The sequence below is a fragment of the Filicampus tigris genome, chromosome 1 (genome assembly GCF_054856515.1).
Source record: "Filicampus tigris isolate MCC_2025a chromosome 1, RoL_Ftig_1.0, whole genome shotgun sequence".
Lineage (NCBI taxonomy): Eukaryota > Metazoa > Chordata > Actinopteri > Syngnathiformes > Syngnathidae > Filicampus > Filicampus tigris.
Window position 1 is genome coordinate 7,658,797 of NC_141217.1, and position 144,179 is coordinate 7,802,975.

The 144,179-nt window shown below is 40.5% G+C and overlaps 6 protein-coding genes across 17 annotated transcripts in view; 5 read left to right on the plus strand and 1 right to left on the minus strand.

Annotated features, from left to right (window-relative positions):
- Positions 1–2,921: 2,921 nt before the first annotated feature.
- fsbp (fibrinogen silencer binding protein) lies at positions 2,922–9,950 on the minus strand. 2 transcript variants are annotated; one of them, XM_086049988.1, is made up of 4 exons: positions 9,677–9,950; positions 8,319–8,371; positions 8,058–8,226; positions 2,922–5,153 (listed from the first exon to the last, which is right to left on the minus strand). In XM_086049988.1, the coding sequence occupies exons 1-4, from the start codon at positions 9,879–9,881 to the stop codon at positions 4,876–4,878; spliced, it is 705 nt and encodes a 234-aa protein (XP_085906114.1). In that variant the 5' UTR covers positions 9,882–9,950; the 3' UTR covers positions 2,922–4,875. The 2 variants fall into 2 exon arrangements, with proteins under 2 accessions (XP_085906114.1, XP_085906105.1); XM_086049979.1 differs by having other exon boundaries at positions 2,922–5,195.
- On the plus strand, positions 8,146–19,568 carry wdr6 (WD repeat domain 6). 2 transcript variants are annotated; one of them, XM_086049893.1, is made up of 8 exons: positions 8,146–8,256; positions 10,312–10,509; positions 10,583–10,719; positions 11,669–11,830; positions 12,046–14,728; positions 14,813–14,890; positions 17,255–17,371; positions 18,486–19,568. In XM_086049893.1, the coding sequence occupies exons 3-8, from the start codon at positions 10,650–10,652 to the stop codon at positions 19,429–19,431; spliced, it is 4,056 nt and encodes a 1,351-aa protein (XP_085906019.1). In that variant the 5' UTR covers positions 8,146–8,256; positions 10,312–10,509; positions 10,583–10,649; the 3' UTR covers positions 19,432–19,568. The 2 variants fall into 2 exon arrangements, with proteins under 2 accessions (XP_085906019.1, XP_085906010.1); XM_086049884.1 differs by lacking the exon at positions 8,146–8,256 and adding an exon at positions 9,671–9,935.
- Positions 19,569–20,497: 929 nt separating this feature from the next.
- On the plus strand, positions 20,498–23,307 carry LOC147152643 (uncharacterized). The gene is made up of 4 exons (XM_086049996.1): positions 20,498–20,533; positions 22,375–22,435; positions 22,551–22,808; positions 22,974–23,307. The coding sequence occupies exons 2-4, from the start codon at positions 22,387–22,389 to the stop codon at positions 23,189–23,191; spliced, it is 525 nt and encodes a 174-aa protein (XP_085906122.1). The 5' UTR covers positions 20,498–20,533; positions 22,375–22,386; the 3' UTR covers positions 23,192–23,307.
- Positions 23,308–24,374: 1,067 nt separating this feature from the next.
- Positions 24,375–56,603, plus strand: slc26a6.1 (solute carrier family 26 member 6, tandem duplicate 1). 9 transcript variants are annotated; one of them, XM_086049941.1, is made up of 19 exons: positions 24,375–24,838; positions 39,847–39,986; positions 40,073–40,212; positions 42,226–42,336; positions 42,692–42,825; positions 43,068–43,232; positions 45,464–45,616; positions 46,260–46,342; positions 47,686–47,833; positions 48,551–48,664; positions 48,811–48,888; positions 49,435–49,530; positions 49,646–49,752; positions 52,186–52,255; positions 52,551–52,640; positions 52,709–52,852; positions 54,118–54,172; positions 54,403–54,527; positions 56,373–56,603. In XM_086049941.1, the coding sequence occupies exons 2-19, from the start codon at positions 39,847–39,849 to the stop codon at positions 56,394–56,396; spliced, it is 1,977 nt and encodes a 658-aa protein (XP_085906067.1). In that variant the 5' UTR covers positions 24,375–24,838; the 3' UTR covers positions 56,397–56,603. The 9 variants fall into 9 exon arrangements, 7 of the variants coding, with proteins under 7 accessions (XP_085906067.1, XP_085906076.1, XP_085906058.1 ...); XM_086049950.1 differs by having other exon boundaries at positions 24,375–24,817; XM_086049932.1 differs by lacking the exon at positions 24,375–24,838 and adding an exon at positions 35,404–35,815.
- A 4,295-nt stretch (positions 56,604–60,898) lies between these two features.
- Positions 60,899–89,794, plus strand: slc26a6.2 (solute carrier family 26 member 6, tandem duplicate 2). Its single transcript, XM_086050002.1, has 22 exons — positions 60,899–61,176; positions 61,335–61,501; positions 61,951–63,512; positions 63,633–63,762; positions 64,841–64,980; positions 65,156–65,266; positions 67,065–67,240; positions 67,321–67,485; positions 67,838–67,990; positions 68,093–68,175; positions 68,262–68,409; positions 68,481–68,594; positions 69,891–69,968; positions 74,666–74,761; positions 75,775–75,881; positions 75,994–76,063; positions 78,561–78,653; positions 80,176–80,289; positions 80,470–80,613; positions 82,088–82,142; positions 83,379–83,500; positions 85,738–89,794. The coding sequence occupies exons 4-22, from the start codon at positions 63,635–63,637 to the stop codon at positions 85,759–85,761; spliced, it is 2,121 nt and encodes a 706-aa protein (XP_085906128.1). The 5' UTR covers positions 60,899–61,176; positions 61,335–61,501; positions 61,951–63,512; positions 63,633–63,634; the 3' UTR covers positions 85,762–89,794.
- A 33,020-nt stretch (positions 89,795–122,814) lies between these two features.
- mgll (monoglyceride lipase) overlaps positions 122,815–144,179 on the plus strand; it is a 47,760-nt gene continuing 26,395 nt past the window's right edge. Inside the window, exons 1-3 of one of the 2 annotated variants that reach the window (XM_086050022.1) lie at positions 122,815–124,084; positions 129,618–129,756; positions 143,426–143,532. In XM_086050022.1, coding sequence (XP_085906148.1) covers positions 129,629–129,756; positions 143,426–143,532 — 235 coding nt within the window. In that variant the 5' untranslated portion in view covers positions 122,815–124,084; positions 129,618–129,628. Of the gene's footprint in view, positions 124,085–129,374; positions 129,757–143,425; positions 143,533–144,179 lie in introns of those variants that run through there. The other variant, XM_086050013.1, reaches the window with a different exon arrangement.

Below are 144,179 nucleotides of genomic sequence, written 5' to 3' on the forward strand. Positions count from 1 at the left end.
CACTTCAAATCACATCAAAATATTACATGTTGTCTTTAAAGAAAAAAATTAACTCCTGAACTGAAATGCAATTCTAAGACACGTTTAAATTCTGAATTGTATCATTTGACACTATATTCCAACAGACTTGGATTTGGTCCATCAGTATGATGAAGTCAGTTTGATGCCAACAGCTTGAGAGTACCGATTTATGAAGTGCTCCTCACCAGCGTGAGTGAGAAAAACTTCCTCCGTTTGACCTGCTGTGTGAAGGCTGGTTCAGTCCCGCGTGGCGAATTATGCAGTGCGGCTGTATCATTTTTGCACAGGAAATGATGTCAATTGCGTCTCGACGTGCTTTTGAGATGCAGGTCTTGTTTCGTCACAACAGCTGCTGCTGTTCTCACTCCTGCTGGAGGAAGCACAACACTTACACGTCAACACAGAAAAACTCAAAAGCAATCAGAAACCACAGATGTAAAGAGGCTGGAGGGCAAAAGGTAGCGTGTGTTTAAAAAAGACAAATGATAATGGGATTGTTGAAATGGGAAATGTCATTTTATTAGGATGAGATGCCAAATTTAAATTTCACACAGGTTGCGAATGCGTACCCCTGAGAGCATCGCTTTGTTTGCGTCTGCACTGTGACACGCCCTCCCTGTGGAAGTTCAGTTCTTTAGGTCCATGAAAAAAATCAAAACCCTATGTTAGAGCAGTGGTTCTCGAATTTCGGCCCGGGCCCCCTTGAAAGTTCACAAAATAATTTGCTATAAATTATATTGTTATTGAAAATAGTGCATACATACAGTATGGTGACAAACCCAATTATTCCTCCCTGCCTTTGGAAAAATGTTACAGTAAGATCTGATTATCCGTACATGAATAAAGTCTAGATGTTTCGATAGACCTGTTTTTTTTTTAAGAACAAATGGTATATATTTTTCTTTTCTTTTTTTTTTTTTTTTTTTAAGGGGAAATCAAGTAAAAAATGTTCTTTTCAATAAAATGTTCCGCCACTAGTCTAAACACAGCATACTAAACACTTCACCCACTTTAGAAAATCGTTGAGTTAAAGTCTGGCAATAATGGCTGACGCTTCATGATGGAATGTTTTTGTGCAACTTCCCATTGTATTTGAATCTATTCTCACACTTTCAACCGCTAATCTCCTCAAATCTGAGTAGATTTAAATCAATTGCTCGTTCATACAGTTATCAATTACTGGTCAATGGAATATAAATTTTTTTGTAATCAGCGATGCGAGTAAACTTTTCTAGAGGAATCTGTTTGCACTGATTACAAATCTGCTCTTGTTTTTTTCCTCAACACCAGGTTTTAATAATAATGATGATAATATAATAATAATTATTATTATTACTAATATATATATATATTACTATACTATACTATAGTAAAATATTAAGTAATATTTATGATTTAGGGGTTAGGTTCAGCAACAGGTGTAATTTTATTTCTGAGACATCATAGCTGTACATAAAATCTGTATTGAGCTAAGTCAAATAATAATATATATATATCCCGAAAACTTGATGTGCTAGAAAACAGTAAGGGCATTTTTTTTAATCAGCGTCAATAATACATTTAGGAACACATAAGACATCTCTGATCAAAATTTGCTCTATGTATCGAGGTAACATGTGATGTCTCTTGCAAACCAAATCACACTCTGTTATTTACACCTGAAATTAAAACTGCCAAATCAAAATAAACAAGACTCATGTCAATAACATTCAAAAGTATTTTCATCCATGCAAATCAAACATTTTTTAATGACTGATTTTTTTTTTTATTACATCGCACACCTGTGATGCCACCATATCCTCGTTAAAAGTGGATGTAAATATTGTTTAAAGGGATCATTTCTCCTCCCTCTTGATTGAATAGACCCAAAGTTGACACGGAATCTCTTTTGTTTTCATGCAATGTTTAGCATTACACAATTACAGCAAGGAGGCAACGTGGTTGAATCAAGAACAGAATTTCTAGGAAGGAAACAAGAATGAAGCAGTATAATGAGTGGCAATGTCTGTGATGCATTTGTATTTACGATGGGATGGCACTTCCCTGCACTCAGCAAGCGGATTGCGGCATGAAACCATCACAGTTCCTGTTACCATGGATACAATAGAAATGTTGAACATTAAAAAAAAATGTATTCATACACGGCTGTTTTTATTTTGTGTGTGCCTGCTCAAGTCGTGAGGATCCCATTCAATAAAATGCACAACAGCAGAATGGGGAAAATGTCTTTTTGTGGAATGGCTGATCCATTTTGATCTATTACATCAATACTGTACATTAAAAAATGTTTGTATATACAGTATTTAAGTATGTTAATGTGATGTCACCCTTACATAATGAGCTATAGCGTTAAACTGCCTGATGAATTTGTCCCTCAATATTTACAGTAACGTATGAACTTTCATCTGACCATGTAAGATATGTTTCTTCATACATTGGGGTCATTTTGGTTGTTTTTTTTGTACATTTCAAAGTTGTACATGCACATTCAAGCTGCAATGGGTAGCTACATTGTCCGAATAAGAATGTTGGCAGATACAAATATGACATACTTGACAAAACAGATACTGTCATGTAAAACTTGAAAAGCAGCTCAGTGTCCTTTCTGGCTGAGCGGGAATTCACACAGAGAGTAATTGCCACATGGAAAGAAAATGGATAGATGGGTGAATTTTACATCTACCTTATACACATACAAAAATTATATATATATATTTTTTTTATATATATATATATATTTATATATGTATATATATATATATGTATATATATATGTATGTATATATATATATATATATATATATATATATATATATATATATATATATACGTATGTATATATATATATATATGTGTGTGTGTATATATATATATATATATATATATATATATATATATATGTATATTTTGGTAGCTTAGAATCAACTGCATTGGTGCAAGCAGTTTAGTTCCTTTATAGAGCAAATTGGGTACTCAAAATTCTCCATTCACCCCATTACATTAGCTAGCTAATTTGCTCAAATCTTAAAGTATTAACAAAATAGCATTAGCAATCTCATAGCATGTGAGTTGTGTCGCTCCACAGATTGCTGAGACAACTGTTCACATCTTAGCATTGTGTATATTTCCTATAGGAAAGAAAAGTAATAGCGACAATCTGTTCCAGGGTCAAACTGTCACCGCAGGCAATATTTGAAGAAACAGTTAAACAAGTTTATTACGAAGTTAGCCACTAGATTTGTCTAATTCTGAGTTGTATGACATCAGGGGCAGATTACAATGCAAGTACCCACTGAATGTAGAAAACTATCTTTATATCGTGATGAATACTTGGGTGCCGACATCAAGATTACTGCAGATCGATTTTGGCTTGAGGCAACAGGTGATCGAGTGGTCAGCACATCTGCCTCACAGTTCTGAGGTTTGGGTTCAAATCTTGGCTGCAGGCTTCCCCTGTGGAGTTTCAGTTTGCATCTTCTTCCCTTGCTTACTGGGTTTTATGTGAACCAGAATAGGCTCTAGCTCGTCTGCAACCCTAATGAGGATAAGCAGTAAAGAAAATGGATGGATGGGTGAATTTTACATCTACCTGACCTTTTCTGAGGTCTGAACTCTCAGACTTTGCTATACTTTCTGGATTGCAGATTAATCTTAAGGAATGAAAGCTCTAAGTCTGTCGTCTAATAGTAACAAATACAGTACTGTTAATTGTTGCCTTCTAGCTCACTTAAAAAGTAAAATAAAAAAAGCAATTGAAAAACAAGTGGGCCTAATGTCGTCGGGCTGGGTATCGATTCAGGTTTCCAAAATCTAATCGATTCACAAGGGCTTTTCAAGGCGATTCAATTTGATCTACGATTCACTTTAATTGATTTTTGTTTGAGTTAAAAGGGAAGTCAACTCTAACATATTTTTTTCAAGAATATGTTCCCAAGCAGGCCCACTAGTTGAAACACGGCATTCTGATTAATTTTTCGTTTGTGGAATATCAGTTAAGTAGCAAAATGCACTCGTTTTTAGCCATCTCTGGCGGCGGCCATTTTGTCTTCTATCGACTTAAAATGACATCACAACTGCTCACGACCAATCACGGCTGACCTGTTGTCTTTAAGGTACGATTTCACGCAGTACCAATTTTACTTTCATATGGAAGGAATTCTCAGAAGAATCAATGCTGGAAATAGTAAGAACTGCTTGCTCTAACTTGGTGCGTTGGTAAAAATATGAACATTTACATTAAAAATTGAACTCACCGCAGTTACATTAATCATGTATGTTTTATTGAACATGACCTGATCAAAACATTAAATTAATTTTAAATTTCAAAAATTAATTTAAATCAATTCCAACCACTGGGTAGGCTGTGCAAATAAAGTGGCTAAAACACACTGGTAAACTCATGACATTCACATTCCTGTGACTGTCTCACCAAGTTTCAGTTTATTGCTGTCTTGGTGTTTTTTAACACCCCCAAACTTCCAGACATCTGCCTTGAAGCTTGTTGGCGCTGATTTCAGTGCTTCCGCCACGTTCTTTTGATACGCTCTCGCGTCGCGGGGTGACGTGATCTCACGGGATGCAAGAAGTCACATCAAGGATCGATTTATGGCATTGTGAATCAGTATCAGGTTATGAAAAGGAAAATCGATTTGATTCGATTCATCAATTTTTGAACCCAGCCCTATAATGCCCTGTAATGTCGTACCTTGCTCTACTCTAGCAAATGTTCTCCTTCTGAAGGAGAGGCTGAAAAGCGAAGGACAATCAATAAGCATTTAGGTACAAAAGCATGTATGAAAATAGTTCAGTGACATGTGGGATAAGCGCTACAATGGTTCAAAGTAAAAACTCGGCTCATCCCGTGGGATCGGGGCCTCGCTCTTCGTCGCTGCTGCCGGGGGAGGACGGCGGCACATGCTCTCCCATTCTCTTTAGCTTGGCCTTGTAGTAGTTCTTCTTCATCCTGAAGGCTTTCACCTTCTGGCGAGCGGCTTGAGTCTTCTCTCTCAGCAGCTCCTGCTCCCACGCCAGCACCTTCATCCTGTTCTCCCACTCCAGCAGCCTCATGTGCTGCTGCTGCTCCAGGACTTCTGCCCTCTGCTGGTGATCCTCTGCTTCGTGTGACCTGCCCCCTGCCGACGGGACAAGACGCTGAGTGACGAAGCCGGAGGTGCCTGGGGGAGGGGGACAAGTATTCAGCAAATGGACAGAAGTACTGAGACCCCTGGCAGTTGTGCCTACAAGAAGTGAGTTTTGTCACTCTGGTTGGCTTCTGAGTTGTTCTAATTTCAAACTAATTTTCCTTTTGGCCATGTAACGATGTGAAGTCAATTACGGTAATTAGGATCAGGGTGTCGCCACCATAAAGCCTTTAATACCTAGTAAGTCACATATGTGCAAGTCAAAAGTGTCAAGTAGGGCTGCACGATTTATCGTTTTGGGACCGAAATCGCGATCTCAGATGACGCGATTTTGAGATCGCCAAAGTTGCGGCTTCTTTAAAGGGCACTTATCCCCCTCGCTCCCCATTAGCGGCAAGCTACTGTAGGCAGGTCCAGCGCTGAACTGGTTAAAAAAGGCGTTGTCCTACTACACGCTGTCGCCCTTACTCCCGGAAGTCATTCCGTTCGCGGCTGCTTGAATGCTAGGCGTTAAGCTAGCTTACCCCGTAGCAGCACTGTCTTTATTTGTACTATATGTAAGTCCGTGCAAAGCAGCAACGGGCTGCGTATCATCGCCCCCGTTGTGACAAATAAACGACCCCACTATCAAGTAGCGTTTTCACCGCGGAGGCGAACGAGGGTCGCTAAGTGTGCTAATCGCTAAAGTGAAATGCAGAGTCGAGAATAGCAAAATAATGCAATACAATACAATACAGTTTTATTTATATAGCGCATTTCACTGCGCATCTCTTTAATAACTCAGAAACAGAGTTATCAAAGAGATGCGCACTATATCAATATGATAACTGAAGCACGAGGGAATAGTCCTCTGATTTGGAAACAAATAAACAGCTTACTGAAAGCCAAAAATAGGTCAAAGAAAAATATAATCAATTTAAAAACAGAGAACGTAATAATCTCAGAAAGTGATGAACTTGCACACGCATTTAATAATTATTTTGCTGAGTCAGTTGAGGATTTTACCCGAAAAATTTAATCAACCTGGTTGGTCTTTTCCCATTGTTGATAAGAATTCAGGGACTTTTGATTTACAAACAGTTGAGAAAAAACAAGTTATTGACATCATTACTCAATTTAAAACTACACATTCAAAAGACCTCTTTAACTTGGATATATCGTTTTTAAAAAGGTTCTGCAGTATACTAGCTGAACCACTTACTCACCTCATCAATACCTCGACAACTGGAAAGTTCCAGTTTCTTCCGTATTCTTCCAGTATTCTCAAAAATGTTGGAAAAGGTTGTAGCAACTCAATTAATGAACCATTTAAAATTAAACGATTATTTACACCCATTACAATTTGGGTTTGGATCAAAATACTCCATAGAAAGTGCAAATTACTATCTGTTGGAAAAAATTGAAGTAGATTTAGACAAGGGAGGTGTGGTAGGGGCCATCTTTTTAGATCTTAAAAAGGCATTTGATACAGTAAATCACAGTATCCTTGAGTCAAAACTTTCTAAATTTAACCTTTCTGAAAAAACTCTGTCGTGGTTTATAACATATCTCACGAGTTATCAATAATACAATTATTAATAATGCATTATTAGAGTAATAGCTTTTAAAGTTTTTGATGGTATAATGGCATTTTGTGTCATGTTTGCAAATGTTACTGTACATTGTAACTATTGCACTGAAGCTTGATTTCAAGAAAATCGCAAATTAAATCAAAATCGCAATATCAGTCAGAAAAATGGCAATACAATTTTCTCCTACAATCGTTCAGCCCTAGTGTTAAGTCGTATCCTTTTTTCCAATTTGACCAATCTTACCAATTTACATGCATGTGCCTAGTTGTGGCAACAATCAAGCAAGCCAAGTCATACGATTTTGCTCAGCACAAATATAAAATGCTGCCTTGACTTAGGAGTTTCATTTATTTGTTGACCGCACTCAAAACACTTTCCTCCCAAATCATGCCCAATTTATACGACTGGAAACGCCATTTATCCAGCGTGATCCTTCTTGTGTGTGCACCTTGGCCACCAGAGGGCAGTATAATACTGACAGACGCACCAGAAGAAGCGTTTTTTTTTTTTCTCGCAACTAACGCAGTAAGCTATACAGTACTAGTAAATAGTCATCATTTGCAGAGGATAAATAAAGAGTTATAACACTGAGACCATTGATGTTATTCGTTTGTCCGTCTGTGACGTTTTGCATTTTGTATTAGCATTAAACTAACAGAGGCAAAGTGTTTTGGATGTTTTAAATAGATAATTCCCTTTGTTTAGTTTGACAATAAACTCCAACTGGTAGGGTCAATTAACAGCTTGAAGTCTGTTTTATGAAGAATTGTTCACAACTGCCATCCTGTTGCTTATTGTGAAGTGAATTGAGTTTGCTGCTACCATGTAGTATTTTGAATTTTTGCTAGCAATTCAAAGTTTAAAAAAAAGCATCCCAGCAAAGTATCATTACCTCAAAAACGTATAGGTCAAGGCCACTATGGATTCAAACATTCAACACTTTGCTTGCACTCAGTACATGTATCTCAGAATCAGAATCACCTTTGTTGGCCAAGTATGTAAAACACACAAGGAATTTGTCTCCGGTAGTATGGCACACTAGTATTGCAGTATCTGTACATACTTTTGTTATCTGTTCACACACATTCACAATCACAGTTTAGTATTGGTTAATGTTTGACCAACTGTCTTTAGTTAAACTGTGAATTCAATGTGGCTTACCCCGTCTTTGTTGATTTGAAAGTGATAAGATAAATTTAGATATCATAGATGTGTCTCTTTCTTATCCTTGAGTTGCAAACGTTACATATTGCCATTCTCTCTCTCTCTATCGATGTGCTGTTGAATAATATCTGATTTGGTGTCAAAGTGACTCTGTATTTACCTGCTGCTGTGAAGTAGGCAGCAGGGAAGGATGCGTCCTGCAGCTCTGTATTGTGGAGACTGGAGTTTGATGCGGGGCTGTGTTGCAGATCCGACCAGTCGTTCCCTGGTAGCCGATCCAGGTCGTGGCGCTGCAGGCAGATAGCCACGTGGTCCTTGCTGTCTTCAGCCTGTGCAACACACAACGCGTTTACTTCCAGGTGAAATAGTACTTCATTAACTAATTGTTTTTTTTTTATAGCAATTGTTTTAACATAGTTACCCGATTCAAGCTGCCATTCATCTGCCCAGCGACATTAATCATTCTCAAGCTGCCTGTTTGACAGAACAAGAGAGCGCAGGTAAATGCGTTTGTGGAAACTAGTGGCAGAGCATGCACAACACACCCAACAAAAAGCACGTCAAAACAAGATACCGTATCGAAATCATTTTGTGTTCACTTAATGTTATTCCTTACTTAAGATTTGTATTCATTTATTTATTTGGATCTACCCCTTGATTAGAATGAGATGAGTTTATTTGTATATTTGCATATATAGAAAAGCTGTACAGTATGTGAACCAATTTATTAATAGGCTAAAACTAGCCTTGTGGGCCATGACAAATATCAATTTTAGTATATGCCGCGGTCCACTGAAAAATGGATGGCAGGCCACAAATGGCTTTCGGGCCTTAGTTTGGACACCGCTGGTATAATACATACAGTATTACTAATAAAAACATATCTTAATATCTTGCACCACATTGCGACAATAATCGACCATTGTAATTTAGTAACTTGGCGATGAAATGATGCTGCATCCACTCATGGTAATTTAATAGAAATTCTATAGGAACTCACTTTTGGGGGAATATGGTTATAGTAGCAAGTGGTGGTTTCGCAAAAAGTAAGCAGAGCTGCAAGCATTCACTTTTGATAAACAGCACTTACTTGATTGCTGTGTCACATAGACAGAGTTAACTTCAGCCTTTGAAAGTAAACTCTTTTATTCTTTTTCAGTTAAGAGCAAGCCCTGCTGTAAACTACAAAAACTAGCAAAAACAATTGACACTGCATATACAAATGTTTACAGCTGCCTATATCACTTTAACAACACTTCTTTGACAACAATGATGACTTTCTTTTTAACCAAGACTTTGGCGCCATCTTGTGGCATGACATGAGAGAGGATAGGCTCCACAGAACAAACTATGAAGAGTGTCATTTATTTGTTTAAAGAGAAAGCAAGAGTAGGTAGACGTTGACTCAATTTTTGATATTGGTATAGAGAAAAGCGTGACATGCAGTTATATTAAATTCATAAATTGTACGTGTTCGCTGCACCCTTAACTCTGGATGGTTTTACGTTATGATCTATTCATAAGCACTGCCTCGATTGATGGGTACCTTTCATTGACAGGATCGCTTCCCGTTAACGCGGATTTTCAGTGCAAACCTTCATTTAGCAGGTTTTTGCTGACCTATCCCAGCAATAACAATGCGAGCTACTACGCAAGTGCGCATGGTGCCGTTATTGCGCATTTGGACGCAAGGAGCAAATTATAACACATCAAGAATACTCGTAATTTTACTTCCCCCCCCCCCCCGTCTGTTTTCTCGTTTGACATGTAAAGCTCTACCTTCCACAAGCTTGCGCACCGCCGCTTTGTGGCCAGCTCCCCCTGCGTGGCTGGTGAGAGCAGCCTCGCCCATGGTCTGAAGTTTAATGGATTTACAACAGGCCCGACATCGGGCGAAGTGAATGTCCTGGGTGTCCTTCACCAGCCAGTCTTTGTAGGCCTCCTTGGAGAGCCACGACTCTTGGAATTTGCACTTCCCAGGCATGGTCGAGGGAGAAGTTAGCTGGACCGCTATTCCACGCAACCTCACCTTTTACCGGTGCGTTCAGGTTCACTCGGAAAGGGACAATTTTTGTTGCTTCACAGCTCCATTTAATATCAGCAGAGTTTTATAATCCCCCGCCTTATTATTGCTTCAATACCGCCCATTTAAAAACTATTCGGCATTTGACTTACTCACATAACTTAATAATTGAATACATTAAACGTCACATCGCAATGGCGTTTACATGGATTTCTTATAAAACTATGGATGTGCTCCTCAAGTTGAATTGAATTTACAAATAAAGCAAGGAAAAAAAGAATATTGTGTACTGTTTTGTCAGAACGTATTCGATTGTCCCGTTTTAACCTAATATTCCTAAAAGCATCAGAATGCTGCTGACTTCTTACATGTGACTCGTTGTGTCCAATAGAAATTCAGCGTCATTTTTTTCAGCCAGTCAGCAACCAAGGAAGCCCTGTGAGAAGTATGATTGGTCACAACACGGCACAGAACGGAAGACGGAACCGAGTCACGTTGGTCTATTTGGAAACTTGAAATGTGTAGAAAAGGCGCCTCGTCGTTATTTTCAAGATACATTCCTCGTCGTTGTTCTCAAGATGCATTGAGGGTAAGATGCAGAGTGTAAACGTTACATTTTGTTGTCTCACTTAATTTCTAATACAGTATATATGCTTGAGCAGGATGTCAGCGTCTTCAACAACACTCCCCTCGCGAGCTCCCAGGACCAAGTAGACAGCAACATTAGACATGGAGACAGCAGCATTAGTAGCCCCAGTCACAGCTCTGAAGTTCCTTCAGGATACGTTTCTACTGACAGGTAAGCTTTGTTTGTTGTTACAAGTTTGCTATAGAGTAGTGGGTCCAAACCTTTTTGGGCTAGTGTACCCCGGGTACCTTTATGTCATACTTAAGTACTCCCCTCACTCACACATGTTGATAACCCTCCAGAAGTAGAGCATTTGATTCTTAGGCATTGTCTTAACTAATACTTAAAGACAAATAATATTTTGCCGTGAAAATAAATATTTTGATTGAAAAAAAAAACCCAAAGCAAAACAAAACCAATGAACAAAACTTTTAAAGGGAAATCAAGCCAAATGCATTTTGTCACTTCTGTCGACTGAAAATGACATCACAACTGCTCAGGGCTCAGGTAACGATCAATCACGGCACAGCTTCAGAGAACAGGTCAGCCGTGATTGGTCGTTACCTGAGACCTGAGCAGTTGCGATGTCATTTTCAGTCGACAGAAGTGACAAAATGGCCGGACCCAGAGATGGCTAAAAACGGGTGGATTTTGTTGCTTAACTCATATTCCACAAACACAATATTAATCAGAATGCCATGTTTCAACTAGTGGGCCTGCTGGGAACATATTCTTGAAAAAAATATATATTTGGGTTGATTTCCCCTTTAGCAGTGGCACGCAATGAACTAGTTTGCTTGGCCAAGTCCGTTCCAAGAACCACAATCCATCCTATTTTAGGTTTATCCCTACGCCAACACACCTGATTCAAATCATCAGGCTTTTGCAAATATTGCTGATGAGCTGATCATTTGAAACAGGTGTGTTGCCGTAGGGATAAACCTAAAACAGGCTGGATTGTGGCTCTTGAGGACAGGACTTGGCCACCCCGATATAGAGTATAGGAATAATCATAGAGTCTATGCTTTTGTCCGTAGTGTAGTATGGAAACTCAGAATTTCGTAAATGTTTCTGCAATGCAAGTGCTCTCTTAATATTCTTGAGTCATCTTTGTTGTCAGGTGAGGGTCCAGTGTTGACGGTGTACAGTCTTCAGCCTGAACCCAAAGCATGTACCTCAGTGCCTGTGCTCCAACAGCACCGCATCCATGGGATCAGGCCAAGAGTCTTGTTGACTGTTTCACGGCACAGTTCGTTCACAGAAAGTTGCAATGAAACCAAAGGTACGCTTGAGCAGGTGTTCTTTCATTTAACATTCATGGTGTTGTCACGCATTTGGCTGCCATCTTTGGTTTATGATGCTCCTGTCTGTCTGTACTATGTGCATATTTAGTCTTCATATAGTCCTGAGCTAATACTAATCCATATTTTTTTTGTTTTCTGCTTTGTTTTCTTCACTACGACTCATGACTGTAATCCCCTTTTTATCAATCCCCAGGCCTGAGCTCCACCCCCAAACCTAACTCCTATGACCTAGCTGTGTTTGGTGGGAAGGCGGTCAGACTGGTGAGGCTTCATTTGGATGTCTCTGCGATGGAGCTTGCATGCTTGGAGATACTGAGTCCTCTTGTGGAGCTTCAGGACTGGGTTCTGGATGTCCGCTGGCTACGTGAAGACAAACAGTGTCTCCTGTGTGTGGCTGTAGCCCATAATGGTGCCCTTCTCCTGGACATCAGCTCAGGGAGGGCCTTGGCTCAGCGCTCATGTCTGGAAGGGTGTCTGCTGTACTCTGCACTCCTTGTGGTGCACAAATCCTGGGCAGATACTGTTCTGGTAGGAGGGACTGTTTTCAACCAGCTGGTTCTCTGGAAGCCTGGAGGAGAAGGGAGTAATAACAAAGCTCCAGTGGAAAGACGTTTGCTGGGACACACTGGTGTTATCTTCAGTATCTCTTACCTCCAGGGGAAAGGATGGCTGGCGTCAGCTTCAGATGACCGCAGTGTCAGGGTGTGGTCTGTTGGTGCTTTAGGGGGCTCTGGAGGGAATTGTGGGGACTTGAAGCCAACTTGCTTAAGGGTGCTTTTTGGACACCAAGCAAGGGTGTTCTCTGTGTGCCTCTCCCCAAGGAGAGTGTTTAGTGCTGGGGAAGATGGGGCTTGTCTAATTTGGGACTGGTCTGGAGTTGGGACAGTGTTTCGCGCTTTGAAGGGACACCGAGCAGGTGGGATTCGAGCGCTGGCAGTCAGTGCGGGAAGAGATGACGCAGGCAAATGGGTGGCAACTGGGGGAGCGGATGGCGGGGTGAGGTTGTGGAAGGTTGAGGACAATGAAGGGGAACACACTGTAAAACAGATGATAACAAACCTGGAATTTTCCGGTGAAGGTGTGCCTAAAGTAGTTTGTGTCGTAGAAGGTGAAGCGCACACTAAAAATTGGAACCTCTGTAGGATTGTGGTTTGCACCGACCAAGGTTTTGTTTACCAGTATGGTGACGGCCACTGGGAGTTGTTATGGCAAGGTTCTCCTGAGTTTCAGTCCTACTGTGTGATGGAAACGGTGGGTGTTACAGTGAAAGACTCAACAAGTCGAGCTAACTTGTGTGCTGTTGGCAGCCTTAGTGGAGCCTTAAAGGTCTTTCACATCTCTCATCCTCAGAATGGGATTGTCCTCCAAGCTGGATCAGGAAAGATTCACAGTCTTACTTGGCAACAGTGTAATCAATATGTGTATTTGCTAGCATCGGGTGCTGAAGGACGAGTCTATCGCTGGTGTATTGATGTGAGATTAAATGAAATGGGTACTATGTCCCTTTGGGTAAAAAGCTGCCCTTCATTTGTGCTGCCTGCCTGTGCAAAACGTTGGCTGACGGCTGCAGTGCGCCTCCCCTCCAAGTCGAAGGGGGCTCTGTGGGTTTGCGGGGACAGAAGAGGGTCCCTGCTTTTGTTTCAGGAAGACCTGGAACAGAGGTATGAGGAAGAGACTACAGACTATATGAAAGCAAGTATAAAAAGTCATGAAACTGATGGAACACTGAAAGAGAAAGAGAGGCCAGCAACAGAGCAACAAAAAGGCTTGGCATTGTCTCCACTAAGCTGTTTGTTTGGGGTGCATGGAAAACAGGGTGTTACATCAGTCTGTGAATATCAAGGACTTCTCTATAGCACCGGGAGGGATGGCTGTGTCCGTATTTTCCGAGTGCATTATTCACAGAAAGAAAAACATGAGGGAGGTGGTAAGGGCCTCCTTCAGCTGGAGGTTCTGAGAGTCCAGCGGGCTTGCAAAGGTATGGAGTGGCTGGAGAGGGCTTTGATCACGGAACCTCACCATTCTGCGGAGAGTGGAGTTATAAATGAATTTGAAAGCCAAAATATGGTACGGGAGTCTTTGACAGAAACTCCTGGGGACCAAGAAGAAGGTTTGAAGATAGAGAAAGAGGGAACGGAAGCCCGGTTTGTTATCTTTGGCTTTCATGCTACCCAGTTTGTGGTTTGGGACCCGGTAAGACAGGAGAGGCTGTTAGCAGTGCCTTGTGGCGGCGGCCATCGCTCTTGGAGTTTCTGGCCGATCCACGCTGGGGTGTGGCCCGGATACGGAGCTTTGGTTTTCATCAAGCAAGGATCCGTCATGGCTTCCGAGCCCCCCCTTGGGTCACCAAGCTGGTCGGGCAGGACACTCAATGAAGGATGGAGCCTAAGGGAAGGCATCCATGGGAGGGGCATCGGGTGTGTTTGCCGGCTGGGGAGCATTTGGGTTCAGAAAGACAGTACAGCAACCATAGCACGAACATTGGGACTGGTTGGGATCCAAGTTGAGGGGCAGTGGGAAATAATAGTGACGGGTGGGGAAGACACAAGCTTAACTGTTTTGGCCGTACACCCCAATTCTGGTAGCGTCAGAGTCCTCTCCGTTATTACCGACCACATCTCAAGTGTACGCACCATGATGGCGCTAACTCACCGGGACAGGCAGAGATTTACTACCCAATCCCGGTCCATCTCTGCCCTGCTGATATCAGCCAGCGGACGAGCTCAATTACAGTGTTACCGGCTATGGATCGGTTGGAACAAGCAGAGACTGGCCCCCTTCTGCCAGGTGGTGCAGGTGGCCAGTCACCGATTGGACGAACACTGGGAGAGGAGGCGGAACAGACACAAGATGGTGAAAATGGACCCGGAAACAAGGCAAGTCAGAAGACAGATATGGAGTATTTGCATAAATTGTAAATACTTTTAAGAACTGTTGCCATCATGGCTGTGTTTTTTCAGATACATGTCTATGGCAGTGGTTGACCACAACTCAGATGCTGTTCTCGTGGCTCTTGCCTGCAGTGACGGGGCTGTCAGGTTAGTGATGTTTCAGCAAATACTGTATCGGGACTCTAGACCAGTGTTTTCTCAGTTGTGGTAAGAAGAAAATATTTTGCTTCCTCCAAACTCTCCATCGCCACTATAAATATTATAATTTGTCTCTAAAATTGTTTCAATCACACCTCTGCGTAACATTAAAGCAAACAAAACAAAAAAAGAAACATGCAGTAGATCAATTTAAAACAAAGAATAACATGATTAACATTGTTTTTTAGTCTCTCTCCACATTTCTTTTCATGCCTGTTAAATACTTTTCCATGATATCTCTTAAAGTGGAAGTCAACACAAACATATTTTTTTAAGAATATGTTCTATGCAGGCCCATTAGTTGAAACAAGGCATTCTGATAAATATTGCGTTTGTGGAATAAGAGTTAATCCACCCGATTTTAGCCATCTCTGGGGTCGGCCATTTTGTCACTTCTGTCGACTGAAAATGACATCACAACTGCTCGGGGCTCAGGAAAGACCAATCACTGCTGACCTATTTTCTGAAGCCGATCCGTGATTGGTCGTTACCTGAGCCCTGAGCAGTTGTGATGTCATTTTCAGTCGGCAGAAGTGACAAAATATGTTTGGGTTGATTTCCCTTTTAAGGTTTTTGTTCATTGCTTTTCATATCTTCTGCTCTGTGCTGTGTATGCATATGATCGATGCAAAGAACAATAGAAAACCCTCTTCGCCTTACAGATAATACCTCCTGCGCACACTCTTGACAATTTTTGCCGGTCTGTCCTCCGTCCATGACCTGGGTACCCTTCTGTCCTCATCCCTCCAACCTTTTTCATAAAAATAATTGTCCTCCCACCCTGTCCATCCTCGTCCTTTTAAAGCGCTTCTGTCCTTACTTTCTGTCGATTGCGCCCCCCCCCCCCCCCCCCCCCCAAAAAAAACAAAAACAAAACAAAACTGTGCACTCATAAACATTATTTAAAGATCCTTACTTAGCTGGCTAATTTCCTGTGCACATCCGCTTACCGGCCGGGAGTATCGTGAGTGGATTGAATTGTTTAACCAAGATAGCATTTAGCTGCAAACAAGCCCTTTGTGATGTGATGAAGATGATGATGATGATGCCAACTGGAGCAAGCCAGGGGACATCAGCAGAATATTTAAGATTGAGCAATACTATTGCGTTCTATTGCAAAACATTTGCATTTTAAGGCAAGACGTTTTCAGTTTTTATAAAATAATTATTGCAGAATAACGCAAGGTTATTTTAAGAGGACAAAAGACTTCCACTTCCGGGTAGTTTAAATGTATATGCTGAAAGAGATTTTTACGGTCTAAAGATGTCCCAGACAAGGAAATCATGCAAAGAGAAAAGATACTAAATGTTAACGAAACAAAATTGCTATCCCGGATTACACACACAAGACAGGCTGGGCGTGTTTCTGTCAGTGAGTGAAATGGCGTCCTGACTCATGTGGCATTATCCATGGTATTACATGTGTTGAACCACTAGAGGGCAGAATATGCATGTGCAATGTTACTACTGGGAAGCACATGAAAAGCATTGTGCAGGCAATTAATGCAGGAGGTTCCGTAGAAGAGAACATGCAGTGGTCTTGCTTTTTAAAAGAACCCAACACACCACGTTCAGTTGGTACATGACCTGGTTAGGGACGAATAGAGGGACGGACGTCCTTGCTTAGTCCGTTCTTTTTGAAAACCCAACCCGGCATTGCACCACACCTCCCAAGGGGGGCCTGCCGCACTATTTGCAGGGCTCCCACGTGTCCTGGAAATTGATCGACCAATTTTCCAGTTGTGGAAAATGAGGAAAAAAACTTCAAATGGCCTGGAAAAACTTGAGTTGTCCTGTAAAATATTTTTAGTTAAAGCGGCATGTACTGTATGTCTGTTTTCAGCTGCCTCAAATGGGTAACATTCAGATGCAGCACTTTTCTGCTTCAGCGCTGCTTCTCGCCGGCACAGCACGCCACGTGATGCTACTAACCAATCAAATTGCAAATTCTCTTACAACAGTTCTGCTGCGAATAATAACCAATCTGAACAGATTTTATCTTATGTCTGCAGTCTCAAAAGCTGTAATATCAAACCAAGGTTCTGATGCCGATTGCACATTTGGACGTGCTAATTTTTAAAAAATAAAGGAATAATTTAAACTTTTCAGTTTTATTACATGCATTGCTCTCTGGTTCTGTATGTCTCCTTTTTAGCTAGTTTTTAGGTCATAGATGGTAGCTGTTCAGGCATCAATATCGCAAATGTTTCAACCCTGCACACTCTGTGTGGTCTTTTTGTTTCTGTTATTTCATATTTATTTAGAATCAGTAGTAGCTTGATGGTTCCTCATTGCCATTGTTCTCATTTCTAGATTGTTCTCTGTCAGTGAAGTGAAACGCCAAATAAATTTGTTGTGGGAGACCTTTTATCACCAGCGTTGTGTGCTCAGCGTCGCCACCTGCAGCCTACAGGATGGAAAAGGCAACAGGTGAGCACATTGTTTCTGTCTTTACACCTGATTGTTTTGTTTTAATTACCACTGAAAATAATATAAAGGTAATGTATACCAGTGTTTTTCAAACTCTGTGCCGTGCCGCGAGATATTGTCCGGTGTGCCGTGGGAAATGATCTAATTTGTGTGCCTGTGCGGTCTAGAGCCTGGGAGCGTAATCGGTCTTTACTACATTGTAGTACTCTTCCATACCAGCAGGTAGCAGCAGCAGGTAGCTAATTGTCTTTGTTTAGAGACAAGCGAATTAGTGACTCATGTTTATCCAAACAGGCCCATGTTTCACACTGAGTAAGTATCAATATGAAACATTATAAAATACTTTTTTTTTTCTTTGTGTTTATTTAATTCCTATTCAGGATGTTATAATATAATGTCATTCTTCAATGTTAAAAAAATGCTTATATAAACAATAGAACACTTATATTGTTAAAATAAGCTTCTTTTTTTTCACAATTTCAGCTGGTGGTGTGCCGCGGGATTTTTTCAAATGAAATAAATGTGCCTTGACTCAAAAAAAGTTTGAAAAACACTAATGTATACCATACTTCCCAATATAGTGGAAGATACAGCGCATCAATAAGCTTCTGGGTGTATTGTATAATCGTGACATAATTTTCTCATATATGAATCAACTCATTACAGTGTTCCGCCGCTACCTCGCGGTTGATCATTAACTCCACCGCTATATTGTGTCTTTGTTCTTTTTGTTCCTCAAGCTGTAGTGACCCACAAGGAAGAGACATTCATCAGGACTTGTACCTTTTAGGGAGGGGAGGGAGTTATAGATGGTTTTGGGCCGTTTATTGACTGCCAGGTGAACAGTATAACACATTGAGCGCGTCCACATAGGATCTGCCGTCGGCCACAGCTCACGCCCAAACGCTCACATGCAGACTTGCTGACGTCCCAACAGGGCCAACCTCTTAACGACATAACCGCCTGTACACACTACAATTCTCAAAGTATTTTCTATAAATGTTATGCTTGCTTTTTTTTTTGTGTCCAAATATGTTTAGAACGTGTTTAAAGGTGTGTTTTAATAAGATGTAGTTCAAAAAATACATTACGATGAATTTGTATTTCACTGCAGGTATATACTGCTATTCAGTGCTGCAACTGATGGCAAGATTGCAGTGTGGGATCTGACCCCCCATGCAGGCTCTGACTCTCCGAGCGGTGCTCAAAGTCCACCAACCCCCTGCCTCACCATTGCCGCGCACCAAAGTGGAGTCAACTCATTGGCTGTTTTGGCTCAGTCACAAGGGCACCAAGATGACAATTGCCTGGTAACCGTCCCGAGCGGCGGGGATGACGGGCAGCTGATGGTATCCACCATCAGGGTGGACTTCCTGGAGTATTGTAGCACTACTGTGGGCTTTGCACAAGACCCGCCACAAACCAATCTCAGTCTACATCTCCTCTGTCAGTTGAGCGTCCCTTTGGCACATGCAGCCCCTCTGACGGCCCTTGAGTTCCTTAGACCAGGTCTGATAGTCACCGCCTCTTGCGATCAGAGAGTCTGCCTGTGGGAACTCTGCAGTACTGCCATCAACCACAGAGGGGTGCTGTTCTCTCATGTTGCTGATCCTGCAGCACTTGCAGTGTGGGAGGAGCCGGTGGTGATGGATGATGGAAGAAGGAAGGCGGAGTCTGAGGCTGACATGGTTGTTGTTTGTGGGAGGACAGAAGGTCAAACACGCTTTGAACTAACGGAAGGGAAGGCAGGGGGGCTGGCTAGAAAGGACCAGGAAGTTGCTAGTCGGTCATGGGAAAAGACAGATGATTCCGTTTTAAAGATGGACAAAGAGACTGACTATAGCAGGAATATACAGCCTAACAACCAAGATGGAGATGAGACCATCTCAGAAATTGCTTTAAGTTCTTCCTGTGAGAAAAAGGAAGGGAAAGAAATGACAGGATGGGTGCTGGTCTGTGGCCAGGGCTTCCAGCTGCTGCGAATTCGAAATGAATCCAATGATGAAGACATCCAAACACATGAAAGGAGGAAAAGCAAGAAGGACAACAGCACGCAGTAGCTTTCCATGGAAAATTAGCAAAAGTACAACAAGAAGTGGTTTTTACAATGGTCTCATTTGACAAATTTCTGATTGCACATGCCACAGTCATTAAAATGAGTTTGTAACACTTCCAGGCTTTTTAAAATAAAGTTAATTTATTCTAACGCGTTATTAGTCATCATTATCAAGAGGTAATAACTTGAATTTCTTGATCTCGTAATGTGGTTGAGACCATTTGAATTCGAAGGCATTTCCCACAAAATGTTGACAGTGCTATATTTCTGGTCATAAAAAGACATTTGGTGCACATCAAATATGGTTTTGTGACACAGGCCTCCTTCAGGAATTACATACATGCTTAAAAATAGCTGAAATACATTTTTTAAGATGGGGAGGGGGGATATTGTTTATATTAAGCACTTCACTTGGTAAGCAACTATGTGAGTACTTTATTCAACACTTTCTCCCTAAATTCAAATGATACAATATCTTCACCATTCTTCACTATAGAAGAGGAAACATGTTTAGAATGACTGTTTTTTTACCCCCCCAGTTCATCAAGGGGCAACTCAGAGTGTCATATCACAAGGTTGAGACAGGAAGAGTCACAGAAAGGCACGGAAGTGCCAGTGGGGGTTACTGGAAAAGGAAAACAACACGTTATGAATTTTCATTCGACATCAGCATGTTGTGCAAAACGTGCTGAAACAGTGAACAGCTGAATGTGCATTCAGAAGTTTAGTGAAGGTCAAGTGAGGTTCACCCGTAAACATTTTCGTGTATTTTAGGTTTGTCCTGAATATTTATCTTAAAGCCCAATACCCCAAACTTTTTGTGTGGTGTGTGTGTGCGCGCATGTATGTATGCATGTATGTGTAGTGCAAATGGAGTGTCAGAGTCGGAATGAATACACCATTAATATTTTAATGTATTAACCTCGTCTCATGTTGCCCTTTTGTCTCGCGCCCATCTCACAACCTGTCATCACGGAGAGAAACGAGGGAAGGCGGGGGAGTGAAAAAGGTTATGTCGCTCAAGACAGAAGTAAACGTGTATTGCAAAAAAGTGGCGCCAGCTGAGTGAAAGCATTGCTGCTGTGCTGACACGCAGTGAAGGTGAGGTGAGCTGGGGGGGGGATGTTGGCAATATGAGAATCTGCTCTGATCATCACTATTGATGTTCATTGTGAGGTCGCCTGAATGTGCACTGTGAGGTGGAAGATCGTAACATCTCTGTGCTCTTGCTTTTTAATCATTCTCCTTTCCACGGATAAAAGAGCTGACTTGTTTCATTTAACAAGTAGTGAAGGTAGAATAATTACCGTCCAGCTTTTCAATTCTACTAGAATGCCACTGTTGGGCATTTCATTTATACCATTCGCTTGTCTTGTCTTGATGTGCCTTGAACTTGACTGGGCTCTGTAATTTCTTGTCTCTTCAAATTGAAGCCTCTACTGATGGTATGACTAAGTAACTCATAGGGTGCACTTGACTTAGTAATCAACTCCTTTTCAACCAAGTAACAGAAATGACCAATGAGTAGCTGTAATTATCTTTATAACTACAGTAGTCACATTTCCAGTGTGTGTAGTTGGGCTGCACCCTGATTTGCATGGCATTTGCCTGTTTCCACAAAAGGTGTGCAGTAGGTGGCAGGTAATAGTGTCACATCATAGCTGTCACAGTCAATTGAATAAAGGAAAAAACAAAACAAACAACCTCCGCACAACGAAAAAGCTTTAAACTGGTCAACAGCAAACTTTAATAACAGATTACTTTATTGATGCAAATTGTAAAACTGTCTTTACTTTTTTCAAGCACGTCAGCTTTTTGAGATATTTTCATGGAGTTTTTTGTTTGTTTATAACTGACCAATAAAATCTTACGCAAGTTAGATTTTACTTTAAAAAGTATATAATCTACTGAATAATTATATAATTTCAATATAATCACAATTTTACTGTCTCTGTAAAATCCCTGTTTAGTTGCAACACAAAGCTATTCTGTTATATGAATGGCAGCAGGTGGATTCACAGGATTTGATAGTTTGGCTTGTCAGTATGTGCTGCTAGCATAGATACAGGGGCATATTTAGGCCCCAGATTAGGCAAGTATTTGCCCCATTCTCAATTTTTTTTGTGTCTGTGCGTAGTTTCCCCACTTTTTAAACAAATGTAAATATCACACAAAGATAGATTATATTAATGGGGGGAGTCTACTCAAAGCTTTGGTTGTTTGGTGGCGTTGGTCTTGTTTTACAGTGGCACTTGTAAACACATGATGTCTGTTCCATCCTCTGATTTTCCATCAAGCATTTTTCGTCATTATGGTCCCTGGTGAGCTGGAGCCTATCCCACCTGACTTTGAATTGTAATGACTGACAGTCAATCACAAGACAATTACCAAAACAATTACCATGCACTCATCACAATCACACCTGTGAACAATTTTGAGTCTTCAGTGAACCTATCATATATGTCCATCAACAAACATACCCATAAGTAAACAAACATAATCCATAAATGTGATTGCAAAAATACCTAAAATGCTCTGTTGAATGAAAAGCAATATAATTGCCTCTGAGGGATCATAATCATGACAGTACAGTTTAATAAATGCTGTAACACACAGACGAACAGGCCGATTCTACTAAATGACATCATATCTTTTCATGTAGATGAACAGATTCATTGTTGTGTATAGATAATCCTAGATCACGGGATAATTTCCCATGGTACTGTACATCTGATGATCTCTCACATTACTGTGCCCACTGGTTGGGAATCACTGGACCAGACAATTCTTTAAATAAATAAATAAATAATCCCCAGGGCCACATTTAAGGAAATATATGGTGTTTGCCCACCAGTGCAATAACACATTATTGGGGCCACTTTGTGTTTATTAAACTCAAATGCCAATCGACAGCAAGATAAAATTGCTAATCTACTGTCAATTACAGTCTGTCTTGGCAATGCCACGTGAACGCCTTCCTCTCATTGGTTCTTCTGGGAAGAAAACAGGTGAGCCACACATAACGCACAGATTTTTCGCTAACAGTTAAAGCTACACTGTAAACAACGCGAGGAAAGCATGTAGTTCCATTTGGAATGACCCATTTGCATTTATATTTCACAGTCAAGTCTCATCTCCCGTCACAGAATCCCCAGCGTATCAAACGCAGAAAGCGCAGCCATCAGCAGAGACCCGCTGCTCATGATGAACCACTTCCTCTCCTCTCTGACTCCACAATGGCACCCTGGAGAGCCCTCCTTATCTCAGACTCCTCTTTCATGTCCGTTCATGTAGCCCCTTCACCAAAACCCCCTCCGCCTCCTTCGAGCCCTTATCATGGGAATCAAAACAAAGAGTTAACTTTGAGTTTCAGCTCGCAAGGTACTACTCTGAGGAAGTCCCAGTCATTTTTATTTTGGGAACCCCTCTTTTAATTCTTTAAGAAATCACTAACAATAGTTCATTAGAATTACAGTATTTTAGCTTGACTATACTGTGTATGTAAACCTACTCATATCGACGCTGGTGCTCTATCTCTCTCTTTAGATGAAGGCTGCAGAGAATTAATTACAAAACAGAAGTTGTCGGCCCAGTCGGTGACACCGCGGCCAACCCGCCTCCCTCCAATGCGTCCCATCACCAACCTCAGCTTCTCTCGCAGCTTCACCTTCTCTTTCTTTGAGCTTCCTCTGCACCAGTCACCTCGATGGCGCCCTGAACGCATGAGAAACCTTATGCAGCTTTTGAGACAGACACATTACTGATTCACCAAAAACAACAAAACAAATGGGTGTTATCACTTTCTCAATTAACCTTATTTATGAAATAATAATATAGGCTATCTACATTATCTATAAACTGTGCGTTTTGGGATTGACCTATCAGTTAATAAACCCTATTCCGGGATGGGCAACTTGATGGAGGGAGCCGCAATTTTTCATCAACTTTCATGCTCACTGCATGTATAAACGATCCAGCCTTTGATAACAAAGTGTGTGAAACCACTACATGACAGGGACAGGTACATGGAGAGAATTCTCTCGCTGTTTTGTGACAGGAACTCATTTGACACACTGCCACTTTCAGTCACAGTGCCCCATTGCTAAAAAAAAAAAAGAAAACACTACAACCCTGATGTAAGAGTGAACTCAACACAACTTTGGTTGTTTAACAATTAAACATGAACATAACATTATTAATAAAAAAAAGAACTGCTACATTTAACTGTGACACATTGCATGCCCAGAAGTCTTTGCGGCAGAGCAGTTCTAATCGGGTGGGCGAATCTTATAATTAACTCTATGTAGAGTTGGTTAACACTAAATAAATCAGCTCTGTCAAATAACTCCAACACCTACTTCCATTTAAACCAGAGAGTGTTAAAAATACACTTTTGGGATTGAAATAAACTCTGAAGCATTTGACCCCAATATTTTAACACTCCAATTTTTGTTGTGAGTGTTTAATTGATGCCCACTTTTTTCTTTATTTGTAAACCACAAATATTCAAAAGCCTCCAATATGCCCTATACACAAAAAGCAGAGTTTGCCCCTGTCTCCAAAAAAACAAACAACATTTTGTAAATAAGAAACATTGAAATAAAAATCCACAAATAGTTGAATTTGTGGGTGTCAAACCACGAGTATGCGGGGGTAAAACTCACGTCTTATATGGACGACCAATTGGCCCCTTGTGGCTAAAGCCATAGCGCAGCCATCTTATGTTGCCACTATTACTGACAACTTCTGTTATTTTTTTCTCTGAAAAAACTGTTAGCAGTGCATGTTTTATGCCAGGATCCCTGTATGACTGGGGTGCCCAAATCCAGTCCTCAAGAACCCCTATTCAGACAGTTTTATATAATCAGCTCAACAGTAAGTCTTGCAGAAGCTTTACAATGATCCTGATCATTTGAATCAGGTGTGTTGGGGGAGGTAGACATCTAAAATAGGAACAAGGTCATACAGGTTTAGGCTGCTTCGCTTTGGCGGAATTTATGTTTATAGACGCTTTGTGTTTTATGGAGATTTTAATTCTTGGAAAGTGATAAACTACGCATTTTAGCAAATGGTTTATGGACCCCCTGTTGACGGACACAATCAGATAGCAAGCAAACAAAGCCGCCAACGCGTCAGACAAGCCAAACCAGCAATACAACCCAGTATTAGACTGGCTAATACTATCAAAAACCTGCCCGATCTGCCTGAGTCAGAGGCAACAGCGGGCTGGTGGAGACGGTGCGGGCCGTTTGGGAATGCCGCTGCGTGGAGGAACAGCCGGCGTTGATCGACAGCTGCCAGCCGCGGTAATTGCGAACGTGTCTAATGCGAAGGAGTGCTGTTGACCACTGAGTGGATTGGAGCACCGCAGACCATCGTCTGGATTTGAGGTAGAAGGCGCCCAACGAGAGGTATATGTAGCGCTACAGTATCAATGGCCTATTTTGTGCACACATTAAAAAAAAAAAAAAAGATAATCCACTGCATTGATAATCAACCCGCGCGCGTTATAATTATTTCGAGCGCTGCGCTTCTGCAAATTGCGTTTATCACCTGAACTGAACTTTGCGTTGCGTTTAATGTCATTAAGTAAAATGGAAGCTTGTGCTTTGGACATGGACACAAATCGACTGAAAATGAACTGGTTAATGGTGTGGGAACGCCTAAACGTATTATTAAATTAACAGAAAAGGGTTTGGTTGAAAAAGTTACAAAATAATTGAGAAATATAAACTTAATAAAGCAAGTAAAATTAGAAAGGAATTGAATGGATGCATGTCTCATGGTAATAAAACAAAGATGGTAAATACTCTTGATGAATTGAAAAGGTTGTGTGATGATGCTCAAGATGTACATATGATTCATTGTTGGGTTTATTGTCTGTTGAAGAGGGTGAAAAGCACGAAATGTGGTTTGAAGCCAAAATGATCCCAAATAACGAGTGTTTTGTCAAAGGTCAGTCTATGGCTTTCTCAAAGTGAAACACAAATGAATGCAAAAACACAAATACAAGGAATCACAAATGAAAAGGATCAAAGTGATGGTAATGATGAACTCTCTTTGGAAGACAGCGTGGCAAACATACGCAGCAGGGTCGGCAAAAAAAAACTAACACGTCCATTGCTTTATCTGCTAAGCCAGGGGTGTCAAGGTCAAATGGACGGAGGGCCAAATACAAAATTTGCGACAAGCCGAGGGCCAGACTGATAGAATGTTCATTGAAATTTTTTTAAATGTCCAGATTGGATTGGGTCCTTCCCGCCTGCTGATGATGTCACGCTTTATATTTCTGCAATATATTTCTTTGCCTCTATGTTTGTCACCCCCCTGGCTGCTGTGTTTTTACGTTCGGAGTTACTAAATAAAAAATAAAATAAAGTACTTCTCACAGTGTGGGACATCTCAGCCCTGCATCAAAACTCAATGAATTCATCAAATGCCAACAATTACTAATAATAAAACAAGGTGAGATTTCTAACATAAAGTATTTCTTAATAAAGCGTGTTTTACTCCGAATAACTTTTTGCCACAATCCAATTCTGAAAGCCACGAAAAGTGAGGTGAAGTCTTGAGTCGGCCTGTAGACGATCGAAGGACGATCCTCGCAAAAGTAGCGGTAATGTTCGTTATAACAACAGCCAGGGGGTGGCAAACATAGATACAAAGAAATATGGTACAGAAATAGTGTAACGAATTGGGTTATCTGTGTTCGAATTTGTGTCTTGCCAAGTTGTGTTGTTTCCGAGGTTAATGAATGCATCGTACGGCTTGCTTGAAGCGAGGGCATACGAGCGAGAGTACCGGAGGATGAAGAGGAGAGCTTGACTGAACGGTTGTCGTATTGTATTGGCGTCGGCTGCGGTCCACAGTAGCCGGTTGGACTAATAAAATGTGATAATTTAATTACGTCTGTGTTCTTGGAAGACACTACAATATATTTTAACGCGTGACGTCATCAGCTGGCGCGAAGGACCTGATCACTTTTGCTACCCACACCGGCTTACTGCGGGCTGCGGGCCGGATCTAATAATAAAGCAGTATCATCCCAGGGGCCGTAGAAAACCTTCTCGCGGGCCGCATGTGGCCCGCGGGCCTTGACTTTGACATGCATACTAAAGGCAGCAGCAGAAAGAGCTGCAGTGCTGGTTCGTGTGAAAATATTAGAACAGCAACATGCTATTGAAGAAGAAGAAGCAAAACTAAGAGAATAAACTCCCGGATGTGAGACCAAAGAAATTGATTGCATCAAACACAAAACAACAGCATCCCCTCCTGAAAGAAAGCAAATGGAACACAAATCAAGAGCACCCTCTAGTGGAACAAAATGGAAAAGGATAGAAATAAATGGACGGACGAAACAAAATGAAACGTACGGAGCCCCTCTGATGCCAGGGTATGAGAAAAAATATTTTTTTGCCAATCTGTACCCACATTTTAGTAATCTGTACACACAGTTTACCAATCCACTTGCATTCCGCCACCCTATAATGACAATAGGGTGATTGCTTGTAGCGAGCGAAAAAGGTTGTGAATGAATTTGACACACAAAAAATGAAAATAAACACATTGGCTAATTGTAGCCGTTCGCAGCTGCTAAAACTGCTTAAGCAACACCATAGAATTCAAGCAATAGTATTTCCTTTTGATATAAAGGGATGAAAGTGAAAATTAACCATGCCATGACTGCTCTAAATGTGATTCACAAAGCATTGCACTACGCTCTAGAAACAATATACTTCCTAATTGAATTTACACTGACAGATATATGTCAATGCTGTGTGTACGACGGAACGCAAGCGGTTTGCTAAACTGTGGGTACAGATTACTAAACTGCGGGCACAGATAAGCAAAAAAATATTTTTTCTCATACCCTAGCACCAGAGGGGCTCCGTAGAAACGCAATCTCAGTCACCAACTATTCTTCAGGTGCCCGGAGACCTTTTGAACATTATGAGCAATCAAACTGAAATTACAGCTGCTTTAATGAACCAACAGTGTACAATGACACTCCGAACAAGAGATATTGCAATTTTTGATGCCGATCCTCTGCACTACAGAGCAAACTACAACGAGTGGAAAGTAAAGCAACTGCGGCGGACAGTGTATTATTTAGAGCAATTCACCCGAGGTCAACCTCAGGAACTAGTGCCAAGTTGACAACATTTGGCTTCAGATCGTGGCTATGCTGTGACTTTGCAACAGGAAATCCTTACAAAACTGCCACTGCATATATCAGTGAGGCTCTGTCATGGCAAGCAATAATATCAGATGACACAAAGGCATGTCAAAGCTATGCCCTATTTCTGCACGGCAGTTCTAATATCATGTAAGAGCTTGAGCATGTGCAGGAACTGGACATGCCTGTGAACATGAGGGCAATCTTGGCCAAATTGCCCTATAAATTAAGAGAATGCTGGCGCAGTATGACATTATGGAATCCACAGGATACAGAGCTGGATTTGGTGATATTCAATTCATAGAGTGGCATGTAAGAATCCTTTCAGACCCCTTCTTTGGAGACGTACATGAGTACAGCCCTAACTCAACATCAGTAAGTCGAGGCAAGTCACTGCGGGGCAGCAAAAGGGGAACCTGGTGGCCAGTACAGTGACTGCGACAGTCCCTCACAAGGAAGTTAAGAAGCCACACTCCCCAGCCACAAAGAAGAAACACATGGACTGAGTTTTTTTATTCAAGAAAAGAGGATTATGTTTTGGCGGTCTTCGTACTGGCCATACAGTATTAGCCGTGACATGGTGCAAGATTGAAATGTGAAATTTGCAAGCAAAACCACCCAACAGTGTTACACATAAATCAACAGACAACTGCTCCAGAATGCGAGTTAGAAACACCAGAGCTCCCACAGTTTGTGGACATACAGGGGACGGCAAAAGTCACACCATGCTGTCAGTGCTACCAGTTAAAGTAAAGGCTGTCAAGGGTGATTATGTGATCCCAACTTATACTGTACCTTCTTGGATCCGGGAAGCACCGGAACGTTTTGCTCTGAACTTTTGCTGCATCACTTAAGCCTCCCTGGAAAGAGAATCCAAGTCCTGCTACAAACAATGAGTCAAACAAAGATGAGTCCAGCCTTTTGGCTGTTCAACCTAGAGGTGGCAGGCCTGGAAAGCTCACAGTTCTATCTCCTCCCTGAAGTCATTACACAAAAACAAATGCCAGTCACTACAGACGATATGGTAACATCTCGAGACCTCCTGAAATGGTCATATTTGTCAAGTGTACACATCCATTCATTCCGAGGTTGACCTGTCGATCGATATCAATGCACCTAAGCTGCTGGAGCCAAGGGAGGTTATTAACAGCCGAGGAAATGGTCCGTGTGCTGTCAAAACTGTGATCGGCTGGGTGGTTAATGGCCCACTGGATGGGATTAGTAAGTTGGAGTAGTAACCTTCCACTATATCAGTAAATAGAATTTGTGTCAGCAGGCTGGAGGAGCTACTGATGAACCAGTATAATCATGATTTTTGTGACAAGCACATGGAAAAACAGGAAATGTCAAGAGAAGACCAAAGGTTTCTCAACATATTGGAAACATCTGTGAAGTTACAAGATGGAAAATATGCTGTGAACTTAACATTTAAGATGAAAGATGTCAACTAACTAAACAACTTTGCTGTGGCCCAACATGGGTTACGAGGTCTGAAGAAATGATTTGAGTGCAATCAACAATTCCGTCAAGAATATGTGGACTATATGAACAATATAATTGCTTCCAATTATGCAGAACCAGTACCTGAAGATCAAAGAGACCTTGATTCAGGGAGAGTTTGGTATATTCCCCATCATGGGGTGCATCATCCTAGAAAAGGAACGTCGCGTGTTGTGTTTGACTGCGTTGCCACTTTCAAAGGCGTGTCCCTGAAAAACTGAGCTGCTGCAATCTCACAAGCATGTTGCTGGGTGTCCTCGTGAGGTTCCGACAACAGCCATTAGCCTTCAGGGAGACATTGAAGCTATGTTCCATCGGGTCCATGTGTCCGAAGAGGATCGGGACTTTTTACGTTTTTTGTGGTGGCCGAGTGGAGACACAACACAAGAACCAGTGCCGTACAGAATGACTGTGCATTTGTTCTGAGCCATCTCATCATCAAGTTGCGCATCTTATGCTCTGAGATGAACAGCACAAGATAATCAGTCCAAATTCCCAGCCATTGTTATAGAAACTGTTCAACAGAACTTGTATGTTGATGATTGCCTGAAGAGCTCAGCCACAGCTACGGAAGCTATATAGCTGATACAGGGTCCCATTGCCTTCTGTCAACAGGGAGGCTTTGCTTTAGAAAAGTGGATAAGCAACAGTCGTGTTGTTCTGCAAGCCATCTCTGAAGAGTGGAGAACCAAGGAGCTGAAGATGTTTGACTTGGAAATTGACAAGCTTCCAGTAGAAAGAGCGCTTGGTCTTCAGTGGTGTATGGAAACTGATGCGTTCAATTTTGAAATGGAAATGAAGTATCAGGCTCTGACCAGATGTGGGATGCTCTCAGTCAACAGTTCTGTTTACCACCTGCTGGGGTTCCTGGCGCCAGTGACCTTGCAGGCCAAAATTATGCAACAGGAGCTGTGCAAAAGGGGCTGTAACTAGGATGATCCTTTGCCACCAGCCCTTTTAAGGCAATGGAGAAGGTGGTTGGAGGACCTGAGACAGCTAGCTGCATTCAATGTTAACCGATCTATCAGACCAGCTAGTTTTGGAGGCCTAAAACAAGCGCAATTACACCATTTATCAGATGCCAGCAAAGGAGGCTCTGGAACAGTCACATATGTTCGTCTGGTGAGTGAAGAAACCAAATTTACATTGAATTTCTCCTTGGCAAGGGCAGAGTAACGCCCTTAAAGATTGTGACCATTCCCTGACTTGAGCTGTCTGCGGCTGTTCTCGCTGTGAAGATGGACGCTATGATCAAAGCTGAGCTTGGAATGAACCTCCAAAAATCAGTCTTTTGGACCAGTGGCATATCTGTGCTGAAGTATGTTAACAATGAAGATAGGCATTTTTATACCTTTGTTGCAAATAGAGTTGCCACAATAAGAGATTTGTCTGAGCCTGCACAACGGAGTCATGTTGGGACAAAGGAGAACCAAATGATTATGTGTCTCAAGGACTGAGGGTCTCTGACTTTTTGAAAAGTAGAAGGTGGCAGGAAGGACCAGAATATCTGTGTAGAGAAGAGGAGGAATGGCCGGAGACAGTGCTGAATGTCTCTTTAGATGTGGAAGATAAAGAAGTCAGGAGGGAGGCAGCAGCTAATATTGTCAGAGTGGACACTCCTGCACCAACAGATCATTCTGATCTTATTCTTCTCAGGTTTGGAGGAGGCTAAAATGAGCGGTGTCCTTGTATTCAAAGTTGAAGTCATGGTTGAAGGAAAAGTGAAAAAAGAACAATCAGTTGCTTCCTTCGGGAAATAAGAACACAGTGCCACATGGTAAGGCCACCAGGACACATTTTGTCACTGGAGGATTTACAAAACGCTGAAATTTCCATCATCCGTTACTGTCAGCATCAGAAGTTCAAGTTGGAAATTGAAGCTCTTGCAAGAAGTTCAAGAAGGTGAGCTGCCTTAGTCCATCTATAATTTGGACCCTATTTTAGAGGATGGGCTGTTGAGAGTTGGAGGCAGGCCAGACAAAGAAAGGTGCAATGCCCAAGTAGGCTAAGCATCCAATCATCCTTTTTAAAGCCCAGCATATCTTCAGCCTCATTTTAAGCATGCTAACCAAAGCCTTGAATACGCTGGACGCTCTCAAACGTTATCATCGGTGAGAAGAAAGTTTTGGATCACAAATGGCAGCTCTGCCACGAGAAAAATCATTGGAGGGTGCTGCATCTGTAAGCGCTACAAAGATGGCACCTTTAGAAGTTTATGCAGATGCTCACAGTCTCATGAGATCCACAAAATTTAAGAACTAAGTCAAATACATGTGAAAGACCAATTTCTAAATTATGCCTAGTCTATGGGATCTAACTATTTTGAAATGTCTTATAAAAATGCTTTTTTTTTGTTTGTGAAACACTTTTAAGAATTGCCATGTTTGTGAACCATGCCAATTAGGGGCGGTGTATAGGAGCCAAATAGGGGTCAAATGTTTGTATGTACTACTTGTGTTGAGCACTGTGATGCTGTCACTAAGAGTATATAAGAAAGGAGAAAGAAACAGTGTACAGGTGGTGACTGGGAAGGGCATACAGGTTTTGACCGCTTCGCTTTGGCGGAACTTATGTTCATAGAGGCTTTGTGTTTTACGGACATTTTAATTCTTGGAAAGGGATGAATAAACTACGCATTTTAGCAAATGGCTTATGGACTCTCTGTTGGTGGACACAATCACATAGCAAGCAAACAAAGCCGCCAGCGCGCAGACAAGCCAAACCAGCAACACTTCATTAGCCCAATATTAGACTGGCTAATATATTGATGGTTCTGACAACATGATGCAGATGACTTTTTGAATAGCAATCTGATATAGTACCCTAAAAGAGATTTAGATATTTACCCCACAACAAATTTATCATTTCATTCTGTCAGGGAATTCCACTCGGAATACCGAAACATGCTTAGTATTAGGACTTTAAAAGCAACTCAGACCAGCCAAGATTGACTTTTCTGCTCGCGAGGGACAGCAGAGGCCACACATGAGGTGGTTGATCTTCGAGACTGTCAGCCTCTGTGCCCCCCCCCCCCCCCCCCCCCGCCCCCCGTTCGCCTTTTATTGAGTTCAAGCAACAGGAATTCAAAGATACAGACGCACGATAATAGCGGTACTTCCTCTTGTCTGCACAGTGCACCTGTTTGCGGCTAACAGTCTTCTGCTAATGGCATCCTGTTTCACACTTTACATGGCACATTCTACTGCAGATGGAAACTCTGTAGGTGAGTTCAACAAAATGTCACAACAGGACTATCAGAGAAATAAAACTTTTAAACATGATATCAATGTAATTGCCAATTCCTCTGACACATTCTTACCGATGAAATGTGCATATAGCACTTCACCCAGAATTATTGGTACAACCGTAAGCTATACAGGGTGGCATTTTGTTACAAAAGGTAACGTGAAAACCACAAAGAAATCAATGTATTCAAATTAGGCGAGCTTAGTGAGTGGCAACGTAAGATTCTTCCCTACGGTGAGTAAGTAGCACTGATGGTCCATATACTGTTTAAATTCGTGGTAAAACTGCAGTACAAGCTAAACTAAGCAGTGATTTGTATCGGCAAAAGAATCACTGCCTAAGTGCAGTTCAGTTGCATTTAACTTTTTTTCCCATTTATTTGAGCGTGGTGTTAATCTTCAAACTGCATGATGTTACAATGGCTTACAGGTGCAGCATTTCATCAATAATTGACAACTAATTGATTATCAAATTAAGCAAACTATTTAGCTTTGTATTGGATCAAAATTTAAAAAAAAAATGAAACATCTACTTTTACTTCGGGAAAAAAATGGTTAAAAATGTTGAATACTTTAAGGACCAAACCAGTAATTGGATCACAATTAATTTATGTTGGTGCATTTTCAGCTCTGTCAATTTGAAATAATGTCCTGTTTTTTTAAAAATGCATGGAAATTAAAACTCATTTCATCAATAGATGAATCCATATTAAAATAACCCTTAGGTGTAGCACTACTTTTTTTTAGGTGGTACTAGAATCAGAGACTTGTAGCAGACAATTTTGAACATTTATAATATACATGAAAAAAAGATTCAATATGCGTTTGGCACCTGATGTGTACTTTAATTAGGACATAAAGTTTTGTTTTGTTTTTACCAGCTGCGTTAGTGGCTTGAAGGACGTTATGGTGGTGGTTAGTGTTGTGTCTTTCACAACTTAATAACTTGGAGAAGGTCTCAGAGCTCAGCTTTTTATTGCGTAAACGGCATTCATTCACAGTCGAGTTGAATCACTGATAACACTTGAAATTATATCACTCCGCGCATGTCGCGGTGCACTGAGGAAATCACAGGGCGAATAACTACGCCTGGAAAAGTAGGTCCATACACTACACTTCCTCCCCCTTTAGAGAAACACCTCATAAGACAATACCCAAGTAAACATTTTGTATGCATTCAACATGAAACATGAATTTTTACTTTTTTTCATTTTTTTTTTTGTAAACACAACATCTCTGTGTGGGTGTCCATAACTTAAAAAAGTCCACACTAACTAACAATGGACCATCCATATAGGTAATAGATGATACTACAAGTCCAGTCTCTTGGGAGGTGTTCTGTGCCTTTCAGACTAACGCCTCTGGACTTGTGGTGTAGTCTGTGGCGTAATGGATACTTTGTCCGGAGCGAGGATCTCTGTTGCAGGTAATGTGTCGCTGATAGAGGTGAGGCCGTCACTGGGGAATGCGTCTGGAGGTGGAGAGCTGTTGTTCTTAGGCTGTGCATCCAGAATCTGATCCACATGATGTCTCCATGTTTGCTCACCGACATCAACTGTGTACGTTAGTGGTCCTGTTCTTGTAATTATCTTTCCTGGGGTCCACTTGTCACCTCTGTAATCACGTGCCAGAACCTCCTGTCCGATCACAATGTCTCTTGGAGCCTTACTTGTCAGGTTGCTAAACTGCTTGTTCTGCACGTCCCTCCGCAAGTCTGGTTTCAGGAGGTCAATGCGCGACCTGAAATTTCTGCCCATCATCAACATTGCAGGGGCCTGGTTTGTTGTTGCGTGAACAGAATTTCTGTAAACAAAGAGAAAATTGTCCACCTTGTTCTGGAATGCAATGTTTTCCTTGTCCATCGCCTTAATGGACTTTTTTAATGTTTGGACAAACCTTTCAGCTAACCCATTAGTTCCTGGATGGTGGGGTCCTGATTTAAAATGCTTGATGCCATTCTTCTTCATGAATGTATTGAACTCCTCTGACACGAACGGTGGTCCGTTGTCGCTCACGTTGTTCAGGTAGGCCATTTCTGGCAAAAATGAACCTGAGGGCAATTACAGCCTTTTCTGATGTAGTTGACTTCATCAGTATCACTTCTGGCCACTTGGAATGAGCGTCAACAGTGATCAGGAACATGGTGACGGTGCATTTTGGACTTGATGACAGCCTGAAGAGCCCTTGGCTAGGTCTTCAAGTTGTTTGTCTATGCCTGGCCACCACACGTAGCTTCTGGCCAAACTCTTCATTTTAACTGTGCCCAGGTGGTCCTTCATGTAAGATTTCTAACACTCTGGCTCGCAGTTTCGAGGGAACGACAACACGTGAGCTGCACAGCAAGGTTCCTTGATAAACCGAGAGTTGGTCTCGTCTGGTTGAAAACTCAGGAAACATTGCATCACCTTGAGCTGGCCATCCCCGCATGGTTATCTCGTACACCTTTGACAATGTCAGATCATTTGTGGTGTGTCTCTGTATTTCAGCGTTTGTCACAGATAACTGCTCCATCACTGTATTATGGAACACCTCTGCTGGGTCTACAGAGGAAGTATTTTCCTCCGCGGTCGCTGTCAGTGACAGGCGTGACAATCCATCTGCATTACAGTGTTGCTTGGTCCCTTTGAATTCGATATCGTACGAGTGAGCTCCCAGAAAAAGTGCCCAACGTTGCAAACGGCTCGCTGACATCACTGGGATTCCTTTCCGGGGGTTGAAAATGGACACCATGGTTTGGTGGTCCGTTTCTAGGGTGAATCTTTGTCCGTACAGGTACTGATGGAACTTTTTAATACCCTATATCAGACTGAGGGCTTCACGGTCAATCTGTGCGTGATTGCATTCTGCCTTTGTTAGTGACCTTGAGGCAAATGCCATTGGACGTTCGGAGCCATCTTCCATGCAGTGTGACAAGACTGCCCCAATTCCATAGGGACTAGCATCACAGGCTAGTTAATGAGTCGCGCTGGGCCATAATGTGTGAGCAGTTCATCTGAGGTTATTAGTCTTTTTGTCTCTTTGAATGCTTTTTCACACTGCTCTGACCACTCCCATTTTGTTCCAGACTGCAGTAATGCGTTAAGTGGGTGCCGCGTCGTCGCTAGGTTTGGGAGGAGCTTGTGATAGTAGTTCACTAAACCTTAATAAGATCACGGTTGTGACACATTTTCAGGTCTTGGCGCCCGCAGTACTGCTTCAATCTTGTCTTCTGATTTGTGTAAACCGTGCTTGTCGATAGCGTGCCAACAGTATGACATCTTGCTCTTGAAAAACTCACACTTGTTCCTCTCTGCACGTAGGCCGTACTCGCTCAGCTTTGCAAGCACTTTGCTTAAGTTTTCCAGGTGTTCATCGTCGTTCTTTCCAGTTACGATGATGTCATCAAGATAACACTGTGTACCTGGAATACCTTGAAGCACTTGATCCATTGCTCTTTGCCGGATTGCAGATCGAGGTCCACAATAGCGGTAGGTTGGGGAACAGTCGCTTGTAGTCTGCCTCTAGCTCCATCTTTAGTTTAGTGCCAGACACATTTGGTGTGACCCAGATTACTTTCCTGTCGTCTTCCTCAATTACATCATGTAACTGTAAGCAACTCAATCCATTAGTGTCAGACTCTGATGTTGATTTGCTTTCACATTCGGTTACATTGTGGACACGTTTACCTTTGAATTTTTGTTTTCTGCCCTTTTTAGATTGCTCTTTTCTTTCTTGCTTATTGCCGGTTTTCTGTCGACACAATCTTTCAATGTGCCCGGGCCTGTCACATTTTCTGCAGTTCTTATCCTTCAACGAACAGTCATTTGCATTATGGGTTGTTCCACCACATCTGTAGCACTTTTGCTCTTGTTGCTTAACATCGCTCATTGTCATCTTGTGTATGTCACTGTCCACTGCCTTTTTCTGTAGCTGCAGAGCATCTTTAGCTGCTGTCGCCATTGATACTGAAATAGCCATTGCTTTTTCAAGTGTGAGATCTTTTTCTGACAGCCAAAGTCTTTTTTGTGTGCTTTGGCAGTTGCATGCCACAAACTAGTCTGTCACGTAGTGCATCAGATAGTTCTGCTCCACGTTCACAGAACTGAGTCAACTTACGTAGTTCAGCAACATACTCTGCAATGCTTTCATCTTTGGACTGATTTCTGTTGTGAAAACCAAATATATCTGCTATTACAAGGGGTCTTGGATTCAGGTATTTTTTTAATGTGTTCACGATGCATTGGAAAGTCTGTGAGGAAGGTTTTTCGGGAGCTAATAAGTTTCTGAGGAGGCCGTATGTCTTTGAGCCCATCAGGCTGAGGAGTGTAGGGACTTTCTTTTCATCTGTCACATCATTTGCAGTGAAATACAGTTAAATTATTTCAATATATGAGTCCCAGTCTTCATTTGAACCGTCAAACTCCTCTATCTTCCCGATAAACGACATGTTGTGTCCACTTCCTCACCCCCTCGACGACTTCGACGCCGATGGTAGACGTTAGCCTTTAGCTTAGCTCCCGCGCTCACGATGCTCCTTCGACCATTCACCGCAGAGCTCCGCCGTCACCTCAACAGGAAATGCTGCACGCGCACTCTTTTGCAGGTTAGACGGGTCGTTCTCGTCGCCAATTTGTTGTGTCTTTCACAACTTAATAACTTGGAATTGAATCACTGATAAAACTTGAAATTATATCACTCCGTGCATGTCGCGTTGCAGTGAGAAAATCACAGGGCGAATAACTACGCCTGGAAAAGTAGGTCCATACACTACAGTTAGCACTTTTTGCCTCAGGCTCACAGTTATGAGGTTGGGCCCTTGGAGGTCCGGGCTATGACCTTACTGCATGCAGTTATCATGTTCTCCTCTGGCTTGTGTGTTTTTTCTCCAGGTACTCGGCAGGGGCGGAGCCATGGGTGGGCCTGCGTGTGCACAGGCCCACCCAGATTGGCAGACTACCCACCCAGTGAGATTCATGGAAAATATATCCATCCATCCATCCATTATCTACACCGCTTGTCCTCACAAGGGTTGCGGGCGTGCTGGAGCCTATCCCAGCTGTCTTTGGGCAGTAGGCGGGGGACACCCTAAACTGGTTGTCAGCCAGTCGCAGGGAACAGAGAGACAAACAAACATCCGCACTCACAATCACACCTAGGGGCAATTTAGTATGATCAATCAACCTACCAAGCATGTTTTTGGAATGTGGGAGGAAACAGGAGTAGCCGGAGAAAACCCACGCAGGCCACGGGGAGAACATGCAAACTCCAAATTTTAAGTAAATTATTAAAAAATTATTTTTGAATTTGTGTCTCGTTGTGTTTTTTATTTTATTGAATATTAAGAATGGCATAATTGTGGTTGTCTGAAGAAGACAGGAGGATTGTGCTCTGCGAAAGAAATTTCTAGGCCCACCCATTAGCCACGTTCTGGCTCCGCCCCTGGTACTCCGGTTCCCTATCCCATGGGAACTTTTACAATTAGACTTAATTTATATTAAGTTATTATTTATTAATCACAAATACAGCTTTGTTTATCTATTTTTGCCATCTACTTATTGTGACAGTGATAGGAAGGACAATTAAATGCTCTTTCATTTGATGACAGAAGGTTCAATAAACTTGTTGCCTTCCATACAAGATAAAACAGACCAAGTAGTGGCTTTCTACAAGTACAGTATATCAGCTTTGTGTTCAATCAGACATGCATATATTTCACGCTGAGTACATTTGTGAGTATGAGTAATCATGATTGATAATATCAAGCCATTAAGTGTCTTATGCTTTAAAAATTACACGTGTATGAAATGAGACAAGATCATCATTATTTTACTGTTAATACTTTTTGTGACATTTTTTATTAAATTTTCCGAATGTAAAACGGGTGCCTTGGCTCATTAAAGTTAAACGGGAAAACTGCGTTCTCGCACTATTGGCTCGGCCAATGGACACTGGACAATGCGGGCCGAGTGACACTAGCTGTTGCAGTGCACTCTGGGATCTGTAGTATTGACTACATGGTCAGTCCAAATTGATGTTGTTTTGTCCCAAATAAAGACGTTTCACATCACATCCAAACTTTTCTCTTTCTCGTGATTAGAAGACAATGTTACAAGATAATAATAATGGCAAAGGTTCTCTTTCCTCGCGTACCACGGCCAGCGACGAGCTCTCTCAAACGGATAAGGAAGAAGGGGGAGTTTATTATTATTTTTATTTTTAATAGTTTTCGCCACAGATACTGTACTAATACAACTTGGATGAGTACCACTGCTATGTTTTGCTTTTTAATTTTTGTGGTGGGACGATATCCTGGAAATTCAGACTCATCGCTGTACCAGCGAAGTGTCGTTAAAAAAACGTTTCGTATGTAGCCTACGTCATAGCAAAGGTGTGGCTTGTCGCCCTCATGGCACGTCACGTCACCGACACCGTCCTGAATGTTGTTTTGATTGTCGGAAGAGGCCGAACAAAACGCCGCTCTTACTTTCGATTTCGATTGTACTTTAGTATTTTAGTCCATTGTTTAATGCAATGGTCTAAATTTTTATCGTGCATTGGGAATCTTAATGTAGTTGCCTCCCTTTATCCCCGATGTTCTCTGTTTTTTTTTTCTTTTTTGGTTATTTGTTTTTCTTAAAGCGTACAATTTATGTTACAAAATTTTATGGCTGCGTTGTTGTTTTTCAGAGGGTAAGGGCACATAGATGACATCATTTAAGAAAGGTGCGCATGGAACCCACTCAGTCATTTATATTGCATTTTTTCGCCATTTCCAAACAAACGGAGGTGGATGGGGTAGGCTGAAGGGGCTTGTAAACGCTGTGCAGTGTTCAGAGTTCAGGGCTGTTGCCCACCCTCCTGGACTCACGTCTGCTTTTGTGTGCTTTGCTCCCCACTCTCACTTTGGCATGTAAACTCTTGCAGGAACGCTATGACTGAAATAGGTCATCCTTTCTCCCTTATTCGTTTGAGCTGCCAAGTCTCTCAACTCTGTTGTGTGGCCTCTCGCAGGCAGAAAAAGTGCTTAGGACACATTGAAGGCACATTCAATATCATACCTGTCAACTTGTACGTTTTCCCCGTTTTTTATACGTTTTTTGATTATTTCAAATTGTGTATGCCGTATAACAATTTTTGTACGGGAATTTTTTTTATTAAAAATTCGTTTTTTGTTAGACCGATCTCGTCTTGCCCATCTCGGCTACGTCCGTTAGCGATTCCGACTGCAAACTTCGGCCGACTTTCACGAGCAAAATCCCAGCGAAACCCCCCCCCGTTGAGTGATAAACACTGTGTAAGATTCTATATAGAAAAATATCCGTTCGGTTCCCCCACCTCTTCCGCTGAGCGATAAATACTGTGTAAGATTAAAAATAGATACTGTGTAAGATTATATGCAGAAATGTACGGGCAAATTGCAACTTCTGTAAGATTCAGCACAGCCCGCAGGAATGACAGGCATGCAGTATAAAATGTGAAAGTCCTCCGTTTTACCAGTAATCCCTAAACTTGTTTTTAGATGGAAGACACAGAGCAAAATAACCATCCTGACAACAGGCCTTATCTTGATGTGGCCCTGGATGAGGCCCAGCTGGAGGTCATTGGCCAGCGAGTAGACACGTCCATGTCCTTCTTGGAGAGGATCAAGATGCAATGCCGGTAAGTGAAAGAAGGACAGATTTGTTGCATGCTCCCAACTGGGGCCAGCATCTAAATCAACATGTGTGGGTTTGCATTGCATTCAGATGTTCAGTGTCCAGTTTAAAGAGCACTCTTCTGGGCTTTTTTCCAATCCTGTCATGGCTGCCTCACTACTCCATCAGAGAAAGCACAGTGGGAGACCTGGTGTCAGGACTTAGCGTGGGCGTCATGCATCTGCCGCAGGGTGAGCAACGTTCAACGGAGCAGAAACTGTCATTAAAGCGGAAGTCAACCCAAACATATTTTTGTCAAGAATATGTTCCCAGCAGGCCCACTAGATGAAAAACGGCATTCTAATTAATTTTGCGTTTGTGGAATATAAATTAAGCAGCAAAATGCACTCGTTCTTAGCCATCTCTGGGGGTGGCCATTTTGTCTTCTCTCGACTGAAAATGACATCACAACTGCTCACAACGACCAATCACGGCCAACCTGAATTCTCAATCTGAGCCGTGATTGGTCGTTGTGAGCAGTTGTGATGTCATTTTCAGTCCACAGAAGACAAAATGGCCGCCCCCAGAGATGGCTAAAAACGAGTGGATTAACAGTTATTCCACAAAGGCAATATTTATCAGAATGCCCTGTTTCAACTAGTGGGCTTGCATAGAACAAATTCAAATACATATGCAAATGTGAACATGGCACCACGCCGCACTGGTGGTTAGTGCTTCTGCTTCGCAGTTGTAAGGTTCCAGGTTTTAATCAGAGCTCCAGCTTTCCTGTGTGGATTTTGCATGTTCTCTTCGTACTTGTGTGGATTTTCTTTGAGTACTCTGGCGTCCTTCCATATTCCAAAAACATGCATTTTAAATTCCATCAAGTCTCTAATTGGTGTTAACGTGATTGGGAATGGTTTTCTGTCTGCTTGTACCTGATTGGCAACCCAGTCCAGAGTCTCTCGCTCAAAGCCAGCTGGGATAGACTCCATTTTACCAGTGACATGAGAACTAGCGCTAAAGAAAATGGATAGATGGGAACAAGTAAACATGGAACTAGAACAAGCAAACACTCATTTCCCGCTGTGATGTACTGATTTAGCGAGCCGCCCGCTACTATACGGGTGACTTGTTGGTCTGGACTTGCTCTGTTGATGTTGAAAACATTCTTCTTGGTCCTGATAGATGGCTGGACTCCGTTCATCCCAAAAGTGTTTTATTGGCTTCTTCCACACCAAACTAATCCAAACATGCCCTTATTGACCTGTCACACATCCATGTATTCATTTTTTATAGTGTTTGTAATCTACTCCTGAGCCTATCCCAGCTGACTTAAGGAAATCGCAGGGCATATACTGTATAGACCAACAACCATTCACATCTGTATTTAGATGTTTGGACAATTTATAGTGTTTCATTAAAATAACATTCATGTTTCTGGAAAGCAGGAGGATGCTGGATGGTGTATTGCACTATAGTGATGCAGTTTCCTGACTTCCACGCAGGCCGTGTAAATTCACTTCCTACTCATTTTGCGAATATGAGTGTGGATGATTTTGTCTGTTTGTACCCTGATTGATTGACAACCAATCCATGGTGTAGTAGGGCCTTTTGCCCTGTCAGCTGGGATAGGATTCAGCCCCTCATGACCCGTAACACACTTAGTGATAGAGAAAATTAAACAATGGACTGTCTTGGGTGAATGGATTTTTGCCATTTTCTATTCCAAGCTGAAGAAAGTGTTTCTTTTTGATTGAGCAATAAGCTATTGATTTTTAACTGTATAGGCCGTGTGATGACTGGCTGAATTGAACAATTAGCTGTGTGTAAACAAGGATAATGCGCTTTTGTGGATGTGACCTAAACTATGAAAAATCTGCGTATATCAAACAGGCATATTTTAACACCAACATATTTCTCTAGTTCATAATAATGATGAAAAAAATCTGTATTACTGCCATTTGTCTCTATCATTCCTCTCATGACATCACTGAAAGGCATCCTACATTTAAAAAATATATATTTTAAGTAAGTGCATAGTTAGTGCATTAGTGCACTGTAGCTCATCCACAAAGTGTAACTGACCAAAACTTTGGTCATATCACTATCAAATGACTCCAAAGTTCTATTTTTTAGACACCCATGAATACATAGAGCATGAGCTTGTGCTGCATAAAGACAAACACACCTGTTTGAGTGGAGACATTTTACATCTATGTTCCAGTACCTGGAAGTCATGCCCCCTTCTCTGTCCTACACAGGTATGGCCAACGCCATGTTGGTAGGCATTCCTCCAGTGTTTGGCCTCTACACGTCTCTCTACCCGCTGATCATCTACTTCATATTCGGCACTTCCAGGCATCTCTCCTTGGGTGACTGGCCCATTCAAAGAAAAATGTCAATGAATTATATATCCCCCAGGTTCCATTCGCTGCTCCAGATATATAATAATAATAATATAATTCTGCAAATGTGTGGAAAATTATTTTATGGATGAATATGCTTAAAAATGTACATTGGGAATAGTGAACCGTGATCTGCCTAATATTTCCGCCACCATCCTGCCTGGATGCGTACACAAGTCTCATGTCATCAAATCAGCAGTACCAAAAAGTATGCAACTTTTGACAATGGAAACACATACAAATAACACTATGCCATACGAATCTGCTCGATGGACATGCGACTTTTAAATTCACCTCAGCAAAGTGTGCGTTTATGTTTCAGGAACTTTTGCTGTCGTGGCCATCATGATTGGGTCGGTCCCTGCCATTGCGGAGTTGCCCAATGATGACGCTGATATGGTGTCAGCTAAAGTAAACATAGCTGTCCAACTTACCTTGCTCTGTGGTCTCATACAGGTACACACACACACACACACATGCATTGATTATTATCTTTTCTTACACAAATAATGGCTTTTGAAATTCTTTACACATTTAAAAGCCTGATGGCGCACACAAGTATACACTTCAAAACCCTTCACGTACTTCAATAAGTGAAATTCTTTCGTAAGAGAGCCACAGATCTGATTCCGGTAATTCCGGGTTTGAAAACCGCTCGCAGTGTTTATGTGTGTGGGTGTGTTTGTGTACTCATCCAGCTCCTGCTGTATCTGCTGCGCTGTGGGGATGTGTGCCGCTGGTTGTCCGATCCTCTCATCAGAGGCTTCACAACAGGTGCTGGCCTGCATGTGGTTGCCATGCAACTTCCCCTCATGACTGGAATATTTGCACAGAGACACACTGGACTGATGGCCTCTGCTTGGGTCGGTTGTAGTAAGACACACATGCACACGCACTTACGCACACACACGCGCACACTAACACGCACATATTCTTTGATTTTGTATCACTCGGAGCGGTGGCGACTGTTGTCAACAGTCTGACTTTGTGTCCCAGCCCCTACTACGCAATCTGACAAAAGTTTGTGAACCCTTTAGATTTTTTTCTGCCTAAATTAGTCAGAAAATGTCTTTTTCTTGCTGTCTTGATCTTGATCATAACAAGAGACAAACAGTTTTCCTAAACATATACCACACTGACAATAATATGTTTCCACGTTTTTAGAGAATCCATCGGGCAAATACCACAGTGCAGGGAGGAAAAAGTATGTGGGCAATGTATTTCGTAACTTGTTGAGCCCACTTTGGCAGCAATAACTTCAACCAAACATTTACTGTAGTTGCAGATCAGACCTGCACAACGGTCAGGATTTTGGACCATTCATCTTTGCGAAAACTAAGTTCAGCATTTTTCCGTTGATGATAGAAATACTTCCAGGCCCTGAGGTAACAAATCAGCCCCAAACTCTGATGCTCCCTTCCTTAATTTATAGTTGTACTAAGATTTTGTAGATTGTATGATGATGCCTGCCTTTCTTTCTCCAAAAATGTGGAATATCCAGGTGCTCTTTTACAAACCTCAAACCTGTGACAAAGTTTTTTGGGCAGCAGTAACTTCCTCTAGTGTCCTCTCATGACATCCAATTTATTTAATGCTTTACTTAACATAGACTTGGCAGTAAAGATGTTAGCTTGTGCCAGAGATTTCAGTAAGTCTTTAGCTGTAATATTTTTCTTTACTTGACTGAGCATGATTTATTTTTTATTTCTTTCACCTTTATTTAACCAGGAATGTCCAATTGAGATTCAAGACCTTTTTCAAGGGAGTCCTCTCGAGGAGGCAACAAAAAGTTAAAGTTTCAACGCAATTAAAATTACATACAAGTCAGCAAAAAGTTAACGTTTCAACACAGTTAAAAATGACATAAATTGGATAAAACAGTTACAGGCTAAACAGGCTGTCTCAAGTGCTCTCAGTCTGGATTTAAAATCATTCAATGAGATTAATTTCCAGTCCTTTTGCAGCAAGTGCCATGTAGAAGGGACAGAGAAGACAAAAACCTTGTTCCCCCAACTCAGTGTGGATAAATCAAACAGTTAGCAACAACATGATATTTACAAATGTAAATTAGCAGTAGTCCAACAAAGGTCTTAAGGTAAATAAAAGTGTACCTGCAAGCCAAACTCCCGGTGGAGAAAGAAGGCCATCCCACTCAAGAGTGCAGTTCACCAGAGGTGAAGGTCAGACTGACGGACCGGTCCGGCCAGTATGCCACCGACGGACGCCTGTTTTGCTGACGATTGACGGGACACCTTTTAAAAGTGACGGACTGACGAATGATGGAAGGGGGTTTTCATCCATCTGTGTAATCAACCATTAACCACGTCCGACAGTGACCGTCACTTTAACCAACACCTCCAATGTTATCATAATGATGCGACTCTGTTGTCTGATTCCTGACTCCGATTACCTGTTGGAGAAGTCGTTAGCTGAGGGGTTCATATAGTTTTATGCATTATGTATATTTCCAATTTGTCCAATAAAAATATGAAAACATATACTTGTTAGTGTGGTATTACTTTATGGAGACTTTGTCTAATGGTTTGGCTTAAATTAAAATCAGATCACATTTTATGACCAGTTCATGCAGAAGTTCAGATAGAAAAAAAAAAATAATAATAAAAACGGACCCTGGAAGTAATTTGGGATTTTTTTTTTTTTTTTTAAATGGATTTCTGAAGAGGAAAAGGCCAATGAGTATAATGTTTTAATGTGATGTTCTGAACACAATAAACTAGTTTTACCTCAAGTTGAATTTGTAAAGAAAATGAAGAAATTATGTCTATTGAAAGTCGGGGCCCTTTTTTTTGGCGTCACCCTCAACCGCGATGTTTCCTTGGTGGTCACTTGGGGAAAAACAAACACGTACTATGAAATTACTGCAAAACGGCACTATAATCGCAAGAACGGCACTATAATCGCAAGAACAGTGTATTGTGGAGCTCTGAATTTCTACTCTGTGTGAATTATACAATACAGACAGAAAGTTACTGCTATGTGTAACTATGTATGTCGCTATGTATGGCTCTTAAATGTGTTACCTCAGTATGGAAAGTGTCATTATAGCATCTTAAGTTTACTCCTTCTCTCCCAGACGTTACACGATGTCCTTTGTGGGATGACCAGTGTGATACCAGGAATTCTGTCAGTCACTGTGGTTTCTATGCTGCTACTGATTGGGGGCAAAATGCTGAATAAACATTTTAAAAGCAAGCTGCCAGTGGCCATACCTTGGGAAGCTATTCTGGTGAGCAACACGTGCAAACACCCACGTGAACCAATGCCCCAATGTCAAACTGTAAAATTAATTATACAGCTACAGTGCATGTCAATATGTGTGAAATTCATGTATAGAAGAGTGAATGAAACATAGATTCTCTTTTCACATGACATTTTATTTTTAATTTTTTAAGTGGGTACAAGAATGTTCCTGTAACTATGGACAGCTGTGTTATAATGGTGAATGCTGTTTTTGGGAAGCTTCTCCCAGGATGGATTTAACTTTTTCCATTACTGCTTATTTTGATTGATGTGCTTATTTTATAGTACTAATATAACACAGCACTTCAGTTCATAATGTTTAAAAAAAAGTCAAATAAAGAAACGGTACGATGCGTGGGTGTAGTCCATCCATTTTCTGTAAATAGCTAATATTTATTTTTGTATTGTTTTATGTAGTATTTATGCATCTTCTGTTAATATAAATTCAAAGAGGTTCACTGCCTTTAACTAAGTACTTTTACTGTGTTTCATTCATGGGATGAGCATCTTACAATAATACGACAAAACTGCTTGTCAGGGCTTGGCCTTCCCAGTTGAACTACTTTGAACAGTATGTGATTAGAACAACAAATGTGTGTGTGAAAATCTGTTGTTTTTCGGGCCTACAGATTGTCCTGAGTACTGTGGTCTCGGTGCAGATGAACCTGGCTGGACAATACAGAGTCCAGGTGGTCGGAGACATTCCCTCTGGGTCAGTGGTATAGTCGTATTGTCTTTTTTTGCTTCTGTTTTCAGTTCAACATACATCGTTTCTAATACCAAATGCTAATGCTATTGTTATTGTGAATTGACATGAATTACATAATCTTGACTAGAGACAATGAATTGAGGCTATATGTTGACTGACCCACATTATCTATCTTGTTATCATAATGTCACGCTCCTCATTTTAATCTTCTAATGCCACATTTAGTACTATTGTTGTTTGTAAATAAGTTATACATTTAATACAATACACTACAATACATCTTTATTGATATAATGTATGACTAAGCTTTGCCAATTTCCCGTGACAAATAGTTTATTCATGGAGTCCAAAAAAAATAAACATGCTCCGAGTCCCATATATGACAACGGACTGAGTAAATCTTACCAACATACAGAGCTGGGCACCTGACCCTTTTTTGCCGGTCCGGCCGCAACTCTCCACCCTTGACCTGAGTACCCTTCCGGCCGCGACCCCCCGCCCTTATTCATAAAAATGATCACCCCCAGCCCCGTTCCGCCCCCCCGGATCATTAGCTTGCTAATTTACTATTCGAACCCGCTGTGGACACGCTTCAAAATGCGCCACTAGTACTTTACTACTTACCCAATTGCGTGTGCTTACTTCCATTGCAAGCCCCGGGGTTGGTTTTGTCGTATTGTATAATTATTTGGGTCCAACAGACAGCCAGAAGTTGCAGTCAACAAGTTACTTATTTATTTTCCACACTTCCCTTCGTTCACAGCCTTCAAAATAAAAGCATCCAGCAAACCACTACACAGCAGGTTTGCTATGGCGTATTTCCGGAAGTAGGAAAGACGCCAGAAGAAGTGCATGAACTCCACCTTGATGTGCCAGCGTCATCCTTGAGTGCTGCGCGCAGCTTAATATACTCCCGGACACAAGTTGTTTTGAAACAGTTGTGTTCCAAGTCGGGGGGTGTCGCTTCAAAAAGACAGCGACAACAATGGATTTCGTGTCTGCTACGACCATAAAGTGGCCGAGATGACGAGACGATGCATTTAATTTTATTGCCAAACTAGCTTGCGTTGCAGCAGCAACGAGCTGCGTGCTGCATCCTCTCTCTCCTCCTCTCCGTGTGGGAAACTGTATGTCATCGCAACATGTCACATAATGGACCGATCAGAGCAGCAACAATTCCTGATGGGTGCGGAATTGGGGTTTGTGATTACTCTGCTGAATCTAAAAGAAAGTCATAGATTTTGAACAATAGTAAGAGTATTGAGGTCCGTGAGAAAATGGCTGCGATTGAATTGAATTGAATTGTCATTCGGTGGGTATTTTCTGTTCTCGTTCCTCTTCTGCAGCCTGTTGCCCCCCATCATGCCGTCTCTCTCCATGGCCAGGGAACTGTTCATTCCGGCTCTGTCGGTCGCTCTGGTGGGCTTCAGTTTCCTCTCAGCCATGGGCTCCATGTTTGCCCACAAACATGGTTACCACTTTGACTCCAGTCAGGTGCAGTCCTTCTAACACAGTTCTTCAAAAACTTCAACATTATTATTACTTATGTGCTTTTGTCCAATTCCTTGTCAAATGTTTAAGGGTCCACTTTTGCGCCCACGCTAGCCCGAACCTAAATGAGAAGGTTGTGCGGGATGATTCATTGACTTTATAAAATATAGACCATTAACATCACATAAAATAATTGGTCCGTGTCATTTTTTCCATGTAGGCAGTAGAAAACGGGGTCGTTTTCTGTTGGTGGTGTTTCATAAGCTGCATATTTTTTATTTAATTTTATTTCAAGCAGGGTGTTTCCTGGTAACAGACATCACCTCAGCTATACATCACAGTTTGTCTGAGCACATTACACTGAAGGTAATTCCTTTCAAGGGACAGCAGTAATGTCAATATTTGATCCAGGTGTAGTGATATTGTTCCGTGAGAGGCAATTCATTGTTATCAATATTTTGTTGCACCCCTCGAAGCAAGTCATTTTGGTATATTGTAATAAATGTAAACAAGACCACATAAATTGCAGAGTGGTCTCTTCTATTGACACCTTAGTGACTCAAATAGAAGACGTTTGGACTAGTTGATGTCTAAACTCAACAGCACGCAGTTTTCCAAACATCACTTGAAACCCTCTCCAAACCTTTACCAATATTTTTGAAAGATTACCTTGATATTTAAAAAAAAAAATACAAACTTTCTTCTATCTCCCCCCCTTAGGACCTGCTGGCTCTGGGCTTGTGTAACTCTATAGGTGCCACGTTCCAGTGTTTTGCTGTCAGTTGCTCCTTCTCACGCAGTATGGTTCAAGAAAGCATCGGTGTCAAATCACAGGTATTGTTCCTCATATGTTGAAAGGGCATCATGATACATTCTAGCTGCTGTGATTTTTATTCAAATATGCATCTTTTTTTTTTTTTAATGCAAATGTTTGTCTCATGTTTGTCCTTGTTCATTTGCACTTTGGTTTTGCCGTTCAGATGTCAGGCTTGGTCTCAGCCCTGATGATTTTAACCGTTTTGCTAAAGATTGGGCATCTCTTTGAGCAGCTGCCAAAGGTAAAGTCTTGTAATATCATTGCAACTATTTTTGCATACACATTCAGGCTTTGTTGAAAACCACGTGTTCACTTTACCAGTACAAATCGCTGCATGTTAGGTAATTGTTAGAAAAAAAACACAAACTGTGACGATCACCATATAGCTAAATATTTATTAATCATAGAAAGGAACTTTAGATCATTCAGCCAGATAGCATTCAATAACATACAACATAAGCACAAAGTCACAGGGTCACTGCTATACTATGCAAAGAATACAATATGAAAATAACTAAGATGCTGGAAAGCACTGGTCAATAAGGATGCTGACCTTGTTTACCTCACTATTCGAAACGGAGTCATGTATTCGAATAACGCACACTTCCACCAAACTATTGTCTAGTCTGAGAACATTCGCTCACCCATAACACTAGCCACAATAAGTGGTCGAAAAATTGATGGATGGAATCATCACGTCACGAGTCAACATTTGTCTGACTGTCGCTGCGTGTCAACCTTGTATCCAGGGATGAATGAATGACTGAAAACCTGCTGTATGTTGCAGGCAGTGTTAGCAGTGGTCATTGTGGTGAACCTGCAGGGGTTGCTGGCTCAGTTTAAAGATGTGCTTTTGTTATGGAAGTCTGATCGGCTGGACCTGGTAGTGTACACGCGTGCGCACACGTTCAATCTGACACATCCACTGCACTAGATGAGCATAACGCTACTTACCCTTGCCTTCCTCACTATGAACTTTTGACCTCTGCTCTTGTTAGCTCGTGTGGGTGGCATCGCTGATTTCAACTCTAGTCCTGAACCTGGACCTGGGTCTGGCAGTGGCCATCGCCTTCTCTCTGCTTGTGCTCATCTACAGAACACAACGGTCAGTGGGTTTTTTTCTTACCACTTAAGCTGCAGAGAATTCTGTGTGATATTCAGTGTGACCTACCTTGAAGCCTTCAATTGATTGAACTGATCAACTCACAATCAAACACCGCAAATGATCTTGACTTACAATTTTTTTTTTAGATATGGGCAGTTTATCTAATTGTTTTGTTTTTGTTTTTACTTGCAAGCACAAATTTGTGATACAAGCACTATATGGTGGCATTTAACTCAACTCAATCCACTTCAAAACAAGCTGCAGTTTGGCAGATAGAAGAGTGTTTCAAAAAAATGGCTTCAAAATTTTTATTGCCACTCCCAATTAAAGTTCGCTGTCAAACTAAACAAAGAAAAATACAGGTCTTTTAAACAGTCCCATAGCTTTGCATTAGGAGAGTTTGTTTAGATTAATGTTAACAGACTATCCAAAATGCTATAGATGGGCTAACGAATAGCATTCCTGTTGCGGTGTTATAACCCTGCAAGTGACGTATATTTAAACACAAACGGTGGAGCAAAACTAATAGAGACACAATATAACAATACTCGCAGACATATTCTTTAGCTTTTTGCAAAAAAAATACTAATATTACTGCAGCTTACTGAGTCAGATGGGAAACTCTTCTTTGTGTATCTCTATGGTTGTATTTTATGCCCCTGGAGTAGCCAAGGTGTGCACACCAGGAGGCGCTGCACAATGTCATATCAAATAATGTGGCAAAATCTGTTCAATTTTTTTGACGTTCTATGTTATTACTGTTACTTTTTATAAATTACGTTATAGAGTTATATTTTTCTTAATGAAAACACAAACATTTTTGTTCATTTTTGGGGGGAGGCAGGAATGGCTTAATGGCATTTACATTCATTTCAGTGGGAAATGATGATTTGAGATACAATTGTTTTGAGTTAAGAGTAGGGTTGGGCACCGGGAATCGGGAACCGAGTGGAACGGGGACTATTACCTCGGTTCTCCTGGAATCGTTCAGGTTTGAAAAATGTCGGTGCCACTATCGATTCCTAATCCGTCTCGCAGAGGAAGCCGCCCAAAACAAAGAAAGTACCAATAGTGTGCGCAATCGACAGACACGAGCATAGTGCAACCAATAGGAAATGTGCGTCTACGAGCAGCAAATGCAGAGTCTGCCGACAACACACAGACTGCAACGAAGACTACTGGATAATGTTCGCCGGGTGTGATAATTATGGATATTCAACACGGGTCAAATATGTGGCTGCGCTTCATAAAAAAAAGACCAAGCTGTTCAGTGCAACACGTTGAAAAATTAATCTTGTGCAAAGGAGGATGCGCGTCTAATATGATTAAACACCTTTTTACATGGGGTAGAACTGTTAGAATGTTCTGTGTTTGACTCTTTGCGTCGACCTACCGGTGTTGTGAAATTCCTTCCTACCCATCGAGATGTCCAACCAATGAATAAGTGTGCTTGCGTACGCATGCTCACAACGCCGACAGTGAGGTCGGGTCGCCAGTTCCGAGTCCGACCCTCAGCCGAGTGATACGGACCGCACCGCCGTCAGAATCGGGTAAGTATACAAATGAACTACACTATGTTCAATGGCCACATTGAGCACAAGTTTTTTTTTTTTGGTTTTTTTTTTTTTGCACACTTTGCTTGCCCATCAATGAGTGTTTAGTAGCATGTTATAAGATGAATTATTGTATTGTATTTTCTTGAGGTTTTCCAAAATAAAGTTCTCTTGCGGATAATTCAAGCTCATAGGTTTGATATTAATATATTTGTCAAAAATATCCATTGAGTAAATCATAGAAAAATTCATATTCGGTAGAAAAGTTCATGAAACAAATATTTGACCCTCCCCCGCACCCGAACCCAAAAGAAAAAAAAAAAAAAAAAAAGAATTGGGATGGTGAATCGTTAGGAACTGGAATCAAATCGAGGAATCGGAATTGCCTAAATTCAAACGATGCCCAACCCTAGTTAAGAGCATGGTTACGGATTTTTAAAAACTCATATCTCAAGGCAGCATTGTACTATCAATAATGATAACGATATATTCATATTGAGTTTGTGTACAAATAACAAACTACAATTGCATGGAACCTGTTCTGTTAATGAGACAAATTTTCAAGTTATGTTACTATTGCTTTTAATGTACACCTGTATTACTTTTAACCATAATATACAGGATTAAATATGGTTCTAGAAATGTGCCAGTAGTATGCACACTGTCCATTCTAAAAGCTAAATGTTGAATTAATTGTGTTTAACATACCTTTGATATTTTGCCTAACAATAGTAGATATTTTATACTTTGCTCTCACAATATTATTATAATAATGGAAGTGGTATCTGTCTGCCTTTTTAGCTTCTTTCCCCAATTAGCTGTGTCGTCCTCTGTCATGTTGTCATGAATAATGTGTCCTTATGCTGTCCTTATCTTCCAGCTCCTCCACTGCTGTGTTAGGTCAAATTCCTGGTACAGATTGTTACAAAGATGTGCAACTCTACACTGAGGTATTTTCACTGTTTTATTTGTTTTTAATTACGTTTTAATTTCATCTATCAGCAGTTATACTAATGAAAAATGTGCTGCTTTTGTTCTACGCTTGACTGGATGCCATATGAGCTAGTGTAGAAAAAGTCAAGGGGCAACAATCCTATAAATCAGTATGAATAGCTAACAGAATATTTGGTTGATAACAGAATATCAGAATGCCCTGTTTCAACTAGTGGGCTTGCATAGAACATATTCTTGAAAATGTTTTCATTGACGTCCACTTTAAGTGATTAATGTGTGTATTTTTCACAGGCAAAGATGGTTCCAGGAGTTACCATAATCCTTTGTCCCAGTCCAATATATTTTGCCAACTCTGAAGTGGTCTTCACTGAGATCACACAGGTGGTAAACACACACAAACCAACACATTGTTATGGAATGATCTCCAACTTCTTCCATATTCTTTTCAGATTGTGAGTCGTGCTCAAAAGGAGAATCCAGAAGAAGTCCAAACCTCCTTGTCCTCCTCTGCCCAGTTGTCAACAGACTGCTTGGTTCTGGATCTGAGCTCGGTCAGCTTCATGGACAGTGTAGCCATTACAGCACTTTGCAAGGTGATTCATCAATTTGTTCCATATTTATCTTGTAAAAGCACAGTCAAGGCAAGGTGACGCAACTGACTCCAGCCTTTTGGGGCAAAACTCAGCTTGCACCAAGCCAACACCTACGTTCTCACAAGTGGTCACAAAAATACTGTATTCATCGGCTATTTGACTTCAAATTTGTCAAACACATATTTATGAGTGGTGGGGCATGATTAAAATGTATCCAGTTTAATTTGAGGAAATTAATAGCAATTCAATTTATTTTAATCATTTCATTGACACAATGTTTTTTCAATTCACATTTTAGTCAGCATGGACAAAAATGTTTAATTTCCATCAGACTGCTAAAAATGGTTGAGCGCATTTTTAAGGAAATGTCTTTTAAGAAATGTGAATTCAAGATGCATTTTTTCAGCTGACTATACAGGTAACTTTTTGTGCAACTTTCAATATTGCATATGAGTTTGAGACCATATGAGATGGGGCATTGACCAGTCAGCTGATTTTGTTTTTGTTGGCCGCAGGTTAATGTTAAAAAATAAGTGTAAAAAAACAATTTGCAGCAAACTCCATTGACTCGTCTCTCCAGTATGATGATGAGTACTCTCAAGGTTTGTGAAGTTATTTTGTCAATATGTCCTCACAGGGTGATGCAATTAACATTTTTTTTTTTATTATGAATGATTTCCTACTGCTTACCTTGTTCAGGGTCATGGGTGAGCAGAATCTGGATGAGAGACAAGATACTTGCTGGACTATTGCCAGTCAGTTGCACTGTATCAAAATAATCCTCACCTTGTATTTAATTCAGAAATAAACACAGCACGCTTGGTAATCCCCACAAAAGCTCTTCTTAGATTTTTGAAAGTCAAGTTTTGAAAAGTCGTCAACTTGAAAATATAAAGAGAGTTTGTTCATTTCACTTTGCGAGTGAGTGGTAGCCAAGTGGTTTGTACTTCAAAGTGGAGCACTACGTTGTTTTTTCTCCCCTTTCAGAAAATCCCTTCAAATTCTCATTTTATGTGAGTGAGGATCAGCAGCGTGAAAATATGAAATATCATGAAAATATGATACACACCCCATTGATTGCACATCGTCTTGCTTTTCACAGCTTTGTATGAATGACTAACCAATCTTAATCTTACAACTTTATCACATCTTTCACCTCACTAAAAAGCAAAAGAAAAAATACACCACTAACCCGTCAAGCTTTGTGAAAGAAAATCTAGTCACGGCATCCTCTCAAGGCTTTTGTTCTTATGTGTGTCCAACAGCTTGTGGAGAACTTTGAAGCCCAGAGTCTGCGTGTTTTTTTGGCCTCGTGCCCGGGTCAGTTTTACTGCATGTTTTTTTTTTAAATTTATTTTTAACTTATTCATTGTGACTCGTGCTGCAGCTCGCAGACACCTGCATGTGTGTGCATGCTTCTTTTCCCCGCTGGATAGGCGTCAGTGCTGTCACAAACATCTTTATCTATACACTGTATTTTTGTATATTTTTGATTGCATGACCAAAGTTCATTTGTAAAGGCCAACCTGAGGTGTGCTATGTGTCAATAGAGAGCCTTTTATCCCAGCTTCGGTATCAGGGCTGCATACCCCACAGCCTGCCCGGCTCCTCCATTTTTCCATCAGTCCATCACGCCATCCATCGCTGTGTCAACTCCCTGCCTGTGCTTCTTGAGGTGCGTTTCATCCTAAATTGCGACATTTATTGCCTTTTATGATTGTGTGTTTGATCTTCCTCGAAGCCGTCCAGAAGTAATTTTCCATGGCCTCCCCGAACTCCTCCCACACCCGAGTTTTTGCCTCAGCAACCGCCAGAGCTGCACTCCGCTTGGCTAGCTGGTACCTGTCAGCTGCCTCCGGAGTCCCGCAGGCCAAAAAGGCCCGATCGGACTCCTTCTTCAGCTGGACAGCATCCCTTACCGCTGGTGTCCACCAGCGGGTTCGGGGATTGCCGCCACGACAGGCACCAACCACCTTGCAGCCACAGCTCCGATCGGCCGCCTCAACAATGGAGGCACGAAATATGGTCCGCTTGGACTCGATGTCCCCCGCCTCCCCCGGGACGTGGGCAAAGTTCTGCCGGAGGTGGGAGTTGAAACTCCTTCTGAAAGGGGATTCTGAGAGACGTTCCCAGCAAACCCTCACAATACGTTTGGGTCTGCCAGGTTGGACCGGCATCTTCCCCCACCATCGGAGCCAACTCACCACCAGATGGTGATCAGTTGACAGCTCCACCCCTCTCTTCACCCGAGTGTCCAAAACATGCGGCCGCAAATCCGATGATACATCTACAAAGTCGATCATCGAACTGCGGCCTAGGGTACCCTGGTGCCAAGTGCACATATGGACACCCTTATGCTTGAACATGGTGTTTGTTATGGACAATCCGTGACGGGCACAGAGGTCCAGTAACCGAACACCGCTCGGGTCCAGATCAGGGGGGCCGTTCCTCCCAATCACGCCCTTCCAGGTCTGACTGTCATTGCCCACGTGAGCATTGAAGTCCCCCAGCAGAACGATGGAGTCCCCAGGTGGAGCGCTCTCCATCACACCCTCCGAGGACTCCAAAAAGGGTGGGTACAGTCGTCAAGCCGGGGGGCAATAAGTATGCCCACGCCTGCACGGCGCCTCTCACCTTGGGCAACTCCAGAGTGGAAGACTGTCCAACCCCTCTCGAGAGGACTGGTACCAGAGCCTAAGCTATGTGTGGAGGTGAGCCCGACTATATCTAGTCGGAACTTCTCAGCCTCACAGACCAGCTCGGGCTCCTTCCCTGCCAGAGAGGTGACATTCCATGTCCCAAGAGCTAGTTTCTGCTGCCGGGATCGCCAAGGTCCCTGCCTATAACCGCCGCCCAGCTCGCACAGCACCCGACCCCTTTGGCTCCTCCCAACGGTGTTGAGCCCATGGGAAGGGGGACCCACGTTGCCTTTTCGGGCTGAGTCCGGCCGGGCCCCATGGGTGCAGGCCCGGCCACAAGGCGCTCGCCATTGAGCCCCACCTCCAGGCCTGGCTCCAGAGGGGGGCCCCAGTGACCCGCGTCCGGGCAAGGGAAACTGGAGTCCATAAATGTTTTTCATCATAAGGGGTCTTTTGAGCCGTGCTTAGTCTGGTCCCTCACCTAGGATTTGTTTGCCATGGGTGAGCCTGCCTGGGGCATACAGCCCCAGACCACTTAGCTCCTAGGATCATTGGGATGCGCAAACCCCTCCACCACGGTAAGGTGACGGCTCATGGAGGGGTCATGTAATTTCAAACTATTGTAAATGGGTGAGCAGGCACTCCAAAGGTGTGTACAATATATTTCTGTACAAGCAATTAAAAAGTCAATTTTCCTTAATATATTCCCTGTAATAATACACTCTTAATGTAAATGCTTATCTTTATGCAAACTACACAAGAACATCTATCTACAACTGATGCTAGCCGAGAAAAAAGTTGTCCCTTTAAATTTACATTGCAGTGATTTGGTATGACATCACATAATTGGTTTTGATTTTTTTTTTATCCACTCTTTTCAGGAATTTCCCTCCGATGCAAGATAAAGCTGAATGTACAACTTGGACTGCTTCCTCAGTATGTCTGTAATACGTCTCAAAACGATTGCACTATTAAACGCGGAAGTCAGAGAAATAACATTTTAACATTACATTTGTGTTGTAATGTGTCGGGGACATATTTGAGCTTTTTGTATGAAGAACTGATAGAGTTATGATTCCTGACTATTTTCAGATAATAAAACATTACTTCTGAACAAACTAAGTTTAAGAATGTTTTTTGTAGTTGAACAGTTAGCAGTGTAAGTGAATTTGTAACCAGCAAGTGGAAATCTGCTGCACTCACCCCGCTTTTCAAAGGACGCGTTAACTCTGGCCTGGACGGCTATAGGCCCATCTCTATTCTACCTTGCCTCTCTAAAACCTTCGAGAGACTGGTCAATAAATACTGCAGCTCAATTATCATTTAGAAACTCACAATGTTTTTAATCAAGCCCAGTCTGGCTTTACATCCAGTCATAGTTGCATTCTTCCGAACTGAAAGTCCTAAATGATGTTAATATTTGCTATTGATACGAAACGATACTGTATAGCTGCATTTGCATTTGGCACGAGCGAGCCAGCGAGCGACGGCGGGACTACACGACCGAGCTAGCGAGCCCCACCACCACCAACGGCTAGCCCCACTACCAACTTCTAGCCCGGGGTCTCTGGCCTCGCTGCGCAGCTGAAGCACCTCTCGGGACAGCACTAGCGACGGCAGGATGGACCGGCGAGCAATGGTGAGACGGGCCGGCGAGCGACGGTGAGACAGCACGAGCGAGACAGCACGAGCGAGACAGCACGAGCGAGCCAGCGAGCGACGGCGGGACAGCTGTACTTCAAACAAAAACATGCCACCAAAGCAGAAGCCAGAGGTGAAGCCAGAGGATGATTTCATGACATACGGACAGGTAAACCAACTACTACAACAGCAAAGACAAATGTGCACTGGACTTATGAAACAACAACAGGACAACTTTAAAGGATTTGTCAAAATGATAATGGACTCAAGCAATACACGACTTGACAGTATTACAAAGGAACTACAAGAGGTAAAACCCAGTTTACAATTTACACAGAAGGAATTTGAGGACATTAAATTAAGTCAAATTAAACAAATGGAGCACTGCAAAGATATGCAAACAGAAATATATAACGTATGTAACAGTTTACTGGTCTTAACTAGTAAAATTGACTACCTAGAAGGACAATCAAAGAGAAACAACTTGGTCATAGATGGAGTGGAGGAAACAACAACAAATGAGGATAAATGAGGACTTTACAGAAGCCATTCGGCAAAAAAGAAAGGAATTGATCCCAAAAATGAAAGCAGCACGCGACTGAGGAGAGATTGCCTATCTACGTTACGATAAACTTATAATTCACCCTCGTACTAGCACGCCAAGACAGCAGCAACATGTCCAGTATTAGCAATGCCAACGCTGAGTGACTATTTGAACATCATGTCTGTGCAATAAATCTAACACCAAAGAAATGGCAAATCCACATACAGAAGAAATACATTTAAGAGCTTCTGAATATGTTGAACATGAAACTTTTCAGCCTGAAAATAATCTAGATCCAGATAACCATTTCTATACAAATACTAATATTGGATGTGAGTATTATACCGATGATCAGTTAAATGAAAACATAAAAATGGACAATGCTCTCTCAATTATATATTTTAACAGTAGAAGCCTCTATAAAAATTTCACCAAAAGTAAAGAATATTTGAGTAGTATAAAGACATTCCAAATAATAGCGATATCTGAAACGTGGCTTGATGACGAAAAAATAAGCAATATGCAAATGGGAGGATGCGAAATGTTCACAATGAATAGAAAGAATAGGAGGGGGGCGGTGTTAACAATGACTATGTTAACAAAACTCTGAGATGTAATATAATTGAAGGTTTGACTTATTCTATGGAAAATATTATGGATAAGATAAGATAAGATAAGAATGCCTTTATTGATCCCACAGTGGGGAAATTTTCATTGTTACAGCAGCAAAGATATAGGTCACACAGGGATGGCGGCATAATGTAGCCATTAATGTATAACATTGACGACAAACATTCGGGATCAAACCTATGTAAATATAAGCAGTAACATGTGTATAACCACATGTATATACACACCAACATACATCTACATAAAAAGTACGAGGAACACTCATTTTGGCCTGTACATAGTACAGAGGAAAATACTCTAAGTAAGTGACAGTGCTGCAGTGCTGTAGTGAAATGTAAGGGACAGCATTGGATAAAAATAAAACTAGACTAACAGTAGTGGGGAATGTTGAGTATTGCACGGTATTACAGTAGTGGGGAATATTGGGTATTGCACGATATGAGCTCAGGTGCAGGACTGCACTATTGCACTAATGTCCGCCAGTTTGTAGAGACTACACAATGTTCTTGTTAAAGAGTCTGACAGCAGCAGAGTGTTTAACTATTGAAATTCATATAAAAAAAATCATCCAACATAATCATAAACTGTGTCTATAGAACACCAGGATCCTGCCTTGACACTTTCAATAAAAAATTAGCGGACATGTTTAGCGATTCTAATGATAAAAAACTGTGACTATTTTGTGGGGCTTAAATGTTGATTTATTAAATCCAAATGGACACCAGAAAACAATTGACTTTATTAACACAGTGTACAGCAATTGTCTTCTTCCGGTAATTATAAAACCTAGTAGAATAACTATAGATACAGTCACACTAATAGATAATATATTCATTAATAAAATTGACTATGAAATAGTAAGTGGTCTACTTCTAAATGATATAAGTGATCACTTGCCTGTCTTTGCAATTATTCAAAATTATTTCAACAAAAAATAAAACAAGTAATTTATACATCAGAAACAGGACTTAGAACCAAATATACCATTACTGCCTTAAAAATGGACCTAGAAAATCAAAATTGGGCAGAGATATACTCGAAGGAAGACCCTAATCTTGCGTACCAAGCATTTCTGTCAATTTTAACTTCCCTATACGATAAACATTGTCCATTAAAAACAGTAACCGGGAAGCACCAAAGCTTGAGTAAGCCATGGATGACACAGGGCATGCTGAATGCATGTAAAAAGAAAAACCTGCTATACAAACGTTTTTTAAATTTAAGAACAAAAGATACTCTACTTAAGTATGAAAAATATAAAAATAAATTAGTAAACATCATGAGAACTAGCAAGAGACAATATTATCAAGCACTATTAGGACAGAACAGGAGTAACACACAAGAAACATGGAGAATATTAAATCATATAATAAGAAATCGCTTTAAAAATATAACTATTCAGAATATTTTATATATAATAATAATATCGGCATTGATAAAGTAACAGATATAATCAATGAATTTAATGAATATTTTATTCATGTTGGTCATGTTAGTGATTCATGTTGGTCATGTTAGTGAACCATCATCGACAGAAAGGAGAACTACATCCTCATTGCTAACTCTACTTGCATGGCAAGGTGAGCAACATAGCTCGATAGCCTGCCAGTTTATTTTGTTGCTCGTTGTTTTATATAAAAAAAGAATAGAGAAGTGTGTCACGCCAAGCTGGGCGGCAATAAGTATGCCCACACCTACTTGGCGCCTCTCACCCTGGGCAACTCCAGAGTGGAAGAGTGTCCAACCCCTCTCGAGAGGACTGAAACCAGAGCCCAAGCTGTGTGTGGAGGTGAGCCCGACTATATCTAGTCGGAACCGCTCAGCCTCACACACCAGCTCGGGCTCCTTCCCTGCCAGAGAGGTGGCATTCCATGTCCCAAGAGCTAGTTTTGGTTGCCGGGGATCGCCAAGGTCCCTGTCTTCTGCCACCACCCAGCTCACATGGCACCCGACCCCTTTGGCCCCTCCCACCAGTGGTGAGCCCATGGGAAGGGGGGCCCACGTGTCCTTTTCGTGCTGAGCCCGGCCGGGGCCCCATGGGTGCAGGCCCGGCCACCAGGCGCTCGCCACCGAGCCCCACCTCCAGGCCTGGCTCCAGAAGGGGGCCACGGTGACCCGCGTCCTGGCAAGGGGTAAAAAGGTGATCCATTCATTGTATTCTTCATAAGAGGTCATTTTGAGCCGTGCTTAGTCTGGTCCCTCACCTAGGACCTGTTTGCCATGGGTGACCCTACCAGGGGCATAAAGCCCCAGACAACTTAGCTCCTAGGATCATTGGGGCGCGCAAACCCCTCCACCACGATAAGGTGACGGCTCATGGGGGGCATTTTACATCTTATCTTTTCAGAAATAGAACTTTAATATACATACAACATAGCAGGTCTAGTACAAATACAAAAAGTACATTTGAAAGCTCGATCAAACAACAGCCAATCAAACCAAGCAAAATCAAGTCCTTGTGTTGTGACTGGGTGACTGTGTTTGGGTCCTTGATGTTGTCACCTGCTTTGGTCCTGTATTTTGTCACATAGGGTTGGGCGTGGCCTGATGTCTTGGAGTAGTAGTTATAGCTTCTGGTCTGTTTCTGGCAAGTGTACATAGGTGGCAGTCAGCTTCTTCTGTCCTACTTTGTTTTTAGTTAGTCCAAGATGATTATGGGCGTTTTGTCACTTCCTGATGACACAGCTGCATTTTTTTGAAGAGTGGAGATCAGTATCACTTTCCGTTGTTTTTGGGACAGTATGAAACAGCAGTAGTGGTGTCTGTAAAAACAAACTTTGATGAAAGTGGAGCCCTTTACTTCACCTGTGAGAAGGGGAACAGGGGGCAGCTCTTTATTTTTTTATTTTCTTCTTACTCTGCTCGCCATGGTGAGTTTCCAACTGAGAAGCTCTCTTGTTCAAGGTCATAACTGGTAAAAAAATAAAATATAAGAAAATGATGTTGGCAGGGCTAGGGGGAGCAAGCTTGTCAGAGTTTGCTCTGGTGTCTGTTCTCAAATCTGAAAACTCTTGATGTCATTTGAAAGGTCTGAAGGGACATTATTGCCCGGAGAATATTCCTGCCTGTCGATCCCAGAGATTATCAGCAGCCTCATTGCAGGATATGTACACACATGCAAGAAGAACAAGACCAATGTTGGCATCCGGGCATTCCTATCAGTTTCATGTTGCCGTGGACTTTTTTTCCTAAAAGGTTTGTCATAGCAATGATGACTTTTTTTTTCCAACCCTAGTATGGTGTTCGGGTTCACGTTCAATTTTATCAAAAGAAAAATGACCCAAGGCATATTAGAAAACACCTCCTCATCGTGACAGTTTTTGTTTGTTTAGTTACATTTTATTTTAAAAAAGAGTAGCACATTAATTCATATATGCGATCTAACAAAGGTAAAGGGCAAATATTAACAATGTTTGCTGTTCATATGACTTGCAATTTGGGATGTAGTAACCATCTGTTGAGTGTTTTAACAGAAAATTGTTTGATTGTGTTGTTTTGAAAACTGTCCACCAGACCCATCAACAGTAACAAAAATACAAACACCATACAAGGGTTGAGTGACAATGCCATAAATAAATCAAAATATACTACTTTTGTCACAGCAAACCTCGTGATCCCAGAGGTCATTTTGATTACATTTGCAGCCACTGCCCTGCATTCTACATCAAGAGATACTGAGCGCCGACAGGTGCTGCCACTGGATCTGAGTGTTTCAGCAGCACCGGTGACGACCTCGTCATACAGATCAGATGTGTCTGTGTTTTTTGGTTGATATTCCACATCGTCTTCCTCCTCACAAATAGCTTCATCCGTGCTGCTTTGCGTCCTCTGCTGCATTTTCAGCAAAGATATGATCCAGAGCTTGGCTTACAGTTAATCATTCTTGTCATTGTTGCTTCATTGGGACACCCTGATGATCTTTCAAATAGCCACAATTAGCATTGGAATGCTCAACAGTGGGTACTTACATTCTTGTTCCATGGCTGTTGATGGGTAGAGCCCCGTGTGTCATGCAGTATAACTAACCGGGTAGAAAATTACCCTAACAACACAAAGGTCAAAATTCTCACCAAAGCATTTTATAATTAAGTATTTTTTTATTTCTTTTTTTAAAATAGAAGTTACTGCAAAGGCTTGATGTAATAAACAGCATTATGTAGTACTTTTAGACATTAAACCTAACCTGGCAACCATAACATCAGAAGAAAGTTAAGTTCTGATAACAATCTGATGGTCAGCAGGATTTAAATACAGTATTGAAAAACTAATTTCCCGCAAAACGAGGAATCAATTACAATGTCTGTTGAATTAATATATGGCTGGCGTCGGGCGATACCTCTAAAAATCTCACTTTTCAGGGGCCCCAAAAAATTGGTTGTTCAACTATTAGCAGTCCATTTCAAAGAAGGCAAGCTATTTTCACCACTTTAGGTTGGTCAATAATCTGTAAAAATAACACACAGGCGGGGACTGACCAATATTAAACTGATTTGTGAAAACATAGGAAATTGATCAAATTGTGACATAGGGGGTTTTGACCATGCATGCCAGCGATGTAGTAATTTGAACATGTCATCATCCGTTGCGCATGATGAAAATGTGATCAACTGATGCAGTTTTGCCCTCTTCTAATTGGAAATATTAAAATACTATACATTAGTTGAACATATTTTCATCATGTGTAACCAATGTACATATTTGAATCAAATTCAAAATGACTTTTTCACTGTTGTGTACGGCTTTAAGACAGTTCTGTAAAGATCACCGTTTGACTGTCCTACTGTTTGCCCTGCTCAGTTTATTATCTGTTTTGAAAGTAATCCATCTGGCATCATATTTTCTTCCATGTGGTGTAATGATTGGACAAGACACAACCCTGACTGCGCTCCAATGGCTGACTAATCTAAGCTCTCAGGGATAAAAGATACAAGAAATGCTCGAGTTAAAATGCTCGGCTATTTCTTCTCTCCCCTTTGAATTGGTTGGAAAACACTTCAACCGATTAGATTGAAAGCCTGGGGACTGATTTGCACATCGCAAGGACTCATTTTTCATGGAGTGGACACCGTAGGACCACACAAGCTTTATTTTATTCAGTTGGATGAGTTCATCAAGCCCCCATGTCATCTGACCTTAGGGGGGTGAAACTGAACACTTCAATTTTGGATTCGCTTTTTATTTTTTGGATACAACAGGAAAGCACAAGGTAATTCTAACCTCTAAAACCCTTGCTACATGTTCCCTGTGCTTAGGAAGTATGGAACTTAATGTGTATTTCTAGAAAGCAAGATCCATCAGTTGATATTGTAAACCTCTTTTGTTGTAGTCATGGCAGAGAGGAGAGAACTAGTAAACAGAGTCCACAGGGACATTATGGATGAAGAAACTGTGGAGAAACTGGCCGGGACTTGGATACCAAAAGTGTCTCTGTGTGACAATGTCAAAAAATCACTCAGGTAAACATTCCTCACCCATTGATTGTAGGCATGTCCACCAAACGTGTTTTGGTCGTCTGAAGCTGCTATCATTCACTTTTTTTCGGAAAGTCATACTACTGGAAACAAGCTATCTTTCGTTTTCTGCTCGGAATTTATGCTCACTTCTCTGCACCTTTTTTTGTCAAACCTACATACCATAGTAGAAACAGCACTTGTATAGAATGCTTGTATCGCCGATCAATGAATCAAAGTTGTCATCGATTGCAAATACATAAAATGATTTATATATATATATATATTTATATATATATATATATATATATATATATATATATATATGCGTATGTGTGTGTCTATAGGCGGTGTGTGTATGTGTATATATGTGTGTATACTGTATATGCGTATGTGGGGGTAAAAATATTGGTGGGTGGGTGTACGTGTATATATGTATGTCTATTAAATATATATGTGCATTAAACTAAAAAAGGAAAAAGTATGTTGATGCGGATTAGTCAGCACGTCGTCGTACACTTCGATATGTGTTGAAGAACGTGAATATGAGGCATTGTAAAGCACTTTAGACAACGTAGGCTATGGTGTAAATAAAGTGCTATAAAAGTGCACTTAGTTTTGCAGTATGATCAAATTAGGATATTACATTTTTGGGGGACTATGATGTATTTTTTGGCAAAAGAACAATGAATAACCCATTTGAGTTGATTCAGCACTCGTTCGTTATGTCAACGAGCAGAGCTGGGCACTTGACCCTTTTTTGCCGGTGCATCCTCTGTCCGCGACCTGGGTACCCTTCTGGCCTCGTTCCTCTATCCTTATTCATACAAATTATCGCCCCCCAACCCCGTCCTTTTAAAGGAAAATTATCCGGATAAAGATCTTACGCCCGGAACGAAAATAAGGCCCATTATGTTAGAACCTGGGCAAAGTCTCTTGTTATCTACTGTTTATTATCATACTAAGGAATACATACTGTACTTACATGAAATGAAAAGATTCACATCCGACGCTCCAAACGGAGTCCACCGATTAAAGTATACATGAAAACAAGTCAACCGTGTGTCTCACCCCTTTGTCACAGGTGTTCTCGTCCAAGAGTCAAGAGGTCCCTGCTGAGTAGCATCCCTGTTCTGTCGTGGTTGCCTCGTTACGCCATCAAACAAAACGCACTGGGTGACCTCATCTCTGGGATCAGCGTGGGCATCATGCAGCTGCCCCAAGGTGAGATGTGCATACTTTATCCAAACATATTGCAGGCATTTTTACGCTTGCTGAACATGTAAAGCATGACCTTGTCTCTTTAGATAAACTCCTGTGTTTTGGATATTTATTGCTATAGGTTTTGTCATGAAAATGTCATAATCGGTTGAAAGGGGGATTTTTTTTGTGTGTGAAGGTATGGCCTATGCCTTGTTAGCGGCCGTTCCACCAGTATTTGGGCTTTACTCCTCTTTCTACCCCGTCCTCATCTACTTCATCTTCGGCACATCCAAGCACATCTCAATAGGTTCGTAATTTGCCACTCAACATACTCTCTGGAACAGTCACACGACTTTTTTTTTTTTACACATTTTACATTACAAAGATCACCACCAAACAATAATGTTACAAAAAAAAGTATACATACTGAAATAGTCTCAATTTACTTACAAACTTACAAACCCGATTCCAATGAAGTTGTGATGTTGTATAAAACTTAAATGAAAACATAACATGATTTGCAAATCACCTTCAACCTGTATCCAATTGACAGCACTACAAAGACAAGAAGATACTGTATTTAATGTTCAAAGTGATGTTTTTTTTTTTTAATTAGGGTTGTTTCAATATTCACTCGCTTTGAATTTGATGCCTATAACATGTCCCCAAAAAGCTTACCACTGTGTTCCATCAACTTTCCTTTGAACTACACGCAAATGTTTGGGAACTGAGGACACTAATTTGCTTTGTATGTGGAATTGTTTACCCTTCTTTCTTTATGTACAACTTCAGTTGCTCAAGCGTGAAGGGTCACTGTTGTCATACATTTGAATCTTCGTAATGCACTACACGTTTTCAATGGGAGACGGGTGTGGACTCCTGGCAGAGAGTACTCACGCTCTTTTACACAAAGCCATGCTGTTGTAACACAAGTAAGATTGTGGCTTGACATGGTCTCGCTGAAATAAGCAGCGGCATCCCTCAAAATGACGTTGCTTGGATGTCGGCATAGGTTGCTCCAAACCCGTAAGTAACTTTCAAATGTGCACTTTACCCATGCCATGCATATACCATCACAGATGTTTGCTTTTGAATTTTGAGCTGATGATAATACGGATAGTCCGTTTGCTCTTTGGCCCAAACATGTCCAGGATTTCCAAAAACAATTTGAAATGTGGACTCATCAGATCACAGAATACATTTCCACTTTGCATCAGTCCATCTCAGATGATCTTGGGCCCAGAGAAGCCAGCAGAATTTCTGGGTATTATTGATCAACTGTATGGCGTTGACTTTGCATGGTAGAGCTTTTACTTGCATTTGAAGATCTAGCTACAAATCGTGTTAACTGACAAGGGTTTTCCTGAGCCCATGCGGCAATATACTTTACACAATGATGCCGTTTTTTAATTCAGTCCCGTCTGAGCGAATGAAAGTCACAGGCATTCACTGTTGATTTTCGGGCTTGCCGCTTAATTGAAGAGATTTATCCAGGTGATCTCAATTTTATGGGTTATTATGGGCTGTAGATGATAGTTATTCTTAAACTGTTGGGCTATTTGTGCACGCAGTTGTTCACAGTGTTGAACTTGGTCCCATCCTTGCTTGTGAACAACTGAGCCTTTCGGGGATGCTCCTTACATACCCAATTTTGAAACTCAGCTGTGGAATGTTCCAAATAGGTGTTTTTGGAGTATTTCTCAACTTTCTCAGTCTTTTGTTCCCCCTGTACTAGCTTTTTGGGAATATGTTGCGGGCATCAAAATGAGAAAATATGTGGAAAAATCAATCAATAAATAATGTTCATCAGTATGAACATGAAAAATCTTGTCTTTGTTGTGTATTGAATTGGAAATAGGTTGAAAAAGATTTTCATTGTATTCCTTTTTTGTAATCGTTGTACACAACACAACATTCAACAGGAATTGGTGTTCATACTTAATGTGAAATATGGGCCTGTTTAGTTGAATACTGAGCTCATATACTCACAGGAAACCAGACTGGCTCCGCTGAAGGAATGTCAATAGAGGGAAATATTACCTTCTGACATTCTGTCTTGGTGTACCGTTTTTTGATTATTAGTTGTACTGTTCGCTTTCCTGTAGGAACATTTGCAGTGATTAGTGTGATGCTCGGTGGGGTTACGGAGCGATTAGCCCCAGACTCAAACTTTATGAATTGGGACAATGTGACCAACATGAGTGTATTGGACGTCCCTGCTCGCGATGCTGAACGGATCCGAGTGGCTACTGCTGTTACTTTCTTAACAGGATTATTTCAGGTGCACTATTTGTTTCCATACCCAGTTGTAACGAAGCCGGCATTTCAGAGTTCATATGTCTTGTTGTCCGATCCATGTAGATCCTGCTCGGCCTGGTCCATTTTGGATTTGTGGTGACCTACCTCTCGGAGCCGCTGGTCAGAGGTTACACCACAGGTGCTGCAATCCACGTTATCGTGTCCCAGCTCAAGTACACCTTCGGAATCAGCCCCTTGAGATACAGCGGACCACTCTCCTTGATATATGTATGTCAGGTCATCAGGCTCATATGAAAACAGAAAGTCAATGAAACGTAAAATTCATAATTCTTCTTCTGAACTTTATATCTTTTCCCTGATTGACTGAATGTTATTTAAAAGACAACAGTTCCATTTGACTTGACTTATTATTGGAACCTGATTTTACTGACAAACTTTTATATTACTTTACAAACAGTATAATGAAGATACATACACGGTTGGCATGGTATTGTAGTCGTTTATGGCCATGTATCTGCGGGTATTCATTGAAATGCAAAAGTTGTAAAACATTTTTTATCTTTGCTTTTGTCACATCATATATACTACACTTTGTCTCTCCTTTATCGTTTTATTACAGACAGTACTGGAGATATGTTATCTAATTCCACAGACCAGCGTTGGGACTCTGGTGCTCAGCATTGTCGCCATTATTGGCCTCATCCTGGCCAAGGAACTCAATTCATACTTGAGTAAAAAAATACCTATCCCAATACCTGTGGAATTGCTTGGCGTGAGTATAATGCACCTCAAATTGCTTCGCTCACACAAATATAGGGGCACTCCATTTACAATAAATGAATGAGTGAATCAAATCAACGCACTTATACTCCAGATCACCATAGCAACGCTGGTATCCTGGCAAGTGAACTTACAGGGGCAATATGGAATAGACGTGGTTGGAGAAATTCCATCAGGGTGAGAAACAATGTTTTTAATCAGTGTAACGTTAAGTCGGGGTGATTTTTTTCTTTTTTTCTCGTTCTTTGTCTCTTATCGAGCAGCCTCCAGCCGCCTGTTTTCCCGGCGGCCTCACTCTTTGGTCAGGTAATTGGGGATGCCTTCGCCCTGTCTGTGGTTGGCTACGGCATCGCCATTTCACTGGGAAGAATCTTTGCACTGAAGTATGGATATAAAGTGGACAGTAACCAGGTAGGAAACAAAGCGCAAAGACCAGGGTGTTGAAATAACCGACTTAAGAGGAGTCACTTTCATGCTTTAAGGAACTGATAGCCTTGGGGCTTAGCAACTCCATTGGGGCACTGTTCCAGTGTATCGCCATCAGCTGTTCCATGTCCCGCTCTATGGTTCAGGAGAGCACCGGCGGGAAGACTCAGGTGGGCGGGATATTTGATATCAATTCACTATAGCTCTTACTCCATTTCCAATCATATTCCGGGTTATTGTCAAGAGATTGAGTCAGTTGCAGCCTCAAGTCATAATTTTAACAAGTGAATGTCAACAAACATAAACAATGGTTTGAGACCACATTCTTGCCATATATTAATCAGGTAATATGACAAAACTTTGACTATTTCTTTTTCAATTTACACCAATGATTCTCAACAGTCCTGAAGGCAAGTACAGCACTGTGTGTTTATGCTCCTAATATTAAGCTTCTAGCAAATATTTTATTCTACAATTTTATTCTGCAATACCTCAGTTTTTTACCCTTGAGGTGGTGCATTGTTACCTCTGACCACATAAATTTAATATCAAACTTGTTAGAATAGAAAGGGTTTGTAACTTTGTGAGAATGCATTGTGGGCCAAAATGTTTTTCCTCAATTTCGATGAAGTTTGTGACTCAACCCACCCAAGCCCCCCAGCCTCCGACCCCAACACCCCCCTCTCAGATCCAATGTTGTTCAAAAGACCATTCGCTTACTATATTATTGGAACCAGATTGTTGTAACTGTTATTGCAACATATAGTCTGGATTGTGCACCCTGGCCAATTATGAGTTAGTGATTTTTTTTTTTTCATTAAATGTATTTCTTTTTCGTTGGGAATGACAAGAAACCATGAAAGGAGAGCAAATAAATAAACAACGAAGCACAGTTACTATTTTCATTGGATTTTGATAAAAAACTTCAATGTCTGATCATTCACACTCTCTCTCCATACACGCATATCTTTTCTAATGTTCTGGATTCAGAATTGATTGGAAAAGCTGTTGTCTATATTAAGCAAGAACTTATCAGGATTGTTTATAACATCTTTCTTTTGCCTCTTTCATTGAATGAATAATAATTCACAATTGTAATATGTCAAGTGGGATGGATTGTGGCATGTCACAACCTTACATTTCCAGAAATCCACAATAACTCTATGAAATCTTAGCAAATCTAGTTGTAATTAGTTGTCTTCCATCTTATTGCAGTCTGAAATTCAGAATCAGGATTAAGTGTTGCTTTCTTTTAGCTTTTAAGATGTCAGATTCATTGATTTTGCAGTTGACAAATGTCAAAGCCTTAGCAGAGGTCTGCACTTGAGTCAAGTTTTCTACATCACATGGCACCTAAAGCGCTGCGACCAAACTGATGAATCCTGACTACCATTTATCATTTTGCTTCATTAAAGGAAAAAAGGCAGGGCCTGATTGATACAGTATTATGTCTCTCTTCAATGCAGGTTGCTGGGGCGCTATCAGCCTTTATTATTCTTTTCATCACCCTGTGGATTGGAGCTCTGTTTGAAGACCTGCCTAAGGTGCATGTGTGTGCATGGGCGTGCATGACCTGTGTGTGTGTGTAACATAGAAGTGACCAAGGTAACAACTCCCACAAAGTATTCTGTGAGATGTGGATTAGCTTCAGAATAATCGATGCTGAGTATTCAGGAGCATTTTAGATGGGGGGGGGGGGGGTGCTAGGTCACCAACTTCTTAAATATATGCTATAGATGTACATACCAGTAAACTGTCTTAGCTGCTCTTTCACTCTGGTGTGAAAATGTCTTATTTCTACAGCTCGGACTCACACCCAAAATCCACATTGGCTATTCTTGTTGACCGAGCTGGGCAGTGCGTCCGTCCGGGACGGCGGGACGGACAGGGGACATTTTGGGACAGGGGGCGACAAGTTTTAAAAAAGGGATCGACTAAGCAACGGCGGAGGTGGATTTTAGTCTGGCCCACTAATTGGCCCTCATGCGTGTGATGTGATCGTGAGGCAGCCAAAGTTCATCTCAACCTACTTGGCGAAATGGGCAAACGACAAAAATTGCCTTCGAACACTTCAAACGCGCCACTACCGGTAGTTACCCAACTGCGCAGGAGATTTTTCAACAGGAGATACAGCGCGAGTTCTACTAGTACGACAAGTGATGAGACCCTGTAGCGCGAGCAGCGTCAGAGCCAACACACCGGCAAGTGACGCCAGCATGTCGCTTGACTGTCCGCTGCTGGAGGAGTACGTAACCGCCAAGTGTACAGAACGCTGTGTGTGACATAGTTGCTGATTGACTGCCGCAAGGCAAAGAGGGGAAAAAGTTCATTTATTTTGCTGCGCCGAATGGACAAATGAGTGGATTTTTGGTGCTTCGCTCCTCATCCAACCGCTCCAAACGGATCATCCACGCCCACCCGCGCTAACTACATTGACTTCAATTGAATTGCGCTGCCAGATTCAATTGAAGATAGCAGCACCGAAACTGCTCACGCGCGATTTGTTGAGGGAGTTCCAGTCGGCGCTCCGGAAGCTGAGGGGAAACCTCAGAGTCAATCAGCGACCCGAAGAGCAACCCCAGGTGTCTCTGCCCATCCATTCAGAGACTGACCTCTTTCACGTCTGCTGCATTGACATATAAACAATGACCGCTTTTTTTTTTTTTTTTTTTGGAGCTGGGTAGGGACGGACATAAGGACGGAACCCCTTTAAAAGGACGAGGTCGGAGGACGTTAATTTTTATGAATAAGGACAGAGGGACGAGGCCGGAAGGGTACCGGAAGGGGACAGAGGATGCACCGGCAAAAAATGGTCAAGTGCCCAGCTCTGCTTGTTGACATAACGAACAAGTTCTGAATCAACTCGAATGGGTTATTCATTATTCTTTTGCCGAAAAACACATCATAGTCCACAAAAAATTAAAAACCCAATTTTACCATGCTGCAAAACTAAGTGCACTTTTATAGCGCTTTACCTACACCATACATTGTCTAAAGTGCTTTACAATACCTCATATTCACGTTCTTCAACACATATCGAAGTGTACACCGACGTGCTGACTAATCCGCATCAACCTACAGAAAGGTTTTCCTTTTTTAGTTTAAAATAGCTTACTTAAGCCACCAGGATCCCTCGCCATACCCTGGCCAATGGCAGAACCCAGGATGTTATTTTGGTCCAATTTGAAATCTCTTCTTGTTGCGTCTTACCAGCCTCAGCTAGCTAAAGCTAACCTGAGTATTTCGTCTCAAGTCCCGCGTCCAAGTTAGCAAGTTCCCTTTGTTTGTTGCTAGGATTGCGTGAGTGGCCAACAACGAAGTGACAGCAATAGTGCCTAAGTGGGCTTTATTGACTGACTATTTAACAGTTAAAATGTCATTAGCTGCCTAAATATTCCTATACACTTGCAAACACTTCTGGGTGTTGCGCTTGAACATAGCACGCTTTCGCACACGATGTGCATTCCCCACATAGAGTATGTCACACATACTGAGACTTGAATGCCACCCAAACATTCCTCTGTGACAATGCACGCAGCAATATGCTATGGCAACTTCCGATTATGGCGGCACACTGAGAAGACGTGTTTTTCTCGTGCTCAGCTGCATTACAACAAATCCTGTTTAAAAATCCAGAACAACGATCTAAGACTGTAACATTTCCTAGAAAAGAACTCAAAGCCAGCGGTTGTGCCAAAAAAGGTGATAAAAGACAAACAGCAGACGGCGTAAAATCTTGCTGAAGTTCATCGATAGGACGAAGAGAAAAGCGTGGCGGATGACACTGTCTCGGAGCAAAGTCAGGACATGAATAAGGAAAGTATGCAAACTCCATCTACGATGGATATTGTGAGGGCTATACAGTCCTCCAAACAAGAGTTGAATGCGGAAATAGGAGTCGTGTTGGCGGTGGTGAACTCCGTTAAAGCGGACATTAAGGAATGCACCCGGCGTATTGGCGAAGCAGAGCAGCGGGTGTCTGCTGCGGAAGACGAAATCAACTCACTGAAAGAGGTTGTGGAAAAACCTCGAAAACAAATCAAAGTATATGTACAACAAGATTGAAGATTTGGAGGGCAGAAGTCGTCGAAATAATCTTGGCATTTTGGGCACTCCGGGAAAAGAAGGCAATGATGCATGTGGATTTATGGAGAAATGGATAGCGGACATCCTGAAAATAAGAATCCCAGTGCAGGAGAGGGCCCACCGGATTTCAATGAGCCGACACTCTTCGTTCCCAAGAGCGGTCATTGTCAAGTGTCTGAACTATCGGGATGTCGAACTCGTTTTGAAGACTGCGCGGGATATAAGGACAATAGGGTCTGATGTCTTCCAGATCTACCGGCTGAAGTGTATAAACAGCAAAGAAGATACGATGCCGTGAGAAAGACACTGCACGAGAAGGGACTGCACAAACATCGAATCATACACCCCGCCAGACTGCTGTTAACAAATGAGGAACGCACATTTGTTTTCGACACACCAACTGACGTGAACAACTACATTAAGAAGCTGACTACGGAGACTGAGGAGGACTGACCACTCGAGGAACTTACCGGTATATGGTATCCCTATATATAGTAGTATGTTGCCATACTAAATATTTTTGTTTTGATATAGATTCTAACAGAGCATTTTGCGGTTTGGTGTGGTGGCAGACTTAATGTTATTTTATTTTATTTTCATACATCTATTTTTTTTTTATTACTATTTATATTAAATTGTTGCATAGGGAGTTAGATAACTACTTATTTTAAATTATATGTTTTGTGTTTCATATAGGAAGATGTTTCTATAATTGTATAGGTATACCTTAGCTGGTTAGAGTTGATTTAAGTATTGTTAAAAGTATGGGAAGATAATGATTATCAAAATGAGTGCTGTATTATCCTAAAAAGATAAGCAATTGCTGCTGGGTTTTGGGAGAATAGTTCTCATTCTAGAGTGGACCTATTCTAGTTGAATGTAGGAAATTATTTTGGGGTTTTGGGGTGTCTATGTTTCGGTTCAACAGGCAGGGGTTGAGGGTGGGTCACTCTTATTTTCTCTTGTATTATTTTTTTGTGGCAAAAGCCGATGTTGGACATCTATTAACTAATATATAGACTTAATTTACACCACGGTTGGTAACCTGATTGTTTATTTTATTTATATTGTTTATTTTATTTATATTATTTTTATATGCATGTGTATGTATTTATGTGTATGTGTACATATATGCCTATGTATGTATGTGTGTATGTATAATATATATAATACTGTATATATATATTTATTTTTTATTTTATACAATTTATGACTATGTTGTAGTTGTTACTATTGTTATTCTATCATATAGGGTATCCACTGCAATCATGGATATTGAAAACTGTACAAGTGTGTATGTAATTTTTCTATATGAATGTTCAGGTATATGCCTTTTAATCTATGGTAATTAGGATGCCAAGTACATAAGAGAGTGTTTTGTTTGGGTAGGGTGGGGAAGGATGGGGTTAAGCATTGTATAGCATTTTTGTAATTGTGTTGAAACGTAATAAATATATTGCTAAAAAAAACATTATGCTATGGACTGTTCTGACTAAAACAACAATTGTGATCGTTTGTTTTAATGGCCAATTCGCATCTATTCAAGTCACCACCAATTCATTCACAATCCTACGTATTATTATATCATGAAATTGTGAAGGCCTTTTTATTGTTTATAAAGATTTGTGTGGCTACTTGTTGCTAGGCAGAGATCAGAGGGCTCCAAAACAAATGTCTCATAGATCAATGGTTTGACGCCTGCAGAACTAACTAGACTGCTTGAATGGCAAACTGGGTGGCTGACAAACCTTTTTTTTTTATACAAAATATAAATAAATTATGTATTTATCTCATGTTCCTAATGCAGAATCACCACCAACAATATTTGCCCTTTTAACCTAATGTATCTATAGACAAATACCAACAGACCACACAGTTTCCATGGAGAGAGCATGAGAGCACTTTGACACAGGTGATTGAACAACAACCTTCAAAGTGTAGAGGCAGACAGCCACTGCACACAACATGACTCATACACAAGCTGGTCTTTCTTTTGTTTTACAGTACAAATCATATTCAAGTATCACATGCAGCATGTGTGGCCCATTATGAATCACCATGCTTCACTATTTGACTCACTATTTGTGTTGGAGAGTCAAAGGCACCAAATCTTGCTAAACATTCATGTTTTTTGTTGTGGTATTTTTTAATGCAGGCAATGCTGGCTGCCATCATCTATGTGAACCTGCATGGTATGATGAAACAATTCATGGACATACCTGCACTGTGGAGGAGTAACAAAACAGACATGGTTAGTTGAAAAAATGGTATTCAGGTGGAGTGGATGACTTTTTAATTTTATTATTATTATTATTATTATTATTATTATTATTATTATATTTTAGTAAAGTAAGTACGGTAATAGAAATCGAATGAACATTTTAATTGGAACTAAATTAATTAATTAATTGGAAATTGACTCCTTAATGGCCAATTCTGGGGACTCTGATGTGCCAACCCACCCATCAGGTGCAAAATTAAACCACATAGTCAACGATCTTTGGTCATTTTCTTGATGAAAATATGTCTGTAAGCAGGCCGTTCTGAATTTTGGGTTAAGGGTGCTCATTAGCTGGCTAACTTTTCCCACTCCTACACCAGGTTTCTTCACATATGATAGGACTTAGGCAATCTCAATGCTACTACACTACACAGGATTACTATCATTGTCGAAGCCAAAAGGTAAGTAGAGCTGCATTGTTGGCACAGGTTATCTAGAAGCATCAGTAGCTTCTGATAAGCGGCACATACTTGAATGTTCGGTAAAGTTGCCAGTGTGGGAGCGGGATGTATTTTTGTTTGGCGATGCATAAAAAATATTTCACATCTATACAAGTCTTTGCGTTTCCTATCTTTTTTGGAATGGCCTGAAAGTCTGCAATAAGATGCATGGTGGTCAGTGTGCAAGATGTTGACCGTTTAGTACAAAGTTGAGGCAATGTGATATTAGTGTCTCACTTCCAGGGTGGAACTAAAAAAAGCTGCAAGGCACTGAGATGGATATTTATTTTTTAATGTCTCCTTTAACATTCCCAGCCGATGCACACATGTATAAAGAAGTTAACCACTGAACTTGGACAACAAGTGAGAAACCAACCTCAGGTGCATTCAACTTTAGAGCTAACATACTCCAAGCTACTGTATGCTTACTTTGGAGGAGAATTGAGTTAGTTTGACCCCCGTGCCCAAAAAGTGCAAGATTTCTCTATTAAACTCTACTACTGTGTTGTAGCCTTGAATATGTTTTTAATGTCTTCCTTACAGGTGATCTGGGTCGTCACTTTCCTCCTCACCTTGCTGTTGAACCCTGATCTGGGACTTGCTGCCTCCATTGGCTTCTCAATGCTTACTGTCATCTTCAGGACACAGCTGTAGGAAATAAATATTAGTATAACAACCAGCCATTATTTCTTCAGTGCCATAATGAATGTAAACAAATATTGCAGTTGATTCACATTTTCTTGTCTTTGTTTGTTTTCCCAGACCTAAGTACTCTAAACTGGGGCAGGTTCCAAACACAGAAATATACAGGCCTGTGGAGGACTACACTCAGGTAAGATATATGATATTTCAGAGTTAATTTAGTGTGTGTTGTAGTAAATACCTGTAAGGTACAACCTCTCAGCTCTTCATTTTACGGTATTTTTATTAACACGTTCCCATCTGTCCAGTCAACATTTGGCACATTTCTGGTTTCCAAGTGACCAAATGCAAGGTCTGTTTGCCACTACACAAACCTTTTGTAACATAGATGTGCGTTGTAGTATTGTCTACTTTAAGTGGTAGTTGTGTCAGTCAAGGGCAAATGATATGAATAGTTTTTATAATGGCGTTTTTCTATTGTGGAATATAAAAAGAATTTTGGTGAGGCTACGCAAGTTTGAACACCATTTACTCAGGCATAGAAGCAGACAGTCAAATTGCAACTGACACTCAAATTATATACTAGATATTTACTACGAGCAACTGGTTAGTACATCCACCTCACAGTTCTGAGGTCGCGGGTTCGACTCTGGAAACCACCCTTCCTGTGTGAGGTTTGCATGTTCTCCCCGTGCCTGCGTGGGTTTTTCTCCGGGTACTCCGGTTTTCTCCCACATTCCAAAACATGAATGCTAGGTTGATTGAGGACTCTAAATTGTTCGGAGGTGTGAATGTGAAATTGATGGCGTATGGTTGTTTGTCTGTTTGGCTGGTGGCCAGTTGCAGATGTAACCTACCTCTCGCCGACAGCTAGGATAGGCTCCAGCACACACGTGACCCTAGTGAGTATACGCGGTTCAGAGACTGTATGGAAGGATGGAGGTATTAACTAACAGTGACCAAGCCTATGCACAATGAGCCAATAACGGTATAATCCCCCTCCATCACAACAGTACATTTCCAGACCACTGAAATACCCTATTTAAATACACACTAGGCATGTTTTTATAGCATTTACGGTACTTACATTTTTACGGGTTTAAACACACTTTTAAAACAATATAAACATATCTTGAAAGAGAAAGCAATGGAAAACACAAAAATATTGTACAGTGTTACAGTGTACCAATCCCTCATGTGTTTACAGATCCCATTATTTCTAAATTAAAAAACTTACCTCAGCACCTCACAATATATATTCAGTACTCATGCTCAAAGATGCACAGTACATTGTAAAATGAACGCTGCTTTCTGTAGGCATAAAACGCAGGATTGAAGTGGAGTGACATTCAATAATCGTCAGCAAAAACTACGATGAGCTGAAATACAGTACTCTATTTTATTATTTTATAATATTTCATCACTTAAAAATTGCTGAGAAAAGCCCCAAAGTCCCCCCATTGTCTGTATGCATGTATCTGTATTTATGGTGTATATCTTATTTTCAATTACCGGTCGGTACCAGTCATTTGCCACCTTGAGGAACTGGTTTTTGCATTTAGCAGCCAAGTCCCGGTTTCTGTTTTCACGACGATCAGTGCAAAATGAGTTGAAGTCCACTCAACATCAATAAAGTGTCCAGTCATCCCCAAATAACCATGGTTGGAAGTTGAGGTGCAGTGATCTGCGGTAGCAAATTTGTCCAAATCCCCCACCAAAACATCAAGCTTGCTTTTCTTTTCACCGTAGTACATCTTGCTGATTTTAGTCATCACTGCAGTCCTGCACGGTGGTTTGTATGATCGGTCATTGGGCGCTGTTTGCAACACCTCAATGAATCCCTTGTCTTCAACTATGTTGATCAGCCTGCAGTTCATCGCTATTCACTTGGAAAGAACGTTCGTTAGCCTGTCTTTCACAGACTTGCTCAAACGCAGGTAGTTTTCAAGTTTAGTTTGACGAAGAGCTTTGCAATGGCTCGCTACATTAGCGTTTTCGTTACTATCATTAGCTGTGGCTTTAGTCGCGGCTGGTTACTTTGCATCAGGCTTGAACTGCTTCTTTGGTTAGCAATGTCCTTCTTACAAAGAAGGCATATCAGTCTGCCTTTATCAATAGTGCCGTCAGGGCGTTTTTTAAATTTACCATTCATCAGACTAACAACTCTCACATGCTCCTCTCCATTTTCACATCTTATCTCTGCTCCTGAACTTGCCCTCCCACCTACAATAGGAGTCTATCAGGTTATGTCAAACACAATGACAGCCAATCAGTGTCCACTTCATTGACCATTGTCTTTTACACCACCAACAACTCAAGCACAAGTCCCACCCATCAAAAAGGATGGATCTCATCATCATACAGAAACAGTAAAGTTAGCGATTAAAAAACGAGATTCATGTGATTAAAACAATTAATGCTTTTACTCTGACTGTAATTAATTGATTGCAATTAATGCACTAATTTGACACCCCTATTTATAATCTTCTTTAGTCAAGTGTAAAAAAAAAAAAAAAAAAATTCTGCGAAATTAGCCGGACCCACGACGAAGGGGGTTTTACTGTATTGCTGTTCTTCATTTAATGTGACCATAATGTTGTGGCTTGTCGGTTTATATTGATCAGGAATATTTGATGGATATGATTATGATTTTTATTTTATTTTTTAAAACATCTGACTGCTGTTAGGTGAGAGAAGTGCCCGGTATTTTGATTTTCCGATCTTCTGCCACGCTGTACTTTGCCAATGCTGAGATGTATCAAGATGCACTGGGCAAGAAAGTGAGCACACACATACACTCACACATATCCGCACGCACACACATGCACGGTGTTCCCACCCACGAAAAGTTAAAGCTTTATAATATCCCTCAGCGTGCTTTAAATTCATTTAAAGTTATTAAAACATGTTTTAAATTGTACATATATTTGATCACGAAAAATTGCAAGTACTTGTAAATATGGTAATACATAATGAATGGAATAAGAAATAAAAACGTTTTTTTTATAGTCCAAGCCTTAAAATATAAATATATATAAGCATAACTTTGAACATGAACCACAATATAGTGATAGATGACTGTACTCATGTTAATATGGACACCGTCCCCTCACCAAGATAATTATTAATGCGCAAATGTCCATATTCTTGCAAAAATGATATCCCCAACATTGTTCAAAATGTCAGCAGAGTCTTTCCTCCGCATCACTTTTGTTTAGAAAAGAGGAAAAATTGATCTAGGAAAAACATGCTTGACAGAAGACATAATCAGAGAACATCTACTGTAATTAATTTACATGTCAACTTGTCAGTAAGACAAGCAAATGGGGAGCTTTTTTGCTTTGCTATCTTGGGAGCACAAATAAGCGTTCACAGAAATGTCACTCACTGTAAGATGACTGGAGATCTCTGTTCTTGCAAAATTGCAGTTACTTGATGATCGTGTGATTGCAGGGAGGATTGCTTTCAGTGATGAAGTCAATATTTCTTGGCGCATGAATTCATTATTCAGCGTCAATGACCAAAATACAATGGACTGCACTTGTTCCACAACATGTGATGCATTAAGGAACAGAGATGGAAACGTTTCAAATTTCCATCATGTAGTCTAGTTGCAGTTCATTGCTTGATGTAAATTAAGTGACACTAGCCCAAAAACCAGGGAAAAATGAAAAACATTACCCAGTGCTGTGCTGACATAGTCTGTAAAAAAAGAAGAAAATAGTCAAAAGCTTAACTCAAAAATCTGAAAGAAAAACATTACCCAGTGCTGTGCTGACATAGTCTGTAAAAAAGAAGAAAATAGTCAAAAGCTTAACTCAAAAATCTGAATGAAGACACAGCAAAATGTGTCAAAACATTTCAACATCAGCTCCCAGGGTGTAAAAGGTTTATTATTTTTTTCGTGTTTGTACCATTTTACATTGGCATCAGTGAGGGTAAAAAACAAATGACACGACAAAGAAGTATTCATCAAAGTTTCACTTGTTTTATTGATTTTACTGTACATGGTGATTAACTTATGCTTAAATGTTTGACACCTGTTGCATCTTTTTTTCAACAATCAGCATACACATGCAATGTATATATTATTATTGTTATAAGTTTACTAAATCACTAAATTTACTGAAAATATTATACGTGAGGTTTTGTGCATAGGATTTGTGGCATAAGAGTACTCAATGAGCAGAAAACATGATGAAACATGAATAAGAGATGTTTATGTGTAATTCAGTCGCACTAATGCTGCGGCGGGGGGAAAGTCAGTTTTACAATGCATAATTCTTTTGCTGTGCATTTTAGTCCGGCTTTGACATTACCAAAATCCTGTCAGCGAAGAAGAAACTTGAAGCCAAAAAGAGGAAGCATGAGAACCAAAAAGCCAAAAATGCCGCAAAAAACAATGTGGCGGACATGGTGAGAATACCAAAAGAATGTATAAGTCTGATTGTTACAGAATTGCATTGTGTCATCCCGCTCACATATGAAACCAGATTGTCATTAAATTTTCAATATTTACCTTTAGCCCTATGTAGTTGTTCTCATTAGGAAAGGAATCAAACATTTTCTTGCATTTCCATCCTTCTTCATACGCAGGAACTAGAGGTGGAGGAGCACGAGAAGGATGTAGCCACCATTCAGGTCGATGCGGAGCCTGATCCTTCACTGCCCAGGGCCATCATCCTTGACCTCAGCCCTGTCAACTTCTTAGACACTGTGGGAGTCAAGACCTTGCGTGGTGTAAGAAAATAACACATGCACACAGCAGACTGGTGGCAAACAGAACCTGGTAGGAGATAAAAGTAAATACCGTATTCCCTCAATCAATTCGAGGTGTAAACTCTTATTGGGTAAGTGTGTAAAAACACAAGGAATTTGTCTCCGGTCGTATGAGCTACACTAGAATTGCAGTAACAAGCAACTATGACAGAGACATGACATATAAGTATGGAAAGTCTTTCCGTAATGTAAGGGTACCATTTTGTAGTGGTACCACCCAATGACAGCTGTGCAAAAATGTCAAGAGTCATCGAGCAGACATAAATTGATCAGTGGTGCGGTATTTACAATACTACACTATTATTTATCAGGCGTCTTCTTTTGAACTTAAACTTAAAAATTAAAAATGTTGCCTTGAAAATAAAGAAGTCATATAGATTTTAAAACAACTAAATCAATTAATATAAACCTGCCTTTGTTATTTATAACATTTACCACAAAAAACTGACCTCCTTTGAGTAAGTCCCATCCAAACAGGCATTTAAACTTTAACTATTAGGAATAAAACACTTAACAAGAATAATCTTCTAATATTCTGACTAATGAAAAGGGAGCAAAACTGTTATAGTGGGTCAAGCAGTTTTACTCCCTTTTTATTAGTCATGTAAGATTTGAAGCAACACATGACTCCAAATTCATTTTCCTTCATATCATTAGGCACTTTGTATGAACATTAAAAATGCAAATGTCAACAACATCTTATTCACTGAAAAAAATGTTAAGCTGATTAAATATAAAAAATAATGACATACGCTGCCATATTGGATGTTTTTGACCGGTTCACATAATCACCATAACGTCTTCCGTGCTGTTTCGTTACGATCATCCAAAATACTGCGTTTTGTTTGAATATTTTCGGACTATGATTAGGATGATTGTACTTATATCCGTGTGCACAGAAATTTTGGTGACATCTGAGCTTTTGGCGCGGCTAAGTCACACATTACATTCTCCACAAGAAAATAAATTGTAGCGCACATATACCATTTTATTGACGGGCTTATGAAATGACTGAGAATATTTACTTACCATCTTAGAAATAAATTATTAAATATTTCCAAATACACCCTATAAAGTGCTTGTTTACCCCTAGCGGTATTTGTACCTCTGATTGGGAAACACCGCCTTAAATCGCCATTCACTAGGCGTGATGTCAGCGAATGACTTTAGAATGGTTACTCATACTCAAGCCAAGAAAACATACCGGTACCCTACTAGCCTAATATATGAAAAATCAAAAGGCACATATGAAGATCAAAAAGGCTTCATTTTGTAGTTTATAACCTTTGAAGTCGCACCATTGCTTCCATTTATTGCAATCCACAAAACAGTAAATTACAGTACGACATTCAGTTAGTCTACCAACATTCAATTGGTAGACTAATTCAGCAACCTCATGTACTGCCTTTTTCTTCGCTGGTTTTGTCTTTTTCAGATTGTCAAAGATTACGGGCAAGTTGGTGTGGAAGTGGTGCTTGCATCCTGTCAATGTAAGTTTCCTGGCATCACTAGGAACAGACCCATTTAAGTGCACACTACTGTATACCGTTTCCATTCCCCGTCTTTCTTCTGCTTTGCCACACCCTCTTCCTTCACTTACTTTTCTGTTGAGTGAGTGTCTTTACATCAAACATGTAAATAAAATGATATTCAAATTCAAATAAAATTGGTAAAACAAGGAAGAAAATAAACAGAAACAGAAAATCAAAATATGGCAAGGCAAAGCAGACTCATATGCTCAAAAAGGGGTAGGACGAAATGGTAAATGGGCTGTCATTTGTATGGCGCTTTTCTACCTTTGGTACTCAAAGAGCTTCACACTGTAACTCATCAGTATCTTGTTCAAGGATACTTCGACATGGACACAATGGCTGGGGATCGAACCCACAACCTCTGGGCTACTGACCACTCTACCACCGAGCCATGCCGCCCCAAGAAATATAAACTTATCTAGTCCTACCCGTTACATAAGATTCTACTTTTCCAATAATACTCCGTACAGTAGGAAAGAAAAAAAATACATACGTACATAAATAAAAATCAACTATGATTACTATAATTATACAATACTTTCTAAATATGTGGTTATAAATAAAAACTGTAACTGTTATGCATATGACAATTATACCAATAATTCTAAACAGCTGTCGCACATACAACATTCTAAATTACAAAATATTATAGGACATTGCGTAGAAGAATCCTATCTATAATACAACAATATTACATTACTTTTTAAACAATACTATATAAATAGAAATATACAGTGCAATGTACACATGTCCATGTTACATAGGCTTTCCTAAATTTCTGTACTTTGAGAATATGAGGTCTTCATATTTATTTTTAAGCTGTTTTATGTTTAGGCATTTCTGTGCTTCTATTCTTAGCTTATTCCAAAATTTAGCTCCATAAACACTAATACAAAATCTCTTTTTGTTGTGCGTGTATAGCGAACCTTGAGATTTAGTTGTCCCCTTAATTTATAGCCCCCCTCCATTTCAGTAAACATTGCCTGTATATTTTCCGGTCATAAATTATTTCTAGCTTTGTATATTATTTGGACAGTGAATTCAATTAAATCAATGAATTTAATAAATTAGGAATGTATGAATAATTTATTTGTATGTTCATGAAAAGTTACAGTGTCCATTATTCTGATGGCTCGTTTTTGAAGAATGCACAACGGTTGCAAAGAACTCTTGTATGTGTGTTTCTCACTTTAGCTGGCGTTATAGATAATCTGCATACATGCGGTTTCTTCACCGACGAAGTGACATCTTGTCTCTTCGCCACTGTCCATGACGCTGTGCTTCACTGTCAGTCTGAGCGAACGCACATCTCTGAGGTAACGTAAAAAACAAATGACACACAGCCAACTTTAATGTTTTAGTCTGTGAAAATAATTACGTTCGGATTAGAATGAACATTATTTGTCATAAAAGTGCATTCTAATATGAAAGTGTTAAAAATGAAACAATCTTTAACCATTCATGACAATAATGGCAAATGAATGTTAATACACGGTGCAGAGCTGATGCACCAAAGTAGACCTAAAGAGTAAGATAAATAAAAAAAGAACATTGAATCGAACCGTAACATTTTCTAAGCGTTACCTCCTTGAATCGTATCGTAGCCCATGTACAGTATCAAGAATCATATCAATTTGTCTTTTGTGGAGTGATGCTCACCCCCAGTCACCACACAAGCTGAATTGGTTTGGAGTCTTGAAGCATAGATTAAAAAAAAAAAAAAAAAATGTATAGGCACTTGGTGCAAATTTCACAGTAGCACACGCGCTACTGTTTCTGAAAGCGGGACTAGCAAGAAACATGCAAAGCTAAAATAATACAATTTACTGACTCATCCATATGGAAATGTCTTTGTTGGAGTGTGTTTTTCAAAACAGTAGTTAAAGTTTAATTTGCAACAATATCATAGCCTGCATGGCAAAGTGGACCCCACTTTCTTTTCTTACACACGAGCAAAATTGTTTTTACCCCTCTGTTAATGAAAGAAAAATTATGGTCATAATAAATACAAATTTTAGGATAATGAACCAATGAAAATAAGACATTGCTCTTGAATTGTGGTTCAACTGAATTATTTCAAAAACAACCTCATGAAACAGGCCTGAATTAAAATGATCATACATCTTAATTTTGCTGCACAACTTTTTGAGGCAACCACTACAATCAAATGAATGACATTTTTGTAACTTTCAATGAGACTTTTGAACCTCTCAACAGGTATTTTGGCCCACTCTTGATGAGCAAACTGCTCCAGTTGTAACATGTTTAAAGAGTGCTTTCTCCAAACACCATATTTCAGCTCCTTCCACGGATGTTCAATAGGATTTAGATCAGGGCTCATAGAAGACCACTTCAAAATAGGCTAATGTTTTGCTCTTGGCCATTCTTTTTAACTGTGTGTTCTGGGTCATTATCCTGTTGTTGCAACACACATGACAAGTGACATGAGATCAAACTTTCTCACCCTGGACAGCACATTTTTCTCTCGTAAACATTCATTGCACTCGTCACAGATTCAAGACTGTGCCAGATGCAGCAAAGCAGCACCTGAACATAAGAACCTCCTCCATGTTTCACAGTAGGGACAGTGTTACTTTCTTTTTTGTGGTTTTTTTTTTTGGTGTGTGTCTGTGAACATAGAGCTGGTGTGCCTTTCCAAAAGTTGTATTTTTCATCTTTTTCTAGGGGCAGAATTTTTGTCCAGGCCTGTTTTATTAGTTTTTTGTTTTTTTTAATTGTGTTGAACCAAAATTCAAAAGCAATGGCTGATTTTAATTGGTTAATTGTCATAATATTCAAGTTATTGCTGTGACCACTGTGGGTTTTTCTTTCATTAATTGAGGGGCACCAAAAATGTTGTCCACCTCAACCTCCTCTGGTGCAGTGGCTTGTCTCCTGGTATGTAGTCCACCCTTTTGACACTGCGCTGGAAGACAAAACAAGCTGCACTTCCTGGGAAACCTCCGCGAGCTGCAGAGACCGCCGCATGCTAGCTTCCACTCGTGGAGATAACATGGTAAAAATGTCAAACTAGCCAGGTTTAACAGAAAGAGGAGATAAATTATCCGTGAGCTTTTCAAAAGCAGATAGGTGGCCAAGACTTGAATTGGTGACAGCATGTCCCATCCTAATCATAATTTGCTTAGGGGGGTGCGAGTGTCAGTTTGTCAAAGTTGGTAGTTGGAAACTCTAACGGAAGCCCATTTAAAATCATAAGCGGGCCGGCCTATGGGCGATTACTATTTTATCCGGCCAGACAAAAAGGCGAATAGACAGACGGTAGAAGGGTACCCCGGCTGTAGGCGGTAGGTGATAAACGGACTGCGTTTTTTTAGTAAAATGCCCAGCTCTCGTTATTTTAAATGACAAAAATTAGGCTTTCCCTAATTTAATCATAACTGGCAATAACGTGAGACTACTGTTGCACAGCACAGCAGGCAACACAATGCAATGAAAGACATGTGTAACAAAGTCAGATTTGGACTAAAACATTTAGTCTAAATTGTTTCTTTGGTGAGTGGGCATCTAACAGAACGATTCCTTTGTTTTACAGGTGATCACAGCAACACATTTGTGAGTGCTGTGCGTGGTTTTATACAATAACATGAAGATGAAAGTCCGCAAGAGGATTACACTCAACTGGACTGGCAACACAGTAAAAGCAACATAATTTATATCAATAAATAAATAAATAAGACATCAATTCAGACTAATGTACGGACTAACGGGCCAAGTTGGAATGGATTTTAAATTGGAAGGGTCGTTTTATACTTCTACAAAATGGCCCGTGATGGATCCTCAGACACAATAATTCTTAGGCCATCAAACATGTCTTTAAGATTCCTGGGAGGCAGCATCATCTTTTCATCCCATAGCATTGTCAAGTGCTGTTCAAAATTGTTACTTTTAACATATAAAATAAACAGCTGCAAATGCGGATGGACGACAAACAAAATGTCAAGATTATTTTGCGGCAGGAAATGAGCTTCATACCTAAACAAGTGGTTAAACACAAAGTGCAAGTACAGGAAATGAATACCAAATTACACTCTACAAAAATAAACAGGACATACTGAAACCTTCTTGACTTTATGAGGAACATTTTGTCAGCATGATGCCAGCGGTGGTTAAATGATTAACTTATTCATACTCCTTTTCGTACTACCAGTACATGATTTTTTAATTTGGGGTATTTAAATTAGCGCTGTCAAGAGATTAAAAAAGGGATTCATTAATTATGATCTGTAATTGATCTAATTAATCTATTTTTAATCTCACTTAAAAATTTCAGAGAAAAGCCCCAAATCCCCCATTGTCTCTGTGTGTGTATCTGTATTTATGGTGGATGTCTTTATTTCAATTACCCAGTCATTTGCCACCTTGAGGAACTGTTTTGGCATATTTATCATCCAAGTCCCTAGTTACCGTTTTCACGACGATCAGTGCACAATGAGTTGGAGTTCTACTCACCATCAATAAAGTGTGCAGTCACCCCCAAATAACCGTGTTTGCGAATTGAGGTCCAGTGTTCTGTGGCTATAGAAATGCATTTGTCCGAATCCCCCACCAAAACATCAACTTTGATTTCTTTTCACCGTCATACGTCTTGCTGATTTTAGTCAGCATTGCAGTCCTGCACGGTGATTTGTATGATGGGTCATAGGACGCTGTTTACAACACCTCACTTAATCCCTTGTCTTCACTATGTTGATTGGCCTGCAGTTCATCACTATTCACTTTGCAAGAACATTTGTCAGCCTGTCAGTCGCAGACTTGCTCATACGCGGGCTGTTCTCGAGTTTAGTTTGGCGAAGAGCTTTGCAATGGCTCGCTACGTTAGCGTCTTTGCTGCTATCATTAGTTTGTGGTTTAAGTGGTTGCTTTGCATTTATACGGTAGGCTTGAACTGCTTCTTTGGTAAGGCAAGGCAAGTTTATTTGTATAGCACAAGACAATTCAAACTGCTTTACATAAAACATCAAAAGCATTACATTGGTCTGGCCCCATGCTGATTGCGAGAGGAAGGGGGAAGGGGAAGTTCCATAATCTGTTTCAAGGCAGTTCAGATCCACAACCCATTGTCTGTCGAGGTGGTCCACGTGACGAAGAGTGGCTCCTTATCAGGAATTTGTGTCTTTCTGAGTCCTAGCATCTCTTTGTCGAATCAAATGGCAGTGATTCCCTGGGGATTCACTTGTTCTGGAGCAGACTTGATGGCAGTCTTGGCTGAATCCTGTGTCCAGCCCTAGAGACGTGGTCCACATGAAGGCATATTCATTACAGATGTCCAAAGTTTTTCCTCCAAGGGCCCCATACAGAAATAGAAGGAAACAAGGGCCAGTTTGAAATATATTTTATTTAAACTTATTAAACATGCTAAATACAAATCAATCAATCAATCATTCAATCACACATTGTCTATATATGTTGTTTTGAAAAACTGCCACCTAAAGGCTTTCTGTAAGAGGTGTCAGGGCAAATAGTTCAGGATTATTTATTTTTTCCACATTTCGCTGGTGCATCCCACTGGAATAGATCCACACTTCCACTGAGTAGCAGCTGAATCCCATCTCCACAAAACTAAGAGCAGTCTGTAAGGTGTGGCCATACTTGATTATTAATTTGACAATTATTTTTAAATTAATTTTCACAAATCAGACATAAACCGAAAGTGCAGGAAACCATTTTTGTTTCTGGAACTAGATTATTTTTATTCTCCACAGAAATGAAGCTACTATTATAGCTGTAAATTTATTTTTGTCTTTGCATACTAGAAAAGCTTTATCAGTAGTAGTAGTGGTAATCCCAATCACTCACATCCCCCCACTTTTTCGACAGCCACACTCCAAACACTGCCAACACCGTATTTTTATTTTACTACGTATTTTAGCAAATGACTTATGGACCCTCTATTAACGGGCATAATCAGATATCAACAAACAAGCTGCCAGCGCGTATGACCGACCCAAACCGGCAACACTTCACTAGTCTAGTATTAGACTGGCGATTATAAGGAGAGTAACATGGTCCTATAATACTTTATCTTATAACTTTTGACTTTAGTATTTTTTAATGTTGACTTTAATAATTTCTAATGTTTTTTTAATTGAAGTTTATTTTGAATATCCATCCATCCATAAGAGTCTGCAAAAAACAGGAACTGATTTCCCCCCCCCCCCACAATTTAAATTTGGGGTGTCAAAATAGTGCATTAATTGTAATCAATTAATTATAGTCACCTTTAAACCGTTATGTTTTTTAATCACATTAATCAAAATTTGAATCTCTAGCTTTACTGTTTCTGTGTGATGATGATGTCCGATTTGATGCGTGGGGCTTGAGCATTATTTGGGTGTAAAACAATGGTCAGTGTCACACCTGAAGTAGACACTGATTGGCTGTCATTGTGTTTGGTATAACCTGATAGGCTCCTATTGTAGGTGGGAAGGCAAGTTCAGGAACAGAGAGAAGACGTGTAAATGGAGGAGCATGTGAGAGTTGTTATGTCCCATGAACGGGATATCTAAAAACCGCCCTGACGGCAGTATTGTATAAGAAGGACTTTCCCCTCCAAATAACCTAACATAACATAGCGTGTCTCTAGAGGAAAGCAGAAGTGATGCAGGCATTGTTCCCGGTCGCTATTAACTATCAACTCTCTTACGAGTGACCCCCATTTTCGCTACACATTCTTAAGTGTTATAATCAAATAGTACCTTTACAATTATGACTGTTATCAATATGGGACTATTGGGTATTTTAAAGGCGGTTGAGTTAACACAGTGATAGCTAGTCAAGACAAAAAACATATTTTACATCAATTATTTAACATCCGTAATGCAGGTATGTGACAACTGACTCGTTTCCGCCATTTTCATGTGATCACATTGCGCAGGTCTGTTTTGCACTTCTCTCCGAAATTGAGGTCTGTCTTGTTAAAAATGTGTTTTCCGTCTCTACTGTTGCCTCATTTTAATTTAGATGATTTTCATGCAGTTTTTAGATGTTTAGTGCACACATGCCGGGATAACTCATCTTTGACCGCCCAAAAAGTGTTGAAAAGTAGCTGGCACATTTATATCAACCTATTGAACATAACTTTGAGGTATTAAGGGAGATACAGATTAAGTTTCATCAGATTTGTACAATGCGGAAGAAGATTATACAGTGTGGTAAAATGTGGCACTTGGAGATGCAGGAGAGCCATCAACCAAGATAAGCCAACTGTCCGTTACCAGCGATAGTGTTCATCAACTTAATTGTGTCTAATTAATTGAAAATGTTGTTAATTAACTTTAATTAAGCTTGTGAAATTGAACACTTTCTTATGGTGTATCATATTTATAATTCAGTCCACATTTAAGGAAACTGTGAGGCCTCAAGATCTCATCTTAATTTTTTTTTTTTGCTCACTTTTTGAAGCCTTTGAATTGTCGTAACTTCCTTAATGCTCAACACATTGACCAAATTAAAACACCATTTTGTTTCTTTATTCAAGTGCTTTCCGGTGGCATTGGGCTTGATGTGGAAAAAAAACATTTTAATTTTGTTGGCACATTCCTACATAAGGTGAAAAAGCAATTATACCCATCCAGGTCATGAAAAAGGACAAATAGTAGTAATAATATAATAATCTCCCTCATATGCTTCTTGCCTCTCAAAAATGATGTCCCCACATTGTGATAGAACTATGAGACAGCGTGCGTGGAGAAACAACTTTTTATTGTGCATGTGAATAAAGTGATTGCATCCATTACCAGTGTGTGGATGCTCATTATGTAAACTTTTGAGTATCTCTTCCAGGAAAGGTAATCAATGACATCACACTGCCCAGTGAGGTCATCACCTCAAACCCATGTGGTGATGCCACACCCTCTGTTTCTACAGCTGCTGTGACACAATGACTGTCATCATCGAGGAAGGCCTCAGAAAGCCACTTTTAAATCCTGACACTGCTTGGCTCTCCTCACAGGAGGTGACTCAGAGTGGTGCATGTTTAAACAAAGCAGATCAAAACAGATTTCTCAAGGAAGTAAACGTCATATATTTTTTCATATAAATGGATTCCGATAATCCTTCGCCATATCGTGCTAATAGCCGAATTGAGTGTATGTCCAGGTCAGGCAGACTGACAGAGACTGATAATGACCCAGAATGTACAGAAACACATACAACCCATACGACACAAATTGGAGAGGACTTAACAGATATTAAGGAGGTTTCGCTTCACTATGAAGAGCAATGGGGTAAGTCAGAGTGGTTACTGGTACTAATGAGAGGGGGGACTAGAAACAATAAGATGTGCCAAGCCACAAATGCAGACTAAGAAGTTTGTTGAGAAAAAAACAAATCACCTGTTAATGAAGGGTACAAACAAGGCATTGAACGCTCAATCAGAGTTTTTCGTGGTGTTTTGAACAAAGAAAGCACACTTTGCTCACGGTTAATGGGAGAGTGGTGGTGTCAATACACAATTCAATTTGCTCCATTTATAGTAACGAAAATAGAAAAACCTTTGGCACACAAGCAAAAATGAGCAGCCAAATCCTCGGAGGGAGATGAAGTCGGCCAGAATTGATTTAATTATTTATCCTGTTATTGTTCATGTCTTTTGGTAGAATTACACACAGCGGAATCTACTTCATTCTCTGTGTCAAGTTCTTCCAGTGTATCAGTGATATGGAATGTAAGAAAGGAACTACAACATGAAGAGATCCTGGTGTCTGATACGCATCACCTCTCCAGACCACTCACACTACCACAAGAAGAGACACAAGTGGATGAAACGGAGGGTAAATATGATATTCAGGATTTATCTGGATCATCAGCATCCAATAGAGATGGCATAAATGGAACTGTGCCACCAAAACACATTCGGGTTAGTGCAACTGGTCGAGACTACCTATCGGCATCCGTGACAAAAACAGTAAAACTATTTGGACCACACCCTCAGTGTGTGTCACACACACAGGAATTTGAACTGGAATCTCAAAAACATGGAAAGATACATGTGTCTGTTCTAGAGAAGACATCTGTACATGGAGACATCATTGTATCAGATACAGAGACGCCACGTGAATCAGTACTAGACTCACATGGCACAACTATTCGGTACCAATCTGATTCTGAACCGAAAGCGTCCATTTCATCTATTAGAGAGGAGACATCTGATCCTGTGACACTACCACACAAAAAAACTATTTACTGTTATACAAAGAATGTGTTTGAAGTCGTGCAGCCAAAACACGAACAGGATCTGCTTCATCTTCCAGAAGACATATTTAGACCAGAGACACCACCATACAGAGGGGCCGCTGTATCTGATACAAAAAATATATGTGAGTTAAAGACAACTACTGAGAACTTACCTGAACTGGTTTCAAATATAGAGGAGTTGTCTGGACCACAACCATCATTTTTCAATGGAACAAGCGTATTAGATACAGATTATTCATCAGAGCCAATGTTAAGTAGCGAGCCCATTCATAGACCTATCTTACTGTCACATGGACAGATCCCATTGTCTGATATAGAGGACTTAGCCAAACCAGTGCCAAATAAAACAGACATATCTGGACCAGGACCACCAACACAACATGAGGAGACTACTGTGTCTAACATAAAGGATTTATTTGCCCCACTGGTATCACCACTCAAGCATTCCGTTGTGTCTGATATACAGGACTTATCTGTATCACTGACACAACCCCATGAAGATTTCACGGTTTCAGATCTAGACAGTTTTTCTGGACCAGTGCCAACATTACAAAACGATAGCACTGGGTTGTATACAAGAGATGGTAAAGAGAGTTTTTCTGAAATAGAGGACATACCAAGACCAGTACTACTACCTCATGGAAAGGCAATTGTATCAGATAAACCACACAAAGATATATCTGTTTCTTCTATTGAAGACCTCATTGTACCAGGACCTTCATTAATTAAAGCCAGTGTTGTGCCTGATACAGACAACCTTTCTGATATAGCCCCAAATATTGAGAGACTATCCGAACCAGTGCTATCACCAAACACAGATGTTCCATTGACAGATCCAGAAAACCCATCTAAATTGGTTCTAATACTACACAAAGATACTACTGAATCTGATACAGCAGAATCACACAAACCAGCACCTGAGTACATAATACAAGAAATTGAGACGACAGAAATTAATATGGAAGATGTAGCTACACCAATACACAGCACACACAAAGAGACAATTGACTCTGATACCAAAGTCATGACAGTAGACATAATTGAAACAGTGCCATCGCCACAAGTCAAATCTAGAGAGTTTGAAATAGAATATATATCTGAAGCACTACCATTACCACACAAAGAGATAATTGATTCTGACGCAGAGGTCATGACAGTATCGTCAGCACAAGTAGAAATTACTGAGTCTAATATAGAAGACATCCACGGACCAATGCCATTACCACAAAGACAGGCAATTGACTGTGATAAACAAGAAATCACCGAACAAGTATTATCAACAGAAAAAGAAATCATACGGACTAAAATAGAACACATATATGAGCATATTAAAACACCACAAAAAGACACCATTGATCTTGAGAGAGAAGACATAACTAGACCCATGCCATTACCACCAGAAACCTTAGAGCCTGATGCAGAAGGCATACACGGACGAGTGCCATCACCACAAATAGAAGCCACATATTTTAAAGTAGAAGACAAAACTGGACCAATGCAATCACCACAGAAAGAGACCATTGACTCTGATACAGAAGATGAAACTGGACCAATACAATCACCTAAAAAACAGACCGATAAGGCTGATGCAACACACATATTTGGAACAGTTCCTTTACCATGTAGAGAGACCACTGATTCTGGTATTGACGACATAATTGAATCAATGCCAGCCCCAGAAATAGAAACAGTTGAGTCTAAAATACAAGACAAAAATGGAGCAGTACAATCACCACAAAATGGATCGGGAGTGTCTGAGGCAAACGTCATACCTGGACAAGTGCCGTCACCACAAAGAGAGACTGTAGTTCATGATTCAGAAAAAACTTCACGTCCAATTTCTTTACCACATGTAGAGATGACTGACTCTGATACAGAAGACGTCACTGACTCATTGACGTTACCACAGACAGAAGCTATTGACTCTGATACAGAAGACATAACTGGACCTGCGCCATCATTACAAAAAGGCACAATAGAGCCTGATGCCAAAGATATCGCTGAACCAGTTCCTTTACCATATGGAGACATTATCAACTCTGATAAAGAAGACATCACTGATTCTGTGACATCACCACAAATAGAAACCACTGAGTCTAAACTAGAAGACACAACTGGACCAATAAAATCACCACAAAATGTACGAGACATATCTGGACCACTTCTGTCACCACAGAAAGACTCCATACATCATGATCCAGAAGACTTTGTAGGACCAATAACTTTACTAACTAGAGAGACCTCTGACGCTGATATGGTAGGAAACACCAAATCAGTGCCATTACTACAAATTGAAAGCATTGAGTCTAAAATGGAAGACATAACTGGAACAATGACATCACCACAAAAAGTGACCACTGACTCTGAAACAGAAGATGTGACTGGACCCGTGCAAACACCACAAAAACACACAATGAAGTCTGATGCAGAAGACATATATGAACCAGATACTTTATCACATCCAGACACAATTCATTCTGATACAGAAAACATCACTGGATCACTTACACCGCCACAAATTGAGAGAGATGAGTCCAAAATAGAAGACATGCATGGACCAATGCCATCTCCACAAAAAGATGCAATTGACTCTGATGTACAAGACATCTCTGGACCAATTATGTCACCACAAAGAGAGACCATCGATCCTGATACACAAAACATATCAGAACCAGTTCCTTTACCGTATGTGGACAACATTGACTCAAATACAGAAGATATCATTGAATCGGTGACATCACCACAAATAAAAACAAATGAATATGAAATTGAAGGTAAAACTGTACTCTTACCACCACCACAAATAGAAACCAATGATTCTAAAATAGATGACATAACGGGACCAATGACATCACCACAAAAAGAGGCCACTGACTCTGAGACAGAAGACGTCACTGAATCATTGACGTTACCACAGACAGAAGCCATTGACTCTGATACAGAAGACGTAACTGGACCTGCGCCATCATTACAAAAAGGCACAGTAGAGCCTGATGCAGAAGATATCGCTGAACCAGTTCCTTTACCATATGGAGACATTATCGACTCTGATAAAGAAGACATCACTGAATCTGTCACATCACCACAAATAGAAACCACTGAGTCTAAACTAGAAGACACAGCTGGACCAATAAAATCACCACAAAAAGAGACCATTGACTCCAATGTACGAGACATATCTGGACCACTTCTGTCACCACAGAGAGACTCCATACATCATGATTCAGAAGACATTGTAGGACCAATTACTTTACTAACTGGAGAGACCACTGGCGCTGATATAGTAGGAAACACCAAATTAGTGTCATTACTACAAATAGAAAGCATTGAGTCTAAAATGGAAGACATAACTGGACCAATGACATTACGACAAAAACTGACAACTGACTCTAAAACAGAAGATGTGACTGGACCCGTGCAAACACCACAAAAACACACAATAAAGTCTGATGCAGAAGACATATATGAACCAGTAATTTTATCACATCGAGACACAATTCACTCTGATACAGAAAACATCACTGGATCACTTACATCACCACAAATTGAGAGAGATGAGTCCAAAATAGAAGACATGCATGGACCAATTCCATCTCCACAAAAAGATGCAATTGACTCTGATGTACAAGACATCCCTGGACCAATTATGTCACCACAAAGAGAGACCATCGATCCTGATACTCAAAACATATCAGAACCAGTTCCTTTACCATATGTGGACAGCATTGACTCAAATAAAGAAGATATCATTGAATCGGTGACATCACCACAAATAGAAACAAATGACGATGAAATAGAAGACAAAACTGTACTCTTACCACCACCACAAATAGAAACCACTGATTCTAAAATAGATGACATAACGGGACCAATGACATCACCACACAAAGTGGCCACTGACACTGATACAGAAGACGTCACTGAATCATTGACGTTACCACAGACAGAAACCATTGACTCTGATACAGAAGATGTAACTGGACCTGCTCCATCATTACAAAAAGGCACAATAGAGCGTGATGCAGAAGATATCACTGAACCAGTTCCTTTACCATATGGAGACATTATCGACTCTGATAAAGAAGACATCACTGAATCTGTGACGTCACCACAAATAGAAACCACTGAGTCTAAACTAGAAGACACAGCTGGACCAATAAAATCACCACAAAAAGAGACCATTGACTCCAATGTACGAGACATATCTGGACCACTTCTGTCACCACAGAGAGACTCCATACATCATGATTCAGAAGACATTGTAGGACCAATTACTTTACTAACCGGAGAGACCACTGGCGCTGATATAGTAGGAAACACCAAATTAGTGTCATTACTAGAAATAGAAAGCATTGAGTCTAAAATGGAAGACATAACTGGACCAATGACATTACCACAAAAACTGACAACTGACTCTAAAACAGAAGATGTGACTGGACCCGTGCAAACACCACAAAAACACACAATAAAGTCTGATGCAGAAGACATATATGAACCAGTAATTTTATCACATCGAGACACAATTCACTCTGATACAGAAAACATCACTGGATCACTTACATCGCCACAAATTGAGAGAGATGAGTCCAAAATAGAAGACATGCATGGACCAATTCCATCTCCACAAAAAGATGCAATTGCCTCTGATGTACAAAACGTATCTGGACCCACTATGTCACCACAAAGAGAGAACATCGAACCTGATACACAAAACATATCAGAACCAGTTCCTTTACCATATGTGGACAGCATTGACTCAAATACAGAAGATATCATTGAATCGGTGACATCACCACAAATAGAAACAAATGACGATGAAATAGAAGACAAAACTGTACTCTTACCACCACCACAAATAGAAACCACTGATTCTAAAATAGATGACATAACGGGACCAATGACATCACCACACAAAGTGTCCACTAACACTGATACAGAAGACGTCACTGAATCATTGACGTTACCACAGACAGAAACCATTGACTCTGATACAGAAGATGTAACTGGACCTGCTCCATCATTGCAAAAAGGCACAATAGAGCGTGATGCAGAAGATATCACTGAACCAGTTCCTTTACCATATGGAGACATTATCGACTCTGATAAAGAAGACATCACTGAATCTGTGACGTCACCACAAATAGAAACCACTGAGTCTAAACTAGAAGACACAGCTGGACCAATAAAATCACCACAAAAAGAGACCATTGACTCCAATGTACGAGACATATCTGGACCACTTCTGTCACCACAGAGAGACTCCATACATCATGATTCAGAAGACATTGTAGGACCAATTACTTTACTAATTGGAGGGACCACTGATGCTGATATAGTAGGAAACACCAAATTAGTGTCATTACTAGAAATAGAAAGCATTGAGTCTAAAATGGAAGACATAACTGAACCAATGACATCACCACAAAAAGTGACAACTGACTCTAAAAGAGAAGATGTGACTGGACCCGTGCAAACGCCACAAAAACACACAATAAAGTCTGATGCAGAAGACATATATGAACCAGTAACTTTATCACATAGAGACACAATTCACTCTGATACAGAAAACATCACTGGATCACTTACATCCAAAATAGAAGACATGCATGGACCAATGCCATCTCCACAAAAAGGTGCAATTGACTCTGATGTACAAGACATATCTGGACCAATGATGTCACCACAAAGAGAGACCATCGATCCTGATACACATAACATATCAGAACCAGTCCCTTTAACATATGTGGACAGCATTGACTCAAATACAGAAGATACAATTGAATCAGTGACATCATCACAAATAGAAACAAATGAGTATAAAATAGAAGACAAAACTGTACTCTTACCACCACAAATAGAAACCACTGATTCTAAAATAAATGACATAACGGGACCAATGACATCACCACACAAAGAGGCCACTGACGCTGATACAGAAGACGTCACTGAATCATTGACGTTACCACAGACAGAAACCATTGACTCTGATACAGAAGACGTAACTGGATCTGCGCCATCATTACAAAAAGGCACAATAGAGCCTGATGCAGAAGATATCGCTGAACCAGTTCCTTTACCATATGGAGACATTATCGACTCTGATAAAGAAGACATCACTGAATCTGTGACATCACCACAAATAGAAAGCATTGAGTCTAAAATGGAAGACATAACTGGACCAATGACATCACCACAAAAAGTGACAACTGACTCTAAAAGGGAAGATGTGACTGGACCAACGCCACAAAAACACACAATAAAGTCTGATGCAGAAGACATATATGAACCAGTAACTTTATCACATCGAGGCACAATTCACTCTGATACAGAAAACATCACTGAATCACTTACACCGCCACAAATTGAGAGAGATGAGTTCAAAATAGAAGACATGCATGGACCAATGCCATCTCCACAAAAAGATGCAATTGACTCTGATGTACAAGACATCTCTGGACCAATTATGTCACCACAAAGAGAGACCATCGATCCTGATACACAAAACATATCAGAACCAGTTCCTTTACCATATGTGGACAACATCGACTCAAATACAGAAGATATCATTGAATCGGTGACATCACCACAAATAGAAACAAATGAGTATGAAATAGAAGACAAAACTGTACTCTTACCACCACCACAAATAGAAACCACTGATTCTAAAATAGATGACATAACGGGACCAATGACATCACCACAAAAAGAGGCCACTGACTCTGAGACAGAAGACGTCACTGAATCATTGACGTTACCACAGACAGAAATCCTTGACTCTGATACAGAAGACGTAACTGGACCTGCGCCATCATTACAAAAAGGCACAATAGAGCGTGATGCAGAAGATATCGCTGAACCAGTTCCTTTACCATATGGAGACATTATCAACTCTGATAAAGAAGACATCACTGAATCTGTGACATCCCCACAAATAGAAAGCATTGAGTCTAAAATGGAAGACATAACTGGACCAATGACATCACCACAAAAAGTGACAACTGACTCTAAAAGAGAAGATGTGACTGGACCAACGCCACAAAAACACACAATAAAGTCTGATCCAGAAGACATATATGAACCAGTAACTTTATCACATCGAGGCACAATTCACTCTGATACAGAAAACATCACTGAATCACTTACACCGCCACAAATTGAGAGAGATGAGTTCAAAATAGAAGACATCTATGGACCTATGCCATCTCCACAAAACGATGCAATTGACTCTGATGTACAAGACATCTCTGGACCAATTATGTCACCACAAAGAGAGACCATCGATCCTGATACACAAAACATATCAGAACCAGTTCCTTTACCATATGTGGACAGCATTGACTCAAATAAAGAAGATATCATTGAATCGGTGCCATCACCACAAATAGAAACAAATGACTATGAAATAGAAGACAAAACTGTACTCTTACCACCACCACAAATAGAAACCACTGATTCTAAAATAGATGACATAACGGGACCAATGACATCACCACAAAAAGAGGCCACTGACTCTGATACAGAAGACGTCACTGAATCATTGACGTTACCACAGACAGAAATCCTTGACTCTGATACAGAAGACATAACTGGACCTGCGCCATCATTACAAAAAGGCACAATAGAGCGTGATGCAGAAGATATCGCTGAACCAGTTCCTTTACCATATGGAGACATTATCAACTCTGATAAAGAAGACATCACTGAATCTGTGACGTCACCACAAATAGAAACCACTGAGACTAAACTAGAAGACACAGCTGGACCAATAAAATCACCACAAAAAGGGACCATTGACTCCAATGTACGAGACATATCTGGACCACTTCTGTCACCACAGAGAGACTCCATACATCATGATTCAGAAGATATTGTAGGACCAATTACTTTACTAACTGGAGAGACCACTGATGCTGATATAGTAGGAAACACCAAATCAGTGCCATTACTACAAATAGAAAGTATTGAGTCTAAAATGGAAGACATAACTGGACCGATGACATCACCACAAAAAGTGACAACTGACTCCAAAACAGAAGATGTGACTGGACCCGTGCAAACACCACAAAAACACACAATAAAGTCTGATGCAGAAGACATATATGAACGAGCTATTTTATCACATCGAGACACAATTCACTCTGATACAGAAAACATCACTGGATCACTTACATCGCAACAAATTGAGAGAGATGAGTTCAAAATAGAAGACATGCTTGGACCAATGCCATCTCCACAAAAAGATGCAATTGCCTATGATGTACAAGACGTATCTGGACCCACTATGTCACCACAAAGAGAGACCATTGATCCTGATACGCAAAACATATCAGAACCAGTTCCTTTACCATATGTGGACAGCATTGACTCAAATACAGAAGATATCATTGAATCAGTGACATCCCCACAAATAGAAACAAATGATTATAAAATAGAAGACAAAACTGTACTCTTATCACCACAAATAGAAACCACTGATTCTAAAATAAATGACATAACGGGACCAATGACATCACCACACAAAGAGGCCACTGACACTGATACAGAAGACGTCACTGAATCATTGACGTTACCACAGACAGAAACTATTGACTCTGATACAGAAGACGTAATTGGACCTGCGCCATCATTACAAAAAGGCACAAAAGAGTGTGGTGCAGAAGATATCGCTGAACCAGTTCCTTTACCATATGGAGACATTATCGACTCTGATAAAGTAGACATCACTGAATCTGTGACATCACCACAAATAGAAACCACTGAGTCTAAACTAGAAGACACAGCTGGACCAATAAAATTACCACAAAAAGAGACCACTGACTCTGAAACAGATGACATAACTGAACGTGTGCCATCACCAGAAAAAACGACCATAGAACCTGATGCAGGAGACATATTTGAATCAGTTCCTTTAACACATGAAGACACCTTTGACCCTGATAGAGAAGACTTAATTGAATCTGTGACATCACCACAAATAGAAACTGCTGATTCTAAAATAGATGACATAACGGGTCCAATGACATCACCACAAAAAGAGACCACTGACTCTGAAACAGATGACGTAACTGAACGTGTGCCATCGCCAGAAAAAACGACCATAGAGCCTGATGCAGAAGACATATTTGAATCAGTTCCTTTACCACATGAAGACACCTTTTACCCTGATAGAGAAGACTTAATTGAATCAGTGACATCACCACAAATAGAAACTGCTGAGTGTGAACCAGAAGACATAACTGGATCAATACCATCACTACAAAAAAAGATGATTGACTCTGATGCAGAAGACAACATTGGACCAATTTCATTGCTGTGTGCAGAGACCTGTGATTGTGATACAGAAGGCATGACTGAGTCAGTACTATCCACACAAATAGAAACCAGTGAGTCGAGAAGAGAAGACATAACTATGCTATCTCCACAAAAAGAGACTATTGAATCTGAGGTAGAATATATATATGGACGAGTGGCATTAATACAAAGACAGACCATTAAGCCTGGAACAGAATACACATCAGTACCAATCCCTCGACCATATGGACAGACCACTGAGTCTGATATAGCGGTAAACACCAAATCAGTGCCATTACTACAAATAGAAAGCATTGAGTCTATAATGGAAGACAGAATTGGACCAATGACATCATCAGAAAAAGTGACCACTGACTCTAACACAGAAGATGTGACTGGACCCGTGTTGTCACCACAAAAACATACCATTGAGTCTGATGCAGAAGACATATTTGAACGACTTACTTTACCGCATGGAGACCCAACTGACTCTGACACAGCAAACATCACTGGATCACTTAAATCACCACAAATTAAGAGAGACGAGTCCAAAATAGAAGACATGCATGGACCATTGCCATCTCCACAAAAAGATGCAATTGACTCTGATGTACAAGACATATCTGATCCAACTCTGTCACTTCAAAGAGAGACCACTGATCCTGATACACCAAACATATCAGAAACAGTTCATTTACCACATGTGGACAACATTGACTCAAATAAAGAAGGTATCATTGAATCAGTGACATCACCACAAATAGAAACAAATGAGTATAAAATGGAAGACAAAACTGTACTCTTACCACCACCACAAATAGAAATCACTGATTCTAAAATAGATGTAATAACTGGACCAATGACATCACCACAAAAAGAAACCACTGACTCTGAAACAGATAACTTAACTGAACCTGTGCCACCACCAGAAAAACAGACCATAGAGCCTGATGCAGAAGACATATATGAACCGGTTCCTTTACCACACGGAGACACCGGTGACCCTGATAGAGGAGACTTAATCGAATCAGTGACATCACCACGAATAGAAACTGCTGATTGTGGAACAGAAGACATAAATGGATCAATACCATCACTACAAAAAAAGATGATTGACTCTGATGCAGAAGTTTCATTGCTGTGTTCAGAGACCATTGATTCTGATCCAGAAGGCATGACCGAGTCAGTACTATCCACACAAATAGAAACCAGTGAGTCTAGAAGAGAAGACATAACTATGCTATCACCACAAAAGGAGACCATTGATTCTGAGGTAGAAAATATATTTGGACGCGTGGCATTAATACAAAGACAGACCGTTAAGCATGATACAGAATACGCATTAAAACCAATCCCTCAACCACCTGGACAGACCACTGAGTCTGATGCAGAATATATCACTGAATTCGTGCCAGAACCACAAATAGAAACAACTGAGTCCAATATACAACATATAACTGGACCTATACTATCACCACAAAAAGAAACAATTGACTCTGATGCACAAGACATATCTGGAGTAGCGCCTTTACCACAAAGACCGAACATAGCTCTTGACATACAAGACACATCAGAACTACTTTCTTTACCACGTGGAGAGACGTTAGAGACTGATAAAGATGACATCACAGAATCAGTGCCTTCACTTAAAAAAGAAATAATTGAGTCTAAAATTGAAGACATATCTGGACTAGTTTCTCTTTCATATGGGGGGATGTTTGATTCCAAGGAAGTCATTGAACAATTGTTATCACAACAGATGGATACAGAAGACATTACTGAAACAGTTAAATCACTACAAATGGAAACCACTGGTTCTGAACGAGCACTCAGGACTAGACCAGTGTCATCACCACAAAAAAAGACCACAGTGCTTGATGCAGAAGACATAGCTGGACTATTTCATCTGCCTCAAGAAGAGGCCATTGATTTTGATACAGAAGACATATCATTAGTGTCATCACCTCAAATAGTAGACATAACTGGAGTAATTCATTCACCCCAAAAAATTGCATCTATATTTGATGAAGAATACCTGACGAAACCAGTTCAATTACAAGAGATAGACACCACTGGTACAGAAATAAAAGACAGGACAAGACAAACGCCATCACCACAAAGAGAGAGCACTAATTCTGATACAGAATACATTGGAGGAAAACTCCCATCACCACAAAGTGAGTCATTAGTTCCTGATAAAGAAGGAATAACAGAACCAGTTCCTTTACCATATAGGGAGAAAACTGACTCAACTAAAAAAGACAGCACTGAACTAATATCACCACAGGTCGGAACAATTGAAAGTGAAACTGACATTCCAAAATCTTTGCCTTCACCGCAAATGGAAGCCGTTGAGTCAGAATTTGAAAAAAAATCTCAACCACTTTCTCGAACATATGAGGAGACAATTGACGCCGATAGAGAAAAAATCACAGATTTAGTGTCATCACCTCAAATGGAAACAACTGAGTATGTGGTGCAAGACGTGACTATTTCATCTCCACAAAAATATACATTTGACTTTGATACCGTTGATATTACTGAACAAATTAAATTAACAGAAATAGAAACCACTGCTTCTGAAATGGAAAACCCAAAGAGACCAATGCAATTACCGGAAAAAGACACCATTGATTCTGATATTGAAGAAATTGCTGGAAAAGTGCAATCACCCAAAAGAGAGACAACTGACGCGGATACAGAATACATTGGAGGAAAATTCCCATCACCACAAAGTGAGTCCTTAGGTCTTGATAAAGAAGGACTATCAGAACCAGTTCCTTTACCAGATGGGGAGACAACTGACTCAGCTAAAGAAGACGTCACTGAACCAATGACATCACCACAGGTTAAAACCATTGAAAGTGAAACTGAAGTTGGATCAATTCATTCACCACAAAAAAAGAACATTGACTCTGATTCAGATGACAAAGCTGCAACAGTGTCATCACCACAAAAGGGGACCCCAGAGCCCAATGCAGAAGACATGTCTGGACTACTTCATCCACCACAAGGAAAGGCCATTGAAATTGATGGAGAAGACATATCTGGACTTGTTCTTTTACCATATGGCGTGACACCTGAGCACGATAAAGATGACATAGCAGATGCTGTGTTTTCAACACAAGAAATCATTGAGTCTAAAACTGAAAAATTACCCCACCCAATTTTTCTGCAACATGGGGAGACAAATCCAGAACAAATCACAGAATTAGTGTCACCACAACGAATGGAAATTATTGAGTCTGTAATTGATGATATAACTGAAGTAATTAAATCGCCACAAAAATATACATTTGATTTTGGTACCGAATTCATTACCGAACCAGTGAACTTCACTCAAATAGAAACCACTGATTCTGAAATGGAAGACACAAAGACACCAATGCCATCACCAGATAAGGAGACAATTGATTCTGATATTGAAGAAATTGCTGGAAAAGTGCCATCACCAAAAGGAGAGATAACTGAAACGCAAACAGAATACATTATTGGAAAAGTGCCATCACCGCAAAAGCAGACCTTTGATGCTGATACAGAAGGAATATCAAAACCAGTTCCTTTACCACATGGGGAGAATACTTATTTAGATACAAAAGACAGCAAAGAATTACTGCAAATAGAAGCTGTTGAAAGGGAAACCGAAGATATAAATGGACAAAGTCATGGGGAGACAACTGAATCAGATAAAGAAATCACTGAAATAATGGTAAAAAACATTGAATGTGAAATTGAAAATATAACTGAACATATTCGATCCCCACAAAAACAGGACATTGACTCTGACACAGTAAACATAGCAGGAAAGGTGCCGTTATCAGAAAAACCGACAGCAGCACCTGATGCAAATCACATATATGGGCTAACTTCTTCACCACAAGGAGAGAACAGGGATTTTGATGACGAAGCTGTATCCAGACTAGTTCCTTTACCACGTGGAGAGAACCCTGACTATGATGCAGATGACATCACTGAATCTTTTCCTTTACCACAAATGGAAACCGTTGAGTCTGAAATTGCAAAAATATCTCCACCAGTTTCACTACCACATAGGGGGACAGTTGACGCCGATAGAGAAGAAATAACAGAATTAGTAGAATCACCTCAAATGGAAATTATTGAATATGAAATGGAAGGTGTAACAGGAGTGATTCGATCGCCACAAAAATATACATTTGACTTTGATATGGAAGACATTACTGAAACATTTCAATTACCACAAGTAGACACCACTGATTCTGAAATGAAAGACAGGCTAAGACTAACACTATCACCACAAAGAGATAACACTGATGCTGATACAGAATACATTGGAGGAAAGGTCTCATCACCACAAAGTGAGTCATTAGATCCTGAGAAAAAAGTAATATCAGAACCTGTTCCTTTACCACATGGGAATACAACTGACTTAGATAAAGAAGAAGTCACTGATCTAATGACATCACTACAGGTAGAAATCAATGAACGTGTAATAGAAGATATAACAGAAAAAAATCGATCACCACAGAAAGTGGACATTGACTCTGACAGAGAGGACATAGCTGGCAAGGTGCCATCACCACAAAAACAGACAGCATCACCTGATGCGGACGGCGTTGATGAGGAAGGCGTAACTCAACTAGTTCCTTTACCACATGGAAATACCCCTGACCATGATGCAGACGGCATCACAGAATCTCTTCCTTCACGACAAATGGAAACCATTGAGTCTGAAATTGAAAAAATATCCATACCCGTTTTTCTACCACATGGGGAGACAGTTGACACCGATAGAGAAGAAATAACAGCATTAGTAGCGTCACCTCTAATGGAACCAATTGAGTATGAAAACGAAGACGTAACAGGAGTGATTCAATCAACACAAAAATATACATTTGACCGTGATACAGAAGACTTTACTGAAACAGTTCAATTACAACAAACAGGCACCACTGGTTCTGAAATGAAAGACAATCCAAGACTGACGCCATCACCACAAAGAGAGAGAACTGACATTGATATAGAATACATTGGAGGAAAAGTCCCATCACCACCAAGTGAGTCATTAGAACCAGATAAAGAAGGAATATCAGAACAAGTACCTTTAGCACATGGGGAGATAACTGACTCAGATAAAGGAGAAGTCACTGAAAAATTGTCATCACCACAATTAGAAACCAGTGAAAGTGAAATTGAAGATAAAGCTGAGCAAAATCGATCACCACAGAAAGTGGACATTGACTCTGACAGAGAGGACATAGCTGGCAAGGTGCCATCACCACAAAAACAGACAGCATCACCTGATGCGGACGGCGTTGATGAGGAAGGCGTAACTCAACTAGTTCCTTTACCACATGGAAATACCCCTGACCATGATGCAGACGGCATCACAGAATCTCTTCCTTCACGACAAATGGAAACCATTGAGTCTGAAATTGAAAAAATATCCATACCCGTTTTTCTACCACATGGGGAGACAGTTGACACCGATAGAGAAGAAATAACAGCATTAGTAGCGTCACCTCTAATGGAACCAATTGAGTATGAAAATGAAGACGTAACAGGAGTGATTCAATCAACACAAAAATATACATTTGACCGTGATACAGAAGACTTTACTGAAACAGTTCAATTACAACAAACAGACACCACTGGTTCTGAAATGAAAGACAATCCAAGACTGACGCCATCACCACAAAGAGAGAGAACTGACATTGATATAGAATACATTGGAGGAAAAGTCCCATCACCACCAAGTGAGTCATTAGAACCAGATAAAGAAGGAATATCAGAACAAGTACCTTTAGCACATGGGGAGATAACTGACTCAGATAAAGGAGAAGTCACTGAAAAATTGTCATCACCACAATTAGAAACCAGTGAAAGTGAAATTGAAGATAAAGCTGAGCAAAATCGATCACCACAGAAATTGGACATTGACTCTGACAGAGAGGACATAGCTGGCAAGGTGCCATCACCACAAAAACAGACAGCATCACCTGATGCGGACGGCGTTGATGAGGAAGGCGTAACTCAACTAGTTCCTTTACCACATGGAAATACCCCTGACCATGATGCAGACGGCATCACAGAATCTCTTCCTTCACGACAAATGGAAACCACTGAGTCTGAAATTGAAAAAATATCCATACCCGTTTCTCTACCACATGGGGAGACAGTTGACACCGATAGAGAAGAAATAACAGCATTAGTAGCGTCACCTCAAATGGAACCAATTGAGTATGAAAATGAAGACGTAACAGGAGTGATTCAATCAACACAAAAATATACATTTGACCGTGATACAGAAGACTTTACTGAAACAGTTCAATTACAACAAACAGACACCACTGGTTCTGAAATGAAAGACAATCCAAGACTGACGCCATCACCACAAAGAGAGAGAACTGACATTGATATAGAATACATTGGAGGAAAAGTCCCATCACCACCAAGTGAGTCATTAGAACCAGATAAAGAAGGAATATCAGAACAAGTACCTTTCGCACATGGGGAGATAACTGACTCGGATAAAGAAGAAGTCACTGAAAAATTGTCATCACCACAATTAGAAACCAGTGAAAGTGAAATTGAAGATAAAGCTGAGCAAAATCGATCACCACAGAAAGTGGACATTGACTCTGACAGAGAGGACATAGCTGGCAAGGTGCCATCACCACAAAAACAGACAGCATCACCTGATGCGGATGGCGTTGATGAGGAAGGCGTAACTCAACTAGTTCCTTTACCACATGGAAATACCCCTGACCATGATGCAGACGGCATCACAGAATCTCTTCCTTCACGACAAATGGAAACCATTGAGTCTGAAATTGAAAAAATATCCATACCAGTTTCTCTACCACATGGGGAGACAGTTGACACCGATAGAGAAGAAATAACAGCATTAGTAGCGTCACCTCTAATGGAACCAATTGAGTATGAAAATGAAGACGTAACAGGAGTGATTCAATCAACACAAAAATATACATTTGACTGTGATACAGAAGACTTTACTGAAACAGTTCAATTACAACAAACAGACACCACTGGTTCTGAAATGAAAGACAATCCAAGACTAACGCCATCACCACAAAGAGAGAGAACTGACATTGATATAGAATACATTGGAGCAAAAGTCCCATCACCACCAAGTGAGTCATTAGAACCAGATAAAGAAGGAATATCAGAACAAGTACCTTTAGCACATGGGGAGATAACTGACTCGGATAAAGAAGAAGTCACTGAAAAATTGTCATCACCACAATTAGAAACCAGTGAAAGTGAAATTGAAGATAAAGCTGAGCAAATTCGATCGCCACAAAAAGAGGACATTGACTCTGACACAGAAGACATAGCTGGAAAGGTGCCATCATCACAAATACAGACAGTAGCACCCGATGCAGAGGACGTACTTGGACTAGTTCCTTTACCACGAGAACGTATTGATTTTGATGATGAAGGTGTATCTAGACTAGTGCCTTTAGCACATGAACATACTCCTGACTATGATGCATACAACTTCACAGAATCTTTGCTGACACCACAAATAGTTGAGTCTGAAATTCAAAAAATATTTCAACCAGTTTCTCTACCACATGGGGAGGCAGCTGATTCCAATAGAGAAGAAATACCAGCATTAATACCATCACCTCAAATGCAAACAATTGAGTATGAAACGGAAGATGTAACTGGAGTGATTCGATCACCACAAAAATGTACATTTGACTTTGATATGGCAGACATTATTGAAACAGTTCAATTACCACAAGTAGACACCACTGGTTCTGAAATGAAAGACAGGACAAGACAAACACCATCACCACAAAGAGAGAGCACTGACGTTGATACAGAATACATTGGCAGAAAAGTCCCATCACCACAAAGTGAGTCCTCAGATCTTGATAAAGAAGGATTATCCGAACCAGTTCCTTTACCGAATGGGGGGACAACTGACACAGCTAAAGAAAATGTCACTGAACTAATATCATCCCCACTGGTAGAAACCATTGAAAGTGAAACTAGAGATACAACTGAACAAATTCAATCACCACAAAAAGAGGACATTCACTCTGATGCAAAAGACATAGATGGAAAGGTGCCATCACCACAAAAAAAGACTGCAGCACCTGATGTAGAGGACATATTTGGACTTGTTCCTTCACCGCAAGGAGAAACAATGGATTTTAATGAGGAAGGCGTATCTAGACTAGTGCCTTTACCACATGGAGAGACTCCTGACTATGATAAAGATGACATCACGGAATCTTTGCCTACACCACAAATGGAAACCGTTGAGTCTGAAATTGAAACAATATCTCAACCAGTTTCTCTTCCAAATGGGGAGACAGTTGACGCTGATAGAGAAGAAATCACAGAATTAGTATCATCACCTAAAATGGAAACAATTGAGTATGAAATGGAAGACGTTAAAGTAACATTTCGATCGCCACAAAAATATACATTTGACTTCGATAAAGTAGACCCAGTTCAATTACCACAAGTAGACACCACTGGTTCTAAAATGAAAGACAGGCTAAGAGAAATGCCATCACCACAAAGAGAGAGCAATGATGCTAATACAGAATACATGGGAGGAAAGCTCCAATCACCACAAAGTGAGTCCTTAGGTCTTGATAAAGAAGGAATTTCAGAACCAGTTCCATTACGACATGGGGAGACAACTGACTCAGATAAAGTAAAAGTTATTGGTGTAATGTCATCACTAGAGGGAGAAACCATTGAAAGTGAAATTGAAGATATAACTGAACAAATTCGATCACCACAAAATAAGGACGTTGACTCTGACACAGAAGGCATACCTGGAAAGGTGCTATCACCCAAAAAACAGACAGCATCACCTGATGCAGAAGACAGCCTTGGACTATTTCCTTTACCACTACAAGAAACTATTGATTTGGATGAGGAAGGCGTAACTAAACTGACTGTAACTCAACTAGTTCCTTTACCACATGGAAATACCCCTGACCATGATGCAGACGGCATCACAGAATCTCTTCCTTCACGACAAATGGAAACCATTGAGTCTGAAATTGAAAAAATATCCATACCCGTTTTTCTACCACATGGGGAGACAGTTGACACCGATAGAGAAGAAATAACAGCATTAGTAGCGTCCCCTCTAATGGAACCAATTGAGTATGAAAATGAAGACGTAACAGGAGTGATTCAATCAACACAAAAATATACATTTGACTGTGATACAGAAGACTTTACTGAAACAGTTCAATTAAACCAAATAGACACCACTGGTTCTGAAATTAAAGACAGGCCAAGACTAACGCCATCACCACAAAGAGAGAGCACTGACGTTGATTCAGAATACATTGGAGGAAAAGTCCCATCACCAACAAGTGAGTCATTAGAGCCTGATAAAGACGGAATGTTAGAACCAAGTCCTTTACCACATAGGGAAACAAGTGACTTAGATAATGAAGTCACTGAAATAATGTCTTCACCACCGGTCGAAACCATTCAAAGTGAAATCGAAGCTATAACTGAACAAATTCAATCACCACAAAAAGAGGACATTGATTCTGATACAGAAGACATAGCTGGAAAGGTGTCATCACCACAACAACAGACAGCAGCACCTCATGCAGAGGACATATTTGGACTAGTTCCTTTACCACAACGAGAAACAATGGATTTTAATGAGGAAGGCGTATCTAGACTAGTGCCTTTACCACATGGAGATACAACTGATTTTGATGATGAAGGTGTATTTATACACAGTTCTTTACCACATGGAGAGAGTCCTTACTATGATGCAGACAACATCAACAAATTCCTTACTTCACCACAAATGCAAACTGTTGAGTCTGAAATTGAAAAAATATCTCAACCAGTTTCTCCACCACAGGGTGACACAGTTGAGGCCGCTAGAGAAGAAATCACAGAATTATTATTATCACCTAAAATGGAAACAATTGAGTATGAAATGGAAGGCATAACTGGAGTGATTCGATCTTCACAAAAATATAAATTTGACTTTGATACAGAAGACATTACTGAACAAGTTCAATTATCACACATAGACACCTCTGCTTCTGAAATGAAACACAGTACAAGACTAACGCCATCACCACAAAGAGAGAGCACTAATGTTGATACAGAAGACATTGCTGGAAAAGTGCCATCACCACAAAGTGAGTCCTTAGATCCTGAAATAGAAGGAATACCAGAACCAGCTCATTTACCATATGGGGACACAACTGACTCAGATAAAGAAGTCACTGAAATAATTTCATCACCGAAGGTTGAAACAATTGAAAGTGAAATTGAAGATATAACTGAACAAATTGGATCACCACAAAACAAGGACATTGACTCTGATAGAAAAGACATGACTGGAAATGTTCCATCACCACAAAAACAGACAGTAGCACCTGATGGAGAAGACATATTTGGACTAGTTCCTTCATCACAACAAGAAACTATCGATTTTGATAAGGAAGGTGAATCTACACTAGTTCCTTTACCAGATGAAGAGACCTCTGACTATGATGCATACGACAACACAGAATCTTTTCCTTCACCACAAATGGAAACCCTCGAGTCTGAAATTAAAAAAATACCTCAACCAGTTTCTCTACAACATGGAGAGACAGTTGACGCTGAAAGAGAAGAAATAACAGCATTAGTAACATCACCTCAAATGGAAACAATTGAGTATGAAATTGAAGACGTAACTGGAGTGTTTCAATCAACACAAAAATATACATTTGACTTTGATAAGGAAGACATTACAGAACATGTTCCATTACCACACATAGACACCAGTGGTTCTGAAATGAATGATACTAAAAGAATAACGCCATCACCACACAGAGAGAGCACTGACGTTGACACAGATTACATTGGAGGAAAAGTCCAATCACCACAAAGTGAGTCATCAGATCATGTTCAAGAAGGAATATCAGAACTAGGTCCTTTACCGCATGGGAGGATAACTGACTCAGACAAAGAAGTCAATGATGTAATGTCATCGCCAGATGTAGAGACCATTGAGAGTGAAATTGAAGATATAACTGAACAAATTCGATCACCACAAAAAGAGGACATTGACTGTGATACAGAAGACTTTACTGAAACAGTTCAATTACAACAAACAGACACCACTGGTTCTGAAATGAAAGATACTCCAAGACTAACACCATCACCACAAAGAGAGAGCACTGATGTTGATACAGAAGACATTGCTGGAAAAGTGCCATCACCACAAAGTGAGTCATTAGATCATGTTAAAGAAGGAATATTAGAACCAGGCCGTTTAACACATGGGGAGACAACTGACTCAGATAAAGAAGTCCCTTACATAATGTCATCACCAGAGGTAGGAAGCATTGAAAGTGAAATTGAAGCTATAACCGAACAAATTCGACCATCACAAAAAGAGGACATTGACTTTGATACAGAAGACATAGATGGAAAGGTTCCATCACCACAAAAACAGACAGGAGGACCTGATGGAGAAGACATACTTGGACTAGTTCCTTTACCACAACGAGAAACTATTGATTTTGTTGAGCAAGGCATATCTAGACTAGTTTCGTTACCAGATGGTGACACCACTGACGATGATGCAGATGACATCACAGAATCTTTAACTTCACCACAAATGGAAACCGTTGAGTCTGAAATTGATAAAATATCTCAACCAGTTTCTCTACCACATGGGGAGCCAACTGGCGCAGAAAGAGAAGAAATAACAGAATTGGTGTCATCACCTCAAATGGAAACAATTGAGTATGAAATGGAAGACGTACCAGGAGTGATTCGATCGCCACAAAAATATACATTTGACTTTGATATGGAAGATATTATTGAACAAGTTGAATTTCCACAGATAGACACCATTGGTTCTGAAAATGAAGACAGGACAAGAACAAGACAAATGTCATCACCACAAAGTGAGCCTTTTTATCATCACAAAGTAGGAATCTCAGAACCAGTTTCTTTACCATATGGGGAGAAAAGTGATTCAGCTGAAACAAATATCACTGAACTAATGTCATCGCCACAGGTAGAAACCATTGAAAATGAAACTGAAGATATAACGGGTCAAATTCGATCACCACAAAAGGAGGACATTGACTCTGATTTAGAAGACAAAGCTGCAACAGTGCCATCACCACAAAAAAAGACAGCAGCGTCTGATGCCGAAGACTTATCTGGACTAGTTATTTTCCCACAAGGACAAACCAATGATTTTGATGAGGAAGGTGTATCTAGACTCATTCCTTTACCAAATGGACAGACCACCGACCTAGATAAAGATAACATGACAGAATATTTTTCTTTGCCACAAATGGAAATTGTTGAGAGTGAAATTGAAAAAACTTCTCAACCAGTTTTTCTACCATCTAGGGAGACTGTTGACTCAGACAAAAAAGAAATCACTCAATTTGTGTCATCACCACAAATGGAAAACATTGAGCCTGAACCAGTTCTGTTACATGTGGAGAAAACTGACTCAACTACAGAAGAATTCCTTGAATGTATGTCATCACCACAGGTAGAAACCATTGAAAGTGAAATTGAAGATATAATCGGACTAATTCCTTCGCCACAAAAAGAGACAACAGCACTTGATGCAGAGGACATATCAAGAGCGCTTCTTTTACCACAAGAAGAGACCATTGATTTTCATACTGAAGACATCCCTAAACCAGTGCCATCACCACCATTAGAAACCACTGGTTCTAAAATAGAAGATCTATTTGGAACAATTCCACTACCAAAGAAAGGAAACATTGACTTTGAAGATAAACTTGAAATAGTGCCATCACCACAGAGAGAGACTACAGCACCCAATGCAGAAGACATATCTAGACAAGTTCCTTTACCACAAGGAGAGACCATTGCATTTCATGCACAAGACATATCTGGATTTCCTCATTTACCACACGGAGAGATTCCTGACTATGATAAAGAAGACATCACAGATACTGTGCCTTCAACACAAACAGAAATAACTGAGTCTAAAATTGACAAAATATCTCTCACAGTTTCTCTACCTCATGGGGAGATATTTGACTCTGATATAGAAGAAATCAAAGAACTAGTGTCATCACTACAAATGGGAACAATTGACTATGAAATGGAAAGCATAACTGGAGCCATTCGATCACCACAAAAATATAAAATTGACTTTGAAAAGGAAGACATTCCTGAACTAGTTCAATTTCCACAAATAGAAACCACTGATTCTAAAGTAGAAAACAGGGAAAGACCAATGTCATTACCACAAAAAGAGACCAGTGACTCTGACATTGAAGACATTACTCGAAAAGTTCCAACACCACAAATGGAGACCTTAGATGCTATACCACATGGGGAAACATCTGAGTCAGATACAGAAGACATCGCTAATGTAATTTCATCACCAAAGTTAGAAACAATTGAAAGTGGAACTGAAGATAAAACTGGACAAGTTCAATCACAACAAAAAGAGAACAGTGATTCTGATACAGAACACATAGTTGGAAATGTGCCGTCACCACAAAAAAAGACAGCAACGCCTGATGCAAAGGACATGTCAGTATTGGTTCATTTGCCACAAGGAGAGACCATTGTTTTTGATGCAGAAGTCATGTCTGGATCTGTTTCTTCAACCCAAGAAGAGGCCATTGACTTGGGACCACTTTCTTTATCACAAGAAAGCACTATTGATTTTCATACAAAAGACATCACTGAACCAGTTCCATCACCACAAAGAGAAACCACTGATTCTAAAATAGAAGCTCTATTTGGACCAATTCAATCACCACAGAAAGATAACAATGACTCTGGTACAGAAGACAACGCTAGAACAGTGCCATCAACACAAAATGAGACAACAGCTCCCAATGCAGAAGACACATCTGAACTTGTTCCTTTTCCACTTAGAGAGACACCTGACTATGATGTAGACAACATATATACATTTGATTTTGATGTGGAAGACATTATTGAATCATCAGTTCAACTACCACAAATAGAAACCAAAGATTCTGAAATGGAATTCACAAAGAGACCAATGCCCTCACCAGAAAAAGAGACCACTGACTTTGATATGGAATACATAGTTGGAAATGTGCCATCACCACAAAAAAAGACAGCAACGCCCGATGCAGAAGACATGTCACTATTAGTTCCTTTGCCACAAGGAGAGACTATTGTTTTTGATGCAAAAGTCATGTCTGGATCTATTTCTTCAAACCAAGAAGAGGCCATTGACTTGGGACCACTTTCTTTATCACAAGAAAGCACTATTGATTTTCATACAAAAGACCTCACTGAACCAGTTCCATCACCACAAAGAGAAACCACTGATTCTAAAATGGAAGCTCTATTTGGACCGATTAAATCACCACAGAAAGATGACAATGACTCTGATATAGAAGGCAAAGCTAGAACAGTGCCATCAACACAAAATGAGGCAACAGTTCCCGATGCAGAAAACATATCTGAACTTGTTCCTTTTCCACATAGAGATACAGCTGACTATTATGTAGACAACATATATGCATTTGATTTTGATGTAGAAGACATTATTGAATCAGTTCAACTACCACAAATAGAAACCACAGATTCTAAAATGGAAGTCACAAATAGACCAATGCCCTCACCAGAAAAAGAGACCACTGACTTTGATATGGAATACATAGTTGGAAATGTTCCATCACCACAAAAAAAGACAGTAACGCCCGATGCAGAAGACATGTCACTATTAGTTCCTTTGCCACAAGGAGAGACTATTGTTTTTAATGCAAAAGTCATGTCTGGATCTATTTCTTCAACCCAAGAAGAGGCCATTGACTTGGGACCACTTTCTTTATCACAAGAAAACACTATTGGTTTTCATACAAAAGACATCACTGAACCAGTTCTATCACCACAAAGAGAAACCACTGATTCTAAAATAGAAGCTCTATTTGGACCAATTCAATCACCACAGAAAGATAACAATGACTCTGATACAGAAGGCAAAGCTAGAACATTGCCATCAACACAAAATGAGACAACAGCTCCCAATGCAGAAGACATATCTGAACTTGTTCCTTTGCCACATAGAGAGACACCTGACTATGATGTAGACAACATATATACATTTGATTTTGATGTGGAAGACATTATTGAATCATCAGTTCAACTACCACAAATAGAAACCAAAGATTCTGAAATGGAAGTCACAAAGAGACCAATGCCCTCACCAGAAAAAGAGACCACTGACTTTGATATGGAATACATAGTTGGAAATGTGCCATCACCACAAAAAAAGACAACAACGCCCGATGCAGAAGACATGTCACTATTAGTTCATTTGCCACAAGGAGAGACCATTGTTTTTGATGCAAAAGTCATGTCTGGATCTATTTCTTCAACCCAAGAAGAGGCCATTGGCTTCGGACCACTTTCTTTATCACAAGAAAGCACTATTGATTTTCATACAAAAGACATCACTGGACCACTTCCATCATCACAAAGAGAAACCACTGATTCTAAAATAGAAACTCTATTTGGACCAATTCAATCACCACAGAAAGATAACAACGATTCTGATACAGAAGACAAAGCTAGAACAGTGCCTTCAACACAAAATGAGGCAACAGTTCCCGATGCAGAAGACATATCTGAACTTGTTCCTTTGCCACATAGGGAGACACCTGACTATGATGTAGACAACATATATACATTTGATTTTGATGTGGAAGACATTATTGAATCATCAGTTCAACTACCACAAATAGAAACCAAAGATTCTGAAATGGAAGTCACAAAGAGACCAATGCCCTCACCAGAAAAAGAGACCACTGACTCGGATATGGAATACATAGTTGGAAATGTGCCATCACCACCAAAAAAGACAGCTACGCCTGATGCAGAAGACACGTCAATATTAGTTAATTTGCCACAAGGAGAGACCATTGTTTTTGATGCAGAGGTCATGTCTGGAACTGTTTCTTCAACCCAAGAAGAGGACGTTGACTCTGGACCACTTTCTTTATCAGAAGAAAACACTATTGATTTTCATACAAAAGACATCACTGAAACAGTTCCATCACCACAAAGAGAAACCACTGATTCTAAAAGAGAAGCTCTATTTGGACCAATTCAATCACCACAGAAAGAGAACAATGACTCTGATACAGAAGACAAAGCTAGAACTGTGCCATCAACACAAAATGAGACCACAGCTCCCAATGCAGAAGACATATCTGAACTTGTTCGTTTTCCACACAGAGAGACACCTGACTATGATGTAGGCAACATATATACATTTGATTTTGATGTGGAAGATATTATTGAATCAGTTCAACTACCACAAATAGAAACCACAGATTCTGAAATGGAAGTCACAAAGAGACCAGTGCCCTCACCAGAAAAAGAGACCACTGACTCTGATATTGAAGACATTGCTGGAAAAGTGCCATCACCACAAAGGGAGACCCTAGATCGTGATACAGAACCAGTTCCTTTACCACATGAGGAGACAACTTACTCAAATAAAGAAGACAGCACTGAACTAATACTATCACAGCTCGTAGAAACTGTTGAAAGGGTTGTTGAAACTAAAGATATAACTGGACACATTCGATCGCCACAAAATGAGGACACTGACTCTGATACAGAATATATAGATGGAAAGGTGCCATCACCACAAAAACACAAAGCAGCGCCTGATGTAGAAGACATAGTTGGACAACTTCCTTTACCACAAGGAGAGACCCCTGACTGTAATACAGACAACATCACAGAATCTTTGCCTTCACCACGAATGGAAACCATTGAGTCTGCAATTGAAAAAATGTCTCACCCAGTTTTTCTAGAATATGGAGAGACAGTTGACTCAGCTAAAGGAGAAATCATGGAAGTAGTGTCATTACCACCAATGGAAACAATTGAATCTGAAATGGAAGACATAACTGGAGTAATTCGACCACCACAAAAATTTACATTTGACTTTGATACAGAAGACATTGCTGAACCAGCTCAAACAGTACCTCAAATATTTACCTCTGATCCAGAAATGGAAGATAGGGCAAGACTAACACCATCACCACAAAGAGAGACCACTGACACTGATACAGAATACATTGGTTATAAAAATGCTAATAAAAAAGGAATATCAGAATCAGTTCCTTTTCCACATAGGGAGAAAACTGACTCAACTAAACAAGATGCCACTGAACTAATGTCATCACCAAACTTAGAAACCATTGAAAGTGTTACTGAAGATATAACTGGACCAATTCAATCACCACAGAAAGAGAATGTTGACTCTGGTGCAGAAGACAAAGCTGGAACATTATCACCACAGGAAGAGACCACAACACCAGATGCAGAGGTTACATCTGGACTACTTCAATTACCACAAGAAGAGACCATTGGCTTTGAAAAAGAAGGCGTATTCGGACTATTTCCTTTGCCGCAAGGAAAGACCAGTCTACCTTATACAGGTAATCTATGTGAGCCAGTCCTAAATCCAGAGGATGTATCTGCACCAGTACTGTCACGAAAAGAAGGTATGTCTGTCTGTGATACAGACAGATTTTCGAGCCCAGTGCCTGCACCACCTAGTGAGGACCTATTTGACCCATTGCCAGAGGATTTATGTGGACCAGTAACACTACCAAATGAAGAGATCACTGTTTCGGATCATGACTATTCTTTTGAGCCAGTCTCATGGCTACACAGTGAATCTTCTGTGTCAGATATTGAGGACTTATTGGGACTGGTTCCTTTGGAACTTGGGGAAAACTCTGATAGAGAAGTCCCGTTTACGTTAGCATTGTCACCGCACAAAGAATTTTTTTTTTTTGATACTGAAGTCTTAACCAAAGCATCGCAAGGTACAGAGGAAATATCGAGACCCATGCCATCACCACCCAAAGAGACCCCTTTGTCTGATAGTGAGGACTTAGCTCAGGCATTATCTGTCAAAGAGACCCATATCTGTGATGCTGAAAACATATGCAGACAAATGCCACAAATACATAAAACTATTACTGAATGTGAAAGAGAGGACATATCTGAATCAGGCTTGTCGCCATGCAAGGAAACCTTATTATCTGACATTGAGGTCCAACCTCCACCAGTATTCTCATCACAGAAAAATGTACTATTAGAGGGTGCATCTGAAATATTCCCAAATAAAGGGAACAAATCTAGATCAGCACCATCTCCTGTCAAAATGGTGGTATCTGATACAGAAGACACATGCAAATCCGATGTCTTTGCTCTAGTTGAGTTATCTGAACCACTACCATCACCTTACAAAGAGACCACAGCATTACACTGTTACACTAATACAGAGGGCCTATTTGAACTTGTCCCAAATATGGTAGTGATATCAACAGGAATGCCATCACCAGAGAAAAAGGCAGAAGTATCTGATGCCGAGGACTCAAACGGACCAGAGTCACCGCTCCATGGTGAGATCACTGTATTGGATACAGAGAACCGATGTGAACCAGTGCCCGATAATGAGGACATAGTTAGAAGAGTGCACACAGATGGAGAGACCATTTTAAATCATTTGGAGGATTTAAATCGACCCTTGCCATCACCAGCAGAGGAGACAGAGGTTGTATTTAATCCTTTCTCATTAGCACAAAACACAACATATATGTCAGTGACAGAGGACAAACCTTTGCATCTGCAACAGCAACAAAAAAACACTGAATCTGATTCAGGCATCGGTTTTGAAAGGTTGCCAAATTTTGATGCTGTATCGGGAAAAGCGCCATCATTACACAAAAAGACCACTAAGTCTGATATTGAGGACTCTACTAGTCCTGTGTCTTTTTTACCACACAAAGAATGTAAAGCATCTGATAGTTGGTCTGAAAGGTCCTCACTATCATCCAAAGAGGATTTTTCTGAATCTGTGCTGTCATCATTGAAAGAGACAGCCATGTCTGATGGAGAAGACTTACTTGGACCAGTCAGACTATTACAAGGAGAGAGCCCTATATTTCATATACCTCGACCGGCGACAATGCCCCCACCACGTGAAGAGAGGCGAAAGAGAAGGAGGGCATTCTGTCTCAGGATCCCTGATCAAAATAAAATAAAACTCTCTCTAAAATCTGCAACATCAGGTATGCAATCATTACCATGCCAAGATCACCAGGGCCCAAAACCAGAGGGTTTATTCGATGAGTTGCTGAAGATGGAAAGCAAGGGGACCCAGACTGCTGAACAGCTGGACGAAGAATGCTCACCAATCCTACCCAAAGCCGCTGCACAAAAACAGAAGAGGGGGAAATCATCAAAAAATGTCAGTTGCATCTCATCCCCCAGTGACCACTTTTATCATAAGCCAAAGAAGAATCAAAGTATTAAAAATAATGAGCCAAGTTCTAAAGCTGAAATAAAGTCTCCTTACAGGCCAAGACAAGGGCAAATTGTTGATCAGCATCAAACTATTAAAACATCTAAGTCAGCTAAAGAGTCCAACAGTAAGAGTGCTTCTGATCGATCAAAAAAAGGAACAATTACACAAGATACACCTAGCCCAGTGACCCCGCTACACGAAAAGACCACTGTTTCTCGTATGCCTCAGTCAGAGCGGCCGCAAGGATCACTTCATGAGGTAAAAACAGTACGACGTGCATTTAAATTTAGGATACCTAATCAAAAAGAGGCACACCTTTCTCCATATGCTGTAAGCTCAGCCTACCTGCCTAAGATGCGCAAAGCACTTTCTCATGCACCAAAATCTGGGGATGTCTGCAGAGAGTTCCTAGAAAAGGAAAGGAAAGGGCCATCTGGGTCTAAAGCAGTCCACCAAAGTGGTCCACTGCCACCACCACCCAAAGAGAATACTGTAGTTGATAAAACTCGACCTGGACCAATGCCGCCCAAACAAGAGAGGAAAAAAACAACACGGCCATCATTTACAATCAGAGTTCCTGATCAACCAATGACAGTTGCTCCTCAAGTCCTGAGCAAAGCTGATGTTTGTGGTGAGCTAAATGAACAAAAAAAAGGGTATCAAACCATTGGACAGTCACACCCAGAACCCTCACAGAAACTGGACAAAACTTCACAAAAAATAGTGAAAGGAAACAAATCAGAGTTGAAAAGTTTCAACTTTCCACCAATTAATGATTCATATTGCAAACAGAAGTCTAGTGTTGACAGCTGGTGTTCAGATACCAAAATAACAGAGGAAAAGCCAATGTCGGAGATCCATCCACTGTCTCCATATAGAACCAAGCAAGGAACTCCTGTTCCTCCAATGGTTGAGACCAAAAGTATAGAAATTAAAAAAAATAAATTTGAGCTTGAACCTGAGATCAAAGTTTCAAACACTCCTGGAGAAGGACTGCTTGTTGATCAAGACCCCAATCCACTCAGAGCCAAGAAGATTGCTAGTCTGGCAGATAAAAGAAAGGAGGTAGGGTCTAAATATGAGATACGGGGTCAGTACAAACCCAAGGGAGGACTAATTATCGATAGAGAGCTCGAACCCCTTAGACCTAAAAGAGATTCGAGACGAAATATAGTAGGGAGTGGATCTGCGCTACGGGCTTCATACAGGCCCAAAGGAGGACCAATCGTTGATCAAGACCACATTCCAATGAGATCCAGGGCACAACCAAATATGGGTTTAATACAGAAAGGGCTAGGCCTTGGATCCATCAAATGTGCTCCAGACAAGCTTAGACAAGAAACCATTGTTGATCCATTGAAATTCAAGTCAGAATGCCGGATACTGGAAATGAGAAATAATGAGCCTGTATCTATGATGCAGCCATATAGACACAGGGAAGATATGCTTTTTGATAATACCGTGCCACTAAGAACCAAGGCAGACATCTGGAGAAGCAAGACAACGGATTCAGGGAGACCCATAGTTAGCGCTACCAATAGGCATGCCACTATGCCAGAATCCAAAAAAAACCTACAAATGGCAAACATGTCTCTTGAGGCCTCAACAGTTATGTGCTTTAACTGTGGACATAGTGCCGCTTTGATTCAATGCAGACAAGACATGATGATGGGATGTCAAACACGGATTCCTAGGCCACCGAATTGTGGGAATACTGCTGTGCCGTCACTGAAAAAGATAGCCATGTATCCCCCTCAAAGACTAATGACATGTAAAATGGGTTCAGTGGAGACTGACACATTCAAGCAACTTAAGTACACTCCAACCCGCACTTTGTAATGATGATGTCGTAACTTCAAAAAAGCAATTTTCAATGCACCACTATACCAAACTGCCAAACCTCTATTTTTATAATTTGATGGACAGAACAATTTATTTTTTTATTCATTCATACAATATATTTTATACATACACTGTTGCTAGGCAAAGAACACCTTTTACACAATGTGTAGTAATTATTTTTTATATATTTTATATGTACACGTTGAAACTATATGAACTCTTTTTAATGTTTGACTAATAAAGCATAATTATTTCTTAAAATTGGTTCCAGACTGAAACTGCTTGTGTGTGTCTTCAGACACCATTTTCATGCATTTATAATCAGTGGTACACAAATTTTGGGGGAGTTGGTTCTCAAATGAGCACTTGGCACTCATTTTTTTTCCCGACCCACCTCATGGATGAACTCAAAGACTTAACAGCACATCAGGGCAGTGTAGGGCGAGCGGCCCACATCCAGCCCGTCCATAGTCTCTGCAGCCTTAATGAAGTCAAAATAAAATATGCCTTGTATGCCTTGCTTGTATTTTGATGTGCACACTGCGTATCAACAGGGCAAGCAAACAAAAGCAGTGATTGTCTTCAGTGTTGCCAACTTAAAGATTTGTCACTGTATTCAGGTATTCAGGGACTTCTCTGACCATTGTAGAGCATTTATTGAAAAAGACTAAAAGAATTTTGCCAATGTCAACTGTAGTCCTCATATTCAACTGTCGTCCTCATGTTAGCAACAATTATTATTTTCTGCACATTGGAGGAAGTAATAATGGCTGCAATGACAGAAAGTGAAACATATATATATATATATATATATATATATATATATGGGGGGGGGGGTGCGTGTGTGTGTGTGTGTGTGTGTGTGTGTGTGTGTGTGTGTGAGAGAGTAAATGTCCCGGTGCAACCCTTTCACCCTTTCAAGTAAGAAAACGATCCGTTATCTTCATTAATGTATGCCAGGTAAATACAAGTACTCTTCTTCCCCTACACTGCTTTAATATGCCTGATGCAACTGTACAAAAATATGATGTTCATCCAAAATATGTTGGTTTTCTTGCACTTAAAAAAAGAAAGAAATTACACATCAAAAAAGACAAAATGACAGCAATATTTGGATTCTACATCCGAAACGGCCCTAGAAAATACTTACGCATTTTTAATGCAGACCAGTGTATTTTATGACTGACGTGCATCCATTATCATTTTGCATTTAAAAAAAACATTGCAGTAAGAAATTAAATGACCCCACCAAATGCTCTGTTCTGATTTCTTAAGTTTTTATATGTGTATGTTTCTTCGGAAATGCACATTTTTTGCCATTCTGTCAAACAGCAACTAAAAGTGAATACCATCTCACAACTGTAGGGGGAGCCTGAGAGGGAAAACAACGCTGTAGCGTTGGAAAGGTGTACTGTATGTAGGCCCAATGTAAAGCCTTTAACTTGACTTTGTTTTGTCTGAGAAACAGTGTTTATTATTTTGACACCCTTGTGATTGTGTAACACTTAGCACTGACTGAAGTTATAAGCCAACATAACTGACCTCACATGTTTCTTTGTGCAACGTGTTTGCACAGTATACAGTACATCCCAAAGTGTACATACAAAGCATGAAAGAGCTGTTGAACGAGTTTCTAGTTGATATTATATCCAAGAACAAAAAACTGACCATTGACTGCACCGTCATTGCAATTTGTTAGACGACAGTATATGTACACTATATATTTTTGTGAACTGTACATATAGCACTGAATTCAATATTAAGGGTACCTGCACACAAACAGAGTACACCAATTGTTACAGCGCACATGGCAAATAAAAAATATATTTTACTTAAGATGTTCATATTTTTCAACAGTGACTCTGAAGATATGGTGCAGTGTTCTTCATTTAGCTGTAGGGTAATTTATACACACACAAATCTGTGTGTGTAAGTATGCGCCTGTGTGTATGTGTCTACACACACCTTGAACTAAAAGTTCCAAAGTAGTTTTAGTCAGAATGTCCCCTGCTGAGCAACAAAACCTTTTGTCACTCTATGTGTGCGCGTGCGTGAGTGTGCGCGTGCGTGCGAGTACTTTTGGTTGCTTCCAAGGCAGTCTCCGGCTTCACTGTGCCCCTGCGAGTGCAGAGAGAGGAGCATCGGGAGACAGTGGGACAAAAGAGGCGGACCAGGGCGAGACGTTCCAAAAATAAGCTTCCACTTCACCGCAGACGTTCCGGTGCAGGTCGGTTCTGTTTTCTGTCATGTCCATGTCTTTAAACAACTTAGCTCCACGTTACATTTGGAGTGCTATGACCTTGTTTGGGGTCTTTTTTTGTGCCTTTGATGTATACAATAAGAGTATACAAGTTGCAGAGGTTGAAATACTCTCCCCATTCATGATGAATGATGATGTCATAAAGGCATGAAAAAAACAGTAAAACGTCACCGTGCACTTGTTGTGCCGCAATGGTTGTGTGCGCATCCTTGCGTTGTAGATTCAAGCAGCCTGCCATGTCTTGTGCGGTGTGTGGAGGTACGTACGAACGTTTGCAAGAATGACAACAAACAAACCAGCGTGCATGCAATGTGCGCCGTTACGCGTTTTCATACAGCGTGCATCGATGATGTAAACGATAATGAATCCTTTTTGATGTATGTAATGAAAAAGATTCGTTGACGTTATTCCAATGAAGGCTCGTTTTGCTGTTGCTGCTGTTGTTGAACACTAATAGTTCAGATATGACTATGGGAAATATTAATGCACCGGCTTGCAATAGTGTGCACTGGTGACATCCGATCATGTTCTGGATTGGAATAGCTTTACACCGTGCTATTTATAACCACCACGCTGGCCGTCTCATTGTTATGTGTATCACAGTGTAATTTAGCCCTGGTATCCACTAAGCTGCACTAAAAACATAAACAAAAAGAATAAACTAGCAGCTCTGCTTCTCAGAACGTTACCTCAATAAATCTTGGAACATTTACATGTATCATAGTATTTGACAATGTTCGTAATATTTCCTGGATTTTCCCGTTATCCCGCATTCCCTGAAATTGTCATTTACTCTAATAGACCGTGTCAAATAACTGTGTCAATTGAAAGGTCCGAGGGACAGATCCTGTCCACTGTGTCATTTTATGTGCGCTGAAAAAAATGATAATTTGGGTTTACTTAGTTCTAACATGTACATTGGTTGCGCATGAAAAAAATGTGTTAAATTAATATATATCATTTGATTATTTTGAGGAAAAGAAGAGAAAATTACATGACTTTACCACAATTTACCAACTGGAAGTTCAGTAATAATTGCCGCCCCCAGCCCCAAGTTTGGCCTATGAAAGCTAGCTATGATCTTTACTGAATTTCATTTACAAAACTAATTTATCCATTCATTATAAAAATTATAATCATTGCGGGGGCAATTACGCAGTGGCAGCTAATCAATAGAGGACGCTATAGGACGCAGCGCTACTGCCCAGTGGAGTCACATTGAAAGGAATCACGAAAATGAATATTATACTACAACAAAAGTAATACATTTATTTCAAAAATGTATTGCAGATTACGTGCGCATTTATTTACCTGTGGCATCTGAAATGATGACATGTTTACAGTTTGAGCGCACAAAACATCACCAATAGACTCTTGTTAAAAAATTTAATTTAAAGTGTGACATGCGCAGTAGGGCCTTGTGCTATGCGCAAATTGGGCACCAACGTTTGCCGCTGAAGTCCAACGCCAACAGCCAACAACGTTTGAACAGTACCCATAAAAGGTGTTCGACCCTGGCTCTTGCATTTGACTGGAACTTGCCACATCCAATATGACTGCTATATGCATTTGGTGGCCAGCATGTCAATGTGGCGGCCGTATTGGATGTCGATCAACCAGGCTCTCCTACAGTGTTACAGAAGTTTTGTCTTCATATTCAACTCAGTGAAGTCACTTCAAAATATTTTGAGAGGAGAACATGGAGCCCGAGCTGCTTTGATAAGAACACGTATGGTGGCTTTATGGACTTAATCATAAGTTCCTCAACAAAATTACATAGATATAGGATAAAGTGCAACTCTCTCAGGCTAGATTATGCTTTGGCCATACATTACGTATGGTGGGGGGGTGGCCGACTGGTTAGACCAAATGGCTTTATCAGTGAAGGGTGATGATATCCCAGCCTGGATGTTATTATTGCCCTTCAGCTGACTATTCAGGTTCTGCCTCACCCTCCTTAGCTATTTGGCTGTGGCCACCCTTCGAGTGGCTTCCTCATGGCCCTAAATAAATAAATAAAAAAATCCCTTGATTTTTCTGTCCCATTATGTTCTTGAATTTTAATACCCTTAACATGAATAAGAGTATTGATTTCCTTACGCAAATACTAAATTCAAGCGAAGTCAACCCATACATATTATTTTTTAAGATTATGCTCCATGCAAGCCCACTAGTTGAAACAAGGCATTCTGATAAATATTGCGTTTGTGGAATAAGAGTTAATCCACCTGTTTCTAGTCATCACTGGGGGCGGCCATTTTGTCACGAATTTCAACTGAAAATGATATCACAGTTGCTCAGGGCTCACGTAACGACCAATCACAGCTCACCTGTTTTCTGAAACTGAGCCATGATTGGTCGTTATTTGAGCCCTCAGCGCATCTTTGATGTCATTTTCAGTCGACAGAAGTAATAAAAAGACCGACCTTGAGATGGTAAAAAATTGATGAATTTTACAACTTAACTCATATTCCACAAACACAATATTAACCAGAATGCCTTGTTTGAACTAGGGGGCATGCATAGAACATATCCTTGAAGATAAAAAAATATTTGGGTTGACTCTCCCTTAAATTGAAAAAACAAGCATTAGATTCAACTCACGCGAACAGCCCCTCAGCCCTTTTCAAACACACACACATACACTCACACACACGCACGCGTGCGTCTTTCAGCTGTTACTAAAAGCATGCTACTGAACACCAATTGATTGGTTACCCTTGTCTTGCTTTAGAGAGAAAATATATATGACAAACACAAGGCTGCATTTTAAGGGCAAGCAAGGAAAGTCTATCTAAGTCTATCTAAGCAGTCTATGTAACCATATGATGTATCTGTATGTACAGTGTTTATGTATATGCTGCAGCTACGTATCATATAAGCTAAATATTAGCTGCATATGTGCATTTGGGTGTTGAACTTGTTGGTTCAATGTTGCAATTAGACGTACTTAGCCGATTCTGACTTTGGGTCATGAGCCGCATCGCGTCATTCTATGGCTAGGCGTCGGCCGAATGAGCCGGCCGGGCCGGCCCGGGCAGGATCACAGACCCTGTAAAGAGCGACTGCTGCCACCGTGGTGTCCTGCGTACGCTGCAACTGTGGAGATCTGTGGGAAGGGCCCACCCAGATTCGCCGCCGCTGCCCACGCTTGTCGGCCGGGACGAAGCGAGCCAATGAGCTGAGCGCGAGTGGGGGCGAGCTAACGTGCTATTGCTACGCAGCTTCGGCGGCAGGAGCCCGAGGCTGTGCCGCACCATGCACGGGCACATTTTCATCACGCGGCTAACTAGGAATCGAAACTTAGCACCGGCATTCTAAAATCTGAACGGTTCCGGGAGAACCGGTTCCACTCGATTCGTTTTCGGTGTCCAACCCTAAGGGGGATACAGCCGTGCATGTGTCAGCCGAGCAATTCATCCTCATCGTCAATATTTTGAAGCAGATGTGACGCCTCCTCTACTCTCAAGTTTTTTTTTTTCAAGATACATGTACAGATCATGGTGACCAGCAGCCTTCAATGCAGCCGCTGGTTGCTATGGAAACCTTAATCTCGCGATCAAAAAAATTGATGGCGTCAAAAGGGGGTTGGATTAATGCCGAGAATAACGCGCTAAATTGACAGCCCTAATATATATATATATAGTGTGTGCATGTGGGTGGGTGTGTAATTACATAATATAATTGGGCAGTTGTTATGGTAATTAAGGACAAGAACGGGCATCAGAGACATGCTTTTGGCAGAACGTCGAACTTGTTATCTCATTTGAAATGGCATCAACATTATTATAACTGTAACAATACCACGGTTCACAAAACAGTAGCTTGGTACGAATGCACCCTCAGTGGCATTTAAATGGTTTACACACCACACATGGTTTAAAATGTCACTGTTGCACTTGTCTGCATCCTTCACTTCCCCAATATGAGGTAAACTAATGATGTTGCACTTCCTTAAAGTAGAAGTCAACCCAAACGTATTTTTTCCAAGAATATGTTCTATGCAGGCCCACTAGTTGAAACATGGCGTTCTGATTAATATTGCGTTTGTGGAATATGAGTTAAGCAGCAAATTTCAGTCAATCGGGGCAGCCATTTTGTCACTTCGGTGACTGAAAATGACATCATAAAAGCTTAGGGCACAGATAACGACCAATCATGGTTCAGCTTCAGAAAATAGGTGAGCTGTGATAATAGTCAAGAAGGCCGATAACCGATACTTGCATCCGATATTCATTTTCAGCAAAAAGGAAAATATTTTGACATCAAAATCTAAAAAAAAAAATCAACAATCAACTTTGTCTTTAAGCATATTGTCACTGCCCTGTGAAAATGACATCATTAATTGTCGAGTTTGGGATGTCTGTAATGCAGAAACCCCATTCACGTAAAAAAAGAAAAAAAATTGAAAAAAATGGACTAGGTGTTTATCACAGGACAGCGATGATATGTTTGTGTTGAACAATTTTTTAGATTTGCATGATGTTGATTTTTTTTTTATTATAGTGATTACAAATGCTTGCCAATATACATCTCTGGTATAAAATTCAAACAAATAGTTCAGGGAGCTCCCAGGATCATCAGCATGTCTTCAAAAGTTAAATGAAAATGAAAACTTAAACAATAGCGTCATATATAGTTTTCTATAGTAAATAGAGTTCTCCAAAATTTCTAAATAGGAATGTTAAAATTTCACTGATCTTTGTTTTGATTTCAAACAAAAACAAAAAGCGCAGTGTTGCCAGTGTCAGTAGAATCTCTTATAAAGTTAACTGAAAATTTAAATAAATAGTTTCTTGAAGTTAACACAGTTTTAAATTGATTTATTAACGGCCATCAGATTTTTTTTAAAAAGGCCGATGCCGATCTTCGTCAAAACACTGAATATCGGAGCCGATAATCAGTCCAGCCGATAATCGTTATATCTCTAGTTTTTACTTTCTGGACCAGAATTTCCCATCTCTGCTTGCTTCCTCTTTTTATCATTTCTGGCTTTCGTACTTGCTTCCCTCCTTCATCCTCTCTTCCTCATTTCGTCCATCCTTCATCATTCACTTTGTATATATGTAGTGTACATGCAGTATATAACATAGACATGCCATAACTATATCGTATCTATATTTACATGCATAACGTATAACATATATGTATGACATAACTGGTTATGAAGTTGTGTGAGTGTGTCCCTCCCTTCGATGAAGTGGTGACCAGGAGGGAAGAAGAAAGCGCACATGATCTTGTGACGTAACACCAGCCGCGGCTGTGTGAACGTGTGTGGGGGTGTGCGTGTGGTGTGGGATTAGATCACGGCGAGCGTTGAGCCTCCATTTCAAGTGAACACAACAAGCCGTTTTATTAGCGCCCGCCAGCAAAGACGTAATCAAACATCCGCGGGCAATGAACGCCGTGGCCGCCGCGTCCTGCCTGCTCGCGGCCGGCCTCGGTTGCTTCCTGTACGGCCGTGATGTTTTACTGTGGCCGCTCCGTGTATCTCTGGCAGTGCCATCCTCCATGCCCGAGCCGGTGGCTGGTCCCAGGCGGAGTCCGCAGGGAGTTCCGTACACCGACCTGGAGCACATCGTCAACGCCGATGGACTGCACCTGTTCTGCCGCTACTGGCAGCCAGTCGGCCCGCCAAGGTCAGTCCAAAAGCAACCCGTGGTGTCCCTTTAACGGGTTTACGCGAGGAGAGAGACTGTTTGTTTTTGGTTTTTTTCTTTTTAATTTAGTATATTTAGTTAATTGTCTTAACAGCATGTTGACGTATTGCCTGTGTTTCATATTATTTATTTATATATAATCCATTCAATTCTGTCCTTTTAATAATAGTACAAGTGTAGATATGCTATTGTAATGATAAAATACAAATATTAAACAAAACACATCAATTGACAATACATGCAGTATATCACATTGATTCCTAACATCACTGTTTACACATCACAAAAAATGGACAATGTGCAATGTGTTTATTTGCCCACGTTTGCGTCTATCTTTTTCATATACACACTTCTGAAATTTGTTCAAATTACCTTTGATTAGTATATGTTTAAATTAATAATGGATAGTCGTCTATGTGAAGACATTGATTATGTTAATTGTTTCTCACAGTAATTACCAATAATTAAACAAGTTTGGCAGACCCATCCTCACTGGCGTGCCAGGGGATGTGCCCATCCACCAAGACGCTTGTGCCTCCCCACTTGAGGCACTGATGTCTAAAACTTTTTGTTTTAATTATTTGTAATTTGATCATAGTGACTATTTTTGTGTTTTGCATTATTAATGTTGAGTTGTTTATCATTAACACATTAAAAGTATAAAATACTGGTATGAATTTGTTTGATTGATGGCTAGTCTTATTTTCGAGCATGCAAAAGTCCTACACATTTTTCAATTTTTTGTGTGGCATTGTGAAATGTGGCAAGACTTGTCTGTAAAATGTGCTATTTGTAGATAACGAGAGCCGAGGTCAGTGCGGGAGACTAACACATGGGACAGTCTAAAACTAAGCGTAATTTTTTTTTAAGTTGCCTAAAGTGTACATCCGGCAGCCCATTTCAAGGTATGGAAATGGAGCAATATCGTAAAGTTTGATAAAAATCCGGTCTTCTCATTGTTATATCTAGTCATGTACGTACCAAAATAATCCCCCAGTTAATTTTAATGTACAGCGCCATGTTAGGAGACGGATGTCACGGCAGTTTGTTGACTAGGCCATCCCTTGCACCCACCAGTTGTCATTGAGTGATAAGCCAGATCGCTAGGTGACCGAATAAGCTGTCATGGAAAATTTCAGGGAAAAAAAGTCCACTGCCTGGCAGGTCTCGAGCGAGTGCATCAGCACCGCCCGCTTCCTCATCCACCCAGCTGGTTCGATGGCCATGAACGTAGCCTCCAGACTCTGATATTTATTTATTCATTTAAACGGAAAGGATGTTACCTGACCCGCATCACATTGCGGCAGCTGAATATTTATTATGCGCTGCAGCACCGCCCTAGTCTTACACCGAGAGTCAGCAAACTGCCGTCGTCAGTGACGGATTGGCGGACCTTCCGTCAGTATCGACTCTGGAAAATTGTGGGAATGACTCAGATTCGTCAGAATCTCACCAAGAAGATGGTGCATTGTATTGGGCAGATGGTCGGGCCAAGATGGCTTTCAACGGCGCTACATCACGGCTCCGCTTCTTGCAGGCAAGTATGGCTGCACATTAGCTGCCATGGCGTCTCGATAATTAGGTTCCGCGAGCTATTATAAGCTTGCTGTAATACAACCAGTGTAACCAAAAATGCGTTTGGATGCAGGTTTTCTTGATAGACCATATATATTTTTACTTCTGACCAGCAAAGGTACAATTTGATAAATCCGAAAACTGCAATCACTGGACACCGAAATGTATGTGGATACCTCTACTAATGCCCACATTATCATCTAAAAATACCACAATGATCGCCCCAATATTTTGTATTTTATGGACAAAGTGTTTTCCTCACTAAGCAACGTACTGTAAGCTTCTGTGGTGAGCGCCTCTAGTTTATCTATCTATCTAGCTATCCAGCTATCTAGCTATATAGCTATAGCTAGTCTGTCTGACCCACTTGAAATGTGACATACAGATACAGCAGAAACAGTGTAGACTTAATTGTGTTACCACAGCTCATTAAAATTTAAATTATGCTAATCTTATTGCTACTCTGAGAACCCGTGCTGGATATTGACCCCATTAAAACACAAGGAGGGCTAACTTGGGCAAACCGTGAACAAATGTTTTGAACATATTTTGAGTACATGTAGAAATTGTTCCATTTCGCTACAGTGAAAGGATGCCATTTTGATACTTCTAATAAAAAGTTTATTTTCAATTGCTGTATCTAATATCCCTTCTAAAGTTTCTAATTGCTCTAGCTAATGATACCATTTTGCACATTCTCCCTTCATGCATATGTGGCTGTGGCAGTAAAAGAAACACAAAAATTGTTTAAGCATGTAATGGCATGCAGCGTGACAACACAGATGTGACAGAATGTGCAGGCCCACAAAACATCTGGACTCAAGACAGAATCTTTTCACAGATGTTACACCTCACCACCTTAGCAGAGCAGCTACCCATTAGCTCAAGTGATATCTGAATAATTAGTTTACTGAAAACACAGTAAGGGTGACTCTTAGAATAAAACACTGGACTGATAAATTGGCATGTTATTTGTTGACGCTGAACTTTTAACTGCAATGGAAATGATAATACCTTCTTCACCTAATGTCCAGTGATTATTCTCTTTGTCGCATTCGTGTCCCACCCCATGTTGAAACTGCAACTTGGCAAAAAAAAAAAGCAAAAGCAAAATGCAGACATTCTTAATCCTTGCTAAACTTTGCTAAAACTGGCTAAACATTTTGTGCACCTCTGAATTTAACTGTTCGACTCAAGGGTCACCTTTTTGTGTATTTCAATAGCAAACCAGTTGGTTTTGTGCTTGAATCACACTTCTGGCATATGTCAGTGAAATACTGTTTAGCATCAATATGCTTAGGGGCACTGACTCTCAAATGGCACATTGTAACTGTCTAGCACATTTTTTGTAGTACCAAGACTAATCTCTGAGAAGCTTCCTGCCACAGGGTATCCAGACTGCTGTAAAGAAGAAGAAATACAAAGTAAAAATAGCCTGTTGTCGGGAGGGGGGGGGAATTCTGCCGATTCAACATTTAGAATCGGGCCAGGCTGTTGGGACAAATGATCACTGAGATTAACTGATAGCTAGCGAATCAGTGCACTGGACCAGAACGGAAAGTGACGAATGCGGACGAACGGTGCAAATTGAAGCTTTTCCTCAAGAACGAAATCAACTTCGCTCATTCTTCACATCTCCTCTATGGACATAATATCTGGCTAGACAGAAGAGCGCAAAAAAAAAAAAAAGGCAGCCGTTATTTATCGCCGTGAAAGGCTACGCTGATGATCGAGTGTTGCAAGGCAAGCTATGGGAAGCTATTGAGCCACAGCTGATTATACCAGCTAGGATTTATTTTTATACTTTACTTTATTTTCATACAGAAATAGTTCGTAATTGTTTGGTAAATATACTAACTCAGATGGCATGGGGGGGTGCAGGGGTGTGCTAGTTCTCACGCTTGCGCACAAGGTTCGGAGTACATAGTTGGCGTTTCCGTCGGCTTTTGCAGTGTGTTCTGTCATTTTCCGGTTGGACGTGCCGACTTCTAGGCCGACGTTACAGTTGGTAACAACAAACAACGTCGGATTGATGTGTAGAGGCCTTAATGGTGGATGGATGCAGGAAGACAGATTGCACTCAACACAACCATTTGCTCCGCTGTTTGTGTTAAGCGACATTCAAGTCACGTCCTAATTGGCTGTCGTTTCATTTTACGTCCTAATCACAGAGTCCGTGGCTTGGCCGAACTCAAGTTGACCAGACACACAAAAGGATTTGAGATCAAAAATAGTGTATACCCACAGGGACACGTACTATCAGGGTGGAAGGTCCTCTCCAAAAGCGCACATCATAGGGGTGATCTGTGATCGCCTGAGTAAACTTTACATCATCTGTCTGTGGACGTCTGCTTGCAGTTACTTATAAACGTACTTTGTGCGCTTTGACCTGGACTCCGGAATATGTGTTTCTGCTTCTGTCATTTAAAGAATTCTACTCGTCTTGCGTGCCGATTTTAAAGGGAATTAGCTGTGAAGCAAGTCGGCTGTGTTCCCGCCCATAACGGCGCAAACCACCCGTTTATAACTGCACAAACTACGTGATTCGGCGAAGATCCCAACACTTGTTGTGCCATGCCAGACTTGCGCTGGGCACATTGTAGCAATGCCACCAAAGTACCCATTTGGAATTCATCTGGCCCATTGTATTATTATCACCAGAATTAAAGTTACAATAGGATGTGCTGTAATTGGTAATTGGGCTTGATTTTAGATCGCTGCCATCTGCTGTTAAATCAGTTCCAAACTGTAAACAGTACAACCAAAGTGTATTTAGGTCAAACATTGACATGTATAGTGTGTCACTGATACTTACATAAACAAAGCAGGTCTCATGTATCACACCTCAGTTTCAGGGACGGCTTCAGGATTTGTTCTCTCCCTGTCGTAAAGAGGGGCTTGACTGATACATAGGCGGGCTGAGAATGTAATTTTAAATATATTTTAGAATAACAAATAAAATGCTGGCGGGGCTTAACGGGGGCTACACAGATTCACAGCATGGCTATAGAAGCCGCCATCCCTGCTGAGTTTTCATCTCATTTGAGAGGTGTTTGATTTTTCTTAGGTCATTTGATTAAGAATGAGATTTGCTGTTGATGATAAGTGGAATGCAATTCTCTTATACTTTGGTGCTGTCAAGCGATTAACATTTTTTAACTAATTAATCGCAACATTTCCCATAATTGATCATAATTGATCATATTTTTCAACTACAATTTTTTACGAAACTTGGAACCGATATTTACTTGAGTAAAATCTTGGAATTAATGTGGAAAAAAATCTAAGTATATTTCGATTCAAAGACTGTTCTTATAGTTTTCTTTGATCCTTGAATATGATTCTTTTCCTCTAAAATACAATAGTTGAAAGATACACCAAAGACGTCCAACTAATATTGTATTTGAATTTGGTTATTGTATTTGAATTTGGTTTTGCAAAATGTGCAAATTATTTTGGATTTGTCAAATGAGCCGTCGGGCAACTTTTTAAAGTAAAACTACGTAAAAGTCTGTCTTTGCGACAGTGACTCTCCTCTAAGTTTGATTGCACAGTGAGCAGAGGTCAGCTGCTACAGGAAGTAAATAAATCGGAGTTAACTGAGTTAATTTCTTTTGTGCATTATCAAATTTAAATTCATCTCCATAGTTAATGCTTTAACTTTGACAGCCCTAATCTCTATCGCTCTCTCTCTTAATATATATATATATATATATATATATATAATATATATATATATATATATATATATATATATATATATATTATATATATAAACTGGTTGACTGGTTGAATGGGATGGGGTTAAAGGTTAGCTGCTTCTCAAAGGCCCCTTTCACGAGAACTAGGAAGTGGGTGAAAGGTTTTGGGCTGGAGGGGAGGGGCCTCAACAATGATTGACAGACCCTTGGACAGATGTCCAACTGAGTCTTTGAACTCCCATCAACAAGTCGTATGTGCACTCCGGGGTCATAGCACCTCAGCTGCTTCATAACTGACACACATGCTGTGTAAATGGGTCACTGCGTATACACATTTGGAGACTGATGGCGTCTGGCTTGACTTCCTTCCCTGTTTTGAGTTTGTGTTCCCTGCTGTTGGTGTTACACTTTGAGACTGGATACACAAGCACAATAAAAAAAAAAAAAAAGACCTGGATTGACTTCTTGTGTGTAAAGCAGCGATCATGAATAATGCAGGAATCGGATGCAAGATTAAAGAAGTTACAAATGCATCCCCATTATTTCTTTATTGTCTGCTGTTAAGAGTTAGTTCATCTTGTTTGTTTCTATTGCAAATCATCCTCTTGTCATACCATTTAAAGGTTTTAACTTCATACACAGAGATATTTTCTTTAGTGATGTTTTTAGTCAATGTTGCTTTTTCAATGTCTCTATTGGCTAAAATTCACCTCAGAGCTTCTTTCCTTTGGATCTAGAGTTTTTTTTTCAAAACCTTTTGTGTGTCGCCATACAACTCTTTTCCAGAGATGGGCACTATACCCAATTGCCGGTCCATCCGCCGTCTTCCGTCCGTGACCGTACCCTTCCGTCCTCGTCCCTCTGTCCTTGTTCATAAAAATAATTGTCCTGCGACCCCGTCTGTCCTCGTCCTTTTAAAGCGCTTCTGTCCTTACATTTCGTCTGTCCACCCCCCACAAAGAAAACCACCCCAAAAAAACATCCATGAACTCATAAACATTATTTAAAGCTCCTTAACTGGCTTTACCAACTGGGAGTATCGTGAGTGGATTGAATTGTTTACAACTGTTTAACCAAGATAGCATTTAGCTGCCAACACAAGTGTGGACATCACAAGAATATTTAAGATTGCGTAACAACGCAATACTATTGCGTTTCATTACAAAACTTTTGCATTTTAACGCAAGACATTTTCAGTTATTATTGCATTTCTCAATAAAAATAATTATTGTGAAATAACACTTCCACTTCCGGGACATAGCTTTACTGGCAGAGCTGGTATGGATAGATTTTTACAGTCTAGAGAGGTCCAAGACATGCAAAGGGATAAGGTTTGTACTCGCTGTTAACATTTAGTTAACAAAACAAAATTTCTATCCACTTTCTTCCTCGTCGGTGAAGTGGGCATCCACAAGAGGGCAGACTGTGCCTGAGAGAACAATACTGCAAGGAGGGAACGCACATGAAAAAGAGCACTCAATAGTGTTGTGCGGGCTTAGTCATGGCTACTCTGTACAGTGGTCTTTCTTTTTAAAAGAACCCAACACAACACGTCAGCCGGTATTTGACCTGGTTCAGGATGAAGAAAACCCACTTCCGTCCTTGCTTGGGCCATCCTTTTCAAATGACTTCTCATCCTCCGTCTGTCATTCCACAAAATGAGCGGATGGAATGTCCAGCTCTGCCCTTTTCCCTATGCAGCTGGAGACTATCCCAGCTGACTTTGGGCAAGAGACGTTGTAAACCCTGGAATGAGATAGTCGATATATTCGATAACTCCGTATTGAATTTTAAGCTTTTTTTGTTTTTGTCCTTTTTCCATTTTTCTTCTATTCGGAGAAGTGCCAGGTGTCTGGTAGTCTCTTTCACTAACCATCTCTGCCATGTATGAACCGGTATGAATGCTGCGTGCTGCAGTCCCCCCTCCCACAAGCCTCCAACTGATTGTCCCGTAGAATCATGGATGTACTATGGGTAGAATCAAAGCTTCTTGGCTATCAATGTCCCCAGCAATAGTCTCGTAACCGGCCACTTACCATGCAAGCGGTCAAGAGTTGCCAGATAATGTGACAAATATTCCCCAAATGTAAACCGTTTAGTTCACTGTAGAATCATGAGATTAGCGGGAGAAGTGACTGATCGAGGACCACTCAGGGGACAGGGTTGAAATTCGGGTGTCTCCCGGGGCGAATAGGCAAAGTTGGCAAACATGCTGTCATTTATTGCAAAGGTATGGACAAGTCATTACTGCCACCGCCAACCGTGCACATGAAGGTTTGTGGTCACGCTAATGCCCTGACCAGTCAAAAAAACCTTTAAACTTGACAAAACAAAAAACACAGGAGTTTGGTTCAAATATCAGCTGTACAAACCAATAAATGGTTAATATGACCCCCCCAATTTTTTACTGTCAGAAAAACAATGCATGAATATAACATAACACAAACAACTCAGATATTATGCTTTTGAAGTGTAGTGGTGTCTGTGTTTCTTTTTGTTGAAAATCCTACTAATTGAATTGAATCATTGTGACAGAACTCAATTTGTTCAGATTTATTCATACAAGTGCAAAAAGATGTAAATTACAACAACAACAAAATCTGACAATGCCTATGGGGATACAACGTGTGGAACGCACTTTCGTACTGCTTTGACTGTGACTCTCCTTTGCGGCGTACATTATTCTCTTCCTACTTTCATTTCCTTTAATTATCACTAACCTAAATTCTTTTGAGGGTATGTTGACATTCTGCGTGACACATTCATCTAATTAGCCTCAAATCACCTATGATGGTTGCAGAACTAATGTGTTTAAATGTCTTGTGAAGATTGGCGCGGCCTAGAGCCTTATTTTCCTCCAAATTGGTGGTCATAATCTGACTCATAAGACCTGAGTGGCATGCAAAAGGGTCCGTTCCGTGTTAATGGCGATATGGAATGCCCATGCTTTTCTTCCCTCACAATTTCTGTCATTCAAAGTGTGCTGAAGCATCTGGGTGCCTTTGATCTGTTTCATAATGTTGTGTTTGGACTGCATTTTTTGCTTGAAAACAAAAGCTATCTCAGTTGTGTTCGGACAGTAGGCAAGTGTACACTCTCCCTCTCTCTCTCTCTCTCTCTCTCTCTCTCTCTCTCTCTCTCTCTCTCTCTATATATATATATATATATATATATATATATATATATATATATATACAGTGGTACCTCTACTTACGAAATTAATTGGTTCTGGAAGAAATTTCTTAAGTAGTACATTTTGTAAGTAGAGACGCGTTTTTCATGTAAATGCCCTAATCCGTTCCAAGCCCCCCAATATTGAGACATAAATGTTTTATAAAGCATAAAAGTGCATGAAAACATGTAACAAATACATGTTACAATTAGATTATTGTACAATAAATGAGAGTTGTGCATAATTAAAAAAAAAAAGAATAGAGTAAGGAATACAAATGATGGTCGTTTACCTTTTAATTGCTGTCCTCATCACTTTTTGCCCTCTTTGGTTCATGTTCTCTCTCAGGAGTGGTTTTTGCCTGGCGTTTTGTAAAGAACCGATTTGATAACGTGGCGACTGTCGATACATTACGGTCAGATCAACCAAACGCATCCCCCTTGCATACTTTTCTATTATCTCTTGCTTTGTTTGTATTGACAAAAAAAAACGTTTTCTCCTTTTTTTCTTTTCCTCATTTCTAATTCACGTAAAACTATCGGAACACTTCATGGCCCGAGGAGCGAATGACGAGGACGCTGCATAGACATATCACATATCTATCTATCTACCTGTCTATCTGCACACATAGACACATACGGTAGAGGTCCCTCTTAGCCAATGGGATGCCAGGAAGATGCTAGGCTAGCCAATGGCAGAGCAGCAATGAGTATGTTGCGTTCAGGAAACTCCAGAGCTGCGAGTCGCAGTCCATACTGCGAGTATCAGCACATTCTTTTACCTTTCGTATCCTGTAATTTCTTTTGTAACTAGAGGCAATATTTTCCTGTTGAAGCGTTTCTTAACTTGAAAATTTTGTATGAAGAGACGCTCGTAAGTAGAGGTACCACTGTGTGTGTGTATATATATATATATATGTATATATATATATATATATTTTTTTTTTTTTGGGGGGGGTGCTAATTGATAACTTAAATGACGGACTGACAGTCAGTTCGTCACGAAAAATGACGGACTGACGAATGACGGATGGTACCCTGGCCGCTGACGGATGACGCATCAGTAAAATTTCGTAAAAAGGCCCACCTATGCTGTTTTTCAGTAGTGTAAGTGTTGTAGTCTGCACTATACAGTATACGGTATAACCATCTTTACAGTAAAACCAGATTAGCTCCATTAATCTCCAACTGCCCTCAGTGTGTGAGTTCAAATCTATTACGCCTAAACAAAGGCTGCTATTCACTCATACTGATGTATGCATGCATGCACCCACACACACAAACATGAATGCACTTGCTTGTTCGCCCTATGCCAAAAAGAGCAGTGCAACGCTTATGAGGCAAGGACGAGGAGCAGTGAGTGAAGTCAGAGTGGTTTGTTAGCAAGGCTTGATGATGATGATGATGATGATGATGATGATGACACTTATTGGTGTCACTAAATGCATTTCAGCTAATCATTACAGATTGTCAGTCCACATGGCTTCTTAGCACTTGTCTTTTGTTTTTGAGTGGACACTGGAGTGTTTCACAGTTTCTCTGCTGTTTGTCATGCACTGACAGCAGAGGTAAGACCTCACATAAACTATACCATATTCTATTTTATTACAGTATTTAATAATATTAATACTATACTACTAATAATAATAATACTATAATACAAATAATAACTAGAGCTGCGAGCAGCTTTAAAGGGCCCTCGCAAGAGAACAGAAGCAAACTTCTCAAGTTAACAAACTGGTCATGTAGAAAGGTTTGAACGACTTTATGAAGGAAGCTACAAAATCTACTTTACCAGATGACGTTATCTATAATTTTTTAACAGGTAACTGTATGACTATCCACCTATCTGTCAGCCGCACACCTCCACACACACGCACAAAAATTTTCAGGCTAGGAAAAATTGTTATGTTGGGCGGGCACCATCTGACTTTTCTGCTTGGGGCACCTAAAGGTATCAACAGACGTGTGTCCAAATTTCATGAGTTTTCGCCTAGGTTTAGACCCTCAAAAGCAGTATAATTTTTATTTGCAAATGGCCCATCGCCATGGCAACAGCATGCAAAGAAATGTAAAGCTTTCAATAACTTATCTTAAACATGTTTAGATGAAACACCCAAAGTTTGGAGAAGATTGGATAAAATCACTTGGAAAAATTCATTGAAATATATATAAAAGGCCAACAATGGTGTCCAATTCCAAAATAGAGTCAAAATGTCGGACTTCCTGAATATGGCTATAAAAAAATGTTTGTTGGTCTTGGGCTGTTACATATGTCTCCGAATTTTCACAGATCTACAGTGGGTACGGAAAGTATGCTGACCCTTTGAAATGTTTCACTTCATGAGTCATTGCAGCCATTTGCCAAAATCAAAAAAGTTCATTTTATTTCTCATTAATGTACACTCAGCACCCCACCCTGACGGAAAAAAAAGAAATGTCGATATTTTTGCATATTTATGAAAAAAGAAGAACTGAAATATCATATGGTCATAAGTATTCAGACCCTGATGCATTTTATTGAGTAGAAGCCCCCTTTTGAGTTAGTACAGCCATGAGTGTCCTTGGGAATGATGCAACAAGTTTTTCACTCTTGGATTTGGGGATCCCCTGCCATTCTTCCTTGCAAGATCCTCTCCAGTCCTGTCAGGTTGGATGGTGAACGGTGGTGGACATCCATTTTCAAGTCTCTCCAGAGATGCTCAACCATTTTTAGGTCAGGGCTCTGGATGGGCCCATCAAAAGCGGTCACAGAATTGTTCTGAAGCCACTCCTTTGTTATTTTAGCTGTGTGCTTCAGCATTAGCCTGTTGAAAGGTGAACCTTCGGCCCAGTCTGAGGTCCTGAGCACCCTGGAAGAGGTTTTCCTCCAGGATCATCTCTTATTATTCATCTTTTCTTCAATTGCAACCAGTCATCTTGTTCCTCCAGCTGAAAAACACCCCCACAACATGATGCTCCCACCACCGGATTTCACTGTAGGGATTGTATTGGGCAGGTGATGACCAGTGCCTGTTTTTTTCCACATATACCACTTAGAATTAACACCAAAAAGTTCAATCGTGGTCTCATCAGACCAGAGAATCTTATTTTTTATAGTCTGGGATTTGCCATAAAGCCCCGACTGGTGGTGGGCTGCAGTGATAGTTGACTTTGTGGAACTTTCTCCCATCTCCCTACTGCATCTCTGGAGCTCAACCACAGTGATCTTTGAGTTCTTCTTTACCTCTCTCAGCAAGGCTCTTCTCCTTCCCACGATTGCTCGGTTTGGCTGGACGACCAGGTTTAGGAAGTGTTGCGGTCATCCCAAACTTCTTTCGCTTGAGGATTCTGGAGGCCACTGTGCTCCTAGGAACCTTGAGTGCTGCAGAAATTCTTTTGTAGCCTTGGCCAGATCTGTGCATTGCCACAATTCTGTCTCTGATCTCTTTGGGTAGTTCATTCAACCTCATGATTCTCATTTTCTCTGACATTTCCTAATCAAGTCCAATTAGTTTTAATTAAACACAGCTGGACTCCAATAAAGGAGCAGAACCATTTCAAGGAGGATCAGAAGAAATTGACAGCATGTGAGTTAAATATAAAGGTCGCTGCAAAGGGTCTGAATACTTATGATCATATGATATTTAAATTTTTCTTTTTTCATAAATTTTCAAAAAAATCTGCAATTTAGTTTTTTTCTATCAAGATGGAGTGCTGAGTGTACATTAATGAGAAATAAAATTAACCTTTTTGATTTTGGCAAGGCGGCACGGTGGTCGACCGTTTAGCATATCCGCCTCACAGTTCAGAGGTCGTGGGTTCCGGTGCCGGCCTTCCTGTGTGGAGTTTGCATGTTCTCCCCGTGCCTGCGTGGGTTTTCCCCAGGTACCCCCGGTTTCCTCCCACATTCCAAAAACATGCGTGGTAGATTAATTTGCCCCTAGGTGTGATTGTGAGTGGGTGTGTGTTGTGTTTGTCTCTGTGTGCTCTGCGATTGGCTGGCAGAGAGTTCAGTGTGTACCCTGCCTACTGCCCGATGACAGCTGGGATAGGCTCCAGCACGCCCGCGACTCTTGTGAGGATAAGCGGATTGGATAATGGATGGATGGAAGACTTTGGCAAATGGTTGCAATGACACAGAAAGTGAAAAATTTCAAGCTGTCTGAATACTTTCCATACCCACTGTAGATGAAATGTTGAACCAGGAACGCTTCGTTAAAAATTTTTAGGGGGCACTATCAGAGCTGGGCATCGGCCTAACCGTCACAAAGTTCCCGTCTGCATATTTAGTGAACACACGTGGTCCCAGCCGAATCAGCCAAACGGCGTCGAGAATGGACTTAACCAGTACCACACGCAGGTGCCGCATTCCTGACACACAGCCAAATAAATAAAAAATAAAAGCTTAAACAGTGTTGTATACCTTTTGGTCCCACAGACGCAATGACATGTGGCCCATATTGTTTTTATTTCACTGATCATCACGCTGTGCCTGTGTGTGTCTGTTGTTTTTACTTGATATTTTTCTTTATTCGGCAGCCTGCCTGTTTGTGCGTGCCTGTGTGTGATGTGTACACTAAGTTCTCTATACTGATTATCGCCAATGAGTGAGTCGGCAAAATATGCACAAACAAACTTGGTGACGGTTAAAAAAGTGGTGGACTTCCTATTAAGTTTAGCATATGGCGCCAAAAGACTTTTTTTGTAAGTATGCATTGTTAGATATGCCTCACAATTTTCGTATGTGACTTACTCCCACCTCTCGCGCTGGGGGTATCCCCCTCCAGCCGTCCCTAATAAGTGGAGAGTGTCTGAGCCTTTATGGCTCACTGTAGCAATGGACAAACTCCGGACTACAGCTATGTCTGTGCATTCTATGTGGATGTGAGAGGAGCTGAATCTGGTTTGAGGTCCCTCTATTTTCCTATATGCTGCTTGCCCGCATTGGTGTCACGGGTTAGCTGAAGTCTATACCAGCTGAATTTGGCCTGAAGGTGGGGGTACACCATGGACTGGTCACCAGTCAATCTTAGGACACATTTTGACAAACAAGCATTCACACTCACATTAACACCTACGGCCAAGGTATTTGTCATTCAATCTAACATGCATGTTTCTCGAATGTGGGACGAAGCCAAAGGACCTGGGGAAACCCCACACAAGGACGAGGCAACGTGCAAACTCCCTTTTTTGTTTATCATTTGTATCTCCCTTCCCAGGGCGCTGGTGTTCATCGCCCACGGCGCTGGGGAGCATTGTGGGCCATACGATGAAATTGCACAGAGACTGAAGGAGCTGTCCCTGCTGGTCTTTGCACACGACCACGGTGAGCCACCAACTCACAGCGCTGCTCTGTTCATTCTTGCATATATTTACACCTACTGTAATACCCGGCTCACATGCGCCGGGACGTGTGCAGACAATCCTAGAAAATATAGCTCTTCCCTATCTGCAAGACTGATCCACGTTTTTCCCCTATCCCTGTTCTTTGCCACAAACTTTGTAGTAATCTTTGTAGTTGTTGCTTAATCCTCCTGACCAACAAACAACAATGAAAACTTAATATCATTGTAAATTAATGACAGGCTTAACATTTGGAAGGACAACTACAACAATAAAATGCTATTCCACTAGATGGCTTCCACTGCCTGTAGCCATTTTGTATAGCAGATTAATAGCTTTTTGTTTAACAAACCCCCAGATTTAAATTGTGATAAGATCATCACCATTTCACTATAAATACTTTATGTGACATTTTCGTTTGGTGGTGTGCTGTGAGATTTTCTTCTGTCAAATATTTACCTTGTCTCAAGAAGAAGCATCTGATGAATCATCTTTATTGTCATGCAAAATGCATACTTGCATATTCACGTAATTTGTCCTTATTGTCGTGCGAAATGCCTACTTGCATATTCATGACATTTGTCCTCTGCTTTTAACCCATCACAGTAGTGAATACCGCAGACAGACACA

What these genes read in the sequence shown, in the direction of transcription:
- fsbp (XM_086049979.1), bottom strand. Translation starts at nt 9,881, where the DNA reads ATGCCTGGGAAGTGCAAATTCCAAGAGTCGTGGCTCTCCAAGGAGGCC. An exon ending in GGTGCGCAAGCTTGTGGAAG is followed by an intron (nt 8,372 to 9,676) that starts GTAGAGCTTTAC and finishes TCTGTCAAACAG; the next exon opens with GCAGCTTGAGAATGATTAAT. An exon ending in TGCCTACTTCACAGCAGCAG is followed by an intron (nt 5,196 to 8,057) that starts GTAAATACAGAG and finishes CCCCTCCCCCAG; the next exon opens with GCACCTCCGGCTTCGTCACT.
- wdr6 (XM_086049893.1), top strand. Translation starts at nt 10,650, where the DNA reads ATGGAGACAGCAGCATTAGTAGCCCCAGTCACAGCTCTGAAGTTCCTT. An exon ending in AAGTTGCAATGAAACCAAAG is followed by an intron (nt 11,831 to 12,045) that starts GTACGCTTGAGC and finishes ATCAATCCCCAG; the next exon opens with GCCTGAGCTCCACCCCCAAA. An exon ending in CAGGATGGAAAAGGCAACAG is followed by an intron (nt 17,372 to 18,485) that starts GTGAGCACATTG and finishes ATTTCACTGCAG; the next exon opens with GTATATACTGCTATTCAGTG.
- LOC147152643 (XM_086049996.1), top strand. Translation starts at nt 22,387, where the DNA reads ATGCCACGTGAACGCCTTCCTCTCATTGGTTCTTCTGGGAAGAAAACA. An exon ending in TTCTTCTGGGAAGAAAACAG is followed by an intron (nt 22,436 to 22,550) that starts GTGAGCCACACA and finishes TATATTTCACAG; the next exon opens with TCAAGTCTCATCTCCCGTCA. An exon ending in TTTGAGTTTCAGCTCGCAAG is followed by an intron (nt 22,809 to 22,973) that starts GTACTACTCTGA and finishes CTCTCTCTTTAG; the next exon opens with ATGAAGGCTGCAGAGAATTA.
- slc26a6.1 (XM_086049907.1), top strand. Translation starts at nt 38,919, where the DNA reads ATGTTCTCTGTTTTTTTTTTCTTTTTTGGTTATTTGTTTTTCTTAAAG. An exon ending in AGGATCAAGATGCAATGCCG is followed by an intron (nt 39,987 to 40,072) that starts GTAAGTGAAAGA and finishes CATTGCATTCAG; the next exon opens with ATGTTCAGTGTCCAGTTTAA. An exon ending in GCATCGGTGTCAAATCACAG is followed by an intron (nt 48,665 to 48,810) that starts GTATTGTTCCTC and finishes TTTGCCGTTCAG; the next exon opens with ATGTCAGGCTTGGTCTCAGC.
- slc26a6.2 (XM_086050002.1), top strand. Translation starts at nt 63,635, where the DNA reads ATGGCAGAGAGGAGAGAACTAGTAAACAGAGTCCACAGGGACATTATG. An exon ending in CTGTGGAGGACTACACTCAG is followed by an intron (nt 76,064 to 78,560) that starts GTAAGATATATG and finishes GACTGCTGTTAG; the next exon opens with GTGAGAGAAGTGCCCGGTAT. An exon ending in GGTGCTTGCATCCTGTCAAT is followed by an intron (nt 82,143 to 83,378) that starts GTAAGTTTCCTG and finishes TTCTCACTTTAG; the next exon opens with CTGGCGTTATAGATAATCTG.